This window comes from Carettochelys insculpta, chromosome 6, assembly GCF_033958435.1.
Source record: "Carettochelys insculpta isolate YL-2023 chromosome 6, ASM3395843v1, whole genome shotgun sequence".
Taxonomy (NCBI): domain Eukaryota; kingdom Metazoa; phylum Chordata; order Testudines; family Carettochelyidae; genus Carettochelys; species Carettochelys insculpta.
This window is the reverse complement of record NC_134142.1, coordinates 60,324,963-60,469,141: the sequence shown is the minus strand read 5'-3', so window position 1 is coordinate 60,469,141 and position 144,179 is coordinate 60,324,963. Positions and strand designations below refer to the sequence as shown.

The following is a 144,179-nucleotide window of genomic DNA, read 5'->3' as shown; positions in this document are numbered from 1 at the left end:
TGTTGGGACACCAGGGTGTTAGTGTATCATCACTTTGTCTCTTTTTAAAGTAACTGTCTAATTTTTCGACCGAGAAATTTGGTTTAGATTGTAGGATCTTTACAGCAGATGGGAGCTGTTTATGTATTGTGCAATACTAAGTACAATGTTTGGGTTAAACAAAGAATTGATTAGTGATAGAAATGATATACTGTGCTTGATGAATGCAAGGCAATAAGTAGGAAGAAAAAGAAGCAACACTATTGTAAGTAACTGAGGCGCAATTAATGAGGTGCAACCAGCTATTTAATCCTGACAATTTACAACAGTACCAGAAGAAGTAACATTTAATACAAACTGAACACAGTGAAGCAGCTAGTGGCTAATTGTTTATGTCCTCTCCCTTTGGAACTAAGCTGGTGAAATTTTTACTTTTATTGGCACCAGAACCCCCTTGTTTCTTACATCCTTCACAGTTTCAGGCTATGTCTACACTAAACATAGCAGTCGACAGCTGGTACATGATTTTAGCTATGCCAATTGCTTAGCTAAAATCGACTTTTCAGCTGTCGACTTCCATGGCTGTTTCATGGAAGATCGACGGGAGCGTTCCTCCTGTTGACCTTCCTTAATCCTTGAGGCTTGCAAGGAGTTATGGGGTCAACATTGACCCCAGAAACCCCCTTTGGTGCCCCAGAAAATCGACTCCAAGCAGGCTGAACTTCTGAAGTAATGTACATGTGGCCTTAATCTTTCCAGATTTGCCTGCAGTTTAGTTCTAGCCTCCTCTGTGTTTGCTCCCCTACCATGCTGATAATCAGTTACAACAGCTGATCATGATTTAATTTGCAGCAATTTGCAGAGGAACCCCCAACAAAAAAAAGACATGGAGGAGCTCATATTTTCATTCTTAGTTGGCCAAAAAATCCTTCAGGAAACATTAAAAACCTTGGTTTTGGATAACAGGACCAGGAAGTATCATTAGTTTAATACTGACTGATTCTTCATCTTTGTGACCAGAGGGCCACAATTTCCAGTATGCTGAATTAAAAGCAAACAGAATCAATATTGGCAGGAATGGATAGACTGCAATCCTGACAAAGTACAGGAAATCAAGTTTGGCTTATTGCAGTAACCATAACTTGTCACGCTTAATCTGATGGAGTATTTTGCAGATCTATCAATATTTTTAGAACATTCAGTGGCAGCATTATGCTCATGCAGTGAGAACCAATCTTTGAATTGCCTGACTGCACAAACATACAATAAAAATTTGAGAGGGCAGTTAATTTTCTTGGCTTAAATGAAAAAAAAAGTGATTGATGACTTCAAGGAAATGCATAAGAGCAGAAGATTCAAACAAAAGCAAACACTGATCCTTCTGTGGGCAGAGACCCAATCTTGCCTAGAGATGGGAAGCTGGAGCATATAAGCCAACAAGAATTGAAACATTTTAAACTATTTTAAATGAAATTTTCAGTCAAAAGCAAAAAGCCAAACAAAAGAACACTTTTGTGATTGTTTCCCAGTTTTCATAGATGTTGGTGTAAAATAAATTGAAGGGGGAGGGAGGCAAGTAAATTCCATCCATTCAATTAACTAAGTTCAGAGATCAAAATTAATTACACGTACATTGATCCATCATTTACACCCATTTTACAACACCTGACCAACAGCTGCTGCCTGGATCTGAGGAATGATCCAGACGCTAGAATGGTAACAAAGAGGGAGCCGTGCTAGTCTATATACTATCAAAACAAAAAAGCGGTCAAGTAGCGCTTTAAAGACTAACAAAATAATTTATTAGGTGAGCTTTCGTGGGACAGACCCACTTCTTCAAGGAGGACAAATCAGAAGAAAAAAGATCAAGGTGAGCAAATCAGAGAGTAGAGGGGTAGAAGTGGGGGGAGGTCAACATAAGAACATAAGAACATAAGAATGGCCATACTGGGTCAGACCAAAGGTCCATCCAGCCCAGCATCCCATCTGCCGACGGTGGCCAATGCCAGGTGCCCCAGAGAAGGAGAACAGAAGACAATGATCAAGTGATTTATCTCCTGCCATCCATCTCCTGCCCTTGTTCAGAAGGCTAGGGCACCATACTTTATCCCTGGCTAATAGCCATTTATGGACCTAACCTGCAAAAATTTATCAAGCTCTTTTTTAAACCCTAATAGAGTCCTGGCCTTCACAGCCTCCTCGGGCAAGGAGTTCCACAGGTTGACTGTGCGCTGTGTGAAGAAAAATTTCCTTTTATTAGTTTTGAACCTACTACCCATCAATTTCATTTGGTGTCCCCTAGTTCTTGTATTATGGGAAAAGGTAAATAATTTTTCTATATTCACTTTCTCCACGCCATTCATGATTTTATATACCTCTATCATATCACCCCTCAATCGCCTCTTTTCCAAATTGAAAAGTCCCAGTCTCTCTAGCCTCTCCCCATATGGGACCCGTTCCAAGCCCCTAATCATCTTAGTCGCCCTTTTCTGAACCTTTTCTAATGCCAATATGTCTTTTTTGAGGTGAGGAGACCACATCTGCACGCAGTACTCAAGATGTGGGCGTACCATAGTTTTATATAGGGGAAGTATGATATCTTTTGTCTTATTATCGATCCCTTTTTTAATAATTCCTAACATCCTATTTGCCTTACTAACTGCCGCTGCACACTGCGTGGATGTCTTCAGAGAACTATCCACTATAACTCCAAGATCCCTTTCCTGATCTGTCGTAGCTAAATTTGACCCCATCATGTAGTACGTGTAATTTGGGTTATTTTTTCCAACATGCATTACCTTACACTTACCCACATTAAATTTCATTTGCCATTTTGCTGCCCAATCACTCAGTTTGCTGAGATCTTTTTGTAGTTCTTCACAATCCCTTTTGGTTTTGACTGTCCTGAACAACTTGGTGTCATCTGCAAACTTTGCCACCTCACTGCTTACCTCATTTTCTAGATCATTGATGAACAAGTTGAACAGGATCGGTCCCAGGACTGACCCCTGGGGAACACCACTAGTTACCCTCCTCCATTGTGAAAATTTACCATTTATTCCCACCCTTTGTTTTCTGTCTTTTAACCAATTCCCGATCCATGAAAGGATCTTTCCTCCTATCCCATGACCACCTAATTTACATAAAAGCCTTTGGTGTGGGACCGTGTCAAAGGCTTTCTGGAAATCTAGGTATATTATGTCCACTGGGTGCCCCTTGTCCGCCTGTTTATTAACCTCTTCAAAGAATTCTAACAGATTAGTTAGACACGACTTCCCTGTGCAGAAGCCATGCTGACTTTTGCCCAACAATTCGTGCTCTTCTACGTGCCTTGCAATTTTATTCTTTACTAGTGTTTCTACTAAGTTGCCTGGTACTGATGTTAAACTTATAGGTCTATAATTGCCAGGGTCTCCTCTAGAGCCTTTTTTAAATATTGGCGTTATATTGGCCGTCTTCCAGTCATTTGGTACCAAAGTGGATTTAAATGATAGGTTACAAACCACTGTTAATAACTCCGCAATTTCACATTTGAGTTCTTTCAGAACCCTTGGGTGAATGCCGTCTGGTCCTGGAGACTTGTTACTATTCAGCTTATCAATTAACTCCAGAACCTCCTCTAATGTCACTTCAATCTGAGTGAGTTCCTCAGATTTGTCACCTAAAAAGGCTGGCTCAGATTTAGGAACCTCTGTAACATCCTCAGCCGTGAAGACTGACGCAAAGAAATCATTTAATCGCTCCGCAATGGCACTGTCTTCCTTGATCGCTCCTTTTATATCTTTATCGTCCAAAGGCCCCACTGCTTTTTTAACGGGCTTCCTGCTTCTAATGTATTTAAAAAACATTTTACTATCATTTTTTGAATTTTTGGCTAGCTGTTCCTCAAAATCTTTTTTGGCTTTTCTTACTACATTATGACACTTAATTTGGGAGTGTTTATGTTCCTTTCTATTTTCCTCACTAGGATTTGACTTCCACTTTTTAAAAGCTGCCCTTTTCTCTTTCACTGCCTTTTTAACATGGCTGTTTAGCCATGGTGGTTCTTTGTTAGGTCTCTTAGTGTGTTTTTTTATTTGGGGTATACATTTAAGTTGGGCCTCTAGTATGGTGTCTTTAAACAGTTTCCATGAAGCTTCCAGGGATTTTAGTTTAATTACTCTACCTTTTAGTTTCTGTTTAACTAGCTTCCTCATTTTAGTGTAATTCCCCTTTTTGAAATTAAATGCCAGAGTGTTTGACCGCTGTGGTGTTCTTCCCAACACAGGAATATTAAAAGTTATTATATTGTGGTCACTATTTCCAAGTGGTCCAGTAACAGTTACCTCTTGGACCAGATCCTGCGTTCCAGTCAAGACTAGATCGAGAATTGACTCTCCCCTTGTGGGTTCCTGTACTAGCTGCTCCAAGAAGCAGTCATTTAAGGCATCAAGAAATTTAATCTCTGAATCCCGTCCTGAGGTAACATGCACCCAATCAATATGGGGATAATTGAAATCTCCTATTATTACTGTGTTTTTTATTTTGATAGCCTCTCTAATCTCCCTTAACATTTCAGCATCACTATCACTGTCCTGGTTAGGTGGTCGGTAATATATTCCTAATGCCATATTCATATTAGAGGAATGAATTGTTATCCATAATGATTCTATGGGACATTTTGATTCCTTTAGGATTTTTACTTCATTTGATTCTATATTATCCTTCACATATAGTACCACTCCGCCACCCGCACAACCCGTTCTGTCTTTCCGATATAATTTATATCCCGGTATGACAGTGTCCCACTGATTGTCCTCATTCCACCATGTTTCTGAGATGCCTATTATGTCAACTTCCTCCTTTGATATGAGGTACTCCAGTTCACCCATCTTATTAGACAGACTCCTAGCATTAGTGTAAAAGCACGTTAAAAAACTACCACTATTTATATGTCCGCCTTTCGCAGACGCGTTGGATTTTTTTATATGCGATTGTTTCACATCTGATCTTGCCCATATATTATTTCCCACGTTCCCTATCTGACTAGCTTCTAGGGAATCCCTATCTATGGAGCCTCGTGTAAGAGAAGTCTCCGTCCGATCCAGGTGCTCCCCCGCACCAATCGGCTTTCCCCCACCTCTTAGTTTAAAAACTGCTCTACGACCTTTTTAATGTTTAATGCCAGCAGTCTGGATCCACCTTGATTTAGGTGGAGCCCATCATTCCTGTATAGGCTCCCCCCTACCCCAAAAGTGTCCCCAGTTCCTAATAAATCTAAACCCCTCTTCCCTACACCATCGTCTCATCCATGCATTGAGACTCTGAAGTTCTGCCTGTCTATCTGGCCCTGCGCGTGGAACTGGAAGCATTTCAGAGAATGCCACCATAGATGTTCTGGATTTCAGTCTCTTTCCTAGTAACCTAAATTTGGCCTCCAGAACATCTCTTCTACCCTTCCCTATGTCATTGGTACCAACATGTACCACGACGACCGGCTCCTCCCCAGCACTGCCCATAAGTCTGTCTAGATGCCTCGAGAGATCCGCAAGCTTCGCACCAGGCAGGCAAGTCACCATACGGTTCTCCCGGTCATCACAAACCCAACTATCTATATTTCTAATGATCGAATCCCCCACTACTAAAACCTGCTTCTTCCTAACAGCTGGTGCTCCCTCCCCCAGAGAAGTATCCTCAGCACGAGAGGATACAATAGCACCCTCTGGAAGGAGGGTCCCAACTATGGGATGGTTTCCCTCTGCTCCCATTGACTGCTCTCCTTCCCTGAGCCTTTCATCCTCCATAACAGCATCAGGACTGTCAGATTGGAGGTGGGACAGCCCTACTATGTCCCGGAAAGTCTCATCAACAAACACCTCTGCCTTCCTTAGCTCCTCCAGTTCAGCCACCCTGGCCTCCAAAGCACGCACTCGGTCTCTGAGGGCCAGGAGCTCCTTGCATCACACGCACACATACGCCACCCACCCACAGGGTAGGTAGTCATACATGCTGCACTCGATACAATAAACAGGATAGCCCCCACTCTGCTGCTGGGCTTCTGCCTCCATTTCCTACTCTAATTATATATGAGGGTTAATTAAATGTTTCAGATAGAGGTTGTTATAAAGGATTTAAAGTTTAAGGGCAATAGAAGTCACTGGCTCCCTCCAAGCTCCCCCTCTAACTCCCCTCTCAAAACTCCCTCCTGTTAGCACGCACCCTGTTCGCGAGCACCCGGTTGCAAAGCTCCCTGGTCGCTTACTAGCGGGGTTTAAGTGCTCGGCCTCCCTGATAGCGCCTCCCTCTGCCTACAGCTCAGCCAATCAGCACCCGGTGTTTCGATTCAAACCTAATCAAGACTCACAGCTTCCAACTGCCTGCCTGAGCACATGGCCTTTCAAACAAACACTCAGCTCAGCACTCCAAACTCCAAACAAACAAACACACACAAGCCCAAACCCCCAAATATAAGCAGCCACTTACCCCAAGGTGCTTTAGTTTGCTCCTTCCTTCTCCTCCTCCAGGAGAGCCTCTCAAAACTCCCTCCTGTTAGCACGCACCCTGTTCGCGAGCACCCGGTCGCAAAGCTCCAGGAATTGCATACTTGGCTTAATCTAATTCTTGACTCCCCACCCCGTCCCTCTGCTCTCTGATTTGCTCACCTTGATCATTTTTTTCTGATTTGTCCTCCTTGATTACTGTTTTTGGTTCTCTGTGCCTTAAATATTGAGTCTGTTCTGATCTGGCTATGGTCTGAAGAAGTGGGTCTGTCCCACGAAAGCTCACCTAATAAATTATTTTGTTAGTCTTTAAAGTGCTACTTCACTGTTTTTTTGTTTTGACATTTCTCGAAGTTTCTCTAAATTCCAATACCAAGATCCAAATTCTATCCTCCATCACATTTGTGCATTCTCATTGAAATCAATGGGGCATATCAGGAACAAATAAGTTACAGCTTAGCCATATTTGTGAAAGCCAAGTCAATTGAAGGATGTGGATACGATAGCAGGCAAACAAACAGTTTCCCTTTGATGGCTGAAGGAAAAGAGGGTAAATTCAGAAGGAGGGCTACAGCTAACAGTTTGAGATATAGGTATGTATTGGTCACCTTTGTTCCAGAAAAGGTGGAATTCTGCAGAAGTCAATGAGTGTCCTGCCAGTGGTTTCAGCATACCCAGGATTTCACCCATAAATAGGATGACCATATGGCTCATTTTGGCTAGGACAGTCCTTTTTTTAAGCTCCATCCTGGCAGTCCCAACTTTTTTAGCAAAAGTGGGCATTTGTCTCATTTCCTCTTGCCAATGGGATTGGTTCTTGGCAAGAACAAATGGAACTAATGCTCACTTTGTCAAAAAAAACTGGTGTGAGGTGAGGAGGAATGTGGGAGAAGCAGCAACGCCAGCTATGTGCAGGAGCGGGAGCAAGGCTCAGACAAGCAGCAGCACTAGTCCCAGCCCTGTGCAGGCCAACCCCATGCAGGGAACGGGAGCAAGGTTTGGGTAAGTGGCTTGGGCCTACCCCATGCAGGAGGCGTGGCTCAGGCTAACTTCACGCAGTGTCCATACTTCCCTTTGGGAAACGGGGTACCCCTACAAAACAACGTTTAGAAATACAGAAAATTCTTATGTCACTTAGTTCAGTTCCTATGCAGAATTGTTGCTCACAGTGTATAGCTTAGAGCTTTTGGTCAGGCTTGCTTGAAATGTGGGCTTATATCACTTCCTTTGGAGAACCTTATAGGCCACACTGTTAAGTGACTGTTAAGTGAGGGCGTGGCTGGTGTGACTGCAGAGCCATTGGCCATTATGTTTGAAAATTCACGGTGATCTGGGAAGGTCCCAGGTGACTGGAAAAAGGCAAAAGTAGTGCTCATCTTTCTTTAAAAAAGGAAGAAGAATTTGGGGAACTACAGACTATCCAGCTTCACCTCAACCCCTACAAAAACCATGGAGAGGAACCTCAAGGAATCCATTTTGAAGCAGTTGGAGGAAAGTGATCAGGAATCGTCAACATGGATTCATCAAGAGTAAGTGATGCCTGACCAACGTGATTGTGATGAGGTAACTGGCTCGGTTGATATGGGGAAGGCAGTCGATGTAATATATCTTGACTTTAGCAAAGCTTTTGATAGGGTCTCCCACAGTATCCTTGCCAGCAAGTTATAAAAATATGGATTGGATAAATGGACTGTAAGGTGGACAGAAAGCTGCCTAGATTGTTGGGCTCAACGGGTAGTGATCAACAGCTCTATGTCAGGTTGGTGGCCGATTTCAAACTGAGTACCCCCAAGGTCAGTTCTGGGGCCGATTTTGTTCAACTCCTTTATTAATGACCTGCATCAGGGTCTGGACTGCACCTTCAGAAAATTCGTAGATAATACTAAACTAGGGGAAGAGGTTGATGCACTGGAGGGTAGAGGTAGGGTCCAGGGACACTTAGAAAAATTGGAGGATTGGGCCGAAAAAAATCTGATGAGGTTCAACAAGGACAAGTGCAGAGTCCTGCCCTGGCTGAGGTAATTTAGTTGTATTTGGTCCTGCTTTTAGCAGGGGGGTTGGATGCGATAATTTCCTGAGTTCTCTTCCAACCCTATGACTCTCTATACGCACATCATGTGCATCTAGCTACTGAGGTGGAAGTATTTAAAAAGGTCTAAAGAACATTTTTTAAAATGCCCAACACATTGCAAAAAGATATTCTAGGAAATGAAAAACTGTATGATGTAACTTCACCTAAAGCAAAGTAGATATATGCTTACTGGACAATGGTTAGGCACATGGTTTGTTACTTCTGCTACTTTTCACACTGACTAGTAATTGTTTCCTTGGTGTCCACCTCATCTCTATGTTTTATCCACCTGTTTATTCTCTTTGGTCCTACATGACAGGTACCGTTTGTAACATGTTTGTATAGTGCTAGCACAATGAGGCACTGCAGCTGTTATAATACAAATGGTAAATAGCAACAAACCATGACTGAAACAAAAGCAAGCCACAGAATGATTTACATATAAATGTTATTAAAAATGCAAGTATTGTATAAACTGTCATGAACAAATTTGAACATTACAACTCACACTTCAAAAGATAAATCATAATGTTTACATATAAATAACTATAAAAATGTCACGCACATATAAAAAGCAGAAGTCAACATTTACTTACAATAGCACCAAATACAACTAACATCATAAAGAATTTGTTCTTATTTGTTCCCTACAAGTTGTAAATAATCACTGTAAGCTATTTTCTAAATTCTGTTACAAGGGCTAAGAAACTCTTGATTCTAATAACTTTTTTAAAAGAGGGTCAAAAAAACGTGTTATTAACAAGAACATTGCTACATCAACGTTAGTTGTACTATGTAGGTAACTCATACCCTCAGATCCTAATCACACAAAATAAAATCAACGGTCTTTGATTAATACCTTGTATCAAGATGAATATGTTAACTTTTTCTATTAATGCAACTGTGGTTTAATAGTGAAATAAAAAAATGCTCCAAAACAAGCATCACAACGTCAGAGAACAAGAACTGACTTGTCAGCTTTAGATGCACTCCACAAGTGTGAAGATTATGGATAATCAGGCCTAGTTTACAAAAGACTTTTCTCTCAAAATTTCACATCACTCCTTCCACAAGTTCATCCTAAGAATGATTTACCTTTCCTACAGTAACGCTTTAAAAAAACAGCTAATACAATTGTTAATGTGGATAACTTTACCCCAGAAAAGTTAATCTGGACCATAAAAATAGAACTATGCTTTGTGCTTAAAATATATCCATTTCCTATTCTTTTGCATGTATTCACTGTCTTGTGCTATATAGAGAAAGTTTTTAAAAATAGATATATAAAAGCTATTGTGCTTAACTCAGCGGCATATAGACATAATTGGAACAATACAAAGGTAAAATATATCCTAGTTGAAAAGACTATATATCATATAATAGTTTATATTTTAAAAAGTATAAAATTAGGAACTGTGAGTAGGACACAGGTTGCTTCACAGGCTTTTTCTACACCATAAAAGGTTGGCGAGAGAAGCTAGATCAGCAAACTCTCTTAGGGTAGATGCAGTTTATACTGTCATAAAAGTGTTTTTGCCAACAGAATTTATACAGGCTGTGGATTAAAATAATCACCACGAGCAAAAGTACTTTTATACTGACAAAATATTAACTACACTAGAACTTTTGCTTGCATAAAAATGTTGCACAACATCACTCCATCGGCAGAAGTTTCTTGCATAAACCACTGCACAAAAAGTTCACTGCCTACAAAATTCACTAGTAACATTAGGAAGAGGATAGGCAAATAATGAGAAATCTAGAATGTATTTTGGCAACAGTTCTTTTATAAGCCTACGCTGAGTGTTACAGAGATAGTAATGTAGAGTTTCCCGAGTCACAGGCTTATACCACGATTGTCGTTCTGGGAAACTGATAAAAGAAGGTGCTCGAATATGTTCAAGAACGTAATCTGCGTCGGCATTCAGTCTTTCATACGATCCGATGAAATTGTATCTCACCGCACAGGGTTGGCATAGGTTGTAAATGGGCATCCAGTGTTCGTTCATTTTCTCTGCCTCTTCATCTAACAGGTACCGGAGAAACTCAGAAAAGGTAACATCATCCCCTGTGGACTTTCCGGGGCTTTTTCGGTATCTTTTTACTATTTCCACACCATACTTTAACTGGTACTCTTTGATCTCTCCAAATTTATTCCTATAAGCTGATAAAAGTCTCTCCATTGGATCTCGAACAAATATAAACTTGTAGTAATGCTTTAGCCGGTAGCTGATCTCATCTGGCTTCATATCACTGAGAAAAACCAAGTCATTCTTGTGGTCCATTTTCAGCTTGACATTTACATCCTCCAGCACGCCATCCAGAACTTTCAGGATTCGTTTCCAGTTGGAGCAGGCGACTTTGGGGACGTAGCAGTATAAGAAGTGGTATTTGTCACTGACCAGTATGTGTTTGAGCAGGGTTCGCCTCTGCCCTGCTGACAGCTCCCAGATGCTGTGAGGCATGCTCTTGTGCCCGCACATGGTGTGGATGGTCCGGTTACGAATGTCTTGCAGCACCTGGTAATCCGTGCTCTTGGGGGCTGCCGCCCTGGTGTTACTGCTGCTCCTCCAAGCCAGGTCTCCGTGGGAGGGATGGAGCGGGGGTGACTTCACCTCGGCCAGAATGCCCCGCTCGATCATGAGTAGCAGGCCGCTGGAAGCCACGATCACCCCGAACATGAGCATGGAGGGCAAGAGCAGGGCGCCACTGCCACCCCGCAGGCGGGCGGGTGCCGCGGCCCGGCGCAGGGAGGGGGCCCCCATCTCTGCTCCGCGCACCACCACGGGCGGGAGGGGGCGCGGGAACATGGCCGAGCTAGCCCCTGCCCGGGGAGGGGGCAGGGCTGGAGGGGGGCGACCCCTTTCCCTCAGCCCCGGGGATCCGGCGGGAGCAGCTGCCGCGGTCCCCTCAGCCAGGCCGGGCCGGCAGGCTCCGCATGGCAGCAGGGGGCTCCGCCACCCGGGCAGCGCAGCGGGCCGGGCGCGGGCGGGAGGCCGGGCGGCGGAGCGGGCCGGATGTCCCGCAGGCAGCCAGCGCGCGAGGGGCGCGGGGGGGCCGGCAGTGACGGCAGGGCGGGGGGCGCAGCGGCGGCTCCGCCCAGCGGCTCAGGGCCAGGAGGCGGCGCGCGGCGGGGCCGGGGGCGCCGCGAGGAGGGAGTGGAGGCGCCGGCGGCCGCGCTGGGCTGGGGGCGGCCCCCCCCGGTCGCCAAGGGTGCGTGAGGCGGGAGAGCCCGCGGAGCGAGGCGGGGGGGGCGCAAGGCGTGGGGGCGGGGGGCTGCGACCAGGTTACACTGCATGGGGGGAGCTTTGTTCACATGGGTACTGCCTAGCCCAAGGGAGGGGGGCCGTGCACACAGTGCATTACCGGCGGGGGGGGCGGGGGCCGTGCATACAGTGCATTACGGGGGGGCGTGCACACAGTGCATTACCGGCGGGGGGGGCGGGGGCCGTGCACACAGTGCATTGCGGGGGGGCGTGCACACAGTGCATTGCGGGGGGGGGCGGGGGGCGTGCATACAGTGCATTACGGGGCGGGGGGCATGCACACACTGCACTGCTGGGGGGGGCGGGGGCCGTGCACACAGGCTCATTGCACAGCCTGGGGCCGTGTTCCCTCAAATTTTCTGCATCCATGCATGGAATAAATTTTGCTGTGTGCACCAAGGCATGTGCTGGTGTGCACCACCCATAGAAACACATGATGCCAGCTATGGGCTCTGCTAAAAGCCAGGGCAGCCCCTGAGTGCCCCCCCCCACCACCACCGCAAGCACTCAGCTTTCAGGGAACTGTGGCTATGGGAGAGGTCTGTGCAGGTTGTCTCCACTGCTGGCAGGGGCTGTCCGGTTTTCTGGGCAGATGAGGGAACTGGGGGCAGGGGGGCTTTGGATATAGGCGGCGGGGAGGAGAGCTGTGGAAGGGACTGCAGGAGGGGGCCATAAAAACAGGCTGGGGTCACTATATGCACAAAGTGTCCAAGCCAGCCCGTATAAACTATTAATAAAAATTGCACCAATATTGGGATCCTTAAAGTGAAATTATAGTAAAAAGATTCTAAAAGACTCATTCTAAAACAAGCATGTTTTCTCATAGCAGGGTTCTCCCCCCCACTCAAGTGCTTTTTTTGCTAAGAAGATTAAGATACTACTTTTTATTCCTATTAGTAAAGAATAGCTGTGGAAGAGGGAACCGGATTTTCTTCAGTTAGCACCAGGGCAGAAAATAATTTTTGATGGGCCAGTCCAAGGATTTGGTAAGTGGTCAAGGGCCATACTCTTCCATGATATTAATGGAGGGGATATCTGGGATGGAGGTTGGGTAAGGGTGGGGGTTGTGACCTGGCAGTGGCTTGAGATGCAGGAGGTGATGCTGGGTCTGGGTGCAGTAGCAAAGGCTTTTGTTTGTGACCTGGGGCAGGGAGTTGAGGTGTCAGTTGCAGGCTCAGTCCAGGAAGCACTCACTATAGCTGGCTCCCAGCCAGCAGCCTAGGGGGACCCTCAGGCAGGCTCCCTTCCTGCTGCATACCAGCACATTGCTCAAAGTGATTGGCTGTGGGGGCCATGGGCAGCTGTGTGTGCTGCGCACCACTGGCCAAGGGGAGCTGCAAGATTGTGGTGGTGGCAGGAGTTGGGGGAGGGGGGGGCAGCAGCCTCTCCCTACCCCCCAGGAATGCAGCGCACAGAGACCCATGGCGCTTGCAAACGGCCACTTTGAACGGCATACAGGAGCATGACCGACAGGGAGCCTGCCCACGTGTCCCACTAGGCCATTGGCATCCAGTAGCAATTGAAGGATCACCACACTTGTGGTTGTCGTCCTTCTGTATTCACCACAGGTGCCCCCTCCCCCCCCAACAATGCTCTCTCCCACCCTCAGAGCCAGGCATCCACCTCCACTCCAAATAAATGCTGTCCTGCAAAGCCAACCCCATCCCCTGGTGCCCTCCAGTACAAACTGAATGCAGCAATTCACCACAGCTGCTGCCCCCTCAGGAGCCACAGCAGGGCCCCAAGCCATGGTCCAAGCTGCACCGGCCAGAGCCATGCTGGGGCCTGAGTGAGCCACCCCTGCAGGAACCATGTTGGCAGGAGCCACACCACGGCCTGTGCCACAGCCAGAGCCATGCGGACAGGACCCACGGCAGCAGGGGCCTGAGCCACAGCCTGAGGAGCTGCCACTACGCACTCATCCCACAAAGAGGTGGGGTGTGTGTGCGGAGTGGGTGGAGGGCGCTCCATTTCGCCACGCTGCACAGACAGCTGTTGCATTAGGCTGTGGGATGGTGCCAGGCGGGCTGTGGTTGTTTGACAGGCCAGATCCAGCCCACAAGCTCTATTTTGCCTTCCTCTGATTTAGCATATCATCAGTAGCATTGCTAATCATCATGGAGGTGATGAATCTTTTAATAGCCGGTAATGGGGCTTGCACCCAAAAGGACCTAAATGGGGATTAGAAAAAAATAACTTTTTACTTTTAAAATCAAGAAAATTTGTTCTGGCATTTTGAAATACTGTGATACTTCAGTGCTATTTTTAGAGTCACTGTTCTGAACAACTGACCTCAATTTTAGAGTCAGATTATGCAAGCTATCAATACAGCTCTGCTGAAAGAGCACCTTATCTTATTTGATTGAGAACCCAATTATTTAAACAAAAGTAAATTATATTTGAAAGAGTGAAGAAAGGAAAGAAGAAGTAGTAAAACATTGTTGGATTTTTTCCACATGGTTCATTCCATATTTACACACGGTGTGTAGTATTTTGGGAATTACTCCCCTTATTTTTAATCCAAGACCTGGCATTTTTGGTAAATGTTAACACAAGTGGAAAGAACTTATCTGTCTAGTTACAAGTGGCAGAGCTGTTTTCATAGATTATCAATCTGTTCTAAAGTAGCCTAGTATCTGAACATGAAATACAAATTATAGGTAGCTGAGAAGTCAAATAAATGCAGTCCCAATGCTGGACTAATTATTCATGACTAGCCACATTTTAAAGTTGCCTCAGAGATGTGCCAGTTGTTTTGTTACCCAGCAATTCATTTGTAGAAATTTCAGACTTACGAGGGACAAAGCAGGTGTTGTAATAGTTTTTATTGGACCAACTTGGTAAGAGAGAGAAGTTTTTGAGCTTATACAGAGCTCTTCTTCAGGACTGGGAAATGTACTCAGTGTCACAGCTTAATACAAGATGAAAGAGATGATGAAAATATCAAAATGTTTATATAATTGCTTGTATGTTGTGCATTTATCCAGTAATTCTTCAAGGTGGCCTATGAAGAGATTTGTATATTGGATAGCCAGCTTAGTATCGATAACTATTCCCATGAGCTGGTGGACCTCATCAAATGCACAAAATGTCCCGCAACAATTGCGTGGTTGAAATGAGACAATTGTTATCCCCTAAAATGAACTTGCACAAGAAAAATCATAAGACAAAAGCATCATATGACTTGTGAGCAAACATTTTTTTGCAAATATCAGAGGGGTAGCTGTGTTAGCCTGTATCCACAAAAACGACGAGAAGTCCTGTGGCACCTTATGCACCAAATGGTATAAGCCTTCCTGGGCAAAGACCCACTTCATCAGATGCATGTTCCATTCTGTTTCCCCTGCCCAAAGCAAGTTACGGTAATGGAAAGAGCAGCTCTTGGCCCAGCTGGCAAGGCAGCTCTCTGGGTTACTGACCTGTGCAGGCCTCCATAGGCCACCAGACCAGGACCCCAAGATGGGGAAGGTCATCAGGGCTGGAGTCAAAGCAGCACCTTAGACCAGATGCCTTCTCAAAGTTGCTGGGGCTACAAAGCCAGACTGGGGGTGCCCACAATACAGGGACGTTGCTGTGGCACTGGTGAGGCTCACATATCCTGGGACTGATGGAGGTATAGCCAGGAAGGCATTTCCATTGTCCAGGGGCTTAGCTAGGGAGCAGGGCACCACATCTGCCTCTGGGGAGCTCCCTGAGATCATCCATTAGGATCAGCTGGGTGCATTCTGCCCCAAGAACTGCCTTGGCTGCAGCAGGAGTGAGGCACCTTGGCGTCTTCCATCCTCATCCATGCCTTGTCCTCTGGCCCCCCCACACTGGAGTGTCCAGTAGAAGTGTGTGGCCTTTCAGGTGCTATGTGGCTGTCATGGGCCAAGCTCCTTCTAGGGACAGCTCCCTCAGCTGAATGCCCACTGTCCACCCACTAATGAGCTGCATCTCTCTGCACCTGCATGCACGCAGCAGGGTGGGACACAGCCTTGTAGCAAATATTGTTTTCCTCCTCTTACTACATTAGTGGCAATGCTGTCCCTATGCTGAGAGGACAGTTACTAGGAGAGATACAGCAGGGGCAGTTTTTTTTTCCAGAGCATCCTGCAAGACAGGCTTTGGTCCTCCAGCAGGACTCCTATGAACGTAAGAACCTCCACACCTAGTCCTAGCCTAAACCCTGAGAGCTTCCAGTTGGGGAGCAGATTACCATGGAGAATGACATGGGTTTTTCAAATTCTTTCCCTTGCAATAGATGACGGATGCTACATGACCTGACCACTCCCAGCTGAAGAGTAGCAACTGCATGTGATGTCCAGAGAAGCATCAGCCAACATCATGAGTCAAAAGCGTCCAGCAAGCGATAGTGGAGTGACTAGCAGTATGAGTCTTGCTAACATTAAGAAAACCAGGAAAACCATTAGTCTGAGTACTAAATTAGACATTTTAAGGTGTTTTGATGCAGGCAAGCGTGCAGTAGACATTGGCATTGCTCTAGGTCTTACTCCAACCACTGTGAGAACAATTCGGAGAAATGCTGACAAGATTAGGGCTAGTGCTCAGTCGGTAATACCACTGAGTGCTACTACAATAAGTCAGTCAAGAAGCAGTTTGCTGGAAAACATGGAGCATCTTCTCTCGGTGTGGATAGAAGACCAAAATCAGCGGAATGTACCTGTAAGTTTGCTAATGATACAAGCTAAGGCAAAAAGTTTGTATGACAATTTGAAGAGACACCAAGGTGAAGGATCTCAGGCAGAGACTTTCACAGCAAGTCAGGGGTGGTTTGATGGTTTCAAGAGGCGCTACAACCTGCATAACATCAAGATGTCCAGTGAGGTGGCTGGTGCAGATACTGCAGCCGCTAAAAAATTCACTGACTGTCTCAAGAAAATAATTGAGGAAGGTGGCTATTCCCCTAAACAAGTCTTCAACGTTGATGAAACAGGTCTCTACTGGAAGAGGATGCCTGAGCGGACTTACATTTCCAGAGAGGAGAAGACAGTGCCTGGATTTCAAGCAGCTAAAGACCGCCTAACCTTGCTACTAGGTGGTAATGCAGCTGGAGACATGAAGATGAAACCACTGGCAGTGTACCAATCCGAAACACCACGTGCTCTCAAGGGATATTCAAAGGAGTGCCTTCCAGTCATTTGGAGATCTAATAAGAAGGCATGGGTGACTGGGGCTGTTTTTTCAGAATGGCTGACTCTCTACGCTGTCCCTGCATGGAAGGAATACTGTGCCAAGGAAAATCTGGATTTCAAGATTTTATTGCTTATTGATAATGCACCGGCACATCCATTCAACCTGGATGACCTGTGCAAAAATGTCAAAGTTGTCTTTCTGCCAGCTAACTTGACATCACTCATCCAACCCATGGACCAAGGAGCCATCGCTGCATTTAAGGCATATTACTTACGTCTTACTTTACTTCAACTCTTTAGAGGCACCGATGGGGAAGGCAAACCTACGATTAGGCAGTTTTGGCATGACTACAACATCTTGAAGTGCATTAATAACATCGGTGAGTCCTGGGCAGAGGTTACTCAGACGTGCATGAACGGTGTGTGGGGGAAGCTGTGGCCTGAATGTGTCAGTGATATAAAAGGATTTAAAGATGTGGTTCCTGATATTAAGAAAGATATCCTTGGCTTGGCCAAGAAAGTGGGATTTGATGAGGTGGAAGAAGCCGACATTACACAGCTTCTGCAATCACACAAAGAAGAGCTGACCAATGAAGATCTGATGCAACTAGAGGTGTTGAGAGCAATGGAAGAAGAGGGCCTAGAAGTAAAAGAAGAATCAACCCATCAAAATTTGACTGCCAAACGCCTTTCTGAAGCTTTCCGAATGATTGAAGCTGGCTTGCAAATCCTCCGTGATGATGATCCTGACAGGGAACGCAGCTCCAAAGTGATTAGGGGAGTCAGTCATCTAATGACTTGCTATAAAGAAATTTACCAAGAAAAAAGGAAGCAAAACACTCTCTAGATGTGTTTTTTCAAGTTCAGGAAGGTCTGCAAGAACAGCAAGGGAAGTGGCCCCATGATCCATCTACTTTCACCCTCTGATTCCACCATCTCAAGCAATCTTCACAGTCATCATTGCTGACTACAGTAGAACATTGTTAGTTTAAAAATGTTTACAACTTAATACTTTTATTAACTCACTGGTTTAAAACTTACACTGTTTACGTATGTATGATGCCTTTCATCTGGCAAAACAAATTTCTGTGGAACCTAACTCCCTTGCCCATTTACATTATTTCTTAGGGGAAAATTAGATTTGTTTAATTTCATTTTGCTTAAAGTCAGATTTTTCAGGAACATAACACTGAGGAGTCACTGTATTCTGTTGCAACATCTTCCCGAGTTGCTCGACCTGTGCTGGAAACAAGGTGAAGGAGAAATGAAGAGAGGTCAGCACCATCACTTTATAAAAACAGGGGTGACAGGAGTGACTGTAACAATGGTCATGGCATTTCCCTTGTTAGTATTATGGCAAAAGCATTTGCTCAAGTTCTCCTGACCAGACTTCAGACTCTTGAAGGCAGAATCTATCCTGAATCTCAGCACGGCTTCAGACCAGAAAGATCTACTGTGAACATGTTCAGACAATTACAAGAGAAATGCAGTAACCAAAAGAAGTCCCTTTACATTGCTTTCATCATCTTCACAAATGCTTTCAACTTTGTCAGTAGAAGTGGGCTATTCATTCTTCTAGAAAAGATTGAATGTCCCCCTGCCGAAAGCTCTTAAGCATGATTTGATTCTTACATGAAAACACATACAGCATAGTCCAATGTAACAGCTCAGTCTCTGTGGTTTTCCAGATTTGTAGCAGAGTTAAGCAAGTTTGCGTATTGCCTCAACTCTGTTTGGGATCTTTTTTCCCCTGCTTCTGAATCAAGCATTTGGTTCCTCAGCTGAGAGAATCAACTTGCACACAAGATCTGATGGGAAGCTGTTCAATCTCGCAAGACTCAGATCTAAAACCAAAACATGGGAAGCTCTTATCCAATACCTCTTCTTTGCTGATGATGCAGAAGTGACAACCCACACAGAAGCTCATCTCCAAAATTTTATAGACAATTTTTTCCACAGCCTGCCAAGACTTTGGGCTTCCTGTAAACCTAAAAATGAGGAAAATAACGTGCCAAGGAGTTGGGGAAGCACCTTCCATCAAGATCAACCACTATGAACTTGCAGTGGTGAATGAGTTTATAACAACTGTGGTCCATTATCACAGGCGACCTTATACTTGAAACAGAACTTAATATCTGCATTGGAAAAGCTGCCACAACTAGGTCTAGCTTGAGCGAGAGGATATGACAAAACAACAAAGTGACAGAACACAAAGATGTATGTGTATTGTGCATATATTAACAGTACACTTTTGTATAGGACCATGACATGGACCTTTGTACTTTCATCAGGAAAAGAGGATCAACAGCTTTCATATGTGTTGCCTTCATAGACTCTTTGTAATCTCTTGGAAGAACAGTCATAAACACTGGCTTGGGTATGCATGCCAAATGAACGATGGACACAGCCAAAGGACATCCTCTGCAGCCAATTGGCATTTGGAAGAAGACCAAAAGGATACCCCAAATTGCATTTCAAGGATGCGTGCAAGCAAGACCTCAAAGAAATGGACATGGAAGTGGAGAAGTAGGAAGATCATACTCAAAACTGCAGCCTTTGGAAGCTAAAGCTAAACAGAAATCTCCGGAGATATGAGAGAAAGCAGTCTGACTTAGCAGCAGTGAAAAGAGCTCACAGAAAGCAGAGCTCAAAGGGTGAAAGATCTTTAAATGTAACAGAACCAGCAGAGATTCTCTCTCTCAACTGGGTCTTTTCAGCCACCTTCAAACTCCCAGGGCTGAAGAAGAGTACTGTGAAAACATAAAGGCTTGTCTTTCTCTCGAACAGAAGTTGGTCCAATAAAAGATATTACCTCATTTAGCTTGTCTCTCTAAAATTCTTGAACCAATGCAAACAAAATTGCAAACAGTTTTAGGCTTTGGACAGTGTGTTCTGAGAGTTATGAAGAGATAAGATTAGGAGAGGAATAGAGAGTATAACTATGTAAAATCCTAATTTCAGTACAGATGAACTAATCACAGAATACTGGGACTGGAAGGGACCTCGAGAGGCCATTGAGTCCAGCCACCTGCCCCAATAGCAGTACCAAGTACCATCTAAACCATCCCTGATAGACATCTATCTAACCTGTTCTTAAATATCTCCAGCGATGGAGATTCCACAACCTCCCTTGGCAATTTATTCCACTGTTTGACCACCCTGACAGTTAAGAACTTTTTGCTAATGTCCAACCTAAACCTCCCTTGCTGCAGTTTAAGTCCATTGCCTCTTGTTCTATCCTCAGATGCCAAAAAGAACAAGTTTTCTCCCTCTTCCTTATGACACCCTTTTAGATGCTTGAAAACCGCTGTCATGTCACCGCTCAGTCTTCTCTTTTCCAAACTAAACAAGCCCAATTCTTTCAGCCTTTTTTCATAGGTCACATTCTCTAGGCCTTTAATCATGCCTGTCGCTCTTTTCTGGACCCTCTCTAATTTCTCCACATCTTGAACTGCGGTGCCCAGAACTGGACATAATACTCCAGCTGAGGCCTAACCAGCGCACAGTAGAGCGGAAGAATGACTTCTCGTATCTTGTTCACAACACACCTGTTAATGCATCCCAGAATCATGTTTGCTTTTTTTTTGCAACAGCATCACACTGTTGACTCGTAGTTAGCTTGTGGTCCACTATAACCCCAGGTCCCTTTTTGCTGTAGTCATTCTTAGACAGTCTCTCCCCATTCTGTATGTGTGAAACTGATTGTTCCTTCCCAAGTGGAGCACTTTGTATTTGTCCTTATTAAACTTCATCCTGTTTACCTCAGACCATTTCTCCAATTTATCCAGATCATTTTGAATTATGACCCTATCCTCCAAAGCAGTTGCAACCCCTCCCAGCTTGGTATCATCTGCAAATATAAGCAGCCCACTTTCTATGCCAATATCAAATATAATATAATAATATAATATAATATGCAAACAAATCTGTTACAGTTGCATAAAAGCCATGAGATTTATCAGAGAGATCACTTACATGCATTCATACACACTCTCTCCCTCTCCCCTACTTCCCCCCTTACTTGAAGGAGATTATTAAGGTTGTAAATTTAAGCACCTAAAAGCAGAGGTGGAAAAAAATGCCCAAAAAGCTACTTGAAGAAAAGTACAGCTGCTGGATGGGTGGGTGTGTAGGATGTACTTAAGTACATGTCACTGGTGTCCCTCTGCAAAACTACTTGTGTAAAAGTATACACATCACATCACATCTTGATTGTACTCAAGTATCCAGAAGTAAAGCAGCTGCACTTTTACTCAAGTAACTTTTTGGGTACTTTCCCCACCGCTGCTTAAAAGTTACAAAATGCCAAAATTAAAATTGACTGTGCATACTTAATTTGACCGATCTCAATCTTCCCTTTCTGGCATCTTGCCCCAGTTTTGTTGCCCATCCCAATAATTCTCTTTTCCACCGGGACTTATCTTTCCTCACAGGTTCCCAGTCTTGTACTCTTAGCCCTTCTAGTAATCCCTCCCTGCAGTTCCTTATCCAGTCACTGAGTTTCCTCCCACCAGCTTACTGGTTCTCTGTCCTCTCCCCTGCTTCCCTCACTGGCTACTAGTCCCAGGCTCTGGACCAGCTGCCAGTTAAGTTTCCTTGTCTCGCCAGATCTGGTTACTTTTTTATTCCCTTGCCCCTGGCCCATAGTCCCAGTCTCTCAGAGCCCTTAGCCCAGTCTACTTTTCACTCCTCCCATCCCAACCTGTCTTTTTCCTCCCCTGCCTTTGAATTAGATTCCTCCTTCATGCTGCCTGGGTTCCAGCATGGTGGAAATGCTGATCACGGAAGAGACAAGCTCACTGTGCTCAGCCCCCCCTGACGTGGAACAGCCACTACAGGGAGAGTCCAGTTTCATCCTTGTCGCTCTGGACAGGAGAAAGCATGCTCAGTCATGCTGGGGGGAGGGGGCACCTGCACACATAGGAGCTGTGAGCTCATAGAGCATTTCGTTTGCAATCTGAACACCTGTGGCAGCTGCGAGAAGCATGAGCGTGCTCAGTGAGAAGAGAATCTTCAAAGATTTTAGAAGCTGAGACAGAATATGTGTCTAGTGTGCATATGTGAATTGTGACCTACCAACATCTTATAATTGGATCAAATCTGGGCAATCGTAATTTTTATGGGCATGGCAGAAGACATGTCCTCTATACAACAGCGATCCGCATGCCAAATTTCAAGTCTGTGTTCCAAAACAATGTGCGCCATTGAGATCTGCTCCTAGAAAAGTTTGCCAGAATTATTTTAATGCGGGCAAAACAGCGTATTTTTCTACTGGACTTGTTCTTGGAAACGGTGGTAACATTTTGGCTGGAATTTTCCAGAAAGAGGCTGAATGAGGCATGTAAATTTCATCCAGCAAGACCAAAGTTTGGCAAAGTAATTATCATCTGAAAACAGAGTCTTAGCCTACGGCTACACTATGAGATAAATTTGATTTTATTAAATTTGATTATGTAATACTGAGTTTTATAAATTTGAATTTGAGTATATCCTTATCTCCACTTAAGGTCCCTAGAAAGTCAAGTTGGTGCTGCCACACTAAATCACCAAACCTCGACTGTTGCAGCAGTGCATTGTGGGAACCGATCCCACAGTTCCCTCAGCCCCATAGCATTCTGGGTTTTTTCCACTGGTGGAGCATGGCAAACAAATGCCCCGTAAGTGGTAGTGGGTATGTGATGTCATCTTCCCACAGTGCATTGCCCTCATTCCCCTCCTGTGGAAAGCAAATAGCCCTTTTTCACAGAAGGAAAGAAGGAAAAGTAGGAACTCCTAGGTGGGGGTGGGGGAGAAAATAAAAGCAAATAGGCTGGTGTCCAAGTTGATTGAACCATGTAAACTGGTTGCTCAGCTGCTTTCCCCCCGTTGAAAGCACACCTTCGCATGACTCCCTTTAGGTACGACTTTTGCCTGATCAACCAACTAGCGTGCCAGGCAGGGAACTGTCATACCCGCATGCTAGAATGACCCTGTGCCCAGGGATCACCCAGATGACTGTGCCATCTTCACTGGTCCCTCAGCTACTTGGCCCCCACTTGAAATCATCCCTACCTGGGCAGAATGGAATGACTTACCTAATCAGCCAACTAGCACACCAGGCAGGGAGGCAAATGTCATAACCGCATGCCAAAATAACTGTGTGCCCGGGGATCACCTGGGTGACTGTACCATCTTAACTGGTCCCTCAGTTACTTTTCCTCCCTTGAAACCACAGTATGGGATGACATATCTTGGTTTCCTGAGAGATACTAGTTGAAAGAAAGCTATAGACTAACCGTTAATCCAACTTAAAACCACATTTAGATTCACTGGTTGAACTGCAAATAGTAATGGAAACAATTCAGCTAACTGAAAACAAAATGTGCTTCCTTGAAATGGAGATGAATTTCTGAAGTTTGTTTTGGCATGATGCGTCATGCGATAGGGTGGAAGCTGGGGGACCAGCTGACATGGTCCTTCCAGGGGCTTTCTCCGATGGGGTGTGGGGAGCAGCCCTGAATATCATTGACTGTGGGTGTGGCAGGGTCTCCTGCCTCACGTTGCTCCCGAGGGCTCCTTCATTGTTCCCCAGGCGCCACAATTTAGTCAAGCCTCAGGGGCTTGGTTAAGATTCACAGGCCCAGCAGTCTAGTCAATGCGAACCACCTCTGCTGCTGGGGTAGTGCAGCCTACCAGTTAATATCAATCACCCCTATGGTTAAGCAGTGAGGCTTAATAGCTACAGTCAATATGAATTGCCTCTGCTGTTGGGGCAGCATGACCTATCGGTTAAAGTCCATATAAATCACCCTGGCTGTTGGGCACTGAGGCCTAATAGCCAACAGCCGACCTCAGCAGCCTATTCAAAGTCTAGAGGCTCCAGCAGCCCTGCCATGCTCTGCAGGCCTCAACAGCCTGGTCAATATATGTTGGCCTGGCAGCTTAATCAATCTACGCAGACCCAGTGGCCTAGTCCCTCTTTACGGGCCTCAGCAGCCCCATCAATATACATTGTACCAGTGGCCCAATCAATCCGCACAGGCCCTGCAGCCTGGTCCCAGTTTGCAGGCCCTGGTGGCTGAGTCACTGTACATCGGTTTGGTGGCCTAGTCAATGTGCACAGCCCCAACAGCCTAATCAATCCGCGCAGGCCCAGCAGCCTAAAGACAGTTCCCCTTCTCGGAAGTCCCAAGGCGGGAGGTAAGGAGAGCTCACGCCTGCCCTCTCCACCGAGTTCCACCCCAGGGCCCTCTCAGTGGTGGGTGCGTGGCCCCAGCCACCAGCTTAGCAGGGATCCCCACCACAACACACCAAGCTCACAATAGGGGCCCTCCCAGTCCCCTACTCTGGGCAACTTCCTACCCTGCTCTGGATGCGCCATGTCTCCTGGCTCTGTCTGTCTCTCCCTGCTCCACAGGTCGCTGCTGCTGCAACTGCTGCTCCACACACGGTTGGTGCTGCTCTCATAGTCTTGGGTCTACCTTTGGCGAGTGTTGCCCCCACGTTGTGGCAGAGCTCCTGCTCCGCGGGTGGCCAGCCCCAACTGACTGGCCTCCCTGGCTTTTATACCTGGGCTGCAGCTGGAGCATGCCCCTCAAGGCCTTGGGGGGCGGGACCTTTTCCACCCAATAAGGCTGGCCCCCACCCACCCGCTCAGTGTGGGGGTGGTACACCCCACGACAGCAGGGGTTGCCTCCCCCACATACATTGATGGGTCAGGGTTGTAGCTGAGGGACCAGTTGACATGGTCCCTTCAGGGTCTTTGTCTGGTGGGGAGCCAGCCCTGAATATCGACTGTAGTGGCTGCCCCCCGCACATACATTGAGGGGTGTGGGTTGTAGCCAAGGAACCAGATGAGATGGTCCCATCTCGGGCTTCCTGCCAGCCCCCCAACATGTGCTGCCCCACAGAAAACATAGCAGAGGCCAAGCTCCTTCACTCATGTTGCTTATGAGAGGCCATCAAGGCTCCCCCTGGCAACAGCCAGTCCCCGAAAATCTTTGCTGTGAGGACAGACTTCCCCCGGGAACGGCCAGCTCCCAAAAATCTTTCCCGCCTTTGGAGCCTTCACTGCATACAAGACAGGACATGGTGCTGCCTGGCAGCATGGTCCACACAGCACCACAGGCTCGTGCTTTTATTGGGTTGGGGGCCAGCCATGTGATGTGGTTGGGTGGCGGATAGGCCCCAACTGCATGGTGCCTGTGGGGGAGGGGGAGCTGCCCCTGTGCAAATGTCAACCGCAGGAAAGTTTCTCAGCCTCTCCTATAAGCACAATCCCCACAGCCTAGCTGCCATGTGGTGGGGCAGGGGCTGGCACCAGAGCTGAAAAAAATCTCAGCCTCTTCTGCTGTATCCTGTGCAGGTAAGAAGCCACCGCCCCATGTAGGGGCTATTTTTTCCTAGCTAGATGTGATCACTGCATTGATAATAAATAAATTAATTCGAAATGGGCCGAGGTGCCCACTTCAATTTCCTGGGCTTCGTGGTGCCAAATTCAAATTTGTGAACTTCCTGTTATCTACTTCCTGTACGCCTGGAGAGCAGCAAAGATACAAGCGGCCAGATCAGATAACCATGGGGCATTGTGGAATACATATGGGAGACCTCTGGAAGCCAATAAGGTCAATTTAAATAAATGCCATTTGCATAATAGCATTAATCTGACCTTTTAAAATTCGAACTTGGCGCTATGCCAAACAACATGGTTGGTGGAATAACCTTAGCACTCCCTAAAACTGACCTAATGGTATTTGCAGTAAAGACAGTGACACTGTAAAATCAAGCTAACTGCCTTAAAATTGACTTTATCATGTAGGGTAGACATAGCCTTACAATGGGAGGGTTTAGTAATCTTAATAGAAGGTGCTAGTGCCCTTGCCTATAACGATATCTAGAATGAAAGTCTTGTGCAGCACAGATCACACACTTCTCAACTTTTTCTGCAGACTATTTCCAGAACACGTCAAGGGCTCATGTTCCACGAACTATTCATGTCAAAAGCTTTCCTAACATCAAGAGAAAACAGTTTCCGCTTAGTTCTCTTTGATCTAAGGCAACAAACATTTTGTCAGTCAAGTCAAAAACTTGTAGCAAAGTGTAAGATCCTGAAGCCACATTATTTAACATTCATGTCAAAATAAACCTTTAAAATAGCTAAGTCTGGTGAAGTTACTGTATCGTCTGCCATCAGAAGATCAGCTGTTTTATCAGCTTTGTTTACTGATGGGACATTTATAAATCCAGGTATCTGATTTTGAACTGACTCACCAGTGAAAATATCAAGTAACGTCACCATATAATCGATGGCACTGAGCTAATCTCCAATGTTAGTATTATGGGGGTATGATCATAATTTACAATATAGATCACAAGTAATGGAAGTTTCTTATTCTTCCATGTGTACAATTATTGATATTGAAATTCAGAACTCGTGTCAAGACCCTTTCAAAACACGTTACATATCTTCCAACTCAATATTAAATTTCAAATAAGTTAAGAAAAATAATTCACTTTAGCTTTATAAATATGTATTCTGATGCTGCCACAGTTACAGGAATGAGGCACAAGGTACATATAGAAGCATGATGTCTTCTTATGAGAGCAGCTGTGTCTGTGCTATAAACTGGAAGCTGTGAGGATTGGCATGAACGGGATTCAGATCATTATTTCATCTGATTGATCTGCTGACCTTATGGTACAGGTTGAACCTCTCTAGTCTGGCGCCCTCAGGACCTGACCGGTGCTGGATGAGAGAATTTACAGGAGGTCAATACAGTCTACCACTTTACCAACACTTCCACTGCTTTCTGGGCACTTAGAAGACATGTATGGGTAAATTTGAGCTAAATAACAGCACATAACACTGACCCAGGACTGGTGGCTGGAAACAAACTATATAGGACCATGGGAAACTTGACCACAGCCATGATAAGGGGTCCTCCAGCTAACTAAAGCCATGTCAGTATATGGATCTTGCAGGATGAGTGAGTTCTGGATTACAGAGGTTCAACCTGTAGTAGAACACACTGGACAAACTTGTTGATATCAGTATAATTTCATACTCTCTAGCTATTAATACCATGCTCGTCATTTGAGTGCCTAGCCCAGACTAGTGCTCAATGATTAGTCTGTATTCGAACATAGAGAGCTGCTGTTATTGCCGAAGCTTGCCATAGTATGCAGCATCTTGTGTTACAAGATAATCATTTATGCTGTCTGCAGTAATGATACAGCTAAATGCAGCAATTGAAATGTCTATTCCCTTGCTATAGGTGCTTTTACATGTTTAAGGATGCACACAGGACAAATTATAAAAATCACAATCTATATTTTTTAATGTGAGCAAAATTATAATGAATCTGTACATAAGAACCCTCATAACCCATGATAACCCCTCTCCAACTGTCAGAGCACAGAGAGGCTTTGCAGACATACCTGGAACGTTAACAAATCACTACCTTGGTAGACTGTTGGAATGATGTTTTTAAATGCCTTCACCATTTATAGGTGAATTATAATTAACACAGATATTGTATCTTTCCTCCAAAGATATCCCAAAGTGCTTCATAAATTTTGTATATGGAAATCATTCTCTCACTATTGAAATGCAGCCAATCCCTGGGGTGCCACATAGCACCCAATTAATAACATACACCACCACACAAGTTGGGACAAGAAGTGAAGATGAATAGTAAATTCAAGTCTGTACAAGATTTTTTCCAGAAATTAACATTCTTCAGCAGACCTTAAATTTACACCAGTGGTGGTACTGTCATCCGTTTCTTCCACCAAAGCTATCTTTGCCTTTACTAGGTGGCGTTGAGAAACCTCTATTACTTCCAGCTAGCTTGGCTGAACTCAGAAGTCGTGTCAAGGAGTCAGCAAGCATCCAAGGGGCAGCTTCCTTCAACAGCAGCATTTCCTAGTGGTTATCCAAAGAGGCTGCCACATTCAGCAGCAGTATCACCCAGTGACAAGGGTGCGGAGGACAGGGGAACCAGGGCCACCCTACTACATCAAGTCCCTACTCCGGGCCCTTCTAAATCAGGTACTGTGCTACAGAGTTCAGGTCTTCATATTCCCCCATGCATCTTCTGCCTCACTTCCTACCCTTTTCTCTGCCTCCATCAGCTCCTCTGCTGCTAACAGCAAGTCAGCCCTTTTGGTTCTGTAGTCAAAGGGTTTCTTATGGCACAGCTAGGAGGCTGGTCCCCTGTGACTTGGAATCTGGGAGACTTTCCATGAGGAGGGTGCGGCTCATGGCTGCTCACCTCCTCTGTCAGCCAGACTAAGCTGAGCTTCTCTCTTTCAAATGCTCCTGCTATTAGGAGGATGCCCAACTAGGGTGACGGGGTGTGATCTCTTGGGCCCAAAGCAGCTTGTTAACCCCTGCCTCACAAGTACTGAATTGGTACACCCTGTCACAAGCTGTTAAATAGTAACCACAGGTCACCTAGCCCATTTTTATACCCCGAACCTAGCATTCAGTGATTTTGGAGAACTTTGTTCACATGGCCAAATGTAATAAAACATTTCACCAAAATCACTGGCAGTAGACCACAAAGAAACCAGCCATGCGGCGTTTTACTGGAAGTGCAGTTTGGGCACTGGGCTGGTGACCAGGTGGGCTTCAGCAGAGCAGGGTTTCTGTGAAACTTGCAGAAGGTTGTGATAAAAGAGGCTTTCATAATCTTGGAGCGAGGCGTCTTCATGGTTCACACAGAGACACTGTCACTCCTCAAAATGCAGACAGGTTGGGAGAATCAAGTTCATATTCTCACCAAAGCACCACCCTTGCTCTGCATATGCTACAGGTAAGCCAAAGCAGCACTTCAAAGATATGATCCAATGCCCGTTGTAGTCAGTGGAATGACACCCACTGATTTCAGTGAGTTTGAATTGGGCCCTAGAACAGCAGTAACGGACTTCACTTGAAAGCAAATGGCAAGCTTCCAATATCAAGGCCTGTCACAAACAAAGTTATATATTGTATGTTGTTCACCAGGATTTGAGATGTTTCTCAAAAAGGCAAGAACAGTGTTATCTTTGTCTTCTCCCTTTTGGCCTCCTCCCCATCAAAATTTATCAAGTCCAGTAGGCTTACTTGTATTTAATAATTCCAGTTTTCTAGGAACCAATATTTCTGATGAGTTGTCTTTCAGCAATGTAATCATTGGTTAATGTGATGCAATATTTAATTCAACCAGCATCTCTGAAACCAAATAACTGTAATGCATGTAATCTGCTCTTCTAACTCACAGATCTTAAGGTCAGAAGGGACTACCAGTTGAACCTCTCTAATCTGGCACTCTCAGGACCTGACCAGTGCTGGACAAGAGATAGTCCAAACCATGGGCGGCCAATATCGTCTAACACCATTACTAACACTTCCATTACTTACTGGGCTCTCAGAAGACATTTAGGGGCAAAGTACAGCTAAATAACAGCACAAAACACGAGAGCCAGGACTGGTGGCTGTAAGCAAACTTTTTAGGACCGTGGGAAACTTGGCCACATCAGTGATAAGTGGTTATGCAGCTGACTACAATCATGCCGGATTACAGATGTTGCTGGATGCAAGAGATCTGGAATAGAGTGTGTCAACCTGTATCATAATAATCTAATCTGACCTGCACATTGCAGGTCACAGAACTTCAGCCACCCACATCTGTAATAACTCCATTTATTTTGGACAATTTTCATTGCTCTAGAGTAGGTAGTGTATCATTCAAGCACTGCCTGTTGCAAGTTGCTGTCGAGTGAAGAAAAATAATAATTTCTAAAAGAAACAGCCAAAGGGATACTCGTAACGTATGCTGATTCCAGCCAAGAGTTGCATTACAGTTCTTACTCATTGTGAATGTCATTGTAAGTACTTCGATGGGCTGTGCCTTCAATTCGTATAGCTGTCTGAATACAATCAGGTGCTTATTTTAATCCACGTAATTGAAATAGGAGGCAAGAGTCATATACAAGAAGAGACTACCAGATAAATATGAAAGCAACGGGAGCTTGTTTTAAAGGATAGCTGCTTGCACTGACGCCAACTTTGTGAAGTGTAGCTGCAACTTCCAGTGGAATGAAGAAACGTGTCTGAGTAGCAGTAACTTTTCTGACTGAAAACTGAGAAAGCTCAGACTTATCCAACCATCTTGAAATCCAAAAAGTAAAATGTGCAAGCCTGCAAGAAGCAGAGATTGCATAGCATTGCAGGGGGGCCAGGGATTACCCAGTACTTTTGTGTAATAAAGCCTCTTAGCCGATCGGATAAGTGTTGTGAGCTGATTTGGAAATGTCACCTACAGAAAGCAGAATTCCATATTCCTAGTAGAAGAATCTTTTAGCAAAGCAACCAGGCTGGCTGAGTAAATGAAATAAATTCAGATGAGATTATGTGTGAAGCTATGTCCATCTTTAATTTTCCATGTAACAAAAGCATATTTTTATGTAAAATAGTAAAAGCAATGCAAGGTCTTTTTATTTTGCCATTGTAAAATTAATATTCATTGGACCCTCTGTACTCCAGATGTCCCTAATCTGGGAACACCTGTGATACAGAGAAGGAAATGGCTTCTTCTGCTGCAATTCCCCCTCCCTCCCAGCTGGGTTCATGGCAGTGTGAGGAGTTGCTTCCCCTGAAGCTTTTCTCCCCTGCTCCCTTGTGGGGCGGGGAGCAATGCCCAGGAGCAGCAGGGGATACAGAACTATGTGTGCCCCCAGAAATGGAGCACCAGGTAAATGCCCCATCCTCAACCCCCTCATGCCTGGACCCCACTGCACCCCCTGGCTCAGCAAAATCCCAGTGTTGCTGGATTAAAGTAGTTCAAGTGTATAATGTAACTAATATAAAATTTAGTACTCATCACATAATATATCCTGACGTGGGTAGCAAGCCAGATGAAGTTGATAAAAGCTCACTTTCTGTGAGGTCTGGAAGTTTAGTTTTGATCACTTAGGTATAGTTTGATTAAATACCGTGGCTTGTTCCGAGTTAAAAAAGCATTTGCAGTTCCTCTGCAAACTGAATATAGAAGTTGAGATCCTTCTGTTGGTCCGAAGCCACTTGCTTACTTAAACAGAAGACTAGGTTTACTTGAGCTACGCTAACTTAAGCTGTAGTTCACTCAAGTCTCGCAAACTGAGGAGTATTTTAACGAGCCAATTTTTGCATTAGAAATCTCCAAGAGATGTAGATTCTACAAAAAGACACATCAATGAATCCCTAGGGTGCATTCTTTACCCCAGATCAGTACTAAACCAATGCCCCAGCACAGTGGTGGTGGGGAAATTTACTGTATTGCTTGAGTCACTGTCCAAACTGAACCTTTTTCTCATCACCTTCAAAGCTCTGCACAACTCTGCATCCTTCCATTCTCGGTTGTATAATTGCATTCAGCCTTCCTAAATTCCCCAAGCGTGATCAGCTGAATAAGGTAGTCATTTCCTTTCCAGCATAGTGCTGCTGTGTACTGTTCACAGCTGCCATGTTTCACCTCACACTTGGGTTCCATTTCACTGATGGCTGGTTTATAAGTGGATTCATAAGATAATGTTTGTAAACTGCTTAGAGAGATTCTGATATAAGGTGCTGTGTAAACACAGAGAGCTTATTATTGTAATTTGTTTAATGACCTTAAGGACCTTTACATTTGCCCTTCCCACTTTCCAAGGTATGAAAGACATATGCTTGAGAGCAAGCAAGTTTTGTTCATGTTGGAAAGTTGCAGACAGACAGATATTCTCTGAAGCTCACATTAGTGCTGAGTTTCCAAGTGTCACGGATACTTCACTACATCTGTATCTGGTATTTTGGTGCCAGACAATCTTGTCCAAGGCCTATCTTGCATTAAATCTAATGATGCTTGGAGTCCTTAGGCAAACATTCTGATTCACCTTTGGCAAGAATTTATAACAACATACTCTCCCCAAATGAAATGCCGAACTTAGTGAAAGGGATCCGTTTAGATACAGCCATTCTGCTGAAACCATTCAGACTGTGATTCAATATGGATATCTTACTAGGCTCACACAAACCTTTAGTTCTCCTTGTTCTTAAGTCTCCTTCAAGGGGAAAGTGTCACACACCGAGATACATGTGGTGCAACCTGATGGTTGGAGGGAGGAGTCTGACCTAATGGTTGGAGCAGAATCAAAGAGCAGAACCAGAGGTAAGGTCAGAAGGCCAATGGTTGGAGCCAGGATTTAGAAGTCAGGGTTCAGAGGTAGCTAGGCACTACGGCTTGAGCAGACCAGGAAAGAAATGGAGCAAGGGCTGCACAGGAAGCACGTCTGGCACAGCGGTAAGGGTGGAATGAATTGAGCCGCCACTGTGCTGCTGTTGGTACCACGTTTCAACAATGATCTGTTGGTCTCTCTCTGTCCAGTTGGGGAACACAGTTAGTGAAGGTTCATTGGGCCCAGCCAGTCTCATTGGGTTGCTAGCCAGCCACACCTGGAGCCAGCTGAGTTCCTGAAAGAAAGGAAGTAGAACACACACCAAGTTGTAGAAATGAAAACTACCACAAAGTTTTTGCTTTGCCACACTCTAAATTGTTGTCAGATTGATTACAGATTCTGTCTGGAGTTGTCATACAGGAAGTTATTTCCAGCAGGAACAGCATTTCAGGAAAGCTGACTGACCCATTAAAAGTGTTCTTAAACATGGAATGCAGTTCCATACTGCAATTCTTAAAAAGAAGTTGCTGCTTGTCTGTCAAATCTTGTAATAAACACCTGTAATAAAAAGGAGTATTTCTAATCATCACATTTATATCAGGGGAGAAGTCCATATCCCAGATTCAACACCTATGCAGAAACAAAATGAACTACAGTATTAATTAAAAAATTACCACATGCTTCAGAATGATAGCGTAGAAAAATCTTGTTTACAGAAGAAATGGCAAAAGGATGCAGTCAAAATTCTGAGACACCGTACTAATTGTTCTTAACTTGTCAATATATATCACATATCATCTCCTACAGCCAGTGGAAGTAATATTTCTATGTTTGGTACTTTTCTGTACATTTGAATTAGTCTAAACTTCTGTGATTTAGATAATTTCATAGACACTGTTTGCTCTGCCATCTGTCGCAATGCCTTTAAAATCACCAAATCTCATTTTCTGAAATCAGAAATAGTCATTATGATGCAAGAAAAAGGAGGGACTGCAAAGGACTGAAAGTTACCAGCTGACTGTGACACTGCATTGATCAGCAGAGTACTTGCAAGCAAAGAGCAATGATTATATGTAACCTGAAAACTGGACATCTTGCCCAATCAAGTTTGGTTGCAAGGGCCTAGAGACAAACTAAAGAATGGGACAGAATGGTGCTGGCAGGTCAGTGGTTTACTCTCCCTGGAGTACATATGGAATCAATGCCCCATTTGGAAGTCAAAAAGTAATAGTACTTACCAGAATTGCCTCCAAACCAAGCCCCACCTCTGTGGGATGCCAAATCTCATCGCAGGATGCCATTTACAGTAGACTGTGTACATCTTTGTTTGTCCCTTTTCTTTCCTGCGTAATTTGAATGCAGCAACACCATCTGAACATTATCTGCTTTGACATTTAAAGTGTTACTCCTATGCTCCAGAGTCAACACTTGATTGTGATTAATAGGGAACATAATACATTTGCCATACAGAATCAGACCTGAAGGCCATCTATGCCAGGACCCTATCATAGCCAACCAGTGGGTAATACAGAAATTTTAGAAGAAGAGGCACAGATCCCACAGCAGGCAGGTAAAAGACAGTCAGTACCCCAGGAGAGGTCCTATCCTGGTCTCTGTAAGTTAGAGATTGTCAAACCCTTTAATAATATTTCCAAAATTTATTTTGTCATAAGTTACAATTTTTGATGGTCCTCCTATTCATATAAATTTCTAGCCCCTTCTTCATTCATCTCAGGTTCTTGGCCTCCGACACAGCCTGTCACCCTTGAGTTTTGCAGTTCAATCACAAGTTGTCTCAAGTTGTTCTTTTAATCGATTTTGAATTTCTCACCTTTTAATTTCATTGAATGTCCCCTTGTTCTTATTTTGAGAGACAAGGACACTAGAGGTTCTTCACCTACCTCCTACATACCATTCATTATTTTATATACTCTTATCATACCCCCTCTTATTTGTCTCTACGGTAAGCAATCCAATCTTTCAGTCTTACTTCATATGACATTTTTTCCAGGTCTCTGATCTCTCTCATCACTCTTTTCAGAGCCCCTTCCAGTTCTGCATTATCCCTTCTGAGCTGGGATGACTATTCCTCTATTCAGCACTCTGGGGATAACTCACACCTTTTAGAGTTCTCATTTCAGGCAGTTTGCAAACTCAGGCAAACTTGGTATTGTTTTACAGTCATTCACAGTCTCAAGGCTATCTCCACAACCTTACTGTCGGTACAGGCACCCCCACAAATGAAATCTTTGATTCTGGCCTTCAACATGGAAGACTCCGGAAAATATAATAGCTTGCTAAGCACCATAAAATAGCCTTAACAAACCAACCACCCCCAGCATGGACATTAAGTTTCTGTGTCCGAGCTAAATTCTACACGGAGAAATTACATTTGGCTTGCTGAAATTCCTACAATTTCAATCAGAGACAGCAGCATTATTCTTCACTTTCTGTCCTAAACAGTTGTGTAGTGTTACTTCATAGTGTACAATAGTTTCAATAGTCCACTCTAAATGTGGCTGCAAATCAACAGTGAGGCAATCAATCATTCCTAAATATACCATGCATTTGAGTTTGTGATGTTTGTCTAGTCCTTGGGATCCTTTGTGCTGAAATGCTTTTATCAATGTCAGCTGCACTCTTACCGAAATCTGAACGTACATTGCTTTAAAAAAAAAGGGTGGGGGGCAACCCACAGGGAGGAAAGTAGTAGGCATCCTTCAGTCTGCATAGACTATGGATTGCACCCTTTATAGTTTCAATTGAGGACTTCATTTACAGCGTCTACTGTGACTATGAAGACCCACATGAGAGTGACAGTCCTTGCTGCATCTCAAAAGCCACTCAGCTAAATGCAGTTACTCCTGAGTACTCCTATGGCCTTTCCCTCCCCACCCTCTTCCAATTTTTAATACAAAATTTAATTGCCTGCCACAGCAGGGAACAGGAAGAAGAAGAAAGGGGAAATGAGAAGGTGGCACCAACACAAGAAGAAATAATTTTATTTAGCATGTATATTATTAAATAACTCTACCTTCTGCTCTCAAAATGACATTGAGGCTTTAGAATCCTGTTTTGCGGTTTCTGGCCAACTAAACTTCCCCTTTTCTTACCGATGCCAGCCTGAAGCCATTCATGCGTTGACAGCCTTATTATGTACAATCCGAGCACATTATTCCTTATAACCACCCTGCACCTTCCCTGCATTGCTTTGGTGGCAAGAGTGCTGTAGGGGGAGTGCAGCTGTTTCTTCACAGAGTGCAGTGTTTACAAGCAGGACAGGCACCAGACTCCAGCCAATTGTTATCTGCAAGTTCCCTTTTTTCATGTCAGCCCATTGCTCAAAGAGGAGCAATTATCTAATTGAGAAAGTGTGGCTTCAATGGGCACCCATGTTCTCAGGGAATAGAACAGACAATGGGCTTTTGTGTTGGTGATTGCTTCACAGAACACAATGAAGGGAGGCAGAACCGGGGTCTTGATTGATCTGCTCTCAAAAGCTGCTGCAAAACAAAAGGATCCCCCCCCACTCCATCTTTTAAAGGAAGATTTAGCTCCATTAAACGTAGAATTTCTTAATGCTGTTAGCCCACAAAGATGCAGGCATATTGGACTGTGTTCCTGTGGTACCCAGCCAGATTAATCCTCAACTCAGGCATATTTTTTGGAACATAAGGAAACCGTGCATCTCTCCCCTGGCGCTGAGCGCTCAGCTCTGGTTGCCTATTAAATCGTTCATTATGAGGTCCATACCGAGGAGATGTGGCCTGCCTCACAGAATGACAGTGAGGGAGCAAAACATGCCTCCTGGTGAGCTGAACCAGGAGAGGCGCATCTGCCCCACTGGAAGTCAAAGGGTGGGGACAGGAAGGGGAAATCCAGAAGGCACGCCCTGCAGCTCAGTTGTGGTGGACTCAGTACAGGGCATGGATGCACCTTACTAGCTTCTGGAGCCTGCAGAGGAGCTGCCTTCTGTGGACTGGCTAGACCAGTTTCCCAATTTTAGTTGGCCACAGAACCCTTTTAAACTCAAAAGAATTTTGTGGGACCCCTAATAACAGTCTTACATATGGCTTAACCCCTCTCAGCCCCAAATCTGCTCTTCCCACCCTCCCCCGGTTTAACCCACCTCAACCCCAAACTGGCCCCTGGGACTAACTCATCCGCCTAAAGAGGCCCCCAGCCCAATCGCACTTGAACAAACTCCACCCAAGTTAGCTCCTCCTGTTACCTCACCCATCAGGGTAGACGAACCTACCTTAGCCACTGCTGCTCCTTTTTAAGGCAGACAACTGCCACTGAAATCAATGGATTGAACAGTATTGTCATAATCTATACAGAGCGCTGTATACCACTATTGGCTGGGGTGTGCCATACTGAACCAGACAAAGATGTGGAGCAAGTCCAGTTCTCATCTTATTGACAACAATGGGGGCTTCTGTTTAGGGTTATGTGGTCACTTGGTGCTTTGCAGAATTTCTCAGGCTGCTTTTTAATACTTTACCCTTTGTGATGATGACAGACTTTTAGATGGGGCCTTTTATCCCAACAGCCCAAAGTGCGCCACACATTTACAAACAGATCACCTAGTGCAAAGACGCAGCTGACAGTAGGATGAAAGGTGGCAGACATGTAACAGTTCACAGCAAGACTCCACCAGAATCGATGACATAAGAAAGAAGAATGCTATTTCAGATTCAAATTGCAAGTGTTCTGGCAGGCAGGTTACCATTACCCACATTGGAATTGGGCCAAGGCTACTGGGTATACAGTTCCCACCATGATAGAAGAGCCAGGGGATTTGTAACGACTGCATGCACACTGGAGCTCAGTTGTACACATCACACAAAGGACAAGCACCCTCTGCAGGCTGATGCGTCCAGTGCCATCCTGGGACTTTGATTCAGGACTAAGAGTGCCACCTATTGAACCATCACAGCCATTTCTTGAAGTAGCTGGAGGGGTCCTCAGCCATCTCTTATCCAAATACTCATCTGGTTGAATCCCGCTTAGTATTCTGCACTGCAGCTCAAAGTGGCATACGGTGCTTTTTTTGAAAGAAAAGAGCAGTTGATATGGCTCTCGCTGCAGGAGAGGCAATGGGGGCTCCAGCTCCTGGCCACTACTGCCACGGGGCAAGGGGGAGCTACAGCTCTCAGCCCCCCTCTTCCGCAGGGAACACTGTTTTGGCTCCCAGATCCACATCAGCTTCCTGGCCACCATGCTGCTGCAAGGCCAATGGGGGCTCCGGCTCCCGGCAGCCCTGCAGCTGGGAGCCAGCTGGGGAGCTGAGCCCCGTCAACAGCCCCAATCATGGGAACGCTGGCAAGGAGGTGTCGGTATGCAGTACCAGCATGTACCGTCACAAAAAAAGCCACGGTTGCATAGAGTTGCAGGCTTTATCAGACATACTGCAACTGACTCAATACCTGATGTAATGATTAACTAGGGCTTATAAATGTTTCTAAGATGATACCACTGCACTTATGTAGAAGAAAATCTTAACTCCTTTCTCTAGTCCATATCAAACTACCCAGGGCCTAATGGACTGCGTATATTTAGGAGGAACAATAAATATGGCAGCAAACATTCTTCACATCAGTTTGTTTGCCAAGTGACATTCCCCGTGTCTTTGGTTAGGAAAAGGTGTTGTGTTCAGGTGGGAAAACAAATACTGCCTCCAGGTCATTGCCCATCTTTGTCAGCATGACCACTGCACATATGTGGTATTTATCTCAAGTTGTGTGGGAACATTTTACTGGGAGCCCATCACTGAATACCAAAAATCCTGGCAGCACATCACTGAATACCAGATGATTAAGTGTGGACCAACATCTGAAGACAGCAGGATCAACAACTGGTTGAGAAAAATGTATATCAAAGATGAAGTATATTGAGAAAAATACTGATTCAGCTGCCGTATTTCTACACAGTCAAGACATACTCGCTTGTCAGAGAAGTGCAAACACCACAAAACTTAAAAGCAGCAAAGAACCCCTGTTACAATGCCAAACAAACTGAGGTTCTCCCTAACAAATCAACATAATATTACTAAGGATACTGACATATAGATGATAAAGTCCATTATTTGTGAATTATTTTCTGAGGCCAATAAGCATCTCTGCAGACTTGCAAACACGCACTTGTGTGGTAAATAATTGCCGAGAGTCACAGATTTGGCCTTAAAAATATTCTGCGTCATTTGACAACTTTTGCTCATAGCTTTCTTCATTTTCTCCTCGAGCCTACCTTCCTCAGGCCTGTACACAGAGAGATATGAAGGGTGCAAAACACCCCTCCCTTCACCCAGTGTCTTGTTTGTCTCTCTTCCTCCCTGCTGCACTGTGCAGGGAGAGCCTGCAAAGCATGATGGGGGAATTCTAGGCACCGTGGGAGCTGTAGTTCCTTAGCCAGTTTCCTGCCTAGAGAGCTGGCTGTGGATCAGGGACCACATTTCCTGGCATGTCCTTGGTTGCTAGCAATAGGAAAGCAAGGGGAACAAGGGAATATTGTTTGTCACTTGCAATAGTACAGCAAAAGTCTAGAAGGTAATTTCTATAAAACCACTAATTACTGTGTAAATTTTTAGCATATTATAACAAAATCATTTTACCAGTCATTGTTTCCACTCAATTTTTCATTAAGCTCTGTGTACTCATTGCATGACTATTTTGAACTCCTTTATATTTTAAAAAATTGTGATCCAAATTTACACACGCACGCACATGCACCCACACACAAATTCCTGAATATAGGCCTGTTCCTGTTATAAATTTAAAGAAACAGTAAGTGTACCACCTACTTAATTACCCCATTTCCATGGAATTCAGGAGGAAATTTGTAAAATGTTTATTAAAACTTGAACAATCCACACACCAGTGACATTTCTCTCCTCAGGGTTACTTTGCAGGGGCAAGATGTTTCACAAAGCAGAGTCTGTATCTGCTTTAGGTTTCTGGAAAGTCCCCTCCTTTGCTGCCAGAGCTTTGTCAGTCACAGCATCAGAATAAGTCTCTCTCTTATACACACAAAAATAGCACGTGAAAGGAGGAAATAACATGTGACGTATAACATAGCTCCACAAAAGGAGAAGCTGTGGCTCTGGAGTTTTAGAAATGGGCATAGAAATTTCTGCACAAATCCTTCTAAAAAAGAAAAGTTACTCACCGTAGTAATGGTGGTTCTTCGAGATGTGTCCCCGTGGGTGCTCCACAATAGGTGTCGGGCTTGCCCGGCGCCGCAGATCGGATCTTCCAAGCAGTTTCTGCCGGACCGCGCATGCGCCGGCGCACGCCGCTCCCTTGCGCGCTCCTGGCCATGTGCGCAATCTGGTCCCTGCCAGTTCCTCGACCAACCGCCTCGGGTGCCCCTGCAAAACACTAACAAAGATCCGAAGCGGGGAGGATGGGCGGGTAGTGGAGCACCCACGGGGACACATCTCGAAGAACCACCGTTACTACGGTGAGTAACTTTTCTTTCTTCTTCGAGTGTCCCCGTGGGTGCTCCACAATAGGTGACTACCCAGCAGTAACCCAAGATAGGAGGTGGGTAATCGGATTATGTGCAGCTTGTCCCCGAGAGGACCGCTGCAGAGAGACGGGTATCCTCTTGGAATACCCTGTGAAGGGCGTAATGTATTAACCCTATTTTAAGGATGAGTAAAGCTGGTAGAGAGCCACTTGCCTACGGTGTCCAACCCCCACACACCCCAAATCTCCCCCGTAAAAAAACAGTGGCAAAGCCACTAGCCAGGAGGAGAAGCCAGAAATGGAACTCCCAGCTCCCTCTGAAAACACTGATCCAATATGGCCTGAGCGCAAACGACGCTGGAAAAGGGGTCTAAGAGAATCCTTGGGGACGTCACAAAGGGACCTTTTGTACTTCCCCCTCCATTGGGGGAGATACTAGATTTAAAATGGACACAAGATAGTTTATGTCCAACATTTAGATGTAGCAAACAATTTTTTGCAACAGATCAGTATAAAAGCTTGGAGTGGACAAGAGTTCATTTTGAGAGACTTATTTACCTACCGGGTTTCCAGGCCCAAAACTCTGCAATGTCCTGGCAAAGTATGAGAAGTAGCAAAATAAAAACAATAAAAAAAATTAGACAAAAGTTATTAAAAAGACAGAGATTGAACAATCTGTGGCTGGATCTACACTTGCCCCCAACTTCAAAGGGGGTGTGTTAATCAGGGTGACAGTAGATTACTAATGAAGTACTGCAGTGAATATGCAGCACGTCATTCGGCTAGTTCTCCCCTGTGGCAACTTTGAAGCGTCAAACTTTGAGTAAAGGCACTTCGAAGTAACAATCGGCGGGACCGGATGGCATTCACCCAAGGGTTCTGAAAGAACTCAAATGTGAAATTGTGGAATTATTAACTGTGATTTATAAACTAGCCTTTAAATCAGCTTCTGTACCCAAGGACTGGAAGACGGCCAAAGTAACGCCAATATTTAAAAAGGGCTCTAGAGGCGACCCTGGCTATCACAAACCAGTAAGTCTAATGTCAGTAGTGGGCAAATTAGTCGAAACAATAGTGAAGAATAAAATTGTCAAACGTGTAGGAGAACATAATTTGTTGAGCAAAAGTCAACATGGTTTCTGTAAAGGGAAATCATGTTTTACTAATCTGTTAGAATTCTTCAAAGGGTTAACAAACAATGCATACAAAGGGGCTCCAGTAGATATAGGATATTTAGATTTCTGGAAAGCCTTTGACAAAGTCCCCCACCAAGGGCTCTTGTGTAAATTAGGTTGTCATGGGATAAGGGGGAAGAGCTTTTCATGGACTGAAAACTGGTTAAAAGGCAGGAAACAGAGGGTAGGAATAAATAGTAAATTTTCTGAATGGAGAAGGGTAACAAGTGGTGTTCCCCAAGGGTCTATCCTAGGACCAATCCTATTCAACTTATTTATAAATGATCTAGAGAAAGGGGTAAGTAGTGAGGTGATAAAGTTTGCAGACGACACCAAACTGTTCAAAATAGTCAAAACAAAAGCAGACTGTGAAGAACTTCAAAAAGATCTCACAAAACTGAATGACTGGGCAAGAAAATGACACATGACATTTAATGTGGATGAGTGTAAAGTAATGCACATTGGAAAAAGTAACCCCAAGTATACATACAATATGATGGGGGCTACAACTAATCAGGAAAGAGATCTTGGGGTTATTGTGAATAGTTCTCTGAAAACATCCGCACCGTGTGCAGCAGCAGTCAAAAAAGCAAACAGGATATTAGGAATGGTTAAAAAAGGGATAGAAAATAAGACAAAGAATATTTTCCTGCCCTTTGATAAAACTATGGTACGCCCACATCTTGAATACTGCATACAGATGTGGTCTCCTCTCTCAAAAAAGATATTTTGGCATTAGAAAAGGTTCAGAAAAGGGCAACTAAAATGATTAGGGGTTTGGAACAGGTCCCATATGGGGAGAGATGAAAGAGACTGGGACTGCTCAGTTTGGAAAAGAGAAGACTGCGCGGGGGGATATGTCAGAGGTATATAAAAGCATGAGCAGTATGGAGAGGGCAAATAAAGAAAAATTATTTACTTGTTTCCATAATATAAGAACTAGAGGACACCAAATGAAATTAACGGATAGCAGGCTTAAAACTAATAAAAGAGAAGTTCTTTTTCACACAGCACACAGTCAGCCTGTGGAACTCCTTGCCAGAGGAGGCTGTGAAGGCTAGGACGATAAGAGTTCAAAGAAGAGCTAGATAAATGCATGGAAATTATGTCCATACAAGGCTATTAGTCTGGGGTAGGAATGGTGTCCCTGGCCTCTGTTTGTCAGAGTCTGGAGATGGATGGCAGGAGACAAGTTGCTTCACCATTTTCTTAAGTCCACCCTGCATGGGGCACCTGGCACAGGCCACTGTTGGCAAACAGGATGCTGAGCGAGATGGACCTTTGGTCTGACCCAGTAATGGCTGTTCTTATGTTTGTATAGTGTGTTAAGGGGCTTTTCAGCAGGATGGACAGATATTACTGTTGATTGTAGGATCACCCCCGCTTGACCTACACAGCTGAGACATTGATGGCACAGGCTACTAAGCCATTTAACGCATTTGAAAAGAAACTGAGGCAGACCAATACATTTGTGAATCTGATTTCTCCCACAGGGTGCTTCAACTTTCTCCTCAGAGAAAACATTAAACCAAAACCCCCACCATGCTTGTTTGTATGCATGAAAATGGCTAATATGGTTAAAAGAAATGACACTAATCTGCCATATAATCCCCCTTTACAGCCTGTAATTATTCAGAGTACCATTAACACCACACTACTTATTAGCCTCACTTCAGCCCTGATACAGAAGGAAAGGGAATTTACAAGGTCATACTTCATTAGGGAAGAATTGCCACCCCTCAGTCCCCTTCCCTGAAGAAAAATGAAAGGCCTGCCACATCTCAGTTACTAAATATAGAGGCTGAATTGCCAAATCACCCTCACCCTGTAGCAATTACACCTTTGTGTTAAATGTAATTTTCCCCTATCATGAAATTAAGGCTTTAGTTCCTATTAGCAGTAGAGCACTGCTGATCCTCTTACTCTGTTGGAATTGTATGCAACCCTGCTGCTTAGGGCATGAAGGGATGTAGATTTCATTGGCAGGGAATAGAGAGGCTGCACATCATGTACTGATCATGAAGCAACACCCACATGTGTGGTCTTTTAATTTCCTTGCTTTGCCCTCATCCACACTGGATTTTCCATGTGCGCCTGGACAATAACCTTATGAAATATACCAAAGCAGATACACTTGGTCGCCTTGTTTTAACTCCATGTGGTTGAATTTGCAGACCCTTGGTAGTCATACTACTCCTGCTGAGACTAAAGAGAGGATCCTGGGTAGCACGTCTTATTAAAAATGGCAGTTAAGATAGCAGCTGCTGTTCAAGATTGAGGTTTGAAATGAAGTCGAGAACACTGAGCATCTGAATGCCCCTGACAAGGGAGACGGATGTTGTGTAAAATTCTGCGGCTTCGGGTCCTGGGATACATTTTGAAGTGCTGCGCGCTCCTGCTCCCTACACTGTGAACTTCTGTTGCCATTGGGCATTAGCAGGTTTGAAGGCTGCCTCAGTCAAGACGGGGTACCTTTAAATCAGCTCTGGATGTCTGTCTAAAAGCGATGTTATTACTCAAACATGAATTATAGGCTTCATGAGGAAGTAACTGGTGAGGCTTTATGGCCTGTGTGACGCAGGTGGGTGGAGTAGTCGGTCATAATCGTCTCTTCTGACCTTAACACCTACGAATTTTAACCTGTGATATTAAGCCATCAGTTAACCAGAAGAATTTTGGTTGGGGTGAAGTTATTACCAGTTGCACAGACGTGAAAAATATTATCGCAGACGGTGAACCAGCCCTACTCTGTGAAATCTGCTCTCCCCTGGCGCTAGGAGCCAGGGACTCTTCACTGCTCATCCTGCCAACCCTGGGGAGGAACAGAAGTCCTGCCGCCACGTGGCTGCACTACGCTCCAGAGACAGAGTAGAAATGATGGCGGTGCAGCCTCACCTCTGCACTGCAGCAGCCTGGGAGCTGGGCTCTGGGCTTCCGTCCCCTCCCCCTCCACGGCTTGCCCCCCGCAGCTCCTGCCAGGGTGAGCATTTCTGCTCCTGATGGCTGCAGGCTCAGGGCTTCTGTCCCCAACCTTACAGCTCCTTCTGCAGCTCTGGGCACCCAACTTGGGCTTGGGGCTTCTGCCTCTCCTTTCGGACTGGCGAGTCTGTGCCGCTTTCCCCCAATTCCAGTGGTTCTGGGGCTCCTCCCCCACAGCGGCTCCTACTGTGGCTGGGGGAGTCTGCTCCTGCAACTGCAGCCACAGCAGCCCAGACTCGGGGCTTCCAACATGGAGCTGCCTTGAGGCTGCCCGAGCTCGAGGCTTCAATCCCAGAACTGGAGCTGGGGCTCCGGGCACCCAGGCTCCTTCCCCCAGGGCTCAGGTGAGCCACAGTCAGGCTTCTGCTCTGAGATACACACAGAGAGATACACATCTTCTAGAACTGGAAGGGATCTCTGGAGGTCATCTAGTTCAGTCCCCTGCCCTCTTTGCAGGGCCAAGCACCACCCCTGACATCTATTTGCCCCAATTCCTAAATGGCTTCCTCAAGGATTGAATTCACAACCCTGGGTTTAGCAGGTCAATGTTTAAACCACTAAGCTACCCCTCCCCCTCATCTTCTGGGGTGAAGATACCCATTTTTCTGGGACAGGGGCCAAATTGTCCAGGAGGTGCTGCTTTGATCTGTCCCTGGCCTGGACTAGCAGCTCAGAGCCCCTCACAGGGGCACTCCCAGGAGCATGGGGAGAGCTCTACCCCCCTCCCACTTTGAAGGCAGCACAGACGCAAGGGTGGCTATCCTGGGACCCTCCTACAACAATCTTGCAATCCTCCACCCTCCCCACACAATGGTTACAATACCATGAACTTTGAGGTGTGAAACATCTGGAATCATGAAACTGACCAATTTAAAAAAAACTCTGGCTACGTATTTGACCAGAATGGACCATGAATTTGGTAGGGTCCTAGTTATTGCTAATCGCTGAGTCTCCACTAGCTGAAATACACAGAAATCAATTGGGATGGAACATCTCATTTGCAGTAGCTAATTTTCAGCTGCCCACGAAGTCCACTTTCAATTACAGTCCTAAAAATGTCAGGCTGGAAGGAACCTTGACAGGTCAGCTGGTTCAGCCTCCATGCTGAGATATGGCCCAGGTATACTTGCTAATTGTTTAACGTGTTCCCTAAAGCCTTCGGTGAATCTCTGCAATCTGACTTGAAAGCCAATTCCAGTACTTGGTTATATTTACAGTTAGGAAATCCAGCTTTCCCTTCCCATGATGCTGATTACTCATTCTTCTGCCTGCAGTGGACACGTAGAATAACTGATCATGGTCCTCTTTCTAATGGGCCTTCACATGTTTGAAGATAATCATCAGGCTTCCCAAGCATCCCTTTTCTCAAGATGAAACACACTGGCTATGTCTACACTAGCCCCAAACTTCGAAATGGCCACTTTGAAGTTTACTAATGAAGCACTGAAATACATATTCAGCACCTCATTAGCATGCGGGAGGCCGTGGCGCTTCGAAATTGGCGCGGCTCGTCCCAACTGGGCTCCTTTTCGAAAGGACCCCGCCTACTTCGAAGTCCCCTTATTCCTATGAGCAGATGGGAATAAGGGGACTTCAAAGTAGCCAGGGTCCTTTCGAAAAGGAGCCCCGTCGGGACAAACTGCGCGGAGGCAAGCCACGTCAATTTCGAAGTGCCACGGCCACCCGCATGCTAATCAGGCGCGCGCTGAATATGTATTTCAGTGCTTCATTAGTAAACTTCAAAACGAAGTTTGGGCTAGTGTAGACATGGCCACTCAGTATTTTTACCTTTCCTCATAGCCCAGGTTTCTTAAAACATCTCGCTTCCTCTGGACTCTCTCCAATTTGTCCACACCTTTTCTGAAGTGTAGCTCTCAGAATTAGACCCAGTACTTCCAACTGAGGCCTCACCAGTGCCAAATACAGCAGGACAATTACCTCCCGTGTCTCATATACCACCTACCCACTAAAATACCCCAGAATGACATTCTTTTTTGCAACCGCACTGCACTCCTGAGTCACATTCTGATTATCCACTATAACACCTCAAGATCTTTTTCAGCAGTAACTCCATCTAGCCAGTTATTCCCCATTTTCTATTTGTGTGTTTGATTTTTCCTTGTAAGTGTAGTACTTTGCACTTATATTGATTCAATTTCAACTTATTAAAATTTTAATGCCAAAAACAGAGAAAGCCCAGGCTGTGACTCCACAGATGGAGCGTTTAGAAAGCAGTCCAAACCTTGCTGTGAAAAGAGCATGCAAGAGTACCTGTCCTCAAGTTAAATAAGGCACATTATGCACCATGACACAGACCAACAGAAAGCCACTTTCTTCTAACACTGAACAAGGAAATTTACATAGGAAAACAAAAATACCATTATTTAAGAAGCTATTCTTTGTCCTCTTCCTGCTTCTGTGTACAGCATCTGTCTAGAACTTTTCCCAGCACTATTTTATCTGGTTTCCTCACAGGGAGAACACGCATTTATAGATGGGAAGGAGAAAATGGAAGAGCGATTGGAACCTAAGTACACAGCACATTTAAACTTCAAGAAATATGCACAACTTGTCTATAGTCCAATTATTGCTTTTCCAAATTGCTGTACCTTTTTAGTTAATAAACCAGCTTTGGTCACAGATTTTGTCAATGACCTCACTAAAGAAACATTCATTATATTCTTGTGCCACTTGCAACCATCACACTCACAACAGCCTCTTTCACTGAGTCTAAAAAATGTGGGTATTCCCTCCCCCAAATCCATGCTAATTATCTCCCAGTGAAATATAATTTTCCTTATTTTCTCCTTGACACAGCTGCCTTTTGCATTTCTCAGCAAGGAACTGATGTGATCACTATGACATTGTCATCAATGACAATATTTAAATAGCCATCACTACAGTTAAACTCACCCGTCAGTCATGAGGAGAAGGAATAGTAGAAATTCACTGTTACAAAGCAGCATTTTTATGAACAGACTAAGTGTATTCAGAGGAAACAAAGACCAATCAGAAGAATGCTTTTGTCCCTTACAACTTGAATATCATTTTAGCACTTTTTTTTTCCTGAGTTACATTTCATTTGTATACCACTCTAAACACTTCCGGTGAGTTTCTGCAGCTGAAAAGCACTGTGTCAATGTTTGTGCCAATTAAAAACTGGACTGAGACCCACCAGATGATCCAGTAGTCCCTCAAGCTGTGCAAGCGTTGTGTTCCCACGTACCCTCACATAACTCGAATTTCATGTTAGTCGCAGGGTGGCTTTTTTCTCCAGCAGAATGCACGTTCTGCAGCCAGGGAAGCAGCAGGAGCACCTGGAGCTCCTTTGGAAAGGTGAATCCTGGGGTTGGGGGGGACAGTTGGGGAGGGTTAAGCCTGGCTGCGGGTTGGGACCATGGGAGGAGGGGGTTAAGCCTGGGGTGGGCTAGGGCTGGCGCAGGCAAGGTGTGGAGTTGAGCCAGGGCTGTGTGGCCCTGTGGTGGGGGGATGAGCTGCAGTTGTGCAGGGTTTGAACTGGGGCCATGTGGGGGGCATGTTCAACTGGGGCCTAGGCAGATGGGGGGGTTAAACTGGGACCACGCAGGACCGCGGGGGAGTTCAGACAGGCCTTGCGGGGAAGAGGCATTTTGAGTTGCGCTTAACTTGCATTAACATGAGTTAAGTGAAACTCGAAAATCGTGCATTTTGAGGGATTACTGTATCCAGATGATAAAATTCATGGTAAGGACCATCACAGCATTGTCTGTAATGTGCCGTACATGCACATGTGTTACCACACGTACACAGAAATAGCAAAATAATCCACCCTTCCTTAGCATTCCTTAGAGGCCTTTTGCTGGAAGCATATTATACAAGGACCTCTCTGGGCCATGCTGAAAAAATTTAAACCTGGACTTCCTTTGATAGCTCAGATGCATCTGCAGAGCAACTTACTGCAGACTGAAAGACCTAGGTCAAAAATCAGTGACTGTGACCTGTGGACCATTTTTATGATAAACTTTACTAGCGATCTCAAGTCACATATATGAAGGATGGTCTGGTAATAAAGGGGCTGGTAGACTAGATTCAGTTCATGGTTCTGCCACAGATTTCTTGTTTGACCTTGGACAAATAATTTTGGGCTCCATTTTTAAAGTTATTTAAGTGCCAAAAGCTGCAGATAGATAGAAACAAGAATATCCCTTGCCTACATTGCTAATGACACAGTCTGTTAAAAAAGAATTGTTTAAAACCTCATCTATTTTTCCCTGTCTATGCGTTTTGCTTTTTACATTTAGTCGCATTTCAACAAGGAAGCTGGATTGATCAGTTTCACTGTTTCCAGTCAGTTTCAGAATTCAGAGCCTCCTGCACTTGCACAAGACTTCAACATTCTCTAAAAGCAAACTAATGTTTTTTTAAAATAATCTTGTAATTCTATATATAAACATTTCAGCTGCCTTTGCAATAGGGAAAGAAAAAATACGAACTCACATATGGAGTTTCTTTCATTATTAAGCGGATTTACTTTTAAGAATCACTTGGCAATTTGAATAGAGTTGGGTTTTTGTAGGTTATTCTGGAACGCTTTAGAGATTGTTTTGAACTTGCAAGAAGAGCAGCACACACCCCAAGTTCTGTTATATGAAAACAGACTGTTAAGGCCTAATAAAAATAAAATTAAATAGAAAGCCACTGAATAAGAGATGCTTTTATTCTTCCCATCCTGTAAAGCCAATATAAATTGTTTCCTTTATTAAATACACTTTCCTCTTAAAAATGGCTTCACAACAGTCACTAGAGCCACTGAGTGAAAAGCCATCACTATAGCAACAAATTTCATGAACGTTAATACTTCTGCAATTGTTACCTTCGTTAAATAGAACTCACTGCGCTGTCCCATTTTAAATCCACAGCTCCGACTTTCCATCATTATTTGCATTGTACCAATGGCAAGAAGCACCACTCAGATTTCATGTTCTGTTATGTTTCCTTTGTAAAGTATCTCTGCTTAGCCGCTGATATGATTTATCATATGATATGATTTATTTATAATATTTTACATATGAGTGTGGAGAGAAGTTGCCAGCTCAGAGCCATAAACTCCATTCCAGAGACTTCATAATCTTTGTTTCCACTCTTGCCATCAGCAAAGGTGTTTAGCACAATCACAAGCTCTCAATTAAGCCACAGTGCTAGGCTCATATGGGGCAAAGCAGGAACACATTTCAGTTATGTATTGTTTGCAGGTTATTATTTAGATTTGTGCTCTATCTGTAAGCCAAGTAGATGGCAAAATAGAAGAATGGATGCATGAGCAAGCCCCAGCCCCACACTGGAGGCCCAGCCTTCTCATTTGTTTTTTTTTTATACACTCGTCTAAAGTTCCTATAATGAACAGCAGCAGCTGTTCACATTGAAAACTTTATATGGTGTCACTTTAAATTTTCATGGCAGGTGGCCAGTCCTCATGGTCATTCTCAAATGAAAGAGCTCCTAACAGGCATTTGGCACTGGACTCTTGGAGTAGGTAGAGAACATAATTTCAATCTTTACATGCTATCATGTCAATGTTTCAATACAAAGCACTCGGCATGGCAAGATTTGCTTGTTAGCATTTAAAGTGTCCAGCATGCAGGGCTGGCTTTGAAAACTTTTAACAGGCTAATCTTTCAAAGGTGGCTGGCTTCATCACAGGGATTTAAATTATTATTTGTATTGTAGGAGCGCCCAGAGTCCTCACTCAGAGATCACATGCTAGGTACTGTAAATACATGACAAAACGAGACACATGGAGTTTACAATCTCAGCAGTAAAGGAGAGCAGCATCAATAGCTTTCATGGGAACCAATTTATGTCAAAATTCATCTACACATTCCATTAATTTATTCCCTGGAAAGTGTGGCCTGTTAAAATCAAGCCATCTCAAATCAAAGGAGAGGCCCAATACATGAGATAAGTAATTGCAAGGACAGACAAACTGAGCAATTCATTTTCAGCTTTCCACTTTTTTCCCCACTCCTGCTAGAAGTTAGTCATAAAGTTACTGAGCAGTTCCACGGTAAAACCAAGCATTTCTCACTGGACGATCTCAGAGCACTTTACAAAGGTAGATAATTACTCTCTCCCTGCGTTATGTTTCTGCTCCCCTCAAACTGAGCTGTAGCTTTGTACAAGGTATGGCACCACCGTGTTCTGTTCCATGCCAAATATTCTCAGTTTGTTGAGCCAATACCTCCCTTTTCAGCCCTCTTTGAGGAGAACAAACATACATGTGAGACAACGAAGGGACAAAAGAGAAAAGAAAGGGCACAACCGTCAAGCCAACAACTCTCTCCCCTTTGGGGTTACACCAGTCACTTCCGTGGGAAAAGCATGAATTGAGCTCCTCAGCCACTTAAAAGCTCATCAATGAACTCCCTTCACAGATGGCATCCTTGCATCAAAGGGTTGCTGTAGATTTTGGAATCCCTGACTCCCCATGTTACAAGCGGAGAAATGGTGACTGGCCTGAAATCATTGAGAGTCAGCAGCAGAGGAAGAACAATGCACAGGTCATCTCACTGACTAGCCTGCACTGCCCTCTCCTGCTTAGCAAAGAAGTGAACAAAGACTCATTTTCCCCTCCCCGCCTCACTTTTAGTGTCATCTGTAACAAAATAAGAAACCCACATTCAAAGCAAGGGACTCTGCTACATCGAAGTTAAAGTCATTCTTGCCTGACACTTGCCCCCGTCTGTCGTGTAAATAGGCTGGTTCTGGAGGAGTTTTACCAGAATTGCACTGGCAGCCAGGATGAATTCCTATTCTGATGGGTCTTTTCCTGGTACACGGCTTTTAGGCAGAGTGCTTTCCCTTTGTTAGGGGTCAGAATCTGGCCAGAGATAGAAATTGTTCAGCGTTTTGTAGACCCGTGTTCTTTAACCATTTGGATAGCTGTGAACCTGGCCATCTTCAGCTTCTCTCTCTCTCTCTGACTTTCCATGTATTCTCTTCAATCAGATGGCTTAAAGGGTCCTGGCTTGTCCTCCTGAAGCTCCACAGTTAGCTGTAGGAATTAAATTTTACTGTATTTACTAGTTTTTTAGGTAAATAAAGTGCAAAGGGAGTTTAAGAGGGAGAGTGAGTGACTTTGCCTGGCTGTTTGTGTTTTTCTTTGTCTTTCAGTTTATTTCAGTTATTCGGTTATGATTATGTATCTGGAAACTGTTTGAGCCTTTGTTCCCTTGATCAGCCTTTTTATTACCCTTCCCCTTTGTGATTATTGAGAGGGCAGGGCTGATCTGGGACAGAAGGCCAAGCAAACAGGGGAGTTTGAGAGGAAGTCTGCAGGAGGGAATTGTAATACAATCACCATGGTTAGGCAGGACCTCATCACCTGTGCTGTTCCTGTCTCCTCCATCTGCATCTCTATTCAGGCAGCCATTCTGACCATGGATGCCTCTACCTGGATCCCGTTGTGCTTTTGCAGAGAGACTGTGGCTTTATCATCATCCACTGAGACCCCAGGCTTGCAGGACCATCCAGTCTGAAAGATGCTAGCTGGTAAAATCTCTCATGAAGCAGGTGGCTGAGCCTCAGGAGGAGGTGGCTAGGCTAAGGATCATCCATGCCCATAAAGAAATTCCTAATGGGGAGACACCCAAGGCTGAGGAAGCTATCCAGCTATCAAGGACTGCTGTCACACCGTGGTGGGTAGGGAGGAAGAGGAGATGGCTCTGCCACAGCGAGGACACTGGGTGTTGGCTACCCCTGGCAGCAGGCAGTGCTCCAGCCTTACTCCGACCCCACCCCAATGGTAATGAAGAACCATTATGCTGTTCTGGAAACGAGATGAGCAATCACCCATTAGGTGGGGGAGAAGCTGACAAGGTTGGGAGGTGTGCAGCCACCACTCCCTGGAGGAAAGAAAGTAGAAAAAGGGATAAATAAATAAATAAATAAGGGAGATATCATAGTAGGGATCTACTACTGACCACCTAACCAGGAAGAAGAGGTGGATAAGGCTTTCTGTAATCAACCAATAAAATCATTGAAAGCACAGGAGCTGGTGGTGATGTGGCACTTCAGCTATCCAGACATGGATGTTAGGAAACTAACACAGCGTGACACAGGTTATCCAACGTGGTCTAGGCATATATTTGAGACATTTTTTTATTGCAGAAGTTGACCAATGCTAGAAGGGGAATGAATGGCATTTAGGGGGGAACTGGTTGAGAATCTGAAAGTGAAAGGTAGCCTGGGTGAAGTGATCATGAAATGACAGAGATCACAATTCTAAGAAATGGTAGGAGGGAAAACAGTAAAATAAAGACAATGGTTTTCAAAAAAACAGACACGCGCAAATCCAAGGAGCTAGAAGGTAAGATACCATGGGAAGGAAATCTAAGAGGAAAAACAATTGAAGGCAAGTGGCAGTTTCTCAAAAAGACATTAACGGTACAAGAACAATCTATTTTACTGTGTAGTTAAGGTAGCTAGCATGGCAAGAGATCACCTTGGCTTAGCCAAGAGATCTTAAATTATCTAAAAAGTCCTACAAAAAGCAGAAATTAGGTCAAATTACAAAGGATTACTATAGACAAACAACACAAGTATATAGGGGCAAAATTAGAAAGGTGAAAGCACAAAATGAGCTCAAGCTAGCTAGAGACATAAAGGGTAACAGGAAAACATTCTACAAACCTATTAGAAGCAAGACAAAAGACCAGGCCAGGATAGGCCCATTACTCCATGAAGAGGCAGAAACAATAATTGAAAATGTAGAATTGACAAAGGTGCTTAGTGACTTCTTTGTTTCAGTTTTCACAAAGAACGTTGGCGGTGATTGGACACCTAACACAGTGAATGCCTGTGAACATGGGGTAGGCTAAAACAGGGAAAGCACTTTAAAAATTACTTAGGCAAGTTACAGACATGCATCTGACAAAGTGGGTCTTTGCCCGTAAAAGCTTATGCTCCAAAAATCTGTTAGTCTATAAAGTGCCACAGACTTCTCATTGTTTAGACAAGTTAGATGTTTTAAAGCAGGGGCAGCAGACACGTGACCCACAGGCCAGAATCGGCCCACAGAGCCTTTTCATCCAACCCAGAAAGCCAGCAGTGGTACCATTTTGATAGCCGGCTGTGGGGAGCGGGGTCAACGACCTGTGGCTCAAGCCACATGCAGTTCTTTAAGGAGTCATTTGCGGCTACAGATGCTGCTACTGCTGACTCCTCCGCCGGCAGCCTGCCCAGCCACACTGAAATAAAGGAACTCAATTTAATTGGTTTCACAGCCAGCCAAGCAGTGGGAGGGAATCTGGCCGTTAAACCTATTAAATTGAATTCTGTTATTCAGTGCAGCAGGGCAGGGAGCTGCCCACGCTGCAGCTGGGGAGAGCCACGCAGCCATGCTCAGATGGCAGCAGCCGCAGTGAAGGAGCAGCGGGAGGGAGGAGAGCAGTACCAGTACACGGAGCTCATGTCTCAGGTAGGTTAATCTGGGGTTTGGGGCTGAGAGGGGTGTTGGGTGAGGAATTCAATCTAGAATGGATAAGGCTGAGATGGGGCCCCTAACAAAGACAGTCCTCTAGCTCGTGTCACTGCATGCCAGTATCTGTCACCTGGTCAACCCTTATCCTTACCAATAAAGAGATGAAATGATAATACATATATATACTGAACAAAGGGTGGTTTATTTAAAGGAATAATTTACAACGTGACAAGAGACAGAGAGAAATCAGTGAACTAACACAAAACACACTAATCATAACAATCAGTCCCCAAACCAATACCCACACGTCATGCGTCCATTTACTACCCTTCTTCACAGTTCCAGTTGGCTGCCTAGAACCTTCTACTGTTGGACTAGTGTTAAGTCCACTGGGAGGAACACTGAGGCCATCCCTCGATGGTGAGTACATGGTACACTGATCACAGCCGATTGCTGTTACAAGTGGTGGCGTGTCCCGTGGTGATGAGTGATGGACATTGCTCGGAGTCCTGCGGTGTCTGATATCCGTTGCTGATGGAAGTCTGTGCCACTCTGCCATTCAGATGGGCAGCACCCGCAGAACGCTTGGTGCTGACCTTATAGCAGGAAAACTTATGTAATTGAGCCCCTGCAGGGAAACCCCTTAGGAAGCTGTGAGGTAAATCAAAAAGGGCGGGAAGAATCTGTTGCATCAGAATGACTCAGCAAGATTCTACCCTCCATTCTGGGACTCCATGTAAAATAAGGGCTCTACCTGGGACACGTGACCGTCCTCCATTTTGAGGCATGAACAATTTTGGGTGTTCCGGGTTTCACTCCCAACAGGGATTAAAGCCTGGAGGTAGGAGGACAGTTTGGGGCTGAGAGGGGTTAAGCCTGGGGACAGAGGGGTGGGTTTAGGGCTATTTTGTGTTCAGCCTCCAGAACATGTAAAAATCGCCATTAGACCCCGAGTGAAAAAAAGTTTCACATCCCTTTCTTAAAGGTCACCAGGGCCTAGAATACTCCTGAAGCTGATTGAGGAGATATCTGAGCTATTAGCTCAGCGTTGGGCAACCTAGGCTAGTGAGTGGGCTGCCTGAGTGGTCCTCCTTTACCTCAGCGAACAGCAAGACTGTCATAACCAAGATGGTGTCCCGGGACAGGTTGAAGAACATGCCATATAAATCATAGCAATTCTCTGGATGCAGAGGGAGTGCACAGCTCTCACAGTGAGCGTTGAGTGCAGTCAGCAGGCACCTCACTTCATGTGCCTGTCACTTTAATAATATTAGGAAGTTAAAAACAAGACACAGAATCTGGCATCACTGTGCATGGGCAACGGTACACAAAAGGTCTTCAAGCCCACGCATAGAACACTTGCGAAGTCTGCAGAGGACACCCAGTTGGGAGGGGATGCAACTGCTTTGGAGGATCCGATGAAAATTCACAATGATCTGGACAAACCGGAAAAATGATCTGAGGTAAATAAGATGAAATTCAGTAAGGACAAAGTACTAGCCTCAGGAAGAAACAATCCACTAGACACAAACAAAATGGGAAGTGATGACCTAGGAGGGAGTACTGCAGATATGGTCAGAGAGTCATCATGGACCACAAGTAAAATATGAGTGAAAATTCTAACACAGATACAAATAAGCAAACATCATTTAGAGTGGCAGAAGTGTTGTAAGTAAGACACATAACACAATTCTTCTGCTCTACTCTGCACTGAGTAGGCATCAACTGGAGTATTCTGGCCGCCACATTTCAGCAAAGATGAGGACAAAGAGGAGAAAGTCCATACAGGAGCAACAAAAATTATTAAATATGTCAAAAACATGACCTGTGATGAAAGACTGAAAGAACTGGGATTATTTAGTCTGGAAAAAAGGCGACAGAGAGGGGGCAGAACAGTTTTCAAGTATCTAAAAAACTGTTACATGCAGGAGAGTGAAAAACGAGTCTCCTTCAGCTCTGAGGGTAGGACAAGCAACGGGCTTAAATCGCAGCAAGGGAGGCTTAGGTCAGACATTAGGAAAAATTCCCATCAGGGTGATTAAACACTGAAATAAATTGCCTAAGGAGGCTGTGGAATCACCTACATTGAAAATTCTTAGAAGCAGGTTAGACAAACACCTACCTGGGATGGTCTAGATGGTGCCTGGCCCTATTATGCGTGCTCTGTAATTTAGAACAGTGATACGCAGACCTCTGCAGTTCCAGAGCCAAATTAGAACTTTACCCAAAAGAACCATGGGAGTGTGATTTCATTGTTTCACTTACTATAGTACTATATCGTCACATTTAAATAGTGTGAGGGGGGAATGCTTATTTTATTCTCAAACAAAATGATTGAGCAAATATTAGTTTATAAACTACAACTGGTTAATAACATAGTAAAAATCACCTTGATTGGTTAATAATTAAATCACACAGTTAAACAGAAGACACGTTAAAGACCCGCTTGCAGCTCATGGGGCTCAGTCTGAGTGTAACTGATTTAGAATAATCAGGGGTGGTAACGATCCCATTTATTGGGAGAAACTGACTTACTGTTAATAGGTGAGGTCTTCAGTTACTTACCTTCAGTGCTTTTTTTCTAGGAAAAAAATGGTGCCAGAACTCACCGCAGCCCCAAATCACCCCAAGACTTTACCCCCCACCCCACATCCCCAAATCATCTTCCCTGCCCCCAGGCTTAACCCCACCGCTGTATAGCCCCAAACAACCCCCCCCGGCTTAACTCCCCTGCAGCAACAAACTGCCCCCCCCCAAAACCCACTCACTTACCCAGGAGCACTGCATGCTGTCACCTCCACTCCTCTTCGCCAGACGCACTCCTCTCCTCTTCACTGCAGCTGAGCAGCTCCCCCCCACATTCAGTGTGTCAGGGACAGCTCCCTGTGCCCTGCCACACTGAAAGAATAGGACTCAATTTAATTGGTTGAATGGCTGGATCCCCCCTGCCAGCCATTCAACCAATTAAATCGAGTCCTACTCTTCCAGCACGGCAGGCAGAAAGCCAGAGGAGTGAGTGGTGGCAGAAGCAGAAGCCACAAATGGTTCCTTAAAGAGCCACATGCTACTTGGAGCTGCCCAGCCAGCTTCCAAAATGGCGACGCTGGGAAAAGAGGTGCTGGAACTCTATTCTGGTGCCTTCCATCAGAAAAAAAGCCCTGCGTACCTTCATCAGCTTCAGTTGAGCTAATACCAGCATAAGAGAAGCTGTCAGTGTTTGCAGAGCTCTTTAAAAAGTAATTGTATCTGTAAAAGAAGTGGTGATTTGACAGAGTTCACAGGTAGCACATAGCGTTTCCTCAGAAACCAAAGTCAATCTGTTCCCACCCCCAAATAAGGGTGAAATCCTTTTTATGTATTTCAGGGATAAATAAAATGAAAATTAATTTATAATCAAGGATGGTCCCTGTACTTAACCACACTTCAAATCCCACAGCAACGAAGCTATGTCACTGAGCTTCACTTTTGCAAGCCCTATTTATAAATTACAGATGATCTCCATACTACCTGTTCCTGTATCTTAGGTTCCAAATGCCATTCAAATTCAGTCCAATGAATATGAAGGCCTAGCCATTCATCACCTCCCTGGTTCCGCACTCACAGAGACTCTTTAGGGGAAACTGTGATTAATCTGGGCCCTGCTGGATGCAAGAGAGACAAAAAGGCTGTTCAGTATCCAAAAGAAGAATCTTAAGTACCAGTTTTGTTGGACCCAACAGCAGAAGAAACTTGTATCCAAATTTACCAACTTCTTTCTATAGGTTGAACCTCTCTAATCTGGAACTCTCTTGTCCGACAAACTCTGTAATCCAGCATGATTTTATTTTGCTGGACAACCCTTCATCATGGGTGTGGCCAAGTTTCCTGTGGTCCCATAAAGTTTGTTTACTGCCACCAGTCCTGGCTCTCAGTGTTCTGTGATGTTATTTTACCTCAAATGTCTTCTAAGAGCCCAGTAAGCAGTGGAAGTGTTGGTAATGTGCTAGAAGATACTGACCTCCCGTCGTCCGGCTAATTCTCTTGCCCGGTACTGGTCAGGTCCCCAGGATGCTGGACAAGAGAGGTGCTACCCATATTTGTCTTTAAAATGCCTCCTACCCATGTCTCTAGGATACTGGAAGAAACAGGAAAGGATTCAGGATATGCTGACAAGTGCTTTGTTTCCTTTCGTTATCAAAGCTGTGCATGTCTACTGCTTTCCCTTTATCCGCTAGGCTGGTAATTCTGTTTAAAAAATAAATTAGGTTGGTCTGGCATGATTTGTTCTCGACAAATCTGTGCTGGCTATTCTGTATAAGCTTATTATCCTGTAGGTGCTTACAAACAAATTAATAATGTGTTCTGGTATCTTCCCAGATAGTGAAGTAGGCTGACTGGTACCTAAATTCCCAGGGCTCTCCTTGTGCCCCTAATATGTTAGAGCTCATGAGACGTGTAAGTAGCCCGCCTATAAAACCAGAAAAGGTAAGAATTGACATTGCTGGTATTTCTTAGATTTAAAACAAGAAGATTTTTTTTAAAACACAAAACAAAAAAATATCTTCTAGACATTCTTTCCCTACCCTAAACAGACAAAAGCCCATTTGTAACAAATTCCTTGTAGTTTACTTTTAAAGGTTTGCTCTTCCAGACATGGTGGGATGTGCTTTCTATCTTGGCGGGATGTCAATTCTCAAGAGTGCCCATCCATTAGTTCTGAGGAAGCTCTGTTGATGGTACTGCAGTTAGCTCAGAAAAGAACAAAGGAGGCACAATCATAAATGCAATTGTGCTTCTCTTGGAGACAAATGTCTGGTTTGTGAATAAGACTTTCAAGTTTCTAAATAACTATTGATCTGGGGAAATGGTGCTGGCTGAAAGGAAGCAAGAAAAAGGCAACACACCAACTGCAGTCATTGGAGGAACACATCTACTTCTCTTAGAGATGCTATTCAAGTCAAGATTTCTCCTTCCTGGCTGTCCTGGACTAGTTAATACAGGACTATGTTAAGACTCCCACCTTTTCCTGGAAGATTCTCCCTCCCTCCTTCCCTCCACGCCTGATCCTGCCATCTTTAATCAGTCAAAACACTCAGATACACCCACTATTTTCCTGTAGCTCATTTATCACTAGTCACTTCAATGGGACAAAGCTGTTAGAAAACTGTTAAGAGTATTTAGTCTGTCACTTTTATCTGACATGAGAACTGCTCCCGTCACTTTGCTGTTATGATCGGTGGCACAATTACTGTCAGTTAAAATTACATATATTATTGTGGCAGTTAAATGTTACCAACCGCTCATGACTTTTGCTCTCAGGCTTTACAAGATGATGGCATCCAGGAACTGTTCACTATTGAGATTAGGTGGTGGCCTCGTGTGACCTTACCCTCTGTGAAATAAATATCACAAGTCACAGTGTTTGTCTATGGAGAAAAAGCTGTGTAGATGTGACTTCTCTGAGCCAGTTTGGGTAAGTGAGCTGTGCAGACTGCAGTGCAGCCTTCAGCATAGATCATGCAAGCCTGATGCAAACCTGGCTCTGTACTTGGCTTGATAGCCAGCTCGAACCTGTGGTGCATTACCTTCCTTGCTATCATTTACACACACTAGCTGGACTCAAGCTAGTTTGGGTAGGCTAGCCAATGGATGACTTTTGCGCCATAGAAACACCCGGAGCTCAAGCTGGCAGAGAGGCCTTCTAGGCCCCCCTGCACTTCTCCTTTCTACATGCCCTCAGAATCATCACTAGCCACATAACTGTGCTCCAGAACCTCAACTTTCATTTAAAACAAAACAGTATCCAAAATGGTTAAGAAAGTATAAAAACAGGAAGCAAATGTAAATACAGCATTGTCTTTGTCAGCCTGCAGACAGTCTGAAACAACAGCTCTGAGGTCTGAATGGTCTCAAAAACAACTGAAAGTCCTGTGGCATGAAGTGTGTCTTTGCCCATGAAAGCTTACGTTCCAAAACATCTCAGTCTGTCTATAAGGTGCCACAGGACTTCTTGTTCTTTTTGCCAATACAGACTAACATGGCTACTCCCTCTGATACTTGAACTGTCTCATTATCTGACAGGACTTCATTCCGAAACCTAGAGATGACAACTGACATATCAACATCCATCTGATGTGCCGCAACCCAACACCGCCTCCAACGCCTTCTCAAGCGTCAAAGGTCCCAGCTGTTGCTTCCTATGTGCCCAACCCTCCAGGTTCCCCAGGCAACTTCTACAAGGTACTTACATATTTTCACTAAAGATGTGGCACACTGAAAATACAGAGTAGCACACATTTAATAGCGAAACATGCAGCTCGCACATGGGGCTAGTGCACTGGCTGTGTTAATCATTTTCATTTAGTTCCTCAACGGATCAAAAATTGTTATTTAAATGAAACCACCATAGAATACTGAGCTTGCCACATGAAAGTGATGAAGAATCCACAGGTCCTACTGCAGAACTTAGGTCTATCTTGCCAAAGTTTATCCTGGCCTGGAGCTCACATAATCCATCTCTCCAGAGATACACAATTGTCACACCTTTTATACGGTGATCGTCAGAAGGGCCAGAGGGGTCAGATCAATGAGTTGTGTAGCCCAATATTCGGTCCCTGTCAGCAGCGCGTGCCAGACACTTCAGAGGCAACAAACAGAAATGGAAAATTGAGTGATCCATTCCCTTGCTCAATCCCACCTTCTGGCCATCAGCGGCTAGGCACTCCAGAACACACAGCCCCAACGACCTCCGTGACAAGTTGGACGTTTCAGTGTGTCAGGCCAGAAATGCCATGAAAATACCAGGTTTACAGAAAGAGTTCATTTAAAATAAATATGAAAACAACTGTGGCTAGGTCCAGTATTCCTCATGTTGCATGCACTGATGTGAAATCAAATTCTCTTTTACACTGCCACCATGGGCCCCGGATTTGTGCTGGCAAAGCCTAGGGAAGCTAACAAGCAACAGCTAGGGGATCTGGAATTTGCTGAAGATCTAGGTGTGTGTTTTTAGCACTTGGAAGGCATGGCAAATGGCTGGGACTGTGGGATAGAAACACAAACTGAATGTTTCAGCTAAAATGATCAGCAGTTAAATAGTTAATACTGACAAGATTGTCACTGTGAGTTTTCAGTATTAATGTGCTATTCACACACTTCTCTTAGAGCAATTGTTTCTGGGTGCAGATGGGGGTAAGGGGTGGACAAGATAGTGAGTAAAAGCAGATTCAAAACATCTCTTTGCAACCAAAAGGATTCAAATAAACAAAATCTAATAGCCAAGACTGTGGAACAAAGGCCCAGAATCATGGAAGCAGGAATAGACAGACCTTTCCCTCCTAAACTTATTCTTCTGCGCATTATAACTTATATGTTACATACAGAAATTCCCCACTTGCTATGGGAGACTATTCACCACTTAATTACTTTCATTATCAACCCCCCCGCCTCTTTTTTCCCCCCAATCTCACTCTACATTCTCTCTCTTTTCTACCAATTTATCTGGCACACAGGTAAAACTTGCAGAGTTTTCTGCAAACAGCAACATGGGTAAGAAGGATCTTTGGTAAAGAAAATTGAGGGCATTGTACCTTTTGGCAAAGAGCAAAATCCTAAGCAGCAGCAGGACCTGGCAGTTCTACGAAGATATCAGAAGGCTGGCAAGGGCAGTATCAGCACACTCTGTTGAAAAGCAGGGCCCATCCACGCAACACTAGAGCCCGTCTGAACCGGGTTTAGTAAACACGGCTAGTTATAAACACTTGTGGCCACGCAGCATTATTCCATCAAACCAAATCATGTCTCAGCACTGCATGTCTTCACTTACCATGCTTCAAAAGTCTTCATGCAAATGTGTTGTGGGAGAGTTTGTGCCTACTTGCAAGTTTGGGTTACTCTGACGTCCCCTGAGTCTTACTTGGATTCCACCAGCATCAGGTATTGTTCCATGATTTGGATTGTTCATGTGGTTTACCTCCTACAACTCCGTAACATTACTGTCACCCAACAACCTAGATAAACTTAGCACAGAATTGTCTCCATAGATGAAGAAAAAACAACCAAAAAAAAAGGTCCGTATTCCTTCTGATACAGCTCAGGACTGGCCTCCACAATACCCAAAATGCAACTCTAAACATCCACAAGAAAAGTCATGGTTCAGAGAACCAAGGGCTGTGCTGAGCTTTCACAGACCTGCAAGATGTTTTTCTGCACCCTCAGTGTCTGCCTACATAGCACCCCTACAGACCTCAAGTTGGCCTAGACAGTTAGCACGTATGGGGAGCACAGCAGTGAATGTCCAAGTGACGCCATGGAATAGCTTCTTGTGGCACTGATGGGATTTTGAAGACAGGATACATCACTGAAGCTCTGGGAGCGACGGAGAAGAGGACTGCCCTCATAAGAAGGCAGTTCTGCTCTTACATACCCACTGTACTTGTGACCTGCTGGGGTGGGGGCCGAGGCATTTTGCACATACTGTACGTAGTTACAACGTGCTACCCAACTTTGATGCACGTTCCTCCCACAAACCACACCAGTTCACTCCCTTCTGTAGCCTTAGGAGCTAATTCAGTGTCGGTAACAGACATGACTTTTTCCCCCACGCTTCCCCTGTCTTGCTCCCAGGACTCATTCTCTCCCTTTGCTGGGGTCCATCCAGCATTAATGAAAAACGGTTCACCTCTTCCCTTTCCATTTCCAAGGGCTTGCAGAGAGCCCTCATGATCTGAACTACTCTGTGCCTGTCCGTATCGAGGTGCTCGGCCCAGACTCTTGGAGGAGCACTCATGGCATTGCTGAGTTCTGGACATCTTCCTGGTTCTTCTCATTAGACCTCAGGACAAGCAGCTCGAGGCACTGATCCCATCCCAATGATTTCCAAGCCCTGCCGAGCTGGCCTTGCCTGCTAATACCCACATTCCTCCAGCTTGGAGGTGTGTGACCCATCTATATGAACTATGGGCTGAGCCTGCGTGCCTCAGTCCTTCTCGGGGGGTGGGGGGAATCTCATGGATGGGGAAGAGGGTTTTGGGGAGGGGACGCTGTAAATTAAGGACTCCAGCATTTGGCTCCTTTTAAAGTCATGGCAATGATAGCTGAGTTACTTCTGAGTCACTGCCACACAACTCTCTGGCTAGGCTTTACAGTCATGAGCCTGCCAGTAGTTAGCAGACCTACCTAATGGTCAAGCACCCATCCAATGTCCTACTTCTCCTCTCCTACCCAAAATTCCAACTTCAAACCCTGCCAAGGTTCGCAAATGTCTGCTCACCATGGCACCGTGGGGACCCTCTCCATTGGAGGTATTTTTGCTTCTTTTTGAGGGCAAGCCATTTTTACAGGCTTGCTGTCAACACCTTCTGGATTGAGCCAACCCCAGCAGCCAGCATCACAATCCACTGCACATGTATTTTTACGCAAGAAGATGGCTACTGAAGGAAAAACCATAGGATCCCTCACCAGCAAGCCTGCAGCTGATGGCTTCACAGGTGGAATGCTTCCATGCCTGAGCCAGAGTTTGCAGGACCAAAAATCTCTGGAGAAACAGCATGCGAGAGAGAGAGAGAATGAATGAACAAACACACAGGCTACTCTTCCACTGTAAAGGAACACAGAAACATGTAGTCAACATAGCTTCCCCAAGGACTAATCAGAGATCTGAGGTACAACAGAAGCTTTCCTTACAAGTGAGACAGCAATTCAAAAGGAACGTAATCAGCTAAATGCTGCAGAGAAGATAAAGGAAGCAAAAATGCAGAGTTTGAACAGTCAACGAGGATAGGGGTCATACAGCAGGAGGGCAAGGGAGTCAGAAAGGACACCACAAACATGGGAAAAGTCAGAAAGAGAGTAGGTCTATTACTGAGGAGCAAGAGCACTAGCAATACATGCTCTTATGCGGCTTTGATGCACAATGCTCCTGACCAGCGTGTGAGAAGGAAAATAAAAGGAGAGTGACATCTGAACATTTCAAAAGTTGTGAAGAGCTTGTGAAAGCAGCTCTCAAAGTGTGAAACAACTGGGAAATGGACCATGCACAAATTGGCAAGTCTGGAGATGTCTAACACAGTAGCACTTTCAAAATCCAGAAAGCAAAGTATAAAGCTCCCTGGCTCAGGATGCTCATTCGCTAACTCCCTGCATGTATCTCACCCTCCTCATGCTTTCACAGACTGCTGGTGGCTTTGCCAGATGATGCAGACCCACACAAACTCCAACGTTAAGTTTACCCATCCCGATAGCCGCCTTACAGATCAATTTCGGCAGCCACTTCCACCTCCAAGCTTTGTCCAACCCGCTGCAGTGGACAAACTTACTAGCCAGTGGATCCAAAGCCCACAGCCAACCTGCCGAACAGTCTCAAAGAAAAAACATTTAATTTGAATAAAATATAAACAAGCACAGTTTTAATACATTTAGATTTGTCCAGAGAACAACGAACAAAGAAAGTGAGTCCAATAGGTGGAGCACCAGCCTGGCAACCAGAGAACCTGGCTTTTGTTCCCAGCCTTGCCCCTGACCTGCTGAGTGAGAATAGGCAAGTCAGGTCACCACTCTCCACCCTTTCTTCTTCCCGCCTACTTTTAACTGAGAGCTCTTTGAGACAAGGGTGGTTTCTCACTATGTGCACGTACAGAGCCCAGAACAACAAGGTCTCACTCTAACAGTACAGTTAAAGACATTTACTGATCTTTGATGATGTCGAAGAAAATCCCCTTCCACTTCTCTGAGGTGATAAGTCGTCGTCCCTCTGAAGGCTTTGCTGAATATGTCTGTTCCAAAGAATGTTTCCGTTACGTGTTCTGGAGGCCCAGCTCTTGGATGATGAGGGCTTTTACCACTAAGATGTTTTCTTTTTCCTTTTTAACTCATTGGAGAGGAATACATCCTCTCTCCCAGATCCTCCTGGGATGGAGACCACCAAAAACCAGACTGAGAAAAAACAATGGGGCTCACTCAGCATCTTCCTCCCCAGGTGCCACTCTTGACACAACTGAAGATTCCTAACTGCCGTCTCTATCCCTTTGTCAGCTCATTCTACAACCAAACAAATATCCAGAGAGCCATGAGTGCCCCCTTTCCTCACAACTGCAAGTTTCCCATCAATCCCATGAAACAAGGTCAATCATTAACATCTGCTCATAACCGACACACCCTTACTCATTTCTGGTTCAGTTCGCCTCTTAAGTTGTGTCACCCTGCCTGAAAACTGGCCCGTGCTACAAACTTTACGGGATTCTGAGTGACAGTGAAAAATAAAAACTGCACAACACTTGGACATTTGTTTTCTAAATCAATACAATTTTTCAAATTTATTTTTTAAGAATTACTTCTAATATATTTTTCTCACAGAAGGAGGGTATAGGGAATGTTCTCATTCCATCTGTAAACACTGAAATACAGATCTGGGAAACCAGGGAAGAGACACAAAAAAGTGCATTTTACAAAATTCTCAACTAAAATATATTTTACATGTATTACGTTTCAATTTAAATTCTACCGACTGCATTTTCAGTTTCAAAAAATATTTCCATATCTAATAGATTAAAAAAGCATGAAATAGTCACCTTGTGGATAAGACAATTTGATTCATTTACATGCTGTTTCCACAACAGCATAAGCAACCAAATGTGTCTTGAACAATGTTCTTGGCCTGATGCAGATTCTGATGTAACATCAGAAGAGACAGGATTTCTCCTCTCCAGAGCGTCTGACAGCACACCCCAGAACCTGGATAAATACAATATTCCCCCTTCCCTTTGGGCAAGTCTGATTGCTCCCCCCACCCCCCCCCGTGGAAAGGAGAAAGGACAGAGGTGAAAGGGGAACCAGGAGAAGTAAAACGTTCAGTGAGTTACTGCCATTTCTGCAGCTGGGTAGTAAACACTTTACTGACTTTGCAGTAGTATGCAGATCTGAACGAGCAGGAGGGCTTGGGAAACCCTGTCACAACACCAGTAACTAAAGCTACTCCTGTTGCAGAAGAGGCTCCCCAAACATTTTAGCATGGACTGTCCCAGACCCCACTGATCCTACTCAGGATGGCTGTTCTTAGCATCCCAAACCCGACTTAAGACATATCAGCTTAAGACATACAGGGGTTCCTAAGACTTTCCCATATCACCAGTCCAGGCTGTTTCTTCTGTACTGGCCCAACTGCTACATTCTCCTTGTGCACCCCTCTCCCCCTGGGACTGGAAGGGGACCAGAAGGGCAGGCAGCAGCTACAGAAACTACAATATTGCTCTACAACCACATCATTGTTTACATGGGAGCAACAGCTGTACCCTCCTCCTATGGAGAATCGGCGAGCATCCCTACCATGGTGCTCTCACTTGGCCAAGTGAGAAGCCTGAGCTTACTCCTGACCCTGCTCCTGTACAGAAGTGTGCTCTATGGTGCCAATGGCTGACCGCCTTACTCCAAATAACTGTTAAGGAAAATGCAGACAATTACTTGACACCAGCCGTACCTTGAGGTATAAGTGGGATGCATAAATTATGTGTGCTCAGGTGCCTAGGTTAAATCTCTCGAACGTGAAGACTTGGGAGTTCTCCCATGGGGCGCACTGGTGGGGACTTTGGAATATTTCATCATCCTCTGGAATACTGAGCAGGGACTGTCCATTGAGATCAGGTGAACATGTGTCACACTTCCAGGTTTGGCCCTCATGGGCTTCAGACCTTCTCATCTTCTTTCAAGGTTCTCTGGTCCTTCGATAAACATTCCCCTCTTTGGCATGTAGAGCAAATCTATGGATAACTCCTGTGTTAACAGAAACACAGGCTGCACAATTTTCCACGTAACGGAATTTAATGTAGGAGGGATAATTTCTCCAGGTCAGGGAGGCGTAGCCTCAGCAATCAGAACAAGAGAGAAATTCCCTTGATTCCAGCTCTGTCAGTGCCCACGGTGAGTACAGGTAGTGCTACTTCCACTTAAAGGACAACAACATTAAAGCAGTATGAACACTTCTATTGTTTAACACTAGTTCAGGCGCCCCCAAAACTGAAAATGCAGGTCCCTAGTTTAAATGAGTAACTCCAGCAGTCAGCAGGTACATGGACTGATACAGTGTTGATTCTCATTCTTTAAATTAGTGCAATCTACAAATGGATTCCCAGCTTTGTGTGACTGATTCAATGGACTCTGTTATGCTGTCCTTTGGTTTTCTTTAGAAATAACTTCAATAGTTTGTGTTAAGATAAACTAAGGTATCTCTAGGATCTATACACATAAGGCAAGAGGCAAAAGTATCTGTAGGAATCAGGTAGCATTTTTCAATAACGCACACCTCTCATTGGTCAATTCCTTTCAGAAGCCACAAAGCCACCATGGCAAGCATGTTCAAAATGTCAGCGTAAGTGGTAAGGGTGAAGGGCAGAAGGCAGTGCCAAGACAAAGCACTGCTCACATTCTCAGCGGTATGACCATGCCCAAGACCAAAACAGTGAGGCCAGGTGTCATCTTTAGGCTGCAACAGCCTGAAGAAATAGTCTTCATGTCTTCCCATCTCTAGCTTACTCACCTATTATGGAATGGGCACATCTAGGTTCTACAGGGACTAGAATAAACTACCACAAAGAAAAACGAATTTGGAAGGGAGAGACTAAACCATTTACACTGCTAGGGAAAGCCTCTAATGTCCAGCAGGGCAAGGAGATGAGTATCCTGGAGAGAAGAAAAGCATGGCTTTCATCTACAGCGCAAACCTTGTGCGCTCTGTAGCTTACGACAGTCTATATCTCTTGGGGGTGTGCCTTGTTGGCCAAAGCCCTCTGACAGACACACAGCTTCTCCATAGTGGCGTGAGGTAAGGCCTACTATCCCTCATCCAATTTCCTGCCTTGGAGGTGGAACAGAATTATTGGCCTGCCTAACAGCCCCAATTTGGGTAGTTGGTAGACTGCAGAAAAATTGTACATGGAAAAGGGGTCCCTCGCCCTTTACACAGCAAAACCCGTTCAGTAGGGCAGATGGCAGCTCTGCATCTGGCACAACTTCAAGAACTCCTGCTGGATTTTGAAGTAGCAGTGACATCAAGCACCCCCACACCCTGCCTTTTCTGCTGAGCCAGGAAGGCTATCCCCCTCCAGACAAAGGAACTGGGCTTTATCCTCTCTCGTCACATCATGACATGAAAACCATAGACCTGTCACAGCTTGACTCATACCTGCCCCACAGCATTCCTCCTGCATATGCTGTCCTCCTGCATCAATGATGGCTTTGGATTTAGTATACTGGCTTTTCTCTCCTGCAAAACCCCTCTCAAAAGGTACATCTCTATATACATATATAGATATAGATTTACATATGCAAGTACCTATATCTATATACATATATTTTATAGGTATATATTTTAATTAATTTATGCTTTTTAATGAAGTGCTGTGCTTTGAACTGATGCCTTCCTTGACAGGGATCTGTTCCTGAATGCAGAAATCTTTTCAGTCTTTGAGGGCAGAGTGCGTGGATGTCCCTTCTGGCCTGGATGCAGTACTAGAAAAGTTGCTGAGCATGCATGGATGTCCCAGACGGTCAACCTGCCATTGGCTCTTTGATGCCACTTCTTGTTGCCACAGATGAACTGAAGAGGTTTTTGTTTTTTTTTTTTTACTGCGGATTCTTCAAGATGCGCCCGTGTCGGAAATCATAGACATGGCGGCAGAGGAAAACCAGCTCAGGATCAGTGTCCTCTGGCACCTTGCGATGTGGAGGTGTGGAATACTCTTCTGATGGAGGAACTGTCATTGTTTTCCTGCCTGGGATCCCCTCGACACGACGCTTTGCCAAGGCACAAAATCTGCAATGTAATTAAAATCAAAAAGTTACAGGCAATCACCATTTAGCGCCTTCACTGCTGAAGCCTTCACTATTCCTGCCATGACCTCTTGCTGGAAGAGACTATAATCATTATCTGCACCTGAAGAGTTTTCACCCATTACAGTAAATTCAGGCCAGCCTACTGCAGGAGTGTGGAGGATAAAACTATGGTTTCTGAAACAGAACTATCCTTTCTCCAGGAAGAGTTCTTGAGGTTGATTTACAAGTTACAACTACTCTGAGCTTTATCAAGTAGCCCACTGTTTACATCTCCTGGCTGGCAGAGTGTGTAGTTTTACAGTAAGGAGGATAAGAACAGTTGATCTGCATTGTTTATGCACTTTTGCGTTATTTCTCTCTATTAGCGCTGCAAAAAAAAAAAAAAAAAAAAAAAGACAACAACTCAAACAACTCTGTCAGGTAACAGAACACTTCACTCGCTGAGTCAACAATGCCATTTACTGGTGCTGTATGATGACCAGAAAACTTAAATTAATGCACTCGAAAGTTGGATACTCAGCAACAATACAGGTCATTTATGAACCTGGTCCAGAAGGAGGCATATGTCCATTGGATTATAGTCCTTTAAATCGCTGACTGTGGGTGTTCGCAAAAAAAACCCATGTATAAAATTATTTGCCAGACAACTCATCTGATAACACCAAAGTGTTTTAATTTATAAAAATGGCAAAAGGCTACTGGGCATCTTAAAAACAAACATTTTAGCTCAAATGGAAAGAACATGCTCACCTAGAGCTGTGATCGGAAGCAGAACAAAGCATGCTGTCCAAATACCAAGTAAAATAAAGAACCCTGAGCCTTGCCCAACAGGATGAGACAAGCATGCAGTGGGCAGTGTTGAGAGGGAGAGCATTCCAGGCCCTGCAGAGAAGGTCCTCCCACCAGTCATTTCTAGAGTTTATTTATTGCTAACAGCTGTAACCATCACATTGATCTCAACTGTAGTAGCAGCAGGACAAAAGCAGAGAGCCCTCTTACATAAAGCTGTAAGACTACCCATAAAAGAGAGTAACAGATAGGTAGCCACGTTAGTCTGTATCCCAACAAAACAAAAAAGTAGCCATGTACCACCTTATAAACTAACAAAAAAGTTTATTGGGTGATGAGCTTTTGTGGGACAGACCCACTTCTTCAGATCCGGAGATAGTGCTGTACTGGAAATGGTGCTGAGAGTGAATTGACATGACAATTCTATAACAGAGAGATACAAACCAAAAAAATTGAAATGAAAACTGACAAATCAGGTACAGAGGACAGAAAATTACTTCCTGCAAGCAACTATTCAGTGGCTTGCCTGAGATCACTACAAATATCAAAAATGGGAAGCTGTCTTTGTAAGGCATAAGGTAATTCCTATCTCTACTGAAGCCACGGAGCCAAGTATTGAATTTGAGCATGAGCTCCACTCCAGATAAAACAATAATGCAGTGATGTAGCTCTTTAAAGACTAACAAAATAATTTATTAGGTGAGGAGGTTTCGTAGACACACCCACTTCTTTTGCCCCATGAAAGCTCATCACCTAATAAATTATTTTGTTAATCTTTGAAGTGCTACATGACTGCTTGCTTGTTTTGCTAAGATACAGACTAATATGGCTACTGCTCTGTTACTGTTCCAGTTCAGATGTTGCCCTTGCTAATCTGATGTTAAAGTCTCGCTATTTTAACAGGTATATTCTCAGGTCTTTAAAAGTATGGCCCACTCAACTGATTTATGTGTATTCAGATTCCTCATGTCTGCTTTGTGTCCATTCCTTCTTTGGCAAGGTGATTGTTGTTTGTCCAAATATACACAGCAGAGTGGCACTGCTGGTGCATGATGGCATATAGAACATTGGTTGAGGTACAGGTAAATGAGGTCCTAATCCTCTAAATGACATGGTTAGGCCCAGTGATGGTGTCTCCAGAATAAATGTGTAGACGAAGTTGGCAACAGGGTTTGTTGTGAGGAAAAATTCCAAGATTTGTATTACTGTGCTATGGCCTGTGATTGCTAGCGAGAATTTTCCTGAGGTTAGGTGGCTCTGTAGGACAGAACAAGCCTCTCACTTGGATAGGGTGACCACATTGCTCTATGGCAAATAAGGGACACTGGCCTCCAGGGATGGGGAGCTGCTGTTCCATGTCAGGGCTCCTCGGTGATGGGGGCTATTGTAGCCCCTCATGAGGGGAAGTGGAGGATAGGGATTGCAGCAGGGGCTGCTGTCCTGGGGAATGGGGCTGCTGACCCAGGGAGGAGTTTCCACATAGCAGGAGCTACCTCCCTGAAGTGCAGGATGCTGGGGAATGAAGCAGCCGCCCCTTGGAGGGCTCCCTGGAAATGGAAGCTGTCTCCTCCACAGGTGTGGGATACCAGGGAATGAGGCAGGTGCCCCATGGCAGACCTCGCCGGCAGTGGGGGCTGCTGCCGTGGGGTGCGGGGGAGCGGGGCAGCTGCCCATGAAGGAGCTGCCCTGCAGCAGCTGCCCCAAGACGCAGGGCATCTGGGAACAGAGCAGCTGCCCCTTGGAGGAGCTCTGTGGCAATGGGAGCTGCAGCTCCGAGACACCAAGTGCTAGCGAAGAGGAGCCCTACAAAATATGGGACAACTTCCCCAGTTTCTTAAAAAAGTCAGGATGCCTGTGAGACAGCTTAAATAAGGAACTGCCCCGGGGAAAATGGGATGGATGGTCACCCCACACCCAGAGCCGTAAACGAGACACACATGAGTTGCCTACTCAGCAAGTGAGCAACCTATGAAATGCGGGTGTGAAACAAGTCGCCAAGCTTGTTCTGCAATAGCTGCAGAGCTGGAGTGGTTGAAGGGCACAAGCGTGCATGTAACAGTAATGCAGGCTAAAGGTCAGAAGCTGGAATCTCCATGCTAAGGTTGGCTAGCAGGAAGAAGGCTCCTTGATTTGAAATCATTTGACGATTAAAACCAAACTGCTCTTGACTGCTGATTAAACACGGGCTTTGGTGATCAGATTGTTACTGAACAAGATTCATGGGGGGAACTCTTTATCATTGTGCTCAATACATATCCCAGAGACAGAGCTGCCAATGAAGCTGCAAAATGCTCCACTCACAGGTAAAAGCTCCTTCCTCACTAGCTCGAGTTTCGAGCATTTACTTTGCAGCAACTGTGGTAGCACTGAGAAGCAATCACCATGTAGGAGGCATACATAATTTTGGCCATCTGTTTACTAACCTTGCTAGTTGAACTCTGACCTGAATAGAGGCACTTGGGGGAGGGGGAGGATATCTCTAAGATTTCAATGAAATGGAAACCCCAGATCATGCTACCTTATCAGTTCTTCAAGTGGTTTCAAACAGACATTGTGCAACAGTGGTTATCACGCCAAGAGTCCATATAGGAGCTTCACTGCAGCCAGCGAATTCAGCTTTGCTGACGAGTCTGTGAATACACCTTCCCACTGGCTGTGCTGACATCTTTAGACTCTGGGAGCATTCAAACTAATCCAGCACAGGTCAAAAATGAGCAAATTATGTGGAGTGTAGAGAGATGCACATTTCTAAGGAATGCAGCCAACAGTTCCAATTAGTACAAAATTTATAAAGTTGGCTCCAAACAGTGCAGTAAAAATATATCAACATTTGGCCAGTGAGTCAGGAACAGCTCATTCGTACTGCAATGGGTAACCCCTCAGCATACAATAATGTATCAGGAAAGGCTGTATTCCAATCACAGCAGCTTCATGTCATAGCTTATGAAACTTCATAGGTTCAGAGGAATTAAGAGTAGGAACAAACATATTCTATTTTCCTGGTAGTTTTTACCTGGACATACCAGGTCCTTGTAAGAACATCCTACTTCCCCTTTTGCAGGGGCTCATTGTGTAATCAAGCTTTTCTCTTCTGCATTTTCATGCGATGGCTCACTTTAACACATGTTCAAGGAAGTTTAGTTATGCCAAAAGGAAAATGACAGAAAGTGGTTCTTACAAAATTATTTTAATATCTGAATTACTCAGAATGGATCTATTCCATGAATAGGTGCTCTAGTTGCTTTAATGTAACATCCACCTGTCTATGTCAAGCCACGCCACAGGGCTATGGAACTCCTGTTCAGAAGTTCTGAACCAGTGAAAAAGCCCAATACCATATTATTCCGTCATTAAAGTCTTCACGCACCTGCTTCTGTGGGGGTGAGTTATTTAAAAAACAGCAGGTCGTTCAGAACCAGGATGCACATGCTGTGCAGAAGAATTTTTGTAAAATTTAGTATAAATTTAATTAAAAATAACTGCTTTAGAGAATGACCATTTTTACAAGAAACCCAATGAATCACTGCAACACAGCATAAGGGTCAGTGTGAAACTGGCTGAGCCAGTTTTACTGCCCAAGATAAGCAAAGCATACAAGGCAACCAACAGCACAGAGTAAAAGCACATAAAATAGGGTTTCCATTTTAATAACCTAAGGTCTGGACTTTAAAGGTAATGTCAATTTTGCCACTGCCACTATAAATGATGAAATCTGTTACAAAATACAGATACTCCTAAGTCCTCAAGTCACTAAGACCGATCCATTTTTCCTGCTTTTAAAAACTCTACAGCCAGTTGGCTGTATTGGGAGCCGTAGTTACCCAAAAACACTTAATACTAGAGACATGCCTATAAAGTGTGATAAGGACAGCAAACACATTAGGCTTTGCATTTTAGTTGAAGGAGGAACACACATGAGCACGGGAAGAAGTATACAATGCTTGTATAGGTTCGCTACGTTTTCCTATCACCCTCCAGTCTCGTGACTGAAATGTTATTGTGTTTTCCTGTGTCTACTGACAAGCATATTCTGTGGTAGAAAGGCCCTGCGCGTGCAAACACTTATCAACCTCCTGAAGTGTTTATGAAGCACAAAGCAAAGAGATATTCAAAGGAGCCTAGCACAGGACAAACATTCCTCAATCAGCAGATCACCCCATTCACTAAATGTACTGCTGTACAGTTTAACTAGAAGAGGTAGGCTACAAAGCACATGCAGACTTGCGGAATCAGGTCAGCTAATAGAAATATTGAACAGAACTGGCATACAGAGATAAGTTGCAAAGGCAACAGCAAGTTAAGAGCACCACCTACCTGCAGTACTCTGCAAAGGTCAGAACGTAGCACTTTTCTTCAATGCAGGCAACACTGTTTTCATCCTGGTGTCGGGATGCAAAGATCTCATTCTGCAAAAGGATACACAAGGGAGACAGTCACTCAACTGGACAGGTGCACTCGGAGAGCAAGGCAGACCTATGCGAGCTGCTTAAGTAAGAGAAAGGGGTATTGCCACAAACTCACAGCCAGCCTACTTTATATTGTCAGGTCTCTGCATACATTGCTAGTGTTACAAGTCCCACGGCTGTCACCAGCAGGCAGCTCAATGACACTGCTCATAACCAAATCACTCATTTCAAATGTTAAGTGAGAGTCTGTGACTTATACTGTGGTAAGTGCTTCCAACCAGGTGACCTTTCAGAATGCTAGACTGAGCAGTACGAATGCAGCTTTTCCAAAAAACATTCCTCCAATACCAGCCACAGCAAGAAGATCGCTTAGTGGGGAAAACGTCCTGTAATGTCTGCCAGGGGAAGATACTACAAAAGGCCTAAAACACAAAGAAATCCAAAGTAAAGACAGGACTTTCCATCCTATCCACCCAGACGTCACAGCTCTGGAACTGCATGGCAAAGAATGGACTGTCTTGCAGCCCCCCACACTGTGTAGCAATCTAGGCAGAAAGGAGGAGCTGTCTTCCTTCTCCACCTCCAATGTCCTGCGAACAGTCTTGGGTTTCTCTTTCCTGCCCCAGAAACCTTTTCCAATTAATTTGCAGAAATACACGGTATGGCTGGAGTATGAACGATACTTAGCCAACCTCTCCCACTAGCCTCTGCATTACTGCAGTGATCAGTCTCAGAGTAAATAAATTGTTCCTTTTTTGCCTCTGACTCTTCCGCATCGAGAGAGAGCTCTCTCAAGTGATGGAGGAATGGCAGTTGCCTCTTCTTCCCAGCCTGAATCTTGAAAGTGTGCATCTGAAGCAGCTAGGGAGGGGCTGACAAGTGCAGACACTGGGCCTGGGGTCAACTGAACTGGAGCTAATTTAATGAGTCTCAGGTGTCGTAATCAGAAGTGAAGAGGCTCTGGAGTAACACAGGGAACCCTTATGTAAATGCCTGGAAGCCACAGCCAGCAATAGGCTGCAAGGTTTGTTTCACCTGGAGCCCCAGGGAAGGAGGATGGGCAGAGGACAGGCTATACCCTCTGGAGCAGGGTCAGAGAATGGGAACGTGTTCAACAACGAGACAAGCAATGAAAAACTAACAAGCCCCTAACCTTACAGGTGTGTGAACGTTCTGGTTTCCTTCCTTAAATCGAGTGTCTTTGAGCCATCCCTGGCAAGCCAATTTCACCTCCACAGTCCAGTGGCCGCCTCTCCAGTTAAAGCAATTTTTGTATAGCAAGACAGGTGTCGGCAGAGGAACGTGACTTAGTTCCTCCCTCGCCTGACTTATTAGTGGCTGTGCACTAAAACGCAGCTACGTAGCCTCAGGTTTCATTCATGGCCAAAGATCACAAGGTACCAAACTGGTTACAACATCACATCACTCACTTTGGGCTGGATTAAAAAATGGCATCTCTCCGCTCTTTCGGTTTAAAAACGTACTCCCTCCTTCATGAAAAAACAAATAAAGCAACAGACATACTGGGTTTGAAAACATACTGGTTCACAAGTTGCACTTTAAAAAAGTGGACACGTTGCCCAGAAGGAGCATAGTCCCCTTCTTAGGTCTGTTTTTAAGCCTCCTAATAAATCCATCCTTTTCTGTCCCACACAGATTTACTTTCACATTGTACAAAAATGGAATAGGCACTTTTTGGTCACGAATGTCTGATTTCAGGCCAGAGGAACTGGAATGATCCCCTAGAAAAGGAGCTTTTAATGGAAAGTCACAAAGTCAATTAGCAGATTTAAGGGAAGAAGGGAAGAAGATTCTCCATCCCTTGAGGTTTTTAAGTCCCGGATGGACAAGGTCCTGGCTGGGATGACTTAGTAGGGGTTGATCCTGCTTGAAGCAGGGGGCTGGACTAGACCTCCTGAGGTCCCTTCCAGCCCTATGATTCTGTGATTCTGTGACTCATTAGGGTCTTTTAAATTGGATGTTTGGAATAACTCAGGCCAGAGATTCTCACCCAGCAATTCCAGCATGAAGCGCATAACTTCAGGTTAGCCCAGGCACATCTTTTTACAACAGGGGACTCAAACTCCTGGCCCATGGGCCATCTACAGGCTGGAGCATACTCACAGTCTGGCCCGGGATACCTGGCCGCTCAGTGGGTGAGGTGTCCAACCGTATACCCCAAGTCCCAACCTTTCCTGCCACCACCCCCCCTCCTCCCCCACCTCCCAAGAGCCACAGGGAGTAAGGTTGGAGGAGAGGGCGGGGCCGCTGGGTGTCATGGGCCCCTGTGAGCCAGAGTCTGGGACCCGCCCCCTTTTAGAAAGATATTCAGTCTTGATGTAATATGAAGCATGGCATTTTCTGATTCCCCGCACAGGGCATCTTCCCCTTGCTAAAATCAAATAAGACTCTCTTTAAACAGGTATAGGACTTTTTTCAGACCAGAAAGGTCCTGTGAAAAGTACAGACACTTGTTTCTGCCCATCCTTGGTATTCACAACATTAGATTGCCTGGGTCCTACATGAAACATACAGGTTTTACTCACTCAACACACAACTACGGAAGCATCAGCAGAGCAGCCAGGACACCTGTGTGACCCTACCTCTGTGTGTTCCAAAGGGCTAAGCATGAGTGTCGAGCATGAATGTTCACTCCAGTCCCATCTCCCTGGAAGAGAGTGGATCCTTGCCAAATATCCCCTCACTGTCCCAACTAGGTACTTGGGACTGCTCACCTGATGCATGCTGGGATTGCGACCTCCCTGAGTGTGCTCTGGTCTGTAATACCACAGGAGACTCATCATTAGCTCCCCTGGAAGGAAACAAGAGATATTTCAACATGAGTGATGAAAACACACACTAAGGTGTATCACCATCCAGCTCCAGCTCTCCTGTTTCATCCATCACCCCTTGTATTTCCACAGCTCTCACCTAACGGCAGCAATACAGTGATAAATATTTGATGCTGATTTGAGTTTCCTTTTGTTATAGCAACCGCTGAGGTAAACAAGTGGCGTCACTATTCCATTGCCCCGTCACCACCTATTATTCATTCGCAGTCCCAGATGAAGATGTCGCCAGTCAACAAAGCCAAATGTTCAAATACAGAATAGCAGCTGAGCTGGGATTTGTCAAAGTACACTCGTCCAAGGTTTAGGACTTCAATATTTAGTCCTGGACAAATGCAAAAAAAGGAAGAAGTACTAGCATGGTCCCAATGGTGGCTTCACCACCTTACGTTTTGCTACTTGCAAGCTGTTGGTGGTATGACTTTCTTGGGCCATTTGGCTTCCTACTTGCTGCAAACCAATGATTCATCTCCCAGATTTCTGTCTACATTTGCACAATTAACGATTCATGAGATACCTGCTCTGACATGGGAGAAATTGTTGCCAAGATCTTTAGTTAGTAGATCTTTAGAGATGCTTTCAGGACAATTACTTGTTCGGAGTCAATGACTGAAAAATAGGAAATTTCAGGTCCTGTAGCAGACGTCACCATGCACAGCTATGGGGCTCTGCTTCCCTAAGTTCTTCCCTTTACCACTCAAATAGTGGAGTTGTTCCAGCAAATCAGCAATTACTAAATTGTGCTATTAACCCATTGTCACTCAGTTCTTTGGAATCTGACAGACAGAGAATAAACATGTCATATTCTAGTTTTCTGCTCAGTACCTGTTTTGGGGTCTTCCCACAGCGCTGATATCTTTGCCACATAAGGCATAGACTTCTTTCGCGGTCCTGATTTCAAAAGGACTGTATCTCGTACCCGGATAATTTCCCCATCTCTCTCCACAGCCTGGTAGCTCTTACGAACAGCTGGCTCTGGCTCATTCTACAATGTTGGCCAGAAAAAGAGAAGGCAAAGAGTTAGGCTAGGAAACACTTCAGAACATGGTTTCCCAAACTGGGGAGCATGCCCCCCCTTGGGGGCGGCGTGAAGAGATTCCAGGAGGGGTGCAAGGCAACCCAGTTCCCCACACCATTCCTACCCCACACCTGAAGAAAGAGCCAGCCTTTGCTTCCGGCTCTCAGCCCTGGACATTTTATGTGGGTGACCCAGCACACACTATAAAAAGCAGATGGCCAGCGAAGACCCACATGGAGCTAGCTGCCTCCTACAAAGGTGAGTGAGTGTGGGTTGGGGGGAAGGGAAGGAGGATGGGGTAAGAGCAGGGGACTGGTATTGCCTGTCTTTGTGGGAGGGGAGGGGGCTCAAAAGGGTGGGTCGCAGGACTTGGGTGGCTGGCTCCGGCACCATGGGGCTCAGGCGGCTCTGGATGGTGGCTGGCAGGCACATGGCTGGCCCCAGTAGCGTGGGGCTCAGGTGGCTGGCCCTGGCAGCGCAAGGCTTGACATCTCAGGCTGGCAGGTGGGCAGCTGGCCCTGACAGCATGAGGCTCGGACAGGTGGTTGGGGTGGGCGACTGGCCCCAGCAGCATGGGGCTCAGGCAGCTGGCTCTGGCAGTGCAGGTCTCAGGTGGGCGGGCAGCTCTAGCGACTGGCACAGGGCTCAGACAGCTGGCCAGGTGGGGCTGCACCAGGCACATGCAAAGGACCAAGAAAAACTATCTGTGCTTATTTTTAATTTTAATTAACATTTTTATGTCAAATTTTAAACTAAAAGTTGAATTTTTGATAAAAAGGGAGGTTGGATGATGGTAAAGAGGTGGTGGGGGGGGGTGAGGGTTTCCTCAAAAATCAAAAGAGGGGTGTGATGCATGGTTTGGGAACCACTGCTTTAGAACAACTAATTCAAGCTGTCTTTAATTGTCTTGCTCTTGGTTAAAACAGTTCACTAAAAGCCCTGTCCAAAGTAGTGCACCTTGACTACAAGAGAGCCCAGAGAGAAGTCACACAGCAGAAACCCACCCACAGCATTTCTACAGCCAGGGGTTAATCTGAAAAGTGGGTGTGAACTACTAGCTAACGAATTCAGAAATGAGCCACAGAACATCCTTCTGGGTTCCTTAATCAAGTGTTTTCAGGTCAAGTAAGGCCACTAGTCTGGTGCTCAGCAAGGCTATGAAGAAAACATACAGCTATTGCTTCTGTACAGTAAAGACTGCACAATTGCCATCCTGCCCATGTAAGAATCAGTTCTAGTCTAAAAGGAAAAAGCAGTACTTCAAACCCAACAACCCCTCTGTACTCTACACGAACCAAAAGGATCAGTCCTACACCTGGGTGCACACTCAAGCCTGCTTTCATGTACGTGTCCTTGTGACAACAAATTTTTAATGTTACAGGTTGAACCTCTTTAGTCCAGCACACTCTCATCCAGCAACATCTATAATCCAGCAAGATTTTAGTGAGCTGGATGACCACTTATGCGTGTGGCCAAGTTTCCCACAGTCCCCTAAAGTTTTTTACAGTCACTCGTCCTGGCTCTCAGTGTTCTGTGCTGTATTTAGCTTTTACTCCTAGATGTCTTCTAAGAGCCCAGTAAGCAGTGGAAGCATTGGTAATGTTTCTAGACACCATATGGACCTCCCATGATGCAACAAATTCTCCCTCTCAGCACCAGTCAGCTCCCGCATGTGCTGGACTAGAGAGCTTCAGCTTGTACCAACCGAGATATCGTACATTTCCAGTAGCTTCTGCTACAGAGTCACCAGAGGCTAAATTTATTTGTTCTTTGTTATTTATTTGTTTGCTATGAAATGTAATAGCTATACTTTCTCAGAGACAGATGTAAAAACTATTTGTAAGAATGCAACAATGTGTAGTATCTCCTCTTCAAAGTGAAATCCACCTTTCCAACAAAGTGAGGCCAACGGGTTGCAACCATACAGTCTGGGCCAGGGCAAAACTCATCTGAACTGAGTTACTTGATTCTTGGCTTCTCGTTCTTCCCTGGGCACGGCAAGCAGCACATGCTCTTGCCCCAACATGGCAAATAAGCAAAGAGAAGACCTAAAATGTGAAGGCGGCTTTTCTGCTCTGCTTCCATTTGACCTCTTGGGCACAAGGAACAAGAGCAATGGCCTCTGCCTCTGTGAATATATGTACAGTGCAAACTGCATCTCCTCACCCCTCAGCTAAACTCAATGATGATATTGCCACTCAGGCTAAGAGCGGGCTCTAAAACAGAGCAGGGGAGTTGGTCTTGAGCCCAAGCTCCCACATGAGTGGGAACGTCTACACAGTCATTTTCAGCACTGAACTGCACACCAGAGTCTGCAGCTCTGAGCTCTAAGATACTCATGTCTTGGAGTTTTCTTCAGCGTAGATGTACAGTCTGCGGCAAGAGCCATCTCTACTGCCCCAAGACGTGCGGTAATATCTTTCTTCCCCTGCGCCCCCAATTTGCGTGTATACTTTAAGACCATGGATAAAGTGCAACAGCAGAGCAGAGTGATCACCATGCAGCAGTTTCCTCATAGGGACAATTTCTACTCCTCCAAGCTCAGAATGCTAGAGACCTGTTGAGAGAGGAGTCTAGTTTGCACACATACATGGAGAAGAAGAGTTGGCCAAACCACTATATGTAGGGCACAAAAGACATGGCCCCTGCTGGACAGACTATGCGTCCTTCCTAGGGCCATGCACGCATGCATGGGGCAACAAAAGAGAATTGTTGCTGGAGCCACAGGCAGCCGTAATGGCCAGCAAGATCAGCTCAAGCAGGTGGGCAATTGCTATTTTTGTTTCAGAAAAGCCATTGTATTGCTGCTTTCTCTAGTCCCTGGGGTGGGAACTGGAGGTACCACCTGTTTCACTGCTTCTCTGACCCAGCCCGTGTCCTGGCTTATGGGAGGCAGCCACTCTGCTCACTAACGGCAAACCCAGCAGCACTCGTTAACAATTATGTGAGAACAGGGGAAGCAGAAGCAGGTTCCCGTTTTAGTCTTTTCTCTGCTTACCCATCATGCCAGAACCGAGCAGGGCACGTTCTGCAAAAGTACTGGAGAAAGAACAAGAAGTCAACTGTCCAGTGGCCCCAAAACCCAGGGAAAATGTTTTGCACTAATCCAATTGTTCTATCTCTTGGACCTACAGGCAAGTCTACCTAACCTGAACTCCTCCAACCTCCCTTCCTTGTTTCCACAGGACCTCAGCTTACCATGCAACATGTTCGGAGGTGTCCAGAGGAAAACAGAGTTTTTCCCCAAACTTACCACAACGTACACGGCCTTTTCGCAGGCTGCACCCACAGGTATCCAGCCATTGGTCGCTCTCCTCCTGCTGATGCGCTGCTGCTTTGGATGAGAGTGGCCTCCTGCTGCTTTACTATCACAGGCATGTAAGCAGCCCGTAGTATTTCGGAGACCAGATTTGGAACCACTGGGAGGTTTGGAGCTCTGTGGACACTCTCGGGCTATGGTCTGGGGATCCGAGTTGGGGGTCTGCAAGTGAGGAACTGGTTCAGCAGCTGGTGGCACGCTGGGCACAGGGCATCCTGAGAGTGGGTGGGCAGGCGACGCGGGGTGCCCTGCCACAGGGATTGTGAGGCTCAGCTGGTCCAGAGATTTGCAGCCTTCTAATAAGAGAGGGGGAGAAGGGAAGAGCGGCGTATTTGTACTGCAGCTTCTTGATAGTTACTAAATTACCCAAATGATCCTAAGCTAAGCAGTATTCTCACAGAATGCTCTTTATTGCTTTCCTGGTAGTAGGTAATACTTACACCTAAGAGAACATGGGCTTCCCCTATGAGGGAGCATTTTGTTTGACTGCTGGTTTGAAAAGCAATGGACAGGGTGCTACTTTGAAAGGCAGCGAATTACATCCTGCAACAAACCCATTTGATTTTCCCTCGGTAGTGTCAGTCTATCCCATGTAAAGGGCTGAGTTGGCACCCTAAGTGATACTAGACTTTGGTGACTCCCACCTGCCAACGTACACCTAAAGGTAACTACATTGTACCGGGAGAGAAGTTAGAACTGGTAGAGGACTAAAGTACACATTAGCTATCCGTCAGGGTTGGATACACCACTCAGAATGGGACAGTGGACAAAATGACCTTTGGAATCCCTTTCAGCCCTAGCCCTCTGCACAAATCCAAAAGCCCAATTTCCTTCAAGGTGCCAACCCAGGTACTAATTTAGTCAGTGCAAGTGAAGAGCTTTCTCTAATGGGATCCAGCCAATGATAAAACATGGGGCCAAGCTCAAAACATAGCTTACGTTATTGCCTTCAGGACAGCTGTATACCCCCTGACAGACAAAGCATCCCACAGCTTTTTACAGGGATAAAACATCCAAAATTCCCAGTGCAAGAAGCGTTTAACCCACAAAATAAGCATGAGTGAAAAAAGAAAGAAGCTTAGATCTGAACCAGTCTAGTGACACAGCATTATCATCAACTCCAGCAGGGAGGGAACTCCCAGCTTAACACGGAGTCCAGTACATCTGAAAATCCCCCTGCTTCACGAATCTGAAAGCGTGCACTCCAGAAATGCCAACAGGGCAGCTTCAGGCAATCTCGGACTGCGACAAGGTTCACAAAGATAGCTGCTTTAATACACATCTGCAGGTCCCCGAGTGGGCACCGCCTCAAAAATCAAAGCATTTAAAAGAATCAGCATAACAACTGATTCAATTTACAGACTGAAGCATGGCTGAGGCTACTCTTGACAGTGGGAAACTGCTGCCCTCTGCCTCCCACTCGGTGAGCTGTAAAAGGTTATGAAACAATCACTATCCTTGGAGATCAGAGCAGTCACAAAAGAAAGATGCATTCACAGAGAGCAGTCAGAGCTATAAAAACAAGTGCAGCTAATAGAACTGGTCGGAAAGACCCTTGATCTCTCTTCGTGCTCAGTTCGTAGCAGCGGGTAGTGCTACAGATGTCGAGCTCTGTTCCCCTGGGAGGAGGCGTGCTTCCTGTAACTCACAGCAGCTTGCCTCTGACTCTTTAGCTGACAGGTCTAGGGGTGACCACGATGGTATTTAAAAGACGGCGAAGTGGGAGGAAGGATGTTGGAGGGCACAGCAGGGCACACAAGGTGAACGGAGCAGTTGTACTAATGAAGGGAAAACATCCCAGAATGATGGATGTGGGAAAGTCGTCGGAACTCCCAAAGGGACACGTCTACGTGTTTTGAGTCAAGAGCTGGGACCCCTTGGACAGCCACTGTGATTCAGTCACTGAACTGTGTGATGATTAGGAACTGGAAAGCTGGCACCACGGATGGCCCAGACTTCTGGGCTAATTCCTCAGATGATCTGAATTGTACTGAAGGAGCCTCAAAGACATTCAGCTCAGAAGCGCTTTTCAGTTCTAACCTGAATAGTGGCAAACAGCATCCCACTAACAGCAACCCATGTGCCTTAAGAAAGGGTGAGACTTCAGTCAACACATGCACAATAGGGCCACATGAACCCCATCGTGTCCTACATTCCCATCTGCCCTGCACACGCTCCCACCACCCAAAGTGGTCATTGCCCAGGTTTAACCTCCCTAACACCCCATCACCACCCATTAACTCATCAGTTGCAAATGATGCCAACGAAGCATTCCCCATGTTTAAAACTAGATAACCACAGTGGCCATCTCCTCAACAAGTTTGCTCGTTCTTAACCCCATTACCCTGCCCGCTGGCTGCTCCACTGGAACATATAAGGAAACCCTCACTTCTGCGAGATATGGCACTCGAGCACAGCCCGCAGCACCAGCCTAATCCCTTCACCTGTACGTAGCAGACTCCCATCATTCACCTGCAACTGAATGCACCCTGCCCAGTGAAGGAGACTGGCACCTCATTCTTACAAGGCTCTGTGCTACTCTGAGTACAAAATTAACACCTGCCTGCTGTAAAGCAAAGGCTAGCGTCTATGAGCAGCACTCAACTTATCCCGCCACTAGCAGGATGGCAGCATTCAGAATTAGTTACTTCTACAAGGGCAGTTTGGCCCCACCAGGTCCCCAGCTAACCTCTCTAACCACAGAGTGTACTCCGCATGAATACAGATATCTGCGCAGCACTTCAGACATCAAGCTGGCAATACTTGGGGAATTGTCATCTCTGCGAAGGACATTTTCCAGGTTAAGTAATGCTTAAATGCATGGAAGTCAGCCTTCCCAGGAAAGGCTTCGATCTTTCCCACCATTGTTAACAGACCAGTTCTAGGACATTAAAATTTCCTTGTTCTAGAAGATCCCGCCCCTTCACACTTCAGTCAGCAAAAGCAGCAACGCTCAGGTATTCCAGTTTTGCAGAATTCTAAATAAAAACTACTCAGCAAGGATGGCCGGATAATACAAAGCCCATCTACACCTTTGAACACACACAACCCAAATGCACCACATTTAAATAAGTGTGTTATCTTACTGTGTGCCTTTAAGAAGAAGAAGAGGAAAAAAAAACAAAACCTAGAATTGAGAAAGTCTAGGAATAAAGCAGAGTTGGAGAAATCCTACCTGTGAGATAGATTTGCACTACTCATGGCTCCTTAGCTAACTTATCGGCTTCCATGAAGGCATGACATCAATCTTCTCCCCTTCCACAAGGCATCAACTTTTCTCCCTCTCCATAGGAAATCACACAGAGCGCCACCTTTCAGGCAAGCATCGCTCAAGCGTCTGACCCAATTCCATTTCGTACCGCATGGGTCGGCATGACTCAAGGCAGTATGTCAAAGACCACTATTCTTACTTCTGAACTAATCTTCACACAAGCATTCAGTTATGAAAACACTCAGAACTGTTACTGACATTTTTATGTACTGTCTAGCCTCAGGGGTAAGGTGCTGAACAAGGACAGCACAGATACATTTTGGAAAAGGAAATCTCTGCTTCACTCAGGTGCTCCTGAATTACAGTACCTTCTTAGGCAGGACAAGGCCATCTCATCCTGTACTCTTGACTTAGAAGATTCATCCACCTAATTAAAATTCCTAGCCATTTTAATTGGAGAAGTTATCCTTCCATTTGCATCCTAAACCGTACAGCATCGCTGCATGGAACTGCACCAACCTAGACGTTTCCATATGACGCAATCCCTGTTTACAGACTACACTGCATTTTGGTAGTAGCAACACACAACCTCTTTAAAACTTGTTTTCTTCCCCTGAAAACATATGATCGCCCTGACAGGACAACTCTGGTCACCAGATTTAAATATTTCACATGGCTATTTTTTAATATAGCAAAGGTGAAGCTCATGGATAAAACCACAGTACAAAACCTGTGGATAACACCTTTAGGAAAGACAGCTACACAAATAGCCCAACCATTTATTAAACATTTCAGTGTCTCAGAAGCTAAATACAAAACCAGGAAAGGAGATCTAACAAGATCTCAGGAATCCATGTTCAGTGAGTTAATTATCTCAATGTACAGGGGGCAACTCTCACTAACACCTTTTGGTGTTTTTCCAAACTGGATTGTGTGACAGAGGGCTAAGTGACAGAAGCTGTGACAGCACTCTGATCACTGGATCACTCGTTAAAAGACCCCAGAGGAAACCTGAGGAGCAAAGCTGTGCCTAATTGATAAGCAGGGGATGGGCAGGAGAGAGCGACAAGATTAATGAATCCATCAAGCCAGAAAGTAGAAAACACACAGGAAAGACGTACTTTGGGGTGGTCGGGGGGGCGGAGGGAGAGAGAGAGTCTGAGAAAGGCAAGCTGGCTTTTCAGGCTCAAAGGCTCGGAGAGCAAAGGAGCCCATGCTATTGTAAAGAGCTGCACAAGTCTGGAAAGGTGATGGGCAGAACACTGTAATTCATTGTATAAGGTGTTTGACTAAGTGTCACCAACCAGGCTGTGGCTAGAGAAAGGACAGGAGCAGGCCAGTGCCCTGTCACAGGCAGCATCTATGGAAATACTCAATAACGTTGGTGCATTCAAAGAAAAGAAAAAAATCCACATAAGAGATTCTGTGAGATCCAAATAAAATGTATTTTGGGAATTCCACTGTTCCCAGATCAGGTCCAGTGCAGAAGACAGGACCAGTTTCCATACACTGCCTGACCAGTATGCCTCAACCCTTCCCTAAAGTGATCCCCTCTAGCAGGGAAATAGTCATTCAGTCTCCATGGTCTAGACCAGCAGCTGGAGTCAGCTATGACTCTGAAGAACTCTTATACACTGTGGTGGCCGTCCGGCAACCTGAACCAGTCATTCACTAGGAACTGAATGCACCACTTCCTATAGATTAGCTGGTTATTATACTAACACTAACCGAAACAGAATTCAAACCAGGAACTACCTTCTTTCTGTCCCAAATCTTACCACCAGACTTCTGACTCAATTTTTCCATCGCCGTAAAACGTTTAATGGAAACAGAGCTTTCAGAGGAAAAGGAAGGAATGCCATAACACCTAGAAGTGTAGCTGAATGTTGACTCTTCCTCACCAACAGACAGTACACGCTCCAGATTTAGCTGAACAGAGTACACAGGAAGCAGGCGTCTTACTCAATCATACACAGGCAACAAGGTTCCCCCCCTCCTCCCTCCTACACACACACACACACACACACACACACACACACACACACACACACACACACACACACACACACACACACACACACACACACACACTTATTAGTGTGCTAATTTAAGCCCCTTCACTTAAGAATGCACAGACCTCAATTAGTTACTTTGTCTTACCTGCTGCAAAAGGCATTTTGTAGGGGTAGCTGTTCCGTCCTGCATGCACATTGCTAATCCTGCTCTCTGGCACATGCATAACTCCACAAAGGCTGTAACTGTTAACATCTGTTCCCTCTCCACAACAGTATGGAGAGTTACACCAGTGAAGTGGCTGGAAAGGAGTACCTGATGGTAAGGAAGTTGGAGATACTAAGAGCCCCTCACAGGTAGACTGTGAAAGCTCACCCTTATGGTAAACCGAGCAGTGAGAGTAGCCACTGTATCCACTTTGGCCATAATAAACATAAAACCTGTTCAATGGAGTCAAATCTGAAGTTTCACAGAGACATCCACAATCTGTGTGATTTCCTGGCACAGGCAAGGGATGGAACTGCTGCACAGGGAAGGAAGGCTGATGAAATTCCTGTTTGGGAGTAGGGGATTTCTCCCCAGGTCTCCCATACTCAGGTTTCATGGAAGCTTGCCCACCCATAATCAAAGGCAGTCTGTGGTAGAAACCTTCTGTGCTATCGTAGGAGTTAGGTAATGGTTCACAGCGTAGAGATTCGATTTTCCCAAGGACACTAGAGGAGTCCTGGTGGTCTGCTTTCCTAAAAGAACTTGCAGAAAATCCTTGCCAGCCACGTGGACCTTCCATTTTTACACTGGACATTTCCTTTTTGGATTTGACACAATTCTTCCTATTGGCTTTGGCCCACTTGAGCCTCGATTTAGAACAGTGATTCTCAGACTTGCCCTCTCCATCTGATTTACTCCTTGGTTTCAGAGGCTGATCTTTTTCATGGGTCAGTTTCAAAAATGCCACAGCGTTGAGACTGGCCAATCTCTTTGGGGTAGGATGATAGGAAATTCCACCTTCCTCCCTCTTTGTTCCATCTTCAAAGACGTCTTGCAATGAATGGTCGGAGCTGCTGCATTTCTGAGTGGAGCCACTCTGATTCTTTCCCTTAACTGTTTTCACAGCTGGTTTTCCCAAAGAGGGCCAGCTGCCACTAGCTTTGCAGTGCAAGCCCCTAGTGCTACAATCTACACTGGTTTTGACGGAGTCTTTTCGAAAACGCCTGCCAGATAATAAGCCATCATCCCGTTCAAACAGAAGGTTATTTACTGCCTCTGCATTCAGAGAGGCCAGTCTCCGTTTCCTGGGCTCCAAAGGAGCAGTATTAGTCTCCTGTTCTGTTCCAGGACAAATTATTGTGCACTTTTCCCCAGATGTATCACTCTTACCTGCTCCCAAAGTCTGAACTTGTTCTGGGAAACAGGGAGGTCTGAAGTCATCCATCCAATTGGAGAGGTCTCTTCTTGTGCCGCTCTGGGTCTCCTTTGACAGTGATCCAGCCACGTCCTCTAGCCTGGTGAGAAGCACTTTGCACGTTTTTTTGTCCACAGAAGTGATGAGACGTTTCCTTAAAGGGTACGTCTTTCTGCTCTCCTGAAAATTCCTGCTTTTGTTCACACCTGTAAATCCGCTCTGGCAGTTCTGAGTATCAGTGGTGTCTCCTTGCTCACTGCACTCTGCCTCAGTCCTATCCATTCTCTCACCATCTACTGGTGACAAAGCCTGGCCAGCAGAACCAGCTGGATGTTTTAGAAGAAAAAGTTGTTTCTTCCGGGCATGAGTCATAGAACCAGGTTCCAGTCCTGTAAACAGAAAAAGTGTCTGTTAATATCTCCGAACGGGATCCACCTTCTCCCAATACACCGGATGCCAATTAGGCTATATTTTATACAGTATCCAGCATCCTCAAATATTTCCTTTCTGGGCCATGACCAGTTTCAACCAATCAAAAAACAGGATGTAAAGAGATGTGGTTGAACATTAAGCCACAGACCATTACATTAATTAAAGATGTGGCTGATACTGAAAGGCTCAGGAGCCAGGAAGAATCAGAGTTAGAAGCCAAAACTTCATCCCTCACATGCCCTATTATGCCTAAGTACTATTCCAAATACATTACATGAAAGTTAAGCCCCTAGTTAAATTGACGATTGTTAATGAAAGTTAATTTAAATGCATACCCAACATATATGCTGTAAATACCATCTAGGTATTTTTGATTACTCATGTATTGTTAGAAGCAGGGCTATTTCACAGTCATTTCCCAGGACAACTAGACGAAAGATAACAAGATCACCTTACCAGGTCAGGTGAAGGCTGAACTTTAAAGAAATACTAATGGACAGAGACTTACCAACTATAAAACAAACCTAACACATAGCTAAATTTTTACTTGCATAAAGATTTGTGTAAGTGCTACTTTTAACAATTAGTTTGACATTTTAATGGTCTTAAAGACAAAAACTTCAAGTAAGCCATTTGATCTGTAGACAGGCCTGAATAACAACATACATAGACTGACACCAGGATTGATAACATTCTCCCATTTGGAGGGCTTTCAGTTATGACTTCCCAAATTGTAAGGCAAAGATGTTAATTTAATCCAGTTTAGTTAGCCTGATTTTTATATTCTCACTTTTAATGGATTTGTTTACACTGGATTCTTTTGTTTAGGTAATAAAATACATGAATTACCAACCTTTACGGTTCAAATGTTTCTTTCAGCTGTCAGGGTACCAGATCTACCAAGTCCTAAGGGGTAAATAAGAAGCAGTTCAGACCCATACGCTGGAGGTCCACAGACTTGCCTTTTAGACCTTGCAGACCTGGTGCTAAGGGACCACTTGATGTTTGAGGGAAGCCTGAGTTATCTTCTGATCATTTCTTCCACTAACAAATGTAGATTTTAGAATGTTTGCAGGCATAGGATGGTGCATACCTACAAGAGGACCAATTCCCCCTATTTTCTCATACCGCAGTGGGTAAATTTAACTTTAAATTTAACTTCAAAATGAAGAGCAATCAGAAATAGATGACAAGACCTTTTCTTCCTCTATTTAAAGCAATGAATTTTGTCGTATTGAGAGAACAGTCTTCTACTTATCCACCAAAGAGGTACAGAATGGGCTGAGGAAGTGCAACCATCCTACACAAGCCCATCCTGGAGGGAGCCCCTCTATCAGACTGGATGGATAACTGGCTTGTTGTAGTATGGCTGTTTCTATGATGCTATTTCTTCTCGTCCCCCCATCAAATGGGTAATTCTCCCTTTGCAGAAATTTATCCCAAGATTGTCCGGAGCGTCACATGAAAGTGACATTAGATGTCCCATTCCCCTGACAGTGCTCACCTTTCCTTTATAGGACACAGTCTAAATCCACTTGAATAGGCATCTCTTTCCAATATTTTATTAATAACATTAATAAAGTAGTAGCATTTTCATTACGTCCAAGTCCAAAATGCCTAACTTAAATAGATGTCCGAATGTTATCATCTCCCTCCTTCTCCATCTTTTCTAGTGGCCAGTTACAACAAATTAGCCATGAAATGAAAAGCAAGGATGCAGACTCACAAGAAAGGGAATGTGAGGGAATTCTGCACAAAAACACAAACAAACAAACAAACCAAAACACGTGCACAATACATTAACATTCTGCAGATTTTGTTAATACATGTGACGAATTCCATCCTGGCAGTGGGAAGCATGGGCCACTGGCTGCACCCTGCATCTGGGACATGGACTTGGTGCTGATGCTGCACCTAACTAGGGTGACCCGATGTCCTGTTGTATAAGAACAGCCCTGATATTTGGGGCATTGGATTATACAGGTGCCCGTTGCTCCCCACCCCCTTGCTAACGTTTCACACATGTTGTGTGCTCGCCCTACCTGACCCTGACAAAGCGCAAGGGCTGGCCCTGTCCCAAAACAGTAGAGTCAGCCCTGCAGGATTCCAGCGTGGAGGGGCTTAGCATGGAGGGATCTAGATGGGGGGTGACAGGTGCTGTGCAGCTCAGTGGGGAGTCTGGGTATACAGGATGCACAGAGGCTCACTGGCTGGGGGGGATTCTGAGTGCCGGTGTAATAGGACTATACATGGGGGTCCAGGTGAGGAACACTAGGGATCAGCATGAAGGGGTTAGAAGCTGGCAGGGGGATGTGGGAGGGAGTGGACCAGGGAAGGGGCTCAGTGTGGTAAGCTCATTGGAATGGTCCAAGCACACAGGGGATGGGGCTTTGTGGGGTGGGCATTCAAGGATGGGGGGTGGTCTCCATGACGTGGTGGGGGTCTGGATGCTGGGGGGGCGGGGTTGTTGGCTGGGGAGTCTGGGTGCAGGGGAGTGGGACTTGGCAAGGGGTTGTCTGGATGAAAGGGGGAGTGGCTTGACAGGGTGGTCTGGATGTGGAGAGTCGAGCTCAGCCGCGGGGGCTGGGTGCGGGTGGAGGAGGGTCTCTGCAGGTGGGACTGGGCATGAGGGGGATCTGGGTATGGACACAGGCAGCACTGACCAGAGCATCCCCAGCCCCACATCCCCACAGTGACCTCTCTCTCTGCTGACTCTTCCCAGCACCCAAAATGATACACCTGCGCTGCTGGTGAGGGTTGAGCGGCCGCTCTTGCAGCTTCCCCATCAGAACATACGTTTTTTCTGCAGAGAAGCAAGGAAATCCACAGCAGACATAAATCGTGCGTGCGCACACAGTGGTGCAGAACTCCCACAGGTGGCAAATGTGGCACAGCTTACAGCCTAGGATACATCCCTTGTAGGTTTGGTAGCACAGTCAATGCTACCAAGAGACCCTACCTGTCTGAAAGGCTTTTCAAAAACCATCAATATGAATACCTAAAATCATTTGCCACTACATCTGAAAACTACAGTTAGTAAGATTCCCCCTTCAACAGTAAGTATCATCTGGAATTCAGAAGCAAATTCATACAACTCTCCCTACTTGACTCTGAAATATACGTTTTACTGAACAATACCTAGGCAGGGCATGACAAGTTATACTTTATTTATAGCTAGGAGTTTGCAATTCAGCCATGATGGACTCAAATCTCACAAATCCAGAGACATTGAATTTATGGCTTATTACAACAATCTATAAGCCACTAACAAAACTCCTCCAGCTTCTCCCTGACCCCTTCTTTCCTATAACTAGAGGGTTGTTAACAGGCCACTTCACCTTGAAAGGTCCCTTGACATATGTATTTACTTATGCTACACAATCTGTTCCACCTTATATTAGCTGTGACACTCAGTAAGTTTCCCAAGCCTGAAGAAGAGTTGTGTGGAAACTTGAGAACTGGTCTCTCTCACCAATAAAACATCACACACACATTAGTCCAATAAAACATATCACACCTCATCTACCTTACCTCTCTACACATCAAGAGAAGCCTTTGTCATGTGAAAAGACAAGAGCTATCTCTACCTTATATAATAATACAGGCAAAAATAAAAGTATCTACAACTAATATGCATCCAGATGCCATGCAGTGTGTTTAGAGTGAACTGATTAAAATCAAAGCAATTTAAATCAGGGATTTTAATCATGATTTCAATCAGCAAGCAAAAACCTTGATTTAAATTGATTTTACTTATGCTTTGCATTTGTACTTTTTATTGTCTTCATGAAAGGTTGAGTCTCACTGGCAGAAAACCATTAGAACATGTTTCTTTGCAACTAAATATACATACTACTTTTTGCAAACCAGGAGGATACACTACATCTATGCATAGGGCCCTATCAACTTCATGGCCAGATGGTTTTAAAATTAGTCAGTTTCACTATTTCAGATTAACAGATATTTTGCAGCATAAGTTTTTCCGAGCAAAGATCCGCTTTGTCAGATCTGACGAAGCGGATCTTTGCCCATGAAAGGTTATGCTCCAAAATATCTCTTAGTCTATAAGGTGCCACAAGACTTCTTGTTGTTTTTGAAGATACAGACTAACACGGCTACCTCTCTGCTACTATTTCAGATGTTTCCATCTCATATTTCACTGTGTTTTAACCATGGGGGTCCTGCCCAAATTGGGATCGGTGGGGGAGTTGCAAAGTTGCTGTAGGAGAGGTCCCAAGATTGCCACCCTCACTCATGGGTGGTGGGTATAAGAGACAAGGGGAGGCAATGCCTTTTCCTGGGTTTTAGTGCTCAACTTCCCTTCGCCTCCTACCCCTGTTCTGACAGTTCCCACAAGCTGTTGCAACCTGGTGAGGCTTCTGCTGAAGTGGATCTGTAACTTAAAAGTGAAAAGCCTCCCAGCTTGCTAGACCTATTACCATAATATTGAACATGAAATGGTGCAATAAAGCAGTAATGAAGCCATTTAAAAGGTGTGTGCCACCCTGGAGATATATACTGTCTGTTTTTGAATTTACTGACAAAAATAGTGGTGCATTATTGACTAAGCCAACAGGAACATAGTTTAAATTTTGCTTTAAATATTTCATTAGTTTGTTGCTGAAGATCATAAAAATCACATCTCTAAACAGACTTTTAGATGCACAACTTTAGCCTTAAATACTTTGATCTTCAGGCACAGTTTTTAAATAAATTTGTCAAAAGACCACTGTGACAAAGCCACAAGCTTGTCCACATTGGGTCCTGCACTACATGGTAGTTTAAGTGCAGCCTCAAAAGCTTGCCATGTCCCCGTTCTGCCTCCTGTTCTCACAGAGGCCTGGGTCACTGAATCATCCAGCTACTCTCATCATTGGCATTAGTCCAAAATACTGTAATTAATAGAAGAGACCTCTCAGGGGTGCCCAGTCTTCTCCTGCCCCCTAGGGCTGCCCTGGGGTGTGGGGTGGTCTGGGGCAAACCCAGACCCCTCCCACTTGCACCAGGTTCTGGCCCAGGGACCCTAGGCACTTGCAGCTGGAGGGGCTTCCCCCCCCGGGGACCTCCTGGTGCAGCAAACTGCCTCCCTGGGCCACTTCTACCAGACACTTCCCTGGTACCTTCCTCAGGTAACTACAGCCCTCTCTTCTTGGGAGTCCTCATTCCACACTCCTCCTCTTTTCTCTCTCTCCTTCCCACCTGCTTACCTGAAGGAAACCCTTTTGAAGGGTTCTGCAGGACTTAATTTGCCACAGGTGCTAAATCGGCAGCGGGTGCTAGTTTACCCTGCTGCTGCTAGATGACCCTGGATAAGCCTCAATCTCTGGGAAACATAAAGGCACACACCCAGGTGACAACGTATCTCCCTTCCACGGGCTGCTGTAGCTGGCTGCGGGCTGGGGTCTATCACATCATCCTTACCCAAAGTACACTTTTCAATTTTAATTACTGTAGCACAATAACTTGCTTCCAAACTCTTCACGTCCACCCCCCTGGTAATCTTTCCTCTTGCATGCCCCTGTTGAAGAGAGCCCCTAAAACAGGGGCGGGCAATAGTTTTTGATAGGGGGGCGCTCAAAAATTTGGTAAGTAATCAAGAACAGCACTCTTCTAAAATATTAATGGAGGAGGTGCAGAGCCTGGGATGGAGGTGGGATGCAGAAAGGAATTTGGGCGAGGAGACCGAAGTGTAGGAGGGGTGTGGGGTCTGGCAGGGGGTCATGACCTGGGGCAGGGATGCAGGAGGGAGCACAGAGGTTTGGGTTGTGATGAAGGGGCAGGGGTTTGGGGTGCAGGAGGACGGGCAGAAGGTAGGGTGCCAGGTGCAGGCTCCAGCTGGAAAGCACTTACCTTAGGCAGCTCCCCCAACAGCAGTTCAGCAGAACCCTCAGGCAGACTCCCTGCAGGCTGTGCTCTCACATGCTGCTCAAAGATGTCAGCTGCTGGGGACATGTGTGTCTGCAGGCCATGCACCCCTTGCAGGGGGAGGCCTTCCATGCACCACCTGTGCTGCAAGCATGGACCAGTCAACTCCCATTGGTTGTTGCTGGCCAATGGAAGCTGCGAGATAATTCTGGGGGTGGGATCAATGGAGAAAGCCTCCCCAAGGATGGGTGGCATGCAGAGATGCACATGGCAGTTGAAGATGGTCTCTTTGAGCAGCCTGTGAGGGTACAGCAGGCAGGGAGCCTGCCTGAGGGTTCTGCTGGGCTGTTGGATGTTGAAAGGTCAGAACTGGCTTGTGGGCAGTATTTTACCTGCCTCTACCTTAAAGAAACAACATCCCTTTTCTTTCGGGCAGCAGGACAAATGAGTTTCCCTTCCTTTACTTTGATTATTTGATGAACTGATTTTAAAAGAACGTTCCACCAAAATCAGTACCTTTGCAAGATATAAAATTCCTTGTTATGCCTAAAATATTTGGCTTTTTTTTTTTTTAAAACATGAACACCACCCTTATTTCTACACTGCCTCTGGTGGTAGATCTGGTCATCCTACCAAGAGCAACCATACAGAGAAAAGACATCTCCTGTCCCTTCCCAGCTCTGCAGGACAAGCTGCTAGGAACCCCTACGTCCCAACAGCGGGGGAGATCAGATTTCATGGGGTAATGGTGGTTTCACAATCTGTAACATGTTTTTCACAGCTGTGAAATTGGTAGGACCCTGTCTACACACAGCTACTTTAGTTATATAGCTTAACATACATTTATTCAGTCAGATTCTTAACTTTTACAATGATAGAAATGGTGATTAAGGCTTTCCTAATTATTCTTTTTTTTTTAAACTTGTGATTTCTGTCAAGCTTGATATGGATAAAGATTCAAATAAATTTAAACTGCAAGGAATTGTAGCAACCATGGATAGAAATATATATTTATATTAAGTATGAATCTTTGTATCACTCTCTATTACCCTGTATCTTTTAATAGAAGCTGTGCACTACTTTCTGTCTATTCCTTAGATTTGTTATTTTATATTCATAGACAATTTGTAACTGACTCCATATTGTACCTAAGACTCCATTTTGAGAAATATATTCCACTGTATTATCCTGTAAACCTTGTACTGTCTATGTGAGAATGGGTGTGTGAGAGATTCACCTGGAAGTGTGAATAAGGATGCTTAGAGTTACCCTCAGGAACCAGCCTGTCCAGACAACAAAGACATAGTAGCTACGTCTCCACGGGGATGCTACATCAAAATAGCTTATTTCGATGTAGCAAAATCGAAATAATCTATTTCGATGAATAGCATCTACATGTCCTCCAGGGCTGGTGCCGTCAACGTTCAACATCGACGTTGGGCAGCACTACATCGAAGTAGGCGCTGCAGGGGAGCGTCTACACGCCAAAGCGGCCCACATCGAAATAAGGGTGCCAGGAACAGCTGCAGACAGGGTCACAGGGCGGACTAGCACTTCCGGGGCAACAGCTAGCCGCTCCCTTAAAGGGCCCCTCCCAGACACACTTGCACTAAACAGCACAAGATCCACAGAGCCGACAACTGGTTGCAGACCCTGTGCATGCAGCATGGATCCCCAGCTGCAGCAGCAACAGCAGCAGCAGCCAGAAGCCCTGGGCTAAGGGCTGCTGCACATGGTGACCACAGAGCCCCGCAGGGGCTGGAGAGAGTGTCTCAACCCCTCAGCTGATGGCCGCCGTGGCAGACTCCGCTATTTCGATGTTGTGGGACGCGGATCGTCTACACGTGCCCTACTTTGACGTTCAATGTCGAAGTAGGGCGTTATTCCCATCTCCTGTTGGGGATAGCGACTTCAATGTCTCGCCACCTTACGTCGATTTCAACTTCGAAACAGCACTCGCCACGTGTAGACATGGCGGGTGCTATTTCGAAGTTGTCACGGCTACTTCAAAGTAGCCGGCTCGTGTAGACATGGCTAGTGGCTGAAGAACAATGAAAAGTGGATTCTGCAGCAATGACCCACCCGAAGAGGAAGATTAAGACCCATCTGTAGGTGATGAATCACACAAACCTGGGGCAGTGGGAAAGACAATCCATCTGCCATTGACTGGTCACGCATAGTGCCTGGGCAGTGGGACAGAATTAAAGCTATGGACTAAACCATATAAAAGATGTGTGCACCACTAGAAGGTTGGGTTTTTCTCAACTTGTCAAGATCAGAACATTGATTCAAATCAACAGAACCTGGCTCCACACTCACATCCAACCCAGCTGGCCAATGGATTAGAGTGAGCAACTTTGGGTAACTATAAGCAACCATGAGACGTTTAACAGAGAGATAGCCGTGCTAGTCTATATACTATCAAAACAAAAAAGCAGTGCAGTAGCACTTTAAAGACTAACAAAATAATTTATTGGGGTGTGCATGTGTGTGTGCGCGCGCATAAACTGAGTATATTATATGTATATAATATCCTGGTGCTGTATTCTTAATAAATGCAGCATTCTTGCCTCATCCTTCTGAAAAGATCCCGCATACTTCTTTATAACAAAACCACTTTTAAAATTAAACAGAACTACCTTAAGTGTGCTGGATATATTAGGAAAAGAGAATTTATCAGAAAATTTTAGCATAAAAACTAACTGATTTATTAAACAAAGCAAGTATTATCTATACTTACTAAAGTGAACTGATCATTTCCTGTTACCATTTCCTTTGAGATTTTAGAACTAGTAAATCTCACCCTCTCACAGTGAGTTTTTATTCCTGGATTGGAAGAAAAGAAAGTTTTCTGCTTTTTCAACTTAGTGCCTCTACTCTGAATGAATTAGTTATTGAACTGAATTTACTGAAATAAACAGAAACGAAGAAAATATTCTCTCTGTACTTGCAGAGAGACTACTGCTTTAGAAAGCTAGTTTAGCACTTCAACAAAATCTGCTTGCAGGTGCCTACCCAGCAACTTCCATCAGTTCAATGGTTTGACTTTCTTTAAACCTGGCACTAAACATGAACTCTTTTTTTTTTTTTTTTTTTTTTATTTAAATGGTTTTAACTGCTTAGGCCTTAACATAGGCTGCCAAATTCAAAATCAATGTTAAATAGGTTTATTTTTAAAAAATACACTTGTTTTTAATTTAATTTAAAATATTTTTTCTTAAAAAAAAAACATACTTTTTTAAATCTACCCTGAATCCGTTTCAAAGGTTTCTATTGAATTAGACTTTTGATACGATGAGTGGTTATGCGCAGTACTGACACAGAAATCACAAGCAGCTGCATTTTAAAGGAGCCACACATGCATATAATTCCTGTACTTGTTAACTGATGTTATGAGACAACATCAACTCCAAACATTTCTCTGCACCTTTAGAAGTCAATTTCCCTTATACATCAGAAAAGACTAATCAGTTAGCAGGACCAAATATTCAGGTTCAGCAACACAAAATGAACAACAAATACATGCATTGTTTGGCACTGAAACCAACCGTCTCCTTTAAAATGTCAGTGAACAAAGTGGCATTTTAAACCACAGGTAATAAAATCATTTGAATAAAATAATTCTTGCCCATAAGTTAAGGAAATATGGATTGGATACATGGCCTGTAAAAGGGATAGGAAGCTGGCTTGACCAACAGCGCCAACAGGTAGCGGGCAATGGCTCAATACCTGGATGGCGGTTGGTTTCAAGCGGAGTGCCGCAAGGCTCAGTTCTGGGGCTGGTGTTTTTCAACCTCTTTATTAATGGTCCGGATGAGGGACTGGACTGCACCGTCAGCAAGTTTGCAGATGACATCAAGCTAGGGGGAGAAGTAGATACATTGGAGGGTACGGATAGGATCCACGGAGACCTGGATAAATTGGACAATTGGGCCAAAAGAAATCTCATGCAGTTCAACAAGGAGAAGTGTAGAGTCCTGCACCTGGGACGGAAGAATCCCAAGCACTGTTATAGACTGGGGACCAACTGGCTAAGCAGCAGTACAATGGAAAGGGACCTAGGGATTATGGTGGATGAAAGGCTGGATATGAGTAAACAGTGTGCCCTTGTAGCCAAGGTCAATAGCATATTGGGGTGCATTAAGAGGAGCATTTCAAGCAGATCTAGAGCGGTGGTTGTTCCCCTCTATTTGGAACTGGTGAGGCCACATCTGGAGTGCTGCATCCAATTTTGGGCTCCCCAGTATAGAAAGGGCGTGGATGTGCTGGAGCAGGTTCAGCAGTGGGCAATGAAAATGGTTAAGGGGCTGGAGCACATGACCTGTGGGGAGAGGCTGAGGGATTTGGGCTTAAGTTTGCAGAAGAGAAGATTAGAGGTGTGATTTAATAGCAGCCTTCAACTTCCTGAAGGGGTGCTCTGAAAGGGATGGAAATAAACTGTTCTCAGTGGTGACAGGCAGCAGAACAAGGGGTAATGGTCTGAAGTTACAGCAGACAAGGAGGTTGGATATTAGGAAAAACTACTACACCAGGGGGGTGGCGAAGCACTGGAATATGTTGCCTAGAGAGGTGGTGGAATCTCCATCCCTAGAGGTTTTTAAGTCCCAACTTGACATAGGACTTGGCTGGGATGACTTAGCTGGGGTTGATCCTGCTTGGGACAGGGGGCTGGACCCGATGACCTCTTGAGGTCCCTTCCAGCTCTGTGATTCTATGAATTTATTATTCTATGAATAAACCAAGGCTTTATTCAGCCAAATACAAGAGAGAGGATATGGAAGCACAAGTCAGAAAGGCACTGTAAGAGGTACTACCCAGAATTCCATATTTTCTCTTTCAAGAATTTCTGTATCAAAATTATTCAGTTTAGAAACTAAAGAATTCTTCCTAACCATCCATCTTCAAGTACCACACACTCAATTTGGGACCCAAAAGGCCAAGACATCTTTCTGGCTCACAACTCTCCAGCTGCCTACACTGCAGCCCAAGCTTACATTAATTTTGTTGAAGATGAACAAAGCAAACCAGAATCCAACTCATTCTATAACTGTTGACCCACAGTTCCCAAGCAAGTAATCTCATTTTTAGCCACGACTTAAATCAGCTCACTGTGTGTTAAGAGGATACCCATACTTCATGGTCAATTTCCTGAGGACACTGTCATTTTAAATACGACTGGCTACAATACACAAAGATTTTTGGAAGTAAAACTGTATTCTCAAAGGTGCTTTCTGCTTTCAGAGCTAAGAAGAATAGAAGAATCCTATTACCCCACCTACAGATCCCTGAGCTACTAGGGCTTGTTACAAATGATAAACACATGATCCAAAACATATCTAAAGACATACTGCATCTCTGGATGCTAACGGCATCATAATGAAAGCAAAACAAAGTCTAGAATCAGCGAGCAGCACATCTCAAACATCACCGCCAACTCAAATCTATTCAAATATTTGGATTTTCTCCTCCTGCTACATCATCTGTCAGAGAAAGTTTTTTTTTGTTTGTTTGTTATTTTAGCTTTTCCATCTAGGTCAATCCCTCACATCAATAACTTTTGCTGCAATTTTCTGAATTTCCTATAATTTGTCAAATTAAAAAAAGACAGCATGAGAGCTTCAAGGCTTTCACCTTGAGTTCTGTGACTGCGGATATACTAAGGTTGGTAGCACTGGAGAGCTCTCTCAAGATACAAGTGCAATGCCTGACTGGATGGTTAAGCTCACAACATTGCCAATGATGGTGGTTACTCTTCTTGGCGTGAATACAAAACCTGACCATTTGAGCAATCCAAACATCCCACACTTGGGAAAGAACACCCAGAAGCTAGCACCAATAAAGCTCAAGTAATCTAGCAAAATTTATTAAACACAAACACACAAAAAGCAATACTAGAGTGTACTGAGTCTCTTTTTGTTAAGGGACTGCTCTTATGTGGATTTTCTAAAATCAAGTTTCCTTTGGCTCCAAATTTGTGCTATGTAGTTTATGAAAGCAACTTGGACCACCCAAATCAATATTTGTTGCCTAGCATTGTCCATCCCTTACCAAATCAATACACAACTTTGAGTCCTACTCAAAATTAAAACAATGACAGTTGATTATTTATTTCAAGACTTAGGCTACATCTACACTATAAGATAAATCTGAATTTATTAAAATCAATTTTGTAATGCTAGGTTTTATATACTCAAATTTGACTAACTTCACCTCTCCTCAAATTTCCCAGACAGTTGACCTATTGCTGCTACTCTCTTTCCCCAAACATCGACTGTTGAAGCAGTGCATTGTGGGAACCCATTTGACAGTTCCCACAGCCCCAGAGCATTCTGGGTATTTTTGCTGGTGCAGCACAGGGAAAAAATGCTCTGCAAGTGGTTGTGGGTATGTGATGTCATCTTTCCACATTGTATTACCCTCATTCCCAATGTATATGTGCTCTGGGATCACCCAGATGACTATGCTACATCAACTGGTCCCTCAGCTACCCCCTGTCTCCCCCCACCCGCCAGTATGCCATGAAAGAAACATGGGAAGAAAGCATCAACAAAGTTTGCCAAATTAACTGAGATCTCTTGCTTTTATAACTGAATTATCAAAAAGATTTTATAAAAAGCAGCAGGTGTCTTTTCTGAGTCTGCTCAACTGGCCCCCCAGCCACTGTCCCCACTCCCTTGATTCCAAAAACAGGATCCCTGAAAATAATACAGGAACAATGCAAAGCTTGACAAAAGAGTAGGATAGTAAAGGTTTGGAAAAAAGACATTTTGTGAGGCATGGTTTTTAGTTTCCCACTTCATTACATAGACGTGTCCAACACACGGAATGGAAATCACCAAATTTACATATGCATAAATGACTCTGTGCCCCGGGATCACCCAGGAGTCTGCGTCAGCTCAGCTGGCCCTCCAGCCACTTTTCCACATCTTAAGGAAGCCATTTGATAAGGAATTCAACAAAAGAAACAAAGACTGGAAAGAAAGCATCAACGAAGATGACCAAATTAACTAAAACCTCTTGCTTTTATAACTCAATTATCAAAGATTTTATAAAAAGCACCAGGTGTTCAAGTCTTCTCAAATGGCCTTCCAGCCCCCACCCCCACCTTTGATTCAAGAAAAAAAAAATCACCCCTGAAAATATTGCAGGGACAATCCAAAGCTTGAAGAAAGAAGGATAGAAAAGGTTAGGGAAAAAGACATTTTTGATGCAGGATTTTTGGCAGCTGAGATGGAATCCCCACATCACCTTGGGGGAGTGGGGTCTTAGGTAGAAGGGCCCGTTGATATGGTCCCTTCAATGTTGCTCAGGTGGGGGTGGCAAGGCCCCGAAAATCTTTGCTGCTGGGGATAGGCTTCCCCCCCGGCGAGAGCAAGCCCATGAAAATCTTTCCTGTCTTTGGAGCCCTCACCATGCACAAGCCAGGACATGGTGCTGCCTTGCAGCATGGACTGCACTGAACAGCAGGCACATCCTTTTATTGGAAGGACCCCAGGCGTCTGTCCCTGTACAAATGTAAACCACAGAAAAAAAAAAACGTCTTGGTCTCTCATACGAGCATGGCCCCCACAGCCTACCCCGCATGTGGTGCAGTGGGGCGGGGACTAGAGCCAGCTCTGAAAAAATATCCAAGTGCTCTGCTTACAGAGGTAGAGACAGAACCACGAACTCCCTATTGGAGCTATTTTTAACAGGTAGATGCGCTCACTGCATTGATAGCAAAGAAAGAATGAAAGAAATTTCTCAGCCTCTCTTACAAATATGATCCCACAGGCTAGCTGACACAGGCTTCCTGGTGCTGAATTCAACTTTGCAGGCTTTCTGTTACCTTACTGCTGTGCACCTGGAGAACAGCAATGATGGAAGCGGCCAGAGCGGACAACAGTGGAGCATTCTGGGATACATACAGGACACCTCTGGAGGCTACTAAAGTCGATTTAAAGACATGGTGTTGCCACACTCTCCGTAATTCAAACTTTTAAATTCAAACTTCATGCCCACATGGAGTCGCTTCTCACAGTGTTATAATATTGACCTTAGTAATCCCTAAAATCGACCTACTGGTATTTACAGCGAAGATGATGACATTGTAAAAATCAAGCTAACTGCTTTAAAATCGACTATCACGTAGTGTAGACATAGCCGTAGTATCAAAGCCACACAAAGTTTATGAAAACACCAATTCTGACCCTTGATATGGAATACATTTCAGAAGGGAAAAATATATGGTCAGGTTCTCCATCCCTGTGCAGTACCTGCTAAGTTGTGGATCCATGATAATGAACCAAAGACTTTATATGAATTGCTTATACTTGTCAATCTCTCATGAAAACCTTGATTATCCAAGTGTGATAGTCACGATCTACATTTAAGAGAACTGAAAACTGAGTTATGTAAGGTCAGAACAGTAGTACACTGTGCCTAAGGGTACAGAGGACAAAAGGATATTTATACATACTACTAATTTCAAAACAGAAAGTATTTAATCACCCACTTCCCAGCTTGCCCTCCCTACCCCAGTCACTCTAGAATTCACTAAATGGGAAACTATAGAACCACAACTTTTGCCAAACAGGAAAATCAGAAGACAGTTGATGCCTCATTAACAGAGAAATAACCAATGTGCCAACTGCTACATTTTCTGTAATCATGCAGCTGCAACATCTGTTGTATACTCTGCATTCCTTGATTGCAAGTGAAATCAGGAGACAACCCAGCTTGGAACCAAACATTCAAGCACCCTTCTATTTCGTCTATTTCCTTTCCAAAGCTTTACCAAAAGGATATATTCGCTGCAAGGGATTTACACCAAGAGTTGAGAGGTTTAATGTCTGATGTTTTTAAGCAACTGATCCAAGAGCTTGGGTAAGAAACATTTGACACCTAGTACCAAAAAAGATTACATGGCACCAGGATTCTTGGTGATTTCATGCACTGCATTGCTTTGTCTACTTTTAGGTCTGGACAGCATAAGAAATTGCACTAATTTAAATTGGTGCAATTTCTGTGCACACACAAATCCTTAAGCATCTCGTCTGCAGAATTCTTGTCACATTTTCTTTACAATGAGAACATATAGATGGTATTCATCTGACCAAGTGGGTCTTTGCCCATGAAAGCTTATACTCCAAAATATCTTAGTCTATAAGGTGCCACAGGACTCTTGTTTTGTTTTGAAGATACAGACTAACTCACCTACCCCTCTGACACTATTCAAAGAACGAAACCATCACATTCCTCAGGGTGGTGAGGAGATAGCTTGGTCTGGTCAGCAAGAAGATTATTACTTCTTTTAAAGGTTTCCCCTTTCGTTTTGGTTAGACAGGCATCACCTTCGCCAGAGGAAATCAGAGAAGCCACTGACTCTCTGTGCACTAAGACAAGGTGTATAAGCCTTGCTCATCCAGGCAGCACCCCGTCACATCCTGAACAGTATCATGCTCAGAATTAGAACTGCTCAGCAGGGCACTGGAATAGACACAGTCGTAAGGGAATCTGGTTTAAGACAGGCAGTTCACTTCCTGTTTGTCGGCAGAGCACATTTTGGAGTGTTCCCGCCTGCTAGCCTTATTCCATGCTCTGGCTAAGAGACTGGGAGTACCGCTACAAGGAGAAAAGATGTATGTATGGAAGATGCCCACTTGGTAACTGAGTTAGATACACAGGCCAGTATCTCTATAACCTGACCAAGCAAGCTGGCAGAACTTTTGGGATTGCTCCAGAGAACCAGGGCATCCAAGGTAGTTACATTGCATGATCTACAGGCTATTACTGGTCATCTTAATTTGGTATGCCAAGCCATGGCCCCAGGATGGTGATCTTGTGCTCACTTCTCAGCTGTCACCTCCAGGATAACAAGGTCCAATCAATTTACAAAAAAGCGAACAGAGGGGATATAGGGGCAGTGGCAAATGGTGAGGAGAGTAACGAGGGGGGAAGGCACTAGCCACACGCCCCTGTCCCCAACGTGGGGAAGGGCCAGGACAACCCCCAACCTGACTTGCCACTTCCGGTGAGCATAAAGTTGGTCCTTTCCCGTGCAGCATGTCCCTAGAGCAGTATAAGAGGAAGCCCCAGTACTCACCAGAAGCAGCACGGTGATGATGGTGAGGAGAAGGGAGCTGGACATTGGGTGTTTGTGTGCATGTGACCCCTGGATGCACCTTCCCCTACCCATCACCCCTTCGTAGGGGTATTGGAACAGTTCCTGAGTCATTGAAATTGAGCTTCTTTGGCTCGGGAGGAGAGGAGTGGGGACAGATGCTTGAGACAAACATTCACTCTAATGCATCAGGAGATATTGGCCTTGGGCATGTGACAATTTAGGGGGAAGGCTCTGACAAAGGAGTCTGGGGGCTGTGACGTGGGGCAGGAGATTGGGGTGCAGAGTCCGAGGGGGTATGGGTGCAGGACAGGATTCTAACCTGGGGGAGGAGAGTAAGAGGGGTGCAGGGTCTGGGAGGGTGTTGTGACTTGAAAGAAGCGGGGAGACAGGTGCAGAGCATTTGGGTAGTGACCTGGGGCAGGGACTTGGGAAGTGGGAGGGGCTGGGGTGCCAGAGGCAGGCTCTGGCCAGGAGGCACTTACTCAGGAGGCTCCAGGCCAGCAGATCCATGGGCCCCATGGGCTCAGATTAACTGGCTGCTCCTTGTGTCTCTCTATACCACATGAGGAAGAGGGTTTGCATGCTGCTCCCCATCCAAAAAAAAAAAAAAAATCTCTTTGTTCCCATTGGCTTTCCTGGCCCTCAGTACAATCTTTCAGCTCCCATTGGCCAGAATCAACAAATGGGAACTGAAAGCTTGTGCTGCTGGGGGTGGGGGCAGCATGCAAATCTTCCCCCTCCCCCTGGCACAGAGAGGCAGCCACTCACTTTAAGCCCCAAGGCTACTCCTTGCCTGCAGGTCCCAGCGGGGCATGCTGCAGGCCCGATTCAAAGGCTTGGTGGGCTGGATCCAGCCTACAGGCTGTATCATGTCTGCCCCAGGTGCAGGCAATGTTTTGCCTTGATTGTGAGCTGGAGGGATTTTGAGACTTGTTAGTGGGAACTAACAAGGAACTGGAACTGATGTTGTTGACCCTTTGAAACCTTGACACACGATGGTTATTCGATTTTACGGAGCTCAATTAACATTGCAAACATTTGAGGTCTTTGACAAGAGCTAATCAGTTTCAGATGGATGCCTAGTTTGACCTATTTTTGAAGATCAGATCACTCAGTGTACATGGTCATCGATAACACCACTAGCTGGCATCAACCACCCGCTAGCTCTTGGCCCTCTCACCAGGGACAAAAGCTTTCCCGGTGTTATAACAGGTTTTTAGTTTGGAGGTTGCTAGCGGGATGGTTTCAAAGGTTGTCATAGCCGGGGGTGGTAGTGGGGATAAGCTCCCACGATCTATAAAATACTCCCATGGCGTGCGTCTCTAATAGCCTCTGACAACAGAAGTCCGGCTCCTGGCCTTCACGTGTGGCTTAGTTTCTAAGCCCAGCAAAACTGTTTGCACTGACAGGAGAAGGGGCGAAGGGGGGTGAATGGCACCTTAAAACCAATTGCTTCAGGCAGATGGGGCTCATCAGCCTGGGAAGGCCGCCCACCTAGGAGAAGGAAACTGATTTAAAACCTCCGCTGCCTTGCGGCGATACCTAGTCATGCGAAAGGCTTCGGGAGTAAACCCTGAGGAAAAATCCAGAGATGGAGCCCCTAAAGCAGTTTGAGGTTGTGCTCAATCTCACTCTGGCAGCTCCTGCGACAACATTGGTGCCAAGTTGTACTGGCTTTTGCCTTTCCCTTGGATTACATCAGTGGCATGGAGAGGGGGAACCTGCTGCTGGGCATCAGCTGGTTCTTCAAACTTACTTGCCCACGCCTGTGCCCTGGAGAGGACACTCTGGCATCGCTTTCTGTGCGGTGACAACACAGGCAGCAGCAGTTACCGGTAGTAAGCCGCTGCACTTGATTGGCGTAGAGTGAGGCGCCAGGGGTTGCTTGCTAGCGGGATGGTCTCAATTCAGAGGCCTGAGGGAAGATCCCACAACTTGTCATTATTCAGATTCTTAGGGAGCTGCTATGAGCTGTCCAGAAGCCAGGAGACATTCCAGTTTTGGGTGGCATTTTCTGGAGCATTTAATGTCAGTGATCTGGTGCTTGGGGTCAGCAAGGACTGTGGAGTTAGGGGCTTATAGAAAGGTGAGCAATTAGTCACCTTAATTCTGAAATGTCAATGACAAACCAAAAAAGACAGTGAGGCGAGAGATTTGCCCATTAAGAGTTTATGTCGCACTGTGACTGACTGGGGATGGGCCTGTCTTCATGGCAATGGAGGCACATCATATAATACCACGTTAAGGCATTCTTTAAAAGGGGGCTTACAGTAGCAATGTTCCTGCTGTGCAGTCAGGGCCTTGGCGCACCCACTGAGGCAGTGTCTGTGATTCAGCAAATACACCGGGGCACCTGTGTTATTCAGGGAAGAGAGAGTACACCTTTGATTGGGAAGCAGATGTAGTGCTGGTCAGTGGTAGGTAGGAAACAACTATCTGAGATATCATTGGAGGCACAAGGGAGACCAGGAAGCTCTTTGCAGGTGCCTGCTGGCAGTAAGGATCCAAATGAAGGTACTAATTTCACAGGGAGAGCGTGATTTCATCCAGCTCTGGTTTGTGACAACTTCCATTCCCCATCCCTCTTACCATCTGAGCAGGGGATCGTGGTTGGGTCCCAGCAGGTTGGAAGCAGATTTGGAGGAGTGAAGAGCTGACGGCAGCCCTCAAATAGATGGCAACGAAGGTGGAACAAGTGACAAGCTGCACCAGGCATTGATGACAGAGGATTCCCAGCTTAGTGAATGGCCTAATTAAGACACACCCCTCACATTATTATAGTTAATAAAACAAACCATCCTTTTCATAACGTTTCTTGCTCATGCTACCTTTTTTGACTGCTGTTGTATACAGGTGAGCAGATATTTTCAGAGAACTATCCATGACGACTCCAAGTCAGATTTTATATACACATCATTTTTAAAAGATCAGACTGTATTTACATTTTTTAATTTAAATTAGCATTTTAATGAACCTGCTTAAAGTTAAAATTGAAATTATGGCACATATGTTAAGGACTAAACTTCCCCTTGTCTCTGAAAGTCACTTCAATTAAACAAAAACAACATTAAATCCCACATGGTCTGTCTCCCTGACATGAAGACATGAGATATAACCGCAGGTTTAGACAATCATGAAGTTATCTAGAAAGCCTTCAGGGAAGGCATCGGAGGTAGTGACACAGCATCACGCGAACTGTTGGGAGCACAGCAGGTGGGAGGCTATCCATATAATTTTGCTAAAACATGGGCCCACATTCCAGCGTCTCACAGACAGGAGCTAACCTTCACTGTAAGAGACTAGCTGGAGCAAGGGGGAGAGCAGTGAAATATGTACACATGGGGTGCATCTACACTTGCATTCCTCTTTTGAAAGAGGTATGCAAATGAGGGAAAATGTAAATTGTGCATATTTGGCACCTCATTTGCATATTCTTATTTCAAAAGATGAAAACCAGTGTAGACACTGCTCCTTCAAAAGTAAACCCCCGTCTTCGAAAGAATCCTCCTTCCCCTGAAATAAAGAGAAGGATTCTTTCGAAGATGGGGCTTACTTTCAAAAGAGCAGCGTCTACACTGACTTTCATCCTTCAAAAGAAGCTCTTTTGAAATAATATGCAAAAAAGGTGTTACATATGCAAATATACACTCCATTTGCATTTCTGAACTCCCTCATTTGCATTCCTTTCAAAAGAGGTATGTAGGTGTAGGCGCACCCAAAGGGAGGTGGCTAAGGCGGCAAATGCAGTACCAAACTCCAACTAAGACACTGTGAAGAAATTGAACTAATGTGACAAAACCCCTCAGAAAAGACATTTTTCAACTGCTCATATGCTAATGCCAGTTCTTAACGAGACTCCTAAGAGGAATCAGAAATTCTCGTTGCTAAGAAAAATATGTACAATTGTTGGCAATACTGAATCCTAGTGGGACAATTCACAGGACAAGTTATAGGTTCAGGAAGAAGACACTAGATTTAAAAAAAATGAAAGCGCATGGGAGAAGGGCAATCTACATTAGATATCTTCACCTGTTATACAGTTTTTGATAATTCAGACCTTTATTACATATGGATCAATGTGGTAACTAACAAAACCCAGGATGTCGTCCAGTGGGAGAAATCTGCTAGAGGCCACTGAAACAAACCAGAGAACACAATGAGTTATTCCTTACAGACAGGTACTTAATGTGCTGAAAGAAAAGGTGTTATTATTGAGGAGCTCAATTTGGACGACACATGCTGGAGGTTTCATACAGTAATCAATATACCTAGCAATCAAGTTATGAGGTACAGAAAATGGATAAAGGCAGCTAAAGACATCAGGGAAAAAAAAATATGGCTGGACAAGCTAAAGGACAATAATGAGCTTTTAAAGAATATTAGGAACTAACTGCTAACAAACATATAAGTTGGATTCTCTGTAACCCTAAGGCTGTGGCCACAGGTGGCCAAAACTTAAGATTACTAATGAGGCGCTGAGAGGAATAAGGGGATTTGAAAATGTGCGGGGTCCTTCCGAAAAGCATCCCCATGTAGCCGCGGCGCTTTCGAAGCACCGCGGCTGGAAGCGTCCTAACGCTAATGAGGTGCTGAACGTTCAATTCAGCACCTCATTACTAATCTTCAAAATGGCCATTTGCATGGCCATTTCGAAGTTTTGGCCAACTGTGGCCACAGCCTATGGGTATGTCTACTCAGCAGCCTTATTTTGAAATAAGCTATTTCAAATAAAATAGGAAGAATAAAATAGGAAGAAGGGTTCTTTTGAAGATAGGGCTTACTTTTGAAAGAGCCACAGAATCTGTAGAGCCACATCTACACTGCTTTTTTTTTTCTGAAAGGATATGCAAATGAAGTACCAGATATGTAAATCAGTGCCTCATTTGCATGCCTCTTTCAAAAGAGGAATGCAAGAGCAGACACAGCTCACATGCATTTCAAAATTGCCCTCAGCTATTTCAAAATAGAGCCACTGGCCGCACTATGGCTTATTTCAAAATAGGCGCTATTCCCTATCTTAGCCCATTTTTTGAAACAGCTATTGCGAAATGGGCAACTATTCCTCATGGAGACTGTGGCTACACTGCCCCTCCCTTTCAGAAGGGGCATGCAAATGTGGCTGATCGGAAATGCAAATGATGCACAATTTAAATCTCACACCTCATTTGCATACTCAAGCAGGTATCTCAATTCCAGAACAGCCCTGTAGGCAGGGTTCATTCAAAGGGAAACCCTGCTTATGAATGCGCCCTTCGTCCTTGGGGGGGGACCCAAATTAGTAAGAACGGTGCTTGCAAAAGTGGGGTTTCCTTTCGAATGAACCCAACCTACACAGCTGTTTTGGCTTTCAAAATCAGCTCTTCCAGAATCCAGATCCCATGTGAATACGCAAATGAGACAAGATATTTACATCTGCCCCTCATTTGCATTTCCAATTGGCCACATTTATGTCCCTTCCAACAAGGAGGGGCAACGTAGCCACAGCCAGAATGAGATTTACTGATTTCAAAATAAGCCAACTGTTACTTCTAAGTTATTTTGAAATAGTAGTTGCAGTGTGTAGATGCTAGCAAAGTTACACTCTACATCTTTAAATTGTGATTTGAGCACTTCAGTAATTCAGCCAGAGTTTATGGGTCTGACAGGAGTTGGTATGGTATTAGGGCCTGCACTGAGCAAGAGCTCAGACTAGACAATCATGATAGCCCCTCTGGCCTTAAAGTCTGTTCATCTACATTTATTGCTAAGTTTTAAAGAAAGCGAAATCAGTGAACTAATGAAAGCATTTAACACTGATGATTATTCAATGCTAAGTCAGTTTTTGATGCAAGCAGCCTCCTTCTACACATGCAGACAGACTATTTTCTTCACTTCTATTTATTTCGATCAGCCCAGTTCAATGACTAGTTCACTCCATGATGAAAAAGCAGGATATCATTTTTATTTTTTCCAATCTGTGAATAAAAAACTAGTTATAGGAGGCAGAGATCTACCAGTTCTGAAGTTTTGGAGGATATGGTAACCACAGACCATCAGTTCAATTCATTAAGTACAGGTTGTACCTCTAAAATCCAGTACGCTCTCATCCAGCAACACACGCTTCTCTTTTTCCGGAGTCTCTGTGATCTTGAGTACTGTGCAGTCTGTGACCTATTGACTTTTCTTGCTTGTAGATATGTAAATGTTCAAGGAGTCCTTCAGCATGTGCAGGGAGACATTCAAAGTCTCCAAGAAGTGAATACGGCCAACAAAAGGGAGGTCCCCCTAGTGTTTTGAGTCTTTCTTGCAAGCCCTGAAAGCTGGAGCTATGACAACCCGGGCATGACTACCACCATGGAGATACACCTGGCAGCAGCGTCTAGGAATGTTTACAGACACAGGCACCGAGTCTGTATTTGCACTGAGGCTGGAGAAATTAGCGTGCAGTGCACCTGGTGGAGGACGACGAAATGGGGAAGAAAGGTTGGATGGACAGAGCAGGGATGAATCTTTGAGGGAAGGGGGGGGGAACGGGGGCAGCACCCGGGGTCAATGTTCCCTGTAAGCTGAACACGTGGGTGGCCACCAAGAGAGGTTTAAATGCCATGCAGCTGATTAGCAGAGCACCCACAGCCACTAGCTCGTGTTTCTACTGGTGGCGCACGTCCGTATATGCCTTAGTGTGCACAACAAAATCTGTTCCAGCCATGAATGGGGGGTGGGGGTGGGAGGAAGAGGGAACAGTGCCTGGGACAGAAGAGGGGATCAAACACCCTTCAACACAGTGGAAAGTCAGCACCTGTGCTTGTAGAGCTGTTCTGGCCAGTAGCTAACCCTCTGCAAACACAGACTGGAATGATTCCCTGCAGTCATGTGGCAGTTCAATAAAGGTCACAAGCTTGTTATAATTAGTGAAGGTATATTTGGCCATGACCACCTGACAAGCTTGCAATCCAAAATGGTAAGATTTTCCTTGGAAAACAAACAAACATTCAGTCTGTCACTTTTGGTCCTGGTCATCAGGGACCATCTTGAAAAATGCAGCCTCCCCCTTTCATTCACAGCATCTCCCATGAGGGAGCTGGGGGTGGGAAAAAAGAGCTGGAATGCTCAGGGGGCGTGTAGTTCTTGTCCACCTTCTTGCGCAATGGCAGAATAGTGGCTGGCATTTGCCACCTCAACCTCAACTGGCTCCAAGAGAGCCTCGTGAATGAGCAGCACCACTCTGCAACATACTGAAGACTGAAAAAATATCAAGCCGCTTATTCTGCTGATCTCTGACTGCCTCCGGAGGGACCTGCAGAGTGTGCACTGCCCTTCCAATGAGGCCCTGGAATGACCCGAAGTCATCAGCAATGGAAGGAGAAGGACTCAATCTCACTGCGAGACTAAGAAGAAATGGGAATTGTAGAGGAGACTTCCTTATCTGCCCTAGCCTCCAGCACCTCAAAATCAACTCCTGCCATAGAACAGCAGAGAAAAGATGTCAAGCCCACATTTCCCTAGCAGGCAGTACTACTGGGCTCTTGAATAGAAGATGGCAGCACACAGGTCCCTGTATCACCATTGCAGAGGGGCACACAAGGCTGACTCCATCATTGCAAAGTCCTTTCTGCACAACTACAGACGCTCAAAGGGGTATAGGACAACACCTAACAGAAACAGGAGGGCAACCAGGAGTCTTCCTCCTTTTCCTCCACACCCTCTGAAAGGGGAGTAGCCAAAGGAGGATGGAGGAGAGTCCTGTGCCATTGGGTCACCATTCAGACAGAGGTCTCAATACAAAAGAGAAGCACAGCACCTGGCTGTAAAGGGGACTCTGTTTCACCCAACACCAAGAAGTCCAGAGTACTACGACTCCTTTGGAACCAGAATGGACACTGTAACCTTTGCAGTTGGAGCCCAGAGTACCAACAGCTATTAGAGTCTATAGGCTTTGTGGATGTTCAGTGCTGATCCTTGCTTAGTACTGAGGCAACAGCTTGCCCAGGCTGAGCTACTGACACTGGTACTTACTGAGGAGTTAAGGAATGTACAATGCCATTAAACAGCTGAGTGAGATGCCTCAGTGCCAATAAACTCAATGGTTACCCTGCGCTTTCTCTCCTTGTGGTGGACAAGACAGATGCCCTATCAGGAGTTGTGCTTCCTTCCCCCTGGATCTCTGGGGTACACAGGTCTGCCAATACCAGGGAAAGAGTCCTTGGCCTCCACAGTACCCTTGGTGCGGGAGGATCTTGAAGGGTACCTGTTTTTTTGGGGTGCTGGCTAAGACACAGCATCAACCCTCCTCTTTTTGGGAATCTTCTCACTGTGCACTGAAGACTTCCTTTTTCTTAGGAGAAGCCTTCCCTCAGTTTGATGGAGTGTTGGATGTGTTCTGGGAGAGATGTACACTGGGCAGGAGCATCTCCTGACCTGGCTCAAAAGGGGGTTGCCAGGAATATTCCACCACTCACTGTCTGAGCCTCACCTCTATGTTCTTCCTTGTCCCAGATTTAAGAACTAAACAAAAAGAGCAGTTCTAGGAGAAGTGTCTGTCATCTGCAGCAATCCCACTTAGCGCGTCCATTGCTCAACAGAATAGTTTTCCAACAAGAGAGTTATCAAAGGGGTAGTTGAGTTAGTCTACCTTCAAAAACAATGAGTCTAGTGGCATCTTATAGACTAACATTTTGGAGCATAAACTTTCTTGGGCAAAGACCTGCTTTGTCTCAATAAGAGTTGGAAGCCTGGTGATGAACACGGCATACCAGCCTGGAGAGGACAAGTTCTCCAGGGGAACAGAGAAAGAAAATCAGTTCTCTTTCCTAAAAACTAAAGTCAACTCTAAGCTAATTACCTTAGAAAAACAGTAAAGAGAAAAGGCCAAATACACTCTAGGGCAAACAAGATAGTATTCCAAGAAAGTAGAGAAGGAACTGAAGGCATTTTGCCATGCACCTCTACCTAGCCTCAGTGTTTGCCATGAGGTGGTGTAGGGCATAGCACTGGCTGAACAGATACCATTAGCTTGAAATTGCTGATCGAAGCATTGAGAGGCATACGTGCACCTGAAATGGAACACTCATGGGGCGCTACACAAAGTAGTTTAAATTTTGCAAAAACTGATTTTTTTTTTTATGTAAGAGCTTAATTCCACAACTTGTGAAAAAAATTTAAGTTTATTTTTAAACATTCCAACTCCATGTCTGAATCCTGAGCAGTGCAGCACTAAGTAGTGAAACATCATTAATCCTCCTTGTACAAGATGAAAAGAAACACAGGTAAACAGAAGCGTGAGAACCAGAGTCTGAATTTTACTGACTCAAAATGTTTTTAGAAAGGAATTTGTTTAAATTATAGGTTGTAAACAAAGTGTTCCTTTACAACCAAAAAGGGAAGAAATTAGAATGAATGGGAGATGGTAGGATTGCTCATCTCTAACACTTTAAAGAGTAACAATTATTTGGGCCTGGTTCTCAGACAGAAATTAATACAGCTTTACCCCTTTTATTGTTTTACAAGGAAAACCATTCACCTGCCTTAATATTTGCCTAGATATTTAAGATTAGTAAAATATCCAAAATTAAAAGCCTCAGCAACAGAGCTGTACAAGTAGTCAATTTTTCAGTTTTCTGACTGAAATACAAAAGAAAAAGAGAGAGTGACCTGTTCTGTAACTGGTGTTTGAGATGTGTTGCTCATGTCCATTCCAAGTTGGGTGTGCGCTGGTGAACACCCAGACACCAGAAGCTTTTTGCCCTAGCCGGTAGCCATAGCGCGAGGTGCTCTCTGAAGTGGCGCCGATACCGTGACCAATACATGCACCGCCCGACCGCCACCCCACTCAGTTTCTTCTTGCTGGCCACTCTGACAGCAGGGAAGGCAAGACAGTTTTAGAATGGGCATGAGCAACACATCTCAAAGAACACCAGTTACAGAACAGGAACTGTCTTTTCTTCTTCGAGTGATTGCTGATTCACCAAGTTGGGTGAATACAAGCCAAGGCCTAGGAGGTGGGGTCAGAGCCCCAAACAGACTGCAGGACAGCCCTGCCCACCGCAGCTTCTTCCCTCGTGTGCTGTGTCCAAGCGTAATGTTCTGTAAAGTTAGGAATTGAAGTCCAGGTGGCCGCCCTTAGGCACCTGTGCCAAATATGCCACAGAAGATGCCTGCACTTTTGTAGAGTGCACCCTAACCGGTGGGAGAGGAACCCCTCCGAGCTTGTAACACTCCTTGATGCATGTCACTATCCAGGAGGAAATCCACTGGGAAGAGACTGGAAGGCCCTTCATCCTATCAGCAACTACTACAAAGAGTTGCTGCATTCTTCTAAAGGGCCAAGTCCTATCTACATAGAAGGCCAGCACCTTTCTAACATCCAAGGTATGTAAACGTTGCTCCCTCGGGGAGGCATGGGGCTTGGGGTAAAATACCAGTAGGGACATGTCTTGGTTAACATGAAGCAGAGACCAGCTTAGGTAAAAACACAGGGTGAGGTCTCAGCCTAACCTTATCCTTGTGGAACACGGTGTACAAGGGGTCTGCTGAAAGTGCTCTCAACTCAGATACCCTCCTGGCTGAGGTGACTGCCACCAAAAACACTGTTTTGTAACTCAGAAACAGCAGGGAGCAGGTAGCCAGGGGTTCAAAAGGGGCCGCCACAAGCCTGGTTAACACCAAACTGAGATCCCACTGGGGCAGTGGTGCCCAAACCCGGGGTTTGAGTCTTTCTAAACTTTTCAGAAACCTTTTTGCTATGGGATCTGAGCACAGAAGATGTTTCATGACCCGGGTGAAAGGCTGAGGTAGCAGCTAAGTGCACCCTAACAAGCCCTCCTGTTCCAGACCCCATAGGTAATGTAACATTAATGGGATGAGTGCTTGCGAGGGAGACAGCCCTCTGTGAGATGCTTACACTGAAAACCTTTTCCATATAGCCAAATAAGTCACCCTCGTGGAGGATTTTCTACTATTTAACAGTACTTCCTTTATGGGATCTGAACAGGCCACCTCCCGGTTCCTCAGCCGCGGAGCACCCACGCTGCAAGGTGCAGTGACTGGGATGTTGCAGTCTCCCCTCTCGCTGCCTCAGCAGGTCTGGCCAGATCGGCAATGTCATCGGCTTGCAGATTGACAGGTGCAGGAGGGTCGAGGACCAGTGCTGACAGGCCCATGCTGGTGCCACCATGATGCTCAATGCCCCTTCTGAGCGGATCTCGAAGAGGACCCTGTGAACTAGTGGAATCAGAGGGAACGCATACATCAGCCTGCCTCACCAGGGGACACTGCAGGCGTCTGCCTAGAACCCTGGGCTCTGATTGCAGTAGGAGCAAAATGTCCTGCATTTTGCACCGAGGTGCGAGGCGAACAGGTCCACCTGGTGATACTCCCATCTCTGGGAAATATAGTGAACCACCTCCGGGCGGAGACACCACTTGTGATCTGTAAAGGACCTGCTGAGCTGGTCTGCCAGTGAAGTGCGTATGCCTGGCAGGTACAGGGCCTGCAGCACGATGCTGTGCTGTATGCAGAAATCCCAGAGCACAACGACCTCGTGACACAGGGGAGAGGAGAGCGCAGCCCCTGTTTGTTGGTGTAGTACATTGCTGTTGTGTTGTCTGTACTGGCTGACACACAATGTCCTGCCAGATTGGCCTTGAAAGTCTCACATGCTAATCTGATGGCCCTGAGCTCCCTCACATTTATGTGGAGCCAAAGGTGCGAGATGCTCCTAAGAGCCTGGGTTTGTAGCTGACCCAGGTGTGCTCCCCACCCCCACTCCAAAGCATCTGTTACTAGGGAAAGTGAGGGCTGCTGAGGGGCGAAGGAGACTCCTGTGAGTATGAACCATTCGTCCAGGGTCGATAAAGTCCGTGTCGGCACCGTAAGCACCAAATCTAAACTGGTCTCTTACAGGGCGATACGCCGACGACAGCCATAGCTGCCGAGGGCACATCCTCAACCTGGTGTGCCGTACCACGAAGGTGCACACTGCCATGTGACCCAGCAAACGCAGGCAGCACCTGGCCATTGTGGTGGGGACTGCCAGGATGTCTCAGATGACAGCCCCCGTGGACCTGAACCCGTCCTCGAGCTGGAATGGCCTGGCACACCTGCCATCCAGCTGGGCTCCTACAAACTCTATTAACTGAGATGGGACCAAAAACGACTTATTTCACTGATCAAGAGACCAACGCTTACCAAAGTTTGGCAGATCAATTGTACCTGCTGAAGCACCTGCTCCCTAGAACAACACTTGACCAGCCAGTGGTCCAGGTATGGGAAGAGCTGCACCCCTTGCCTGCGCAGGCGTACACTGCTACTACTGCCATACATTTGGTAAAGACCTTGGGGGCTGTGGACAGACCGAAAGGCAGCACTGTGAACTGATAATGGCTCTCATCTGCCATGAACCTGAGAAACCTCCTCTGAGAAAGGTAGATTGAAATATGTATCCTGTAAGTCGAGAGCCACAAACCAATCCACCCGCTCCAGCATCGGGAGTATGAGACCTAGGAATATTATATGAAACTACCTTTCTTACGAACTCGTTGAGACCTCTTAGGGCCAGAATGGGTCTCAAGCCCCACTTGTGTTTCAGAATTAGGAACTACCAGGAATAAAACCCCTGTCCCCTGACCCTGGGGATGAACTTCTTCTATGGCCCCAGAACCCAGGAGGGACTGCAATTCCCGCTGTAACAGGATCTTGTGAGAAGGGTCCCTGAAGACAGACATGGAAGAGGGTGGGGGTGAGGTATGAAGAGACCTGAACATCGTATCCCCTCTCTAATGTACGCCGGACCCACTGGTCTGTAGTGATGCTGCACCACGTATGGTAAAAAGGGGATAGGCGGAATGAAAAAAGTAAGGATGCTGGAATGGGCGAGATCAGCTCAATGCTCCCGACTGTGCCATCAAAACTGAGGCTTGGGCCCCATAGGCCCTTTTGGTAGTCTTGATGTTGCTGGCCTGAATGGAGCCTGCCCATCCTGTTCCATCTTCTACTGCTGTCCCTTTGTGGCTGTGGAAACCGTCTTTGCTGAGGACAGGGGGTGGTTAAAATGTCTGTGTTGGTTGGCAGGCGTATGCAGGCCCAAGCAGAGGAGGGTGGCCCTAGAGTCTTTTAGGCTATGCAGTCTTTTCTCTGTCTTGTCTGAAAATAGGGTAGGGCCGTTAAAGGGGAGGTCCTGGATCATCTGCTGGACCTCATGAGGCAGGCCTGAAACCTGCAATCAAGCCCCCTTGCACATTGCCACCCCGGAAGCCATAACCCTCGTGGCAGCATCTGCAGCATCCAGAGCTGCCTGCAGGTCCACCCTTGAAACCAGTTTGCTTTCCTCCACCACGGCTGTGAAGTCCTGCTCGGCTTTGGGTGATACCATCTCGGAGAACCTAGGCAGGGCGCTGACTGTGTTATAAGCACGCCTGCTAGTTAGCAATTCTTAGTTGCAACCCTCCCATTGAATAAACCTTCTTCCCATAGAGGTCGAAGTGCTTAGCTTCTCTATTTTTTTGGCAGGTGCCCTAGAACCCTTGGCACTCTCTATGGCTAGCAGCATCCACTACCAGGGAGTCAAGTGGGTGGGGGGGGGGGTGAACAAATGTTCATTACCTTGGGATGGGACAAAGTACCATCTCTCATTCCTACGCGCTGTAGGAAGGGTGGAAGCAGGGGTCTGCCAAACCATTTTAGCCAAAGTAGCAATAGCCACCTTGGTTGTGCCTGCGGAGGACAAAACGTCCATGATAGGGTCCATTTCATCCTGGACCTCCTCCATCTGCACCACCAAGTTTTGGGCCACTTTTCTGAGGAGTTGTTGGAAAGCCCTACCCTCCTCCAATACAGGTGAGGCTGATGAGCCCGCCACCACCTCATCCTGGGAGGAGGAGGAAGAAGAGAGCCCTTGAGCTTCCATTTGGAGGGGAAGGGCAGTAGTGACCTACTCAGTCACTTGACATGCCCCGCCCCCCGAGGATTATGGGGAACCTGGGAGGCACCATAGGCTGAGCTGGCATAGGCACCGGCTGGCCAGAAAACCCTGCAGCAGGTGGCACAAGTGGTGCCAGTAACACTCCACATACTTGAGTTGGTGCCAGTGCCTGGGCTGGTGCCTGCCCCATCAGCACCGGAGCTACAATCACTGACAGCGCCCACACCGAGGGGATCCAGTCCTGCTGTGACAGCACCGATGACAGTGCTGACGTCAACACCAGTGAAGTAGACGTAGGCAGCTCCATGATGACCGCCACTTCTTGTCTTTGTTCTGGTGGTGGGATGCCCAGCGACACCGATGGTGCTGAGCATGGGATTGGCAGGGCCCCTGGCACTGTTCAAGGCACTCCAACAGCCTGGTCCTAAGCCTCGTGAAATGCCCATGGGGTCCAGAAGGGCCACTGTTGAGTAGCCTGTGAAGCCGGCGGCCAACCCGTATCATCCAAGAGATGGATACGGTGCCTGCGATGACGATGGTACAACTTTCTCAAGCTCCCGCTGTGTCCAGAACTTGAGTTGAATGAGTCCGACTCCATTTCAAAGGCAGATGACTCCAGCAGGGCCATCGGCGTCAATGCCAATGTCATGAACACCGAGGATGGTGCTGGAGAAAAGGGCACCTGAAACTGGCCCACAGTCTGCTGGGTCAGCACTGGAGCACTTGGCACCGAATACCTTTCTTCCATAGACAGAGACAGACCCAGCACCGTCATCTGAAGAAACGCCTCCTGTGTTGAAAGCAAGTCCACCGCCTGCAGGCTCCCGCTCCACACCGGCTTCAACGGACATGCCTCCTGCTCTTCGGGAGTGCACACTGGAGCCTTAGACTTGAGGCCACCCCACTTTTACTTCAGCAAGTGACACCTCTTGTGCCTCCTCCTCCTCTTTGGCACTGGAGATTTACTCCAACGTTGCCAAAAATATTTTTCAGTTCCTCATAACAAAAAAACTGGAGGAAAAAAAATGTTTGGTATTGACTGACACAGGCATAGTGGTTAAGGCACTCAACTTGTAGAGAACATCTGGATTTCAGTTGCTGTTGCAATTAATATTTATACAAAGTGAAACAATTTCAGAAGGAGAAATTGAGAGAGACATCCACTCCAGAATGGGGGGAAGGGATACTCTAATGACTGGGCACTCATCTGCATCATGGGAGAGCCAACTTCACAGACTAAACCCTCAAGTTACACAGGGGTTGTGTTCCTGCAAACCCAGCGTAACTCAAATTTTCATGCAAGTCGGGAAGAGGGCAGGTGAACGGCAACCAGGTGTCTGGTTCCTGGCTCCCCTGGGCTTGCAGGGGCTAGTCAGTTTCCCGGGGCCCAGACTGGCAGGAAGCTGGGAACCAGGGTGCAGCCTGGTTCCCAGCTCCTTGCTGCTTGGGGGACGTAGGAAGCTGACCAGCCATAAGCTGCTGTTTCCTGGCTCCAGCCAGTGAAGGGGAGCTGGAAGCCAGGGGCAGCCTGATTCCCAGCTCCCTGACACTCCCAGGACCGGGGAACTACTCATCAGAGGCGGCAGCCAAAAGTCAGGCTGCTGCTCCGACAGGAGCTGTTTCCCTGCTCCTGTCGGGGGGCGGGGCAGTTGCACTAACCTGATACATGCACAGCTTGGTTGAGCGTGTCTTGGAGGTTTGCTGTACCTCTACACTGAATTAGGCAGATCAGTGACTTGAACCAGTATCTCCCACACCCTAGCCGTATAATCTAGCCACAAGTCTAAGAAGGGCAACAGTTCTACCTCCTCTTCCAGTGTTTTTGTGAATAGCACTTAAGTTCCCTTTGGAGTCTAGTCCAAAATATTTTCTGATTGTGGCTAGTCAGTTTGTCTCAAATTTTCAATTAGTTTAACACCAAAAGTTCATTTTTTGAGAAACCAGCTTTTCATCTTAAAATGTTCTTCCACACACACTCCTACTCCCCACCCGCTGTACTCAGTAAACACTATCACCCTTTGATGGAAAGCCAGTTTCCCAGTGTCACTTTCCTAATTCATGCAACAATATTTTCCAAATACAACCAAAAACCCTTATCTGTATTTCAAACAGCAACTGGTCTATGGAGACAACAGAATGACATTATCTGTGGGATTTCAAAATACATTATTGACAAAGTCAGGTAACCTTCTTCTCTTTCACAAGCAAGGTAACAGCTATTGCTCAAGGAGACCATCAGTATTATCACTCTCCCCCCAGCCCCCACCACAATCTTTTTCGCTCCAGCACCCAAACCACCTGAAATAGGTTTAATTTTTGAACAGTGGTACAGTGGAAAGAAAATCAGCACACCTTTGCATCTGCTTTTTGAATAACTCTTCACTTTTAAAAGCCCATCTCCACTCTGGCCCAGAAGGAACATTATTCAAAACAAGCCTTCATAGAATTCAAAAAGGAAAAAAGCCATCACAACAGAAGGCTTGATTTTTTTTTTTTTTTTAAATTCTACTGGATACAGTTGAACCAAACCCACCTTTTCCCTTCTACCTCTGCAAGTCATGCAGCAGCTCCGAGCTCCTGAGAATAAAAGTGAGTTGCAACAAAAACTGACAACTGATTTTTAAGACCAGACAAGAGAAATGTGTACATATTATACATAAGATTCTTTTTAGGCATTACAACACAGGCTTCTCATGCTGAGTCTCACATGAAAGCAGGCCGAACTTCCCCAGGTCATAGTTTTGGGGACCTGTTAAGAAGTTACAATGCAGTAAACCCTCGATTTACCGGACTCTGGAAATAATGGACGCCGCCCGCCAGCCACCTCTCTCAAATAACGCCGGCAATTCCCCAAAACCACCAGAGCCGCTGCCAGCGCTGGGGCTGCCGGGACCAGAGGAGCCACAGTACTCACATCAAATGCCACTGAAGGAGCCAGACTAGCATGCAGGTCCTCCCCAGGTAACTGGGAGGGAGAGGAGGATGTGTGAGGGGAAGAATGGTGCAGAAAAAGGGAAGGTAAGAGCAGAGACAGAGGACAGGAGTGAGTGATGGGCTGGGAAGGTCAGTGCATCATCATACAGCAAAACCATTCGGATACAATGGACTTTTGGCATTAATGGACATTCCTTGCCCCCTTATTCCATTAAATCGAGGATTTATTACCATATTGCGCCACACAGTTCTTGCCACCACCTACCACACCTAAGTTTCTAGAACCTTCCAGCCAAACACTACATTTCTGAAAGAAACTGGCACTCCCCATTTAAGTTAGACGAGGAATAAAAATGGCTCAATGCCATACTTTAAGATGAAAATACCAAAGTGTGCCAATGTATATGAACAGATTATTGGAAAAGCTCAGTTATTATAGGCAAAACTGCTTTGCCAATGCCACTGTAAGCCTTGTTCTAACAAGCACCCCTGCGTTTTGGTGCATACACACAATTTGTTTAAAAGCGTGTGTAATGTAAATGAGACATTCTAGAGAATTTCACAACTCTAGCTGTTTTCACACACTAGTCAGACAAAAATTAGCATGCTACGTAACCTCACTACTTCTCGTTCTGATTTCCTTAATAGCAATACGCTTTTCAATTCCTAAATTGGCACCAGTACTGTTTGGTCTATATGCTTCAATACAGCATAGCTCAAGTTATTAAAAGAAATGGTAAATTATTAAAGAGATGCTCACCATGAGCTGGTGGTGGGTAAAGAAAGATTCTTAGGCTGGTTAGTCACAAAGCACACTGGTTTTGATTTTATAAACATTTTCACTGTGACAGCAGAACATGCTCTAGAAACTCTACAATTCAGCCAATCACGCACAGAACAGGTCGCTACAAATTTAGTTTGGAAACAAATGGCAAGTCTTCATCAGATTAGAGGATCTCCACCAGCTCTGAGTGATTACAGTTAATTGCCTGGTGATTATTTTTTTTCATTACAAAGCAATTAGCACTCAAACATTTAAATGCTGAGCACTTAATGGATCCAGAAATACTAGAAGTTATGGAGTAAACCTGGTGGGGCTGGAGGAAGAGCACAGGAGCAGAGGATCTAGAGGGAAAATGGGAGGCTCCAAGTTTTGTCATTCAGGCACTCCAGTCTGGTTAGGACAAGTCCTGCTCTGGAGGACAGCATGTGGAGTGCAATTCCTTTCCCAATGACCTAGTCTTAGCATAAAGAAAAAAGTGGGTTGCTAAAGGGATGCTTACTGGTGGTGACAGCCAGGTCACCAGCACCACCAATGTTTCAAGGTGGAAACATAGGCAGGCTAGGAAGCTAAATCTCCTTTTGGGCCACAATCCCACAGCCAGCCCAAAGCCCAGGGAGCAAGGGGAAGGTCTATTTTTTTTCTCTCTCAGATGAAGCGGGTGGTACGGTATTATATCCAATTTTAAAAGGAGTAAATTCCACACCATAAAAGGCTTTGAATTCAATTCGAGAGCAAGCAAACTAACAATTATGAAAGTCAAGCAATTGAGAAACCAACGAAAAACAAGGCTCAACAAAAGCACCCAACAACCTTAACTCTGCTCCTGCATTTGTATTACTATTTAAAGAACCAGTCTAGCTTCCCTGGAGACAGGGATCTGATTCTTACATATTTAGCTATTGCTAAAAGGTATTTCACTACATATACACTACATTTGCTCTGCACTATCAAGCTGGTACATTGCAACAAATGCAAACACCTGTTTTAATATAGCAAAGTTTGGTGATGCTGCTTGGGATTATATTTCATCTAACGTCATATAATAACTGTTGCACAGAATTTAATCATTAAAAAAAAGACTGCAATTTGGATGTACTTATTTATAATGGTGATGGCTGCCTGCAAGGTGGATTGATTTAAATCAAAGTGATTAAAATCACAGATTTTAATCAGCATGCAAGAAACCTTGATTTAAATCAATTTTACCTAATTGTGCATTTGTACCCTAGCTATTTTTCCTACAGAAAAGATTATGTTCATTGGTAGGCAACTATTAAAAAACAAGCTGATTTGAAACTAAACTGAACTAATTTAAACTGAATTTGATACTTTTTACTAAGCAGGGAAATACACTACACATTTAAGCAATTATATAGTTTAATTTACATTTATTCAGATACTTATTTTTCATAATTGTTTGTTAAGAAATACATCATTCACAATTTCTTATTTAGTAAAGAACTACAAAAAAATCAGGTGTGTCGAGCCTCAGATCAATGAAAACTGAGCTCAGTTAAAAATGCATTTTATTTGATAAACAATTTAAGTGTGCTATGTCAAAGGAGCTAATTTATAAGAAGTTCAGCAAAACACATTTTGTATTTAAATGTAACTTATTAATATTAGAGAGGCCACACTATCTGTACTTGGTGAATTTAGCTGATTGTACCTAGTTACCATGTTAAAGTTTGTTTTAGAACCAGTAGATTTCACCTTTTCTTCTTCAAACCCTATTAAAAAGTCTGGGTCTTCACAACATCTTCTGTAGCATACTTCCTTGTATTTGTTTTCAATCTGTCAACTATTAATTTTGTGGCTCCTAGCTCTCATGTTATTCACTTTCTCTAAAATTATTTTATAGACCTCTATCATATTTCCCCCTTAGTCATCTCTTTTCCAAGCTGAAAAGTCCCAGTTGTACTAATCTCTCCCCATATGGCACCCATTCCATACCCCTAATAATCTGTGTTGCCATTTTCTGAATCTTTTAAAATTCCAATAAATCTTTTTTGAGATGAGATGACCACATCAGCATGCAATACGCATGATGGGGGCATACCATAGAGTTATATAGAGGCCACAAAATACTCTCTATCCCTTTAAGGACTCTCGACATTCTGTTTGCTTTTGAACTGCCACTGCACATGATGTAGATATTTTCAGAAAACTATCCACAATGGCTGCAAGATCTCTCTCTTCAGTAGTATAGCTAATTTAGTCCCCATTATTTTACTCACGAAGTTGGGATTACGTTTTTCCGACATGCATTACTTTGCATTTATCACCACTGAATTTCATCTGCCATTTGGTTGCCCAATCACCTAGTTCTGAGAGATCTTTTTGAAACTCGTCGTGGTCTGCGTTGGACATAATTATCTTGAGCAGTTTTGTATCATCTGCACATTTTGCCACTGTACCTTTGACTCCTTTCTGTCGCTCATTGATAAATCTGTTAAGTAGGATGGGTCCCAACACAGATCCCTGTGTCACCCACTCGCTACCTCTCTCCATTCTGAAAATGGGGCATTTATTCCTATCCTTTGTTTTCTATACCATCCATGATGGAACCTTCCCTCTTGTCCCATGATCGCTTAGTTGGCTTAAGAGCCTTTGGTGAGGGACCTCGTCAAAGGCTTTTTGTAAATTTAAGTATGCTATATTCATTGGATCCCCGTGTTCACACACTTGCTGACATCCTCAAAGAATTTCAGTAGATTGTTTGGACATGATTTCCCTTTACAAAAACCATGTTGATTTCCCCGCCCCCACCCCTCAACAAATTATGTTCACCCAGGTGTCTGTCCATTCTAGTCTTTACTACAGTTTTGATCAATCAGTTTTCCCAATACTGATGTTACACTTACTGACCTGTAATTACCAAGATCTTCTCCTAGAGCTCTTTTTAAAAATTGGTATCGCCTTAGCTATCCTCCATCTATTTGAGACAGAAGTTGATTTAAAGGATAGGTTACAACAGGGGTCAGCAACCTCCAGCACAGATACAAAGAGTGGCACACAAGCCGATTTTCATCGGCACAGAAGGGAGCTTGGCTCAACCCTGCCCCTTCTCCCCCAGGCACCTGAGAGCTTGCTTAAAGCGATGCTGCCAGATACTACCACCAACCACCACCTGAATGCTAAAGCTCTGCATCTTCATATATTTATTAATGAAGCTGTTATAATTAGGACTGTTAGTGACTTTAAAAGTACCACCGGCACTGGGACCGTACACAGAGGTCAAAAGGTCAAATTTGGGCGCTCCACCTGGGAAAGGTTGCTGACTCCGGGGTTACAAGCTGCAGCTAGTGGGTCTGCAGTTTCATACTTTCAGAACTCTTGGGTGAATACCATCTGGCCCTGGTGACTTATTACTGTCTAGTTTAACCAGCTTGTTCCCAAACCTCCTCTAATGGTACCTCAGTCTGGGACAGTTCCTCAGATCTGTCACCTAAAGGGAACAGCATACATTTGGAAATCTCCCTCACATCCTCAGCCCTGAAGACTAATGCAAAGAATTCATTTAATTTCTCTGCAATTATCTTATCGCCTTCAAGTGCTCCTTTAGCACTCGTGTCAGTTTTATCCGGCGCACAGGTGACACGTGGTGGGTGCACAGAGGGCCACGTGCACCCTCCCCAGCATCGCATTCCACCTCCCCACACCTTGTCAGCACCACACCAACCACGATGTACCACATCCAATGAGCGTGGGGGTGGTGCAGCTTTAGAACTCCTAGAGTGGCGCAGCATGAGAGCTTCATAGCTTGTGCTACTCCTAGGCCGTGCTAATCCAGGAGATGTGGTAGGGAAGCAGCAGGCATGGGCAGAGTAGGGGCAGGTGGCCAGTGCCTCCCTGCAAGGGTCATCTCTGCTCCAGTGTTTGGCAGAACATAAGCTTTTCTGCTTTGTCACTTGTGACTGAACTAGTCACTAAAATCAAATAATTCAGCAAACTAAATATATATATATTTTCTTTTTGAAAAGGCAGAGAAGACTATTACTATCAAAAACTAGTTTAGCAGTTCAGACTCTAGACCATGGTACTTAGCTAGTACATCCATCAGTTTAAAAAAAAAAAAATACTGCTTGAACTATTTTTATTTAAATGGAAATTAATAAGTTAAGCTTATGCCTCATTGTAAGTTTCTAAATGTGAGATGCAGGCTTTATAAAAACATTTAATCGATTTTTAAAATTGAGTTGATGTTTTAAAAAAGGTTTCAAAAATAGGGTAGTGTACATGTAATGGGTTTTCCTACAGGCCCATCAGCCTTTGGTCCCTCAGGGACCCAAGAACCAGTCAGAGACCTTTCTTTTTGTGCAATCTCCTGTGTCCTTTATTGTCCATGTCAGTTTCCACCACCCTCTACATACAGAGGGTTCAGTGCTGTCAGCTCATGGACTGCTAAGCTGCAGAGAGCAGCCTTCCACTGCCCTTCCTTCCTTCCAGGCTTATAGCCCTGTGACCGATGAGGCCTGGAGCTGTTCCCCGTTTACCCTCAGGTTTGGGCTTACTCAGCCAGCTCCAATTACCCTTTCTGCAGGAACTGGCAGAGCAGAGCTCTGCCTCGCTCTTCTTAGCCAGCACTCTTGTCACATAAGACATTTTCAATAAAACAATTTGGATTACCTGAGTCTAGTCGAAGTACTTCTCGATTCTGTTGGTCCTTTACAATTTGAAAAAAGCCAGGACTTCCAAAAATCTCTCAGGGCAATAAAATAAGGTATTAACACTCATGAGTGAAAGCTAAGGGATCAACGTTTTTGTGAGATCTTTCATAAGGGGGAGCATTAATTGGCGGAGAGGGAAGTTGCTCACTGAGGATTTCTGCTCGATGGTGTACATACACACACAGAGGAATGGGGACTTAAAGACATGTCAAAATTGGAGATGTAAAATCCAATTTAGTTACTTAACCAATTAAATTGGTGGATGGCTGCTCCAGCCCAGCTGGAGCGCCCCCCACCCACAACACTACTGGGGCCACCACAAACCAGGGCTGTGCCAGCTGGGCTGGAGACCCCTGCTCCTGCCTGCCTGTGGCAGGCCCTGCAGGGCTGGAGCAGTCCCCTGCCCACAGTTGGCTGCTTCAGACCCCCACCAGTTAACTATAAGCAGTAAGCTTCATCCATTTACGGTGAAGCTTACAGGTTAACCATTAACATACTCAGACAAAAATTATGCAAGCTTAGCTTACATGTCTTTTTTGTTTTTAAGATGCATTCACTGGTATGTCATTTCTTAACTTACACTTAGCAAACTTAACCATTATAAAATTTTGGTTTGAGTGACATGGTGCTGTGGTATAGTAAAAAGGTTATTTTACTCATTTCAGAATAGCAACTTCTTACAATGGCAATGCCACAAATTAATCCTGCAGGTCTTCCCAAACAGGTATTGGTAGAACCTCTCTCACTCTACCATGTGGTATGGCTATGCCACACATTACCAAAGAGTCATTTTAGGAATACTGAAATTTGTAGTAGATTATGTTTTCCCCTTTGCCTGCAAATACAGGAGCCTTCATTATCATGAATAAAGCAGTATAGAGTTTGGGAGGAACCATAAAACCTCTAAATGTCAGATTCAAAATCTTCTCTGTACGTAAGTTTCATGTTTTAAAATCTAGTATCTCTAATCTTTCAAGTGAGGGGCTCCAGTGGAACTGCAAGGCCTCAGCTTTCCTGTTTCTAGAGTAAAAGGCATGAAGCATCGGAGTTTAAATTGCGCTGTTTCCCTCTAGAAAGCCACCTCTGAGTCACTGGTGTGAAAAAGTACCCAAAAATTACTTGAGTAAAAGTACAGCTGCGGGGATGTAAGGGAGAGGAGACTTAAGTACAAGTCCCCGGGTGACCCTCTGGAAACCTACTTAAGTACACACATGGGTGTCACATCTTGATTGTGCTCAAGTTTCCAGAAATGAAAGCAGCTGCACTTTTACTCAAATAACTTTTTGGGAACTGTTTCATCTCTGCAACTGACATAGGGCTGATTATTGCTAGCTTGAGGGTCAAGCACAGGATATTTGGACAGATTGCATCTACGCATAAAAGCAGATCTAAAGAGCATTCTTCTCTTTCAGAGTGCAGCCAATCTGCCCATCCCTATCTGAACTGAATGGCTGACCAGAAGCTCTGCAAACAGGGCTGCTCCAGTGACAAAAAGGCCCCGGAATATCTACATGGGTGTTTTGTTGGTAGAACTCTGTGGAAAGAGGCATTACACCTGAACCAGAAGAGGTATAACGCTGCTGACAGATATGCCAGGTTTTGTCAAAGTGCATTTTGCGGTTAGACACACCCCAGTCCCCCTGCCCCCCCCCAACAAAAGCCTACTTTTGTCAGGAAAAGCCTCTTGTGTAGACGTAGTCATGGAGATCACAGCCCAATATCTTGATGATCTTATATTTTAAGGATCCCAGAACAGGAACTAATAAACCCTGCTGTCACAGCTGGCTTCCATAAGAACCCAGAAAAGGCAAGGTCCTCTATGGCCAAGTTATTTGTTGTTCGCTTTTCTGCTTCTGAGAGTATATGTTTGGCCTCTGATGAGTCCAAGTCCTCGCCAGTGAAAGCAGTGCTATGTCCAAATTCATCTACTCATCCCTATACAAAGTAAGAATGGCAAGGTGCAAGTGTAGTAGAAGAGTCATTGTGTTAGTCATTGTGACCAGCTACAGAACTACCGGGCTGTGTCTACACTAGCAGCCCCCCCGCCCCTTTCGAAAGGGGGGTGTTTATAAGACATTTCAGTATATGCTAATGAGGCACTGTAATGAATATGCAGCACCTCATTAGCATAATGGCAGACGCGGCCGCTTTCAATCATGCGTGACTCGTCAACATGGGGTCCTTTTTGAAAGGACCCCGCACACTTCGAAATCCCCTTATTCCTGTAAGGGGGTACTAGCGTAGGCATAGCCTTGGAGAATAATGAATGAGATTAAGGCCAGCTCCACTTATGCCAGTTTCTGACCTAAAAGCACAGGCGTACTCCTTGGCATAGAGAGCTCTTAGAGATGTAAAAGTTCCAGCCTGCATTGGGTTTAGGACAGCTGCATGTCACCATGTTGTCTCAGTTTGCTTTGTAAGTGGCATGAAACAAAGTCTACAAGTAGGTAGTCACCACACCGCTACCATTTTAAAAATCAAGGTTCCACAAATAATGCTGCTTCTGTACATACACAGAATTATTTGGCTCTGCATCCCTTCAGAGATTCTGCAGAGGCGACGCGCCCAAAGGAAGACTTCAACTTTAGTATCAACACAATTCACCATGAGACAGCCAGTGACGTATATATGGTGATCCTTGTGAATACCTGGATTTGTGCTGGGCAGGTGTGTGTTAACATCCAATTCAAATGTTCAAAGCAACACAACTCAGGCTTCTTCACAGTAACCTTTCAGAACCATACAAGCAGGATTTATGAAAACATCTCTATGGAGCCTGTAAGAGAACCTGTATGCATGCCCCTTCAAAGCCAGACAGCTCTGGGTAACATCACCAAGCTGATCTGACACATGAGCACAAAATCAGAGTCCCAAGAACAAAATACAGCACTCCAATATGTGAAGGACATTTTGTAGCCACGTGAACACTTTATGATTTCACCAGGCTTCCCCATTCCCAGGCAGCAAGGAAGAGGAAGACACCCTGAAAAGGAAGAACTCTAAAAGAAAAAACTAAGCCACATCATCTGCAAGAAAGAGCAAATGCAGTATCAGAGCTGAAAGTCAAGGTGTTAAGCTGCGAGAGTGATGACTGAGCAATCAAGGGTGCTATGACCAAAATGCACTGCGATGCAGATCACAATGAAGTGTAAAGTCAGCAGAAAACTACAGGGCAAGAAAATTTCCTCAAAGCCTTAAGGACATTTATGCAAGATCATCAAGACAGACCTTCGGGGACACAAAACCAGTTCAAAGCTGATAACTCAAAAGAAACCCAGATCTTAGCTTGTCTCTCATTCTTCGACAGATTCGTTAAAACTGACTGGAGAACAGATCTGCAAAGGATGCCTGAAGCAGAGCAAGCTGACAGACGGAGCAAAGCCAGAGTGGCAGCAGGAGACACTAGCAACTCCATCTAACCTCAGGAAACCCAGCTAAAAGTTTCTAGGACGGTGGTGTCCAATATACTCCCCGTTCGCTAACTGTGGCAAATGGGGCAGTTCAGTATGGTGAATGTGGCTCAGGAGACCTGTACAGGTGGGGTGCGCCTCCGGCCACTCTGCGCACGCACACCACCACACAGTGGGACAAGCATGGAGCGGCCCCTGCCACCGCTCCAGTCCTGGTGGGCTGCAGCTGCATTCTGGGGAGGCTTCTGTGAATAATCTTTCAGGGTTAGCCTGGCTAAGGCTGCGGTGATCCCTTACATCCTTTTGGACACCACTGCTCTAGGAGCTGAGGTACTTACGGTTGGTGGACCTGAGAAACCAGCTGCATGCTTTGCTAAAGAAACCATGTATGCTACATGAAAACAGAGTGTAGATAGCCAATGCAAATTTTAGTAGTGGTGAAAGCTCCCTATGCTGACCAGCAGCTCTAGTTCAGTGTTTGTCAACTTATAATTTTTTTTAAACTCGTGCTTTTTATGTATAAGTATCCTCAGACTTCTCTCATGTAGCCCTTAGGGTACACGTACCACTGGTTGAGAAACATGGTACTAACATAATCCGTGGTCTTAAAACAAGTGCCATTCAACCTTTACAGGAGTCAGACTGGTTTTGCATACCACCAAGTTACACCTTGCTTAAAAACTACTTACTTATAAAAACGTCACAGAATATATTACTGAAAAACTTGCTTTCTACCATCTTATCTAATAAATGAATTGAAACAGAAATATTGTACTTACATTTCAACATAAGGCACATGAAGCAGTAGAAACAAATCATTTTAGACTGTACTGACTTTATTAGTGCTTTTTTATCTACCTGTTGTAAAACTGGGCAAATATCTAGATTAGTTGACGTACCCCGAGGAAAGACCTTAGTGTACCGCCCCCCAAGGGTAGATGTACCACTGGTTGAGAAACACAGTTTTAGTTCCACTGTGTCCAATACAATCCCTGTTCACCACATGCGGTGAACGGAGCAGTGTAGTGTGGCAAAACGCAGCTCAGAAGACCCGCACATGTGGGGTGCCCCTCCACAGACATAATCCACCACATGGGGGACAAGCATGTGGCAGCAACAGTGGAGGCAGTTCCTCCAGCCCTGGCAGGCTCCAGCCACAGGGCGGCTAGCACAGTGTGGCTTCAGCCCAGGGCCCAGCTCCAATTGAATTGCAACTGGTTACATTTCTCTTGGACACCACCGCTCTAGTTCTATTTAAGAGCTTTACAAACGGCACAGAAACTGCCAAGAATCATGTCAATTTCATACTGCGGCTATGAGAAAAGTATGAGCAGCAGAGGAAAGCAATGGTATTTTGAGACGCAAAACCAAAACAATTAAAGCTCAGGGACATGGAAGCACAATGAAGGCCAGCTCTTGCCCCACACAGCCCCTCTGTGGGGGGCTTTGGATGGGGGAGATTAGGCAGAGTTCCTTCATCTTTCAAGCAGACTGGAAGGTGGGAGAGAGAATGGGTGGATCATGAAAGGGAAGAAGGATGTAAGATACCTCAAACCCTTCCCCGCCCCCCCAAGTTGGGAGAAAGTACACTGGCAGGAAACCCAGCATGCTCTCTTTCACAGCCATCAGGAACAGCAGAAGGCTGGGCTTTTTATCAGGGAACAGCCCACAGAGCACACCTTGGTTGCCTCCTGTATCAATGAAGTTTGGACTTTCAGCTAGTACCAGTCTTTGCAGAAAATATTGCCCTGCAGCACGTTTTATTAGGTATGGAATACCTGAAGCCTGTATCACATGCTCGGTAACTTTCCAAAAACAAGACATATACACACTACAACCTGCAGCAGCAGTGAGCTATTATTTTTCTTCATGTGATTTAAAAGGATACTGCCAACCTAAACAAAAACAAAACCTTTCCTCTGAGTTTTTTTTAAAAACAAGTACCAGCAAAAAAAAAAAAAAAATCCTACATTACTTGTGCATTTAATCAGTTTCACTATTTGCCCATGTTTATGTGGACCTACGATAGAGCAAAAATGTAGAGAAAGTCTTACAACACAAAAATGTGATTATAAGACTATAAAAATAGGCAAGAGGCTTCAGTACTTGAAGCCATTTTAACTCTTTTTTTTTTAAATCGAACAGATTTCATACAAGCTGAATGCAGACCCATCAAAGAAGCCCATCTCACTGTCACCTACTATACTGTTTTACTAGGTGTTACAGCTGTGAACTAGATTTTAATAGCGCTCAAGTATTGAGAAAGTAGAAATGCTTCTGTGTTCACTTTTTGTCCACTCTATGGTCCATTTCCGCAATTGCCTCTGATGGTTACCTTGGAAACATATGCAAGTTAAATTGGATTCAAGTCCACTTAGCGGTGGACAGATGGAGTTTTGAACAGGCCAGTGCATGAGATTCAGAAAACAGTAATACTTGGGAGAAGTTCACATTATCTATTTTTTAAAAAACACAGCAAGCAGCCATGACACACACCCCTTTCTTCCTCCAGCAAGTAGGACAAGTGACCTATTACACCATGTTGGCTATTCAAGTTTAGCCTCATAAACCTCAAAATGACTATTAATTTTTTATACTTATGTACAGACAGCACGACCACAAACACCAAAAAAAATTCACATTAAGGTCCTCAGGCTGTGTTTTAAGCAAGCATGGGATAGTTCTTCATCTTGGTGAGGGGCTTCAGACATGAGAGCTGATGTAAATTAAAGCTACAGCTATTCGGTGAGCTAGGGGAAGGATTCCCAGCTCTCATTTACAAACTCACGCTAGCTCTTATCTGAAGAAGTGCACTAAAAATAGTAGCATAGCTGCAGTGGTATAGACAGCCCATGCCGCTACTGCCACTGGCCACTCCAAGGACATACTGAAGGACTGGTTACTGCAGGGTGCAAAGGAAGTGAGAGAACACTCATGAATTAGGGTTCAGACTCTGGGCAATCTTAGATTGAAAGAAGGAAGCAGATTACTCATCGCTAGCTACGGAAAAGGCAGGGAGGGGAGAGCAAGCTAGAGGCAATAGGAGAAGATCGTTCTGAAGGGGAAACAAGGATTACCAGCATCTCTGGAAACGAGTAGAAATTAGACTCTGCAGTCCTGAGGGCATTCTGGTAAAGAAGCCACTTATATGGTTTCCTAATTGGTGTAGAGAGATAACAGAATTTCACCTGTTGATTGTGGGTCATACATTACATTGCAGATGGAGAGAATAGTTCAACGGACATTAGAAATCATTTGAAATCACAATAGCAGCTATGTTCAATGCCATTAGTATGAATACTGGACCAGCGCTTTTTCACAACCCTGAAAAGCCACTCCACACCACCATGGATCTCTGGCTACAACTACACTGTGAGACAAAAGGTGTGATTCCCAACTTGCATAGGCATATTCACACCAGCTCTCATTTGAGCTAGCACACCAAGAACAGTGGCATAACCATGCAGCATGGCCTCCATGCCGCAGGCTGACAGGCTCTAAAGCCATGGCGTCCAAGCAGTTCTGAAGCAGTAGCCAGTCATGGCTACTGCTATAGCGAAACAGCCACATTATTCTGAAAGTATATTTGTGTTAACCACCTAGCCACACTACACCAACCAAAGAGCCAAATGTGGCTAGTGTGTTCAACACCACAGCTCTAAAGTTATTTCTGATGCTGATAATCTCTCTTCCCTGTTCAGAATGAGCTCCTCCACTCCAGCTTGCCCTCCGCTCCCAGCTTGCCCCCCCCCCGCCCCAGCGAGGTATCTGCTTCTGTCTTTCAATCTAAAATCATCCAGATTTGACACTGTCTGTCCTAACTCATAACTATTTTCTACCCCTGGAAAAGCCACTCCCTGAAGAAGTCTCCCTTCTCCGTAATCCATTTTTGTTTGATTTGATCATTCTTTTATTGCTCCCTACATCACCATCATCTTCATCTACTATTCTTCCTCTGATACCTTTCTCAACTTGCTGAAGAGTTTGCTATTGCCCATCTCCGCATTAGGAACAACCTTTATTCCTGACAAGGACTACCTTCCTTACTGCCAATCTTTTCTTAAAAGTTCTTCATAGCTCACTTGGGCAACAGAAGAAATATCAAAGTAACCCTCTCCTCTCTCTTTAGCTGGTCATTTGCTTCACTAGTCCACAATCTTGGCTTCATCCTTGAGCATGAACTTTCCCCTTATATGCATATATATCTGCTCAGCGACACTTCTTCCAACATGCTTGCATACTCCCACTCATGCTTCAGCTTTGCTTATCACTCGACATATTCATTTCTTCTCACCTGAAATATATAAACTCTTCACTTCCTTTACTGTCTTCTGAAATCCCAGTTTGTCAGACTTTGAGCTTATCGCAGCCACCCTTATTGTAGGTGCCCAATCTCACAGAACTCCGCTGACTCCCTTTTCATTTCAGGGTCTATTGCGCATTGCCCTTTGGTTTAAGGCCCTCCATAGACTTGATTCATCCTCACAATGTGCATCTTTCATCCTGTTCTATTCCCACCCGCTCATTCTTGTCACATAATTCTGCAGCTGTGTACAAGCACTTCTGCAGAGCTCTTTCCACGTAACCTCACTTAATATCTAAGTCAGTTGAACTGGGGCTAACTTTTCTCCCTTGCCTGTAACACAAATTTCTTCTCCTTTGCCGTTGAATTATTCTGTTTACAGGTATTCTACAAGCACTTGAAGTCTGCACGAGAGTATATAAAAAACTGTCCTGGGCTAGAGGACAATCTACAAAACATTTTTCAGTGCAACACTCAGGGCCATGGCCTGCGATAAGAGAAAGCTATGCATAGGATATCCACTAAGCCAGCATGCTTAGGGTCTCCCCGTAGATCATCTCTACCGCTTCAACATCTCATTTGAAGAACAGCATTTAGACTAAGATACATTTGTAAAGAAAAAAAAACACTTTATATAAACTTCAAAGTCTATAATTTTAATTTCAAAGAAAACTTTAGATAAATGATAACACCCTCAGTCACACATACACAAAGAGCTTACAAAAACCTTAAGATATTACTCGATAAAATACAGCCTACTTTGTTCAAGAGATGGATACTTTCATCCCTGAACATTTTAGGCAATGTGTTGAATAAATGCTCTAACAAAGGGTGCAAAGAGTCATTGCCATATTATGGTTCACAAAGGAAAACCACACAATTAAGCTGTCGTTAAACAAGGAACAAAGTCTCAGCCAAGTTAACATGAGACCTGACAGCCCTGAACTAAAGCTATAATGTACCACATTTAGAAATAAGATGCTGTGATAAATCCCATTTATTCCAATAAGAAATCATTCCACTTTATACCAGTAAGCCTGTGGATGGCTAGAGAGCAATCTATATGAACATTTGCAGCTATCCTACATAAAACAATGCTAAACCAAATACTTGCATGTTCACTTGTAAAGAAAACTGTTTCACCACACTTTGGTCTTCCTACCGGTGTATAAAAAGACCACAATATACACAAGTTCCAAGACATCTAATTTAGGTACCAATCCTTTCCAACACCAGTCATGTATAATATGCCAGCTCTCTCAGCATAACAATGTTGTACCAGACATGTGCACAGTATCAGCTGATAATAAAAAGCATGCCAAAAATCTGTTTAGCTGCCATTCACAATGTTTACTTGAACTTAATTTTGTGTAACTGAACATTTAACAGTAAACGCCACTGAAATATACACACTTAAAAAAAAAATCCCTGAAGTGTTTTGGAACAAAACAGCATTGAATTACTGTAGAAAAACCAGAAAATGAAAATGAACAGAATCAGCTAACAAGAGTGAAACTGACCCAGCTTAATGAAATCCAGTGCTAATCTGTTAACTCATAGCTGTGAAAAGTGTTTTATGAAGCAAAGTTCCTAGCCCTGTCAATCACAACAACCTTAAACACATAAGTCTCTGGAAGCATGGCTGCCATGATGAGTCTGCACCTTGAAACCCAAGAGTATAAAAATACAAGTTTCTACTTTTTCATCTTAGTGGGTGTTTATTAGCTGCACTTCACTGCTAATGACATACCAGCTACAGACAAGTACACTTGTTTAGTGCAGTTCGACCTATGGCACATTGTGAGTCCTGACATTCCATAACTACTTGCTGCCAGAACACATTCACCCTTCCATTAGCTACAAAGGCAATTATACAGCAAGCTGGTGTAACTTGGCTTAGCGCTCTTAGCAGAGGGCCCATGCAAACTTTGAAGGGAGATTTGCATGTGCTCTTTAAACTCAAGAGTTTTAGCTAAAACAGTGTAGCCTTTTATCAAAGTTTCACAGAACATCAAGCATAAATATATGACTAATTCTACCACTTATGTACCCAATTAATTTTTGCCCAATTTTTTTCCTCAGTTCAAGATTCCCGTATTTAAGTAATATTTGTGTAAAGCAGAAGACCTACCCTGGTTCAGGGAAGTCCCACTACAAAACCTTTAAAAGGGGCATCAATTTGAAGTATACTTCTACAGGGGGTTTTAAAACTTACAGTGGGGCTGCTACAAGGGAAACGAGTGCAAGTTTGTTTGGTAGATTGTTTACTTTGGGCGGTTGAAGGCACTTTGTCTACTCAATTTCACTCTTTTCCCTTTTATTGTTTTCCCCAGTGGGGGAGGGGGCTCCCAACACAGCAACGGGAAAATAGAATTGTAAAAAAAAAACACAAAAAACCGCAATAATTGGCAAAGGGAGAGAAGACCGGCATAAAACCTGAACTCCTTTTGAAATCACCTATCTACAGGGAAGTGATCAAACAAATTCTCAGCTTTTGCTTTCTTTTAAAATCTTTTTTAAAGGATGTATTTTATTACTGTGCCAGTGGAAGAGGGTTTTTTTTTGTTTAAACTAGGTATTCTGCTGAAGTGTTTGTGATCCAAACACTACAGCCTTGTGCTAATGCAGGTAGACTAAAAACTTGAAATTCACTATTTTGTCCAAAACACACAACAGTACAAACTAACTATTTAAATTTTACAAATATTACTCATGCCACCTTTACCTATTAAGGAAATTTTTTTCAAGCTCCTCCACCCCCATTTCAGATTTGTTTTTATTTTACTTAACAGTTTGTATTCAGTAGTGAAGTTCAACTACATGAACTGAAACAGTGAAGACCACTAAGAGTAAACTTTTATATTAGCACATATAGAGTAGATACAGATCACATGCTATTGTTTGTGCATTTGTACATATGTAAATAGCATGTTTTTCCCTCAGTGCAGAAGGGCAATTCTTTGTGTTAATACCATGAACATTCTAAGACATCCTCTGCCTCTATGTGTTTACAGATTAAATCACATTTTGCTATTTACATTCTTTATAAAACAATGGCCTACAGACTTCTACAACACACGCCACCTAAAACCAAATTTTCAATATGTTCCACACACTTAACCATTTAGGGAAATATCTGAATATATGTACTGGACTGGCAATAGCGAATCATGGACCGTTTGCTTGCTGCAAGCAATAAACTGCCTTAATGACGAATGGCATATAAAAATCTGGCGAAGAGGAAGAAGACCTTCAGAAATCAAATGGAATGTAGAAGAAAATATCAAGGTTTTTTTTTTTTTTTTTTAAATTCCTAATAGTGTACATCATATAATATAATCCCCAACCCTGTCATACTTCATGGTAGAAAATTTACAATGTATATTTTAAGCATGTTTTTTTCTTGCGTCAATGTTTACTGTGATGTTATATTATTAAAAAATTGCTTCCACATTAACTTTACTATTTTTATGAACATCTGTTTTCATTTGATTATTCACAGGGAAGACATTGGGGCCTTTTAATTAGCTCAGTCGATTAATTTGGAAGTAGGTTCTCTCTCCATGGTGACTTTGCATGTGTGTTTCCTTCCCCCAGTCCTGTGTATTTTGGGGTGACTTTGCTCAGTGAATATTAAATGGGGCAAAAATCTGTGTGGTGTTTAGTGTGTGTAATATATTTTGTAATACTCATCTTTTGAGTGTTTTCAAAGTTCTGACATACTAAGTCAGACCATCAGCAATAAATATACTAGTTTTCTTGTGATAGGAGTTTAATGACAGAGTGTAATTGCATGTCTTTGTTTGCCTAGGATTTCTAATTATGTTTTTCAATTATTTGTTTTGGATAAGTCTGCTGTTAAGAGCTTGGCTTCAATACGAAATGTATGTTAGGTCAAAGTTTGAAGAAGAGCATACATTTCCCAAATAATTATTCATCACCACCTCAGTAAAATATCCACATACTGTACATGAACAAGAACGGTCTGCTCACCAAACACGCTACACAATGACAATTACTGCTAAGACATCACACTGAATGAATCCACTAATTGACCAATGATGAAAACTAATAAAGTAGGATAATAAATATATCCAAGTAGGACCTGAAGGTGATAGAAGTTACATTTTACTTAAAAAACCAAGTTGCTGTAAGCCACTTTAAATGCAGCAATGCACAACTTCAGAGGCTTTGAAAATAACCAAATTCCAGCTAGTAACCCAGTATTTCTCAGTGATTGAATCTACCTTGGCACAAAAGTATTTCACTAAGGCAAAGGCACCGTATTGCTCAGTATAACTGTTTTAGTTGAGAGCAACCTGTATCATCCACATGAGAATCTACACCAAATTATTCTTCTCTCAACAGTAGTTCTGAGTTTTTAAAACTAAACTGTACATCTGACAGGTAGCCATAGTACCATAGAGACTAATAAATGTATTAGGTCACAAGCTTTTGTGGATAAGACTCAAAGAAGTGGGTCTTACCCTCAAGAGCTCAAAACCTAAGAAATTTGTCAGTCTGTAAGGCGTTACATGACTGCTTGTTATTTGTGAAGCAACTGACCAATATGGCTACCTCTCTGTACATTTATAAGCAACCATGTGGTGAAATTAACCCAAATTCTGCATCAAGGACCCGGACTCTGCAAACTTCATAACACAACAGTCTGGAAACAGTCTGCTTCAGCTACATTTTAAAATGGAGGGCTTTACTGAATTAGATATGAAAATGAATACAACCAATGAATGTGACATTCCAGGTGCTTAATATAGCTAAATTAAAAATTAAAATTAGTTTAACACAATTTTGTACTGAAGTTCCAAAACTGCATCATAGAAGTTGTCAAGGAATCTGAAGATTTTGGCAGCTCAGCAGGGGACATTTGGGGTATTTGGCACTTAGGAAAAAGCGTGGGGGAAGGATGTCGTATTACGGGACAGGCAACATTAGCTGGATATTTCTGCTAAAATGATCAGTAGTGAACTAGTGAATGCTGGCATTTTAGTTATAAATAGGATTTCAAAAGAAATGCACAGTGCCTAGCGCATCTCACTTGGTAGGTTTCGTTCACAACCGTAAGAGCTAGAAACATACATCTTTAAAAACAAAGGCTCAGATTCTGCAGCTCATTTTCTTAGCCCTAGAATTGCGGGACACACTGAGCTCTGCTTAGTAGTAGTAAACTGGAATTACCATATTCTAATTGTGACAGATTGGTCAGTTAAACCATAGCACCAACTGCCCAAAATGTTTTCTTTAAAGTTCATCTGCCCCTGATGATTACAACTTCAGCTACTGCTGATACTTACTCCACATCTGAACACTTCAGAAAAATCCCATTTGCAGGCTACTTTCTCTGTAGAAAGACGTGCCATACAGACAAAATAAGTGCAAAATGTAACATTTTCAAAGTTACCTCAAAAATACCAGCTGTTCTTTCTAAAGAGATTGGGTTGCCATGATGCACCACAGAAGGAGTTATAATAGGAATAACCTAGGATTTTAGCATCTCCATTTATCCAGCTTACTGGTTCTCCAACCATAGTCCAGACAGCACTTGCCAGCCTACAGAGATCTGGTCAGTCACATGGCGCTGGCTCCTGTGTCTTGCAGAAGCAGCTGGAAAGAAGGAGCCAGTGAAGCTGCCTCTATTAGAAGCCACTGCTACACAAAAGAAACAAGCTTCTCTCAGCTATGAGAGCCACCAACAGGAGAGAGAGTATCCACGCAGGATGGGGAACCATGAAAGTGGGCAGCATGTGTACAAGAGGAGGAATGGTTAAAGTGAATAAGCAAAGGAGATTGTGGAATTAATTCAAATGCACCCAAAACACAAATACTTATTACAGTCAGTTAAAACGCAATAAATAATCCATTATTACTGTATGTAAACTATTGTTTTAGTTGTCACATATTATTTATTCAAAACAGGACTGGTCCACTCACACCGTTAACATATAGTCTATACCATGAGAAAGTTTGAGAACTTATCTGCTTGCTGAACGTTTTTCTCTAGTATACTTATTCTAATTTCTGGCACACCCATAAGAGCAATCTGCTCACAATAAACCACATGAGCTAAAATACCGACCATTATACATACACCTTTCAAATTTCCATTCCACTACAAAACTTGTGCCCTAAATCCTACACTGAAGATACTCAAAAATAAACACCATCATGAAGCACCAAAAGCCACTGTCCTTGAAGAAGAAATTATATAGCGAGCACGTACTGCGTGTGCCAACCCAGTGTATTCACAAATCCACACTCAGCATTTCCCCCGTTAAGATCACCATAATCTTTCTCTGAAAGGGAAGACAAACGACACCTTGTTTTCATGCTCTATGGAAAGTCCACTTCCCTAACCACTTCCCTCTCCATTTTTCTTCACATGATGTTGCTTCAAAGCATACACACTCAGGTTGCTATTCCCTCTCACCCCACCCCCCAACACATGCCACTTGAATCAATACCAAGTTATTCTGTGCTTTGCTCTTTCCAGAGAAAGTCCATCAAGATTTATTTCCAAATAATTTTCCCTGAAAGATGGTAATGCTTAGTCATTTCTTCTGCTTCATTCCTCCCCCCACCCCCAGTTTCAAATTGCCTGTCAAGTTGCCCAACATCTCAGAATCAAGCATTCTGTTTGTCTTTGTCCTTTAGAGCCATTTTAATAAGGACATCTGCCTCAGAGTCTGGTTTAGCAAAAAAAAGCAGTCTCTGTGTAGATTCTGCAGCCCTCTCAGAAGTAGCACATTGTAGAATAGTCCTATGACTTCAGTGAGACAGAAAAAAGGGAAAAAAATAGCGGGCCAAGGAGCACCAGCCCTATTTGTAAACCCACCACATGCCCTTCTCCACATCATTTGGAGTTTCCAAGTTAATTGTTTTATTACATAACTTTAAACCTGAAGCTAATCCCAGAGCAAAACAGCCTGGTCACCGATATGGTAGGGCTCTGACGAGACCAGTCACAACCAGGGCTCAACCCACCTGCCACAAAGGCCATTTCCTCTGCTCTCTGGGGAGGGGGAAGCCGTTCACACAGCGGGGTGATGGGCGGGGTAAAATGGGACCAACACACTATGTCCTTCAGCTCGCCCCAAGTGCCAGCCTGGGCCAGGATGCGCTTTGCGCTCAGATCGCCCCCATCTCCCAGCCCCAGGGGAACACACCCGCCCGTCCCCGCTCCGCTCCGCTCGCTCAGGGGAGCCCGAGCGCCCTCAGAGGCGGATCCTCACAGCGGCTGAGCTCCGGGAGGCCGATGCAGCCGGATCCCGCACCCCGAGCACACGAGCCAAGGGGATGGGGCCCTTGCGGGGGAGAACAGACTCCGCCGCTCCTGCCCTGCGATATCCGCCACCTCCCGCCGCCGAGCACGGCCCGCCCGCCCCGGGCAGGAGAGTCCCCCGGGAGAGGGGCTCGGATCGCGGCCGGAGCAAACCAGCCCCCGCCTCTCCCAGCCGGATCCGGGCGGAAAGTTCCTCGGCTTCCCGAGCCGGCGCCCGGGGCACGGGCGTCTCGCAGGAACCGCCTCGGCGGGGGCGACGGACGCTGCATCCCCTCCCTTCGGCAGCACCTGTTCCCATCACCCCGCTCCGCAATGGAAGTTACCGGGGGAGACGGAGCCAGCCGTGCGCCGCTGCCGCCGTCGTGCGGGATCCCGGAGCGGGCGGGCGGAGCCCCGAGCACCATCGCGTGGGACTCACCGCTGCGCCTCCCGCACTGCTCCGTGGCCGGCCCGGCCCGGCCCGGCGGGGCCCAGGGCAGCCGGAGGCCCCGGCCGGGCTGGAATCCAGCGGCTAGATCCCCCCTCGGGGCGCCCGAGTCCCGGGCTCCACGCTGCTGCGTCAGCGCCTCCGCCGCCGCCTCCCCCTCCTCCGGAGCCTCCTGGCGGCGGGATGGGGGCGCCCCCGCGGGGCGCCGCGCTCAGGCTCCGCCCGCCCGCCGCGGCCGCCCCGGCGCACGCAGGCCGGGAACAGGCGGCCGCTACGGCTGGGACAAGAGGCTCCTCCGCCGCTGCCGCTCGGCTCGAACTCCCCGAAAGCAGCAAGCCCCTCCGTCCTCCTTCCTGCTTCCTCGTCCGCAGCCAATCAGCGCCCTGCCCACCAGGCCGCTTCTCCGCAGCCGCCAATCACACGGCTCCCAACTAGCCAATCCCCGCTCCAGCCACCCGCCCCGCCGGGCCGAGCGCCCCCCCTCCCCACCCCAAGCGGGTCCCAGCGCAGGAGGCTCCCAGCAGCCACGGCATGGCCACCACCGCCCCAGCGTGGGGGAGGGGCCCGCCACACGCGAGCCTCAGCATCCTCTGCGAGCGGCGCTGGGCGAGTCCCTCTCCCAACCCGGCTGCCTGCCAGCGCTCTAGGATCTCTTCCTCAGCCCACAGCCCTCCTGTGTCCCCACTACCCGCCTCCCCCGGGAGCCGCAGCCCCAGCCACCCCCCATTCCCACCCAGCCTGCCTGCACGCGCCCTACAGCCTGTCCCACCCCCCTCTTTCCATCCCTAACCCTCTCCCCCAGGCGCCTACCCGCCCCCAGCAAGCCGCATCCAGGCTCCCCTGGCCGCCCCACTGAGGACCAACCCTAGCCTAGTCACTCCGCCAGCTGCCACCCCCTCCCCGCCCTTGTGTGTCTACATACACTTCGCTCTCATTCTTCTAGAGCCGGTCCCCCCACGTCCAGCACTTCCTTACCTTGGAGGAGCTCTCAGCCCTCACCCTCCTTCCTCTGCCGTCCCAAAGCACGTAGAACCAGGTCACTCACATTCCAGGGAACCTTCACTGGTGTCGACTGCCCCTGCACAACTGCCATATTCAGGTCACTGACTCAACTTGTCAGTCAAACTCCAGTACTTCCTCCCCACCCAGACGAGCCCTCTGCTGCACTCTGCAAAGACCTTTACTTAGCAGTTGGTGATCTGTGACGTAGTCTAGTTTTAAACTAACCCTACCTTCCCCACTTGGACATTACAGAAGTGAGGAGACTAACATTTACTAGCAAATCCTGTATTAAATCTACAAATGAGGTAGATTTGAAATGGAGATGGAGATGACATCAACATTTATACCATACATCACATTACCAAACAGTGGGCTGCAGCACGTGGACTGGCTGCATGCTGCCTGTTACATAGCATTTTAAAAAGCAAAAAATTACATAAAACCACCTTACTATTTAAGCAATTGTAGTGACACTGAGATGTTATGTGATTGGAAATGGGAGGAGAGGCAGCCTGTGGCAGTGCCCATGGGAGGACAAGCAGTCTTTGTATTAAGTATGTCCTATAAGATGAAGAAAATTGAAACCTTTGGGTTAAAATCAATATCTGTAAACCACACATTTAGCTAGTTATTCTATTTAATTAACCTCACTCCTATTATTACTGCAAACCATAAATGGGCATATTATTAAATGCAAGAATTTCTGTTAATGCCTTAAAAAAATTAAGCACTCTCATATAAAGGAAATCACCAACATTAATATTCCTACCGATATAATAACTTGGTATATCCTGTAAAATATATAAGTCACACAGTAATATGAGGTCTGCAATTCAGAAGGTAAATTACAACAGAAAATACTATATCTGAACAGTGTGACTAAGCTAACATTGTGGTAAAACCTTAACTTTCACAAAATCAAGTAATCACATTAGGAAATCTCAACTTTAACATCACATCAAGGCGAGTTTTTCTGGTTGATTCTGTACCTCAAGTGCTGACAAAACTCACTGTGTACTTTTACCTGACACCTTAAAGAGACGTGGCTGTAACAAATGGGTTTTTTAATAATCAGGTACTTAATTGATGGCCTCTCCCATAATCCAGCATCCTTATTAATGCATCCTCCCTAAATCATTAACTCTTCAACTGTTTAAGTTATCAAATGCACAGATGGAAAAAATATAGACTCAACTGAAACATGGAATAATTGTTCTAATTTCTCAAATTCAATATTCAGCTGAGCCTGATCTTTGAAAAATTGAGCCTTAAAGAGAAAAGTTAGCTCAGGAAAGTTTTGAACAGTTGGAAAAAGCAGCAGTAACACAGAAACTGGAACTTACATATAAGTTATAGCTAGTAGTGGCAAATGCCTGTAAAGATAAGGTGCAATACAACACCTTTTCCCATATTTACATTGCAGGGTCTTCAGTATAATCACGTTTCTCTATGGCTTTCCTCATTTACATTGTTTTCCCTCTCCATTCAAGGAGTAGATTAGATTACCTTTCTCCTGGTACACAGCATGGCAGAACAAATGATGATTATACTGCTGCCTATACAGACATTTGTAAACTGGGTTGTGGAAGAATGAATATCTGATGGCAGGGATGGATTCCTGGGTGCTGTGGAGAAATATGAAAATAGGACATGTTACAGAAAGCCGTCCTCTACTGTGCTATCACCATCTGTAGGAACCTGTTTTTGGGCACCCCAATTACCAGCAAGCTAGTTGTACAGAACACTCACAATAGCACAGATAAAGGCATATAAACTCCCTCGTTGAGAATTAGATGGCAGGTGATTGTGACCTCTCACAGAAATGGAAGCACAAAGAAAGATCCTCCCTTATGGATTTATTGGCGCACACAGACAGTTGTGTGATTCGGTATCAGTAAATCTCCTGTTTCTTCAGGTCAAAGCAGTTTTACGCATTAACCAGGAGGGAACAACTGTCACAGAACCTCCCAGCCCAGTATTCCATCCCTCCTCTCTGAAGTGTCATACTAATAACATTAATAGCCATATTAATAGCAATGGGAAGGGTGTCACCCCATATACGTATGGTGAGATGGAGC

The 144,179-nt window shown here is 44.9% G+C and overlaps 3 protein-coding genes across 9 annotated transcripts; 1 reads left to right on the top strand and 2 right to left on the bottom strand.

Moving 5' to 3' along the window:
• Positions 1 to 8,966: 8,966 nt before the first annotated feature.
• Positions 8,967 to 11,562, bottom strand: CHST14 (carbohydrate sulfotransferase 14). Its single transcript, XM_074998846.1, has one exon. It carries the CDS (start codon positions 11,337 to 11,339, stop codon positions 10,230 to 10,232), a length of 1,110 nt encoding a protein of 369 aa, XP_074854947.1. The 5' UTR covers positions 11,340 to 11,562; the 3' UTR covers positions 8,967 to 10,229.
• A 53-nt stretch (positions 11,563 to 11,615) lies between these two features.
• Positions 11,616 to 19,746, top strand: TIGD1 (tigger transposable element derived 1). Of its 4 annotated transcripts, XM_074998844.1 has the most exons (4): positions 11,616 to 11,742; positions 12,693 to 12,781; positions 15,811 to 15,929; positions 16,039 to 19,746. In XM_074998844.1, the coding sequence occupies exon 4, from the start codon at positions 16,095 to 16,097 to the stop codon at positions 17,775 to 17,777; it is 1,683 nt and encodes a 560-aa protein (XP_074854945.1). In that variant the 5' UTR covers positions 11,616 to 11,742; positions 12,693 to 12,781; positions 15,811 to 15,929; positions 16,039 to 16,094; the 3' UTR covers positions 17,778 to 19,746. The 4 variants fall into 4 exon arrangements, with proteins under 4 accessions (XP_074854945.1, XP_074854943.1, XP_074854946.1 ...); XM_074998842.1 differs by lacking the exon at positions 15,811 to 15,929; XM_074998843.1 differs by lacking the exon at positions 15,811 to 15,929 and having other exon boundaries at positions 11,671 to 11,742; positions 12,625 to 12,781.
• Positions 19,747 to 63,530: 43,784 nt separating this feature from the next.
• Positions 63,531 to 141,420, bottom strand: BAHD1 (bromo adjacent homology domain containing 1). 4 transcript variants are annotated; one of them, XM_074996981.1, is made up of 8 exons: positions 140,996 to 141,420; positions 88,261 to 88,313; positions 85,721 to 87,364; positions 80,284 to 80,645; positions 76,838 to 76,997; positions 75,899 to 75,975; positions 73,072 to 73,163; positions 63,531 to 67,948 (listed from the first exon to the last, which is right to left on the bottom strand). In XM_074996981.1, the coding sequence occupies exons 3-8, from the start codon at positions 87,345 to 87,347 to the stop codon at positions 67,759 to 67,761; spliced, it is 2,508 nt and encodes an 835-aa protein (XP_074853082.1). In that variant the 5' UTR covers positions 87,348 to 87,364; positions 88,261 to 88,313; positions 140,996 to 141,420; the 3' UTR covers positions 63,531 to 67,758. The 4 variants fall into 4 exon arrangements, with proteins under 4 accessions (XP_074853082.1, XP_074853084.1, XP_074853081.1 ...); XM_074996983.1 differs by having other exon boundaries at positions 141,091 to 141,420; XM_074996980.1 differs by lacking the exon at positions 88,261 to 88,313.
• Positions 141,421 to 144,179: the final 2,759 nt, after the last annotated feature.

What these genes read in the sequence shown, in the direction of transcription:
- CHST14 (XM_074998846.1), bottom strand. Translation starts at nt 11,339, where the DNA reads ATGTTCCCGCGCCCCCTCCCGCCCGTGGTGGTGCGCGGAGCAGAGATG.
- TIGD1 (XM_074998842.1), top strand. Translation starts at nt 16,095, where the DNA reads ATGTCCAGAGAAGCATCAGCCAACATCATGAGTCAAAAGCGTCCAGCA.
- BAHD1 (XM_074996981.1), bottom strand. Translation starts at nt 87,347, where the DNA reads ATGACTCATGCCCGGAAGAAACAACTTTTTCTTCTAAAACATCCAGCT. An exon ending in AAAAGGCCGTGTACGTTGTG is followed by an intron (nt 76,998 to 80,283) that starts GTAAGTTTGGGG and finishes CCAACATTGTAG; the next exon opens with AATGAGCCAGAGCCAGCTGT. An exon ending in ACCTTTGCAGAGTACTGCAG is followed by an intron (nt 67,949 to 73,071) that starts GTAGGTGGTGCT and finishes ATTACATTGCAG; the next exon opens with ATTTTGTGCCTTGGCAAAGC.